Below are 119,661 nucleotides of genomic sequence, written 5' to 3'. Positions count from 1 at the left end.
CATTGGAATCTGACGACGACCATCTTGCCATTTGATTCCTAAGAACTGGATTTCTCGTGCGGTTCCCTTCACCTTACTTTGTTTTATGGCAAAACCAGCTTTCAGAAGGATTTGGACTATTTTCTCTCCTTTCTCAAAAACTTCTTCCGCTGTGTTGCCCCACACAATGATGTCATCAATGTATTGAAGGTGTTCTGGAGCTCCACCCTGTTCCAGTACAGTCTGGATCAGTCCATGGCAAATGGTAGGACTGTGTTTCCACCCCTGGGGCAGTCGATTCCAGGTGTACTGGACATCCCTCCATGTGAAAGCAAACTGTGGCCTGCACTCTGCTGCCAGAGGGATTGAGAAGAATGCATTAGCAATATCAGTTGTGGCATACCACTTGGCTGCCTTTGACTCCAGTTCGTATTGAAGTTGTAGCATGTCTGGCACAGCAGCTCTCAACAGTGGAGTGGCTTCATTCAGGCCACAATAGTCTACTGTTAGTTTCCACTCTCCATTGGGCTTCCGCACTGGCCATATGGGACTGTTAAAGGGTGAGCAGGTCTTACTGATCACTCCTTGGCTCCTCAGTTGGTGAATGAGTTTATGGATGGGGATCAGAAAGTCTCTGCTGGTGTGATATTGCTGCCGGTGCACTCTTGTGGTGGCGATTGGCACCTGTTGTTCTTCGACCTTCAGCAACCCCACAACAGAAGGGTCCTTTGAGAGACCAGGCAAGGCAGACAGCTGTTTAATTTCCTCTGTCTCCAAGGCAGCTACACCAAAGGCCACTTGTACCCTTTTGGGTCCTTGAAATACCCTCTCCTGAGATAGTCTATGCCAAGGATGCACGGAGCCTCCGGGCCAGTCACAATGGGGTGCTTCTGCAACTCATTCCCGGTTAGGCTCACTTCGGCCTCCAGTACAGTTAGCTCTTGGGATCCCCCTGTCACTCCAGCAATGCTGATGGGTTCTGCCCTTATATAGTTTGATGGCATTAAGGTGCACTGTGCGCCGGTGTCCACTAAAGCTTTATACTCCTGTGGGTCGGACGTGCCAGGCCATCGGATCCACACAGTCCAGTAAGCCCGGTTATCCCTTTCCTCCACCCGGCTGGAGGCAGGGCCCCTCTAGTCCTGATCATGGCAGTCACAACTCACTTCCTGTAAACGTGGATCAGGAGTCCCTCTATTACACTTAGAAATAAAATCTGCACTTCTACTCCTCTGTCTGGGGACCTGCTCACTGGAAACTGGAGCAGCAGCTTTCCTGGAAGAGCCTCCCTGAGTGACTGTTCTTCCTTGCAGTTCATGTACTTGTGCCTGTAGGGTCGAAGCAGGCTTGCCATCCCACCTCCTCATGTCCTCTCCGTGGTCACGCAGGTAGAACCATAGGGTGGCCCGTGGTGTGTATCCCCTTCTTTGAGCCAAAGGTCGCTTATTCCCAACAGCTGAGACACTGCTCTGTCGAGGTGGGGAGTAGGACAGATCTTCTCTGAGTTGCTGGACCTCTTGGGATAGTTTCTCCACAGCAGAGACAAGCGAGGAAGAGATATTTGCTTCATAATCCCGGAGTCTATCTATCACCTCTGCCACCGTTGGTGTCTCGTCATCTTTCCAGGACATCACTGCCAATGAGTTTGTATGTGAAGATGGTGCGCTCCGTACAAACTTCCGCCACATGGGTTGTGTGCACTCGGCTTCATCTGGATCTTTGGATGACCGTTGATCGTCCAGGTCACCATAAATCACCTCAAGCACAGCTAATTCCCTTAGATACTGGATGCCTTTCTCCATAGTTGTCCATTTTCCTGGGCGATATGTAACATCTTCTTTAAAGGGATACCTTTCCTTCACTCCAGACAGGAGTCGCCTCCAGAGGCTGAGGGCTTGTGGTTTTTTTCCAATTGCTTTGTCAACACCCCCTTCCCCAGAAAGGGATCCCAGTTTTTTGGCTTCTTTTCCCTCTAGTTCCAGGCTGCTGGCCCCATTATCCCAGCATCGGAGCAGCCAGGTGACAATGTGCTCACCTGAACCACGGCTACAATCTTTTCGCATATCTCGCAACTCGCTCAAGGACAGGGATCGGGTGGTCTCTATTTCATTTATTACTTCTTCCTCCTCTCCCCGCGATGGCCCTGGTTCTTCATCATCCCGTTCTAGACGAGTTGATGTCCGCTTCCAATATTTTGTCTTGTGTATGGGGGCAACTGATACTGGTACGGGTTTATTTTCTGAGCCAGCTCCAGTACTTGTTGTGGGGGTTTGAGTGGCTGCAGTGCCTGTTGTCAGGGCTGGATTGTCTGCAGTGCCAGTCACTTTGCATTTCAATCCAGAGACATTCTCTTCCCCCTGGGGGCACTGAATACTGTTGAGCAGGGCTCGGTATGCATGGGCCAGACCCCAGCATGTTGCAGTTATCTGTGTCTCTCTGGAGTGCCCAGCATAACAACATACTTTCTCCAAATATTCTACTAGTTTTTTAGGATTCTGCACTTGTTCGGGGGTGAAACTCCAAAACACTGGGGGTGCCCACTGCCCTAGGTATTTGCCCATGCTATCCCACATGCCCTGCCACTCGTAACTGTCAACCCTCGGGGCAGATTTCTGGGTGATATTCTTAAGTTGCTTAGTCAAAACCAAAACAGCATGCCCAAAAACTAACAATAAGTGCACCTTAACCACCCAAGGATGTTCAAGATACAAAAAGGTTGTAGTAACAAAGGCACAGACATCACAGAACAAAGTTGCAAAGGTACAATTCTGTATTTCCTCCATACAAAATCTCTCAGAGGAGGAGGTATAATTGCTAATTGCCTCAATAAGGTGGTATCCGAAGTACAGTAACGGTTTCAGCAAAAACCCCAAATCCCAGATAAAGCTGAAAACGACTGTTTGTATAACAAATCTTGTAGGCAAAACATTACTAATCACAGCAGAACACAACAGACTCAACAAACCAACACCGATCTTTAACACCAACTGCAAAAAGGACAACACGGTGCTGTGACCAACAGCTGTTGTTATCTCCAACCCTTGAGCCCCACGTTGGGCGCCAAAAAGACTCTCGTGGTTTAGCGGCAGCTCAGCCCCACACAGCCGCTCGCTCACTGCCCCACCGGCAGATGGGGGAGAGAATCAGAAGGGTAACACTCGTGGGTTGGGATAAGAACAGTTTAATCATTAAAATTAAAAGAAACAACAACAGAAATGCAATGTAAAGGAGAACAACGAGAGGCGCAAAGCCCCGGGGGAGGGGGAAGGGAGGGGAGAGGGGGAACGAACCGCCGAAACAAACCGCACGCGCCGCAGCCGCCCGCCGACCCGATGCCGCGCCACTCCCGCGCTGCCACTGCCCCCCGCCCCCTCAATATACTGGTCATGATGTCACGTGGTACGGAATGAACCTGCCATTGGCCAGTCGGGGTCAGCCGCCCCGACCACAGCCCCGCCCCTCCCAGCCCCCCCCCCCCCGCCACACGGCAGAGCGCGGGAAGCTGGAAAGGTAGCCGACCCCCCACAGTGAGGAGAATTAACCCCTTCTCAGCCAAAACCAGCACACTCTGCCACAGCCCAAGCTTCTCCATCACAGCCCCCACTGACCCACCATGCTCCCTTAGGACCCCCACTTTGCCCGAGGGAGCAAGACCTTGCTCAGTCTGGTGTGGTGACTGGTGGCCTGTCTCCCACCAGGGTGGTGATTGGCAGGAGGCCCAGCATGGGCGGCCGCTGCCTGGCCGCAGCCCCCTCTGCTATAAAAGGGGCTGAGCAGGCACCGGGCAGCAGCACAGCAGAGCCCAGACACCATGCACAGCTGCCGCTGCCACTGCCGCCCCCATGGGGAGCCTCAGCTACTGCCTCTGGCTTACCCTGGCCCTGCTTGACCCCCATGCTGCTGCTGGGAAGGTAAGGGCAGCTTGGGGGCAGCGCCCAGCCATGGGGCTGCCTGCTCCTGCTATGCCATGCCTTGCTATGCCCTGCTGTCCCAGGATGCATGGTGACTGGATGCACACCCTGGCTGTCCTGTGCTGTGCTGTGCCATCCCTGGGGTGCAGTGTGAATGGCCAAGGGGCTGCCTGCTTCTTCTGTGCCATGCTATGCTGTATGGTGCCATGCTGTGCCATGCTGTGCCATGCTGTGCCATACCAATACAGCTGTAAAGGGTTGGTGAAAGTGGTCATGCACTCCAGCACCTCCCCTGCCAGGAAGATGGGCCCGTGGCCCAGCTTGGCCAACACCTCGATCGTGCCTTGGGCAGCCCTGCTCCACACCTGCCAAAGAAAAACCCATATGCCAAGAGTGGGCATGGAGAGAGGGCTGGGCGTTGTAACAGTGGGGGAATGGCCAGAACCCCACCGGACACAAGCACACAGGGAGGTTAGGGAGAGCCCCACCTCTACCCATGGCAGCCCCACAGTGCCGCCGCCCTGCCCCTCCACAAAGTCCTGCGGTATGGGGAGGAGATTTGGGTTGGGAAGGGGGGTGTCTGCGGAGCATGGGAGTGCCACGCTTGAGCCCCTGCATGCTGTGGGCACTGTTGCAACACCAGGGGAGGTACTGGCGGTGCCCCGGTACATGGAGGGCAGAGTATGGCAGTGATCAGTACAACCCATTTACTCCATGTAGCATCAGTTGCATGATGTGTAAGGGAGCGCGGTGGGTCAGTGGGGGCTGTGATGGAGAAGCCTGGGCTGTGGCAGAGTCACAGCAGGGGACGCACACTGGGCCTCAGGGACGGTGACAGGAGAGGCCAAGGGATGCCGTGGTGGGATGGGAGTGTGGGCACTGTGTCAGGACACGACAGGAGCTGGGTGGGTGCTTGCAGCAAAGCTTTATTGGGAGAAGCAGGTGGTAGGGCAGGAGGAGGGGGATCCACTCTATTGGGAGAAGCAGGTGGTAGGGCAGGAGGAGGGGGATCCACTCTATTGGGAGAAGCAGGTGGTGGGGCAGGAGGACGGGGATCCACACCCCCGGTGCTGCTGCCAGCCCAGGAATCCCTGCGCTGCCACCCTCACTCCTGCAGCTTCAGGCGGGTGAAGGTGTTGGTGCCAATCCTGCGAGGAGACATAATGTGGGAGATGCACCCTTGCACAGGGCAAATACACCCCCCAGTGCCAAACACCCATCCAGCCCCATCCCACCCCCCAGCAGTATTTGCAGGTTGGTGGGACCCCCAGAGAGGCCGTGCACCAGCACCTCATCCTTGGTCACCCCCACACTCGTAGCAGCTCTGCCGGGTGCTGAGCACCGGCAGGGTGGGAGGGACACAATCCTCCAGGGATGTGCAGGGGACCCACGTGGGGAAGGGACAGGGGGCTCACATGGTGGCTTTCCAGTCATTCCTGATGCTGTCTGCATGTAACCGCAGGAGCCACATGGTCTTCAAAACCTCCTTTTCCTTGTCCATGAAGCACTGGCCCACAAAGACGGTGGTGGAGTCTGCAGGGACAGGGTGGGAGGTGGAGGTGGGCATGGCTGGGGCAGCAGGTCAGTGCGAGCTGTGGCTCTGCAGCCTGCCCCAGCGCAGGGGACAGTAGACCCAGCTGTCCCTGCCCTCTGGGGACAGCGCTGATGGGGAAAGAAGGCAGGAGGGGTCAGGAGGCTGGGAGGTCTCGCATGGAGATGGGCAGACAGCTGCGGGCTTCAGCCCCCAGCGCATCCTCTGCGCCTTGGGACTCGCAGATGACACCAGCCAAGGAGCTCTGGGGATCAAGGATGGGGGAGCAAGGATGACACCACAGGGGATGGGGGAACATCAGGGACACCACAGGGGATGGCAGAGGATCCTCAAAGGCACTGCAGGGGAGGGCAGAAGAGAATCGAGGACACCACAGGGATGGCAGGGGAGCTCTGGGGACACCACAGGGAGGCTGGGAAAGGAGAAGCACCTGAAAAGGTCCAGTTGACCGTGAAGCCAAAGGTGGGCTGGCGGTTGTTCAGAGGGTGCTGGAACCCCTGCAGCGGTGACAGCTCAATCTTCTTCGTGGTGCTACTCACAGCTGTGTAGTAGGTGCCGTTGAAGCTGCCTTTGTTGCCCACGGCCTCAATGGTCATGTTGGAGCCCAGGTCATTGGTCCAGTTCCCAGTCAGCACGCACTGGTTCTGAGAGGACTCAACGTTGGTGCCACAGCACAGCCCAGGAGCATGCAGGGTGGCAAAAGCAGGCACCCCAGGAGGTGCAACCCCCTGCCCACCCTCCCCCGTGCATCTCAGCCCTGCCGTTACCTTTTCTGCAGAGAGGCTGGAAGCCACCGGGGCCAGGCTGAACAGCAGGAGGAAGAGAGTCCTTTGCAGCATCTCTGCAGTGGGTCGACAGCTGGCGTACCCAGGGATGTGCTCCTCGCAGGGCTCTGCCGATGCGCCAATGTGCCTACTCTCTTGCCTTTTTATAGCTGCCAGAGCTGTGGGTAGCAGCTCTGGCCAGGGCGTTGTGCAATTTGGGTGTTGACATGTGGAAACCGACTCCACAATCTGTAAGACTGTAAAGTAGGTATGTTTATTCAGTGCTGGACAGCACGGGGGATAGTCCCACCAAAGTCATGCACGCCCGCGTCGTTGCTTGTCTTGGATATATACAACAAAGTGTTACATATTCACACGGTTTCCCAATATGCCTATACAAATGCACGACCGGTCCTTGCTTCGTATTAAAATTAGTCCCAGGAAGTAGTTTCCATAAACTTCTCCTGACTGTGCTTGAGCAGTGCCTCCTCGTTCTGGTCGTCAGGGGTCGTAGAGATGAAAGCTGATGGCTCCTCTTCGTCACCACTAGTAACCTTTTGGTTTTGCGCAGACTCAGTTATCCCTTGACTCTTACCCAAACCACAGGGTCGGTTTTAGCCAGTTCTTAAGGCAATTTCCAGGTTCTTATCAGGAATTGTTCTTCACGAGCCTTCTTGCTTCAGCTAATTTGCACAGTAGTTGGCGAAACATTAAGCACTATCTTTCAGTTTGATACTTTGGGCTGCCAGCAAGTAAGCGGCATTGTATCTACTAAGATCCTCTTAACCCCTTCTCTCAGGTGTTACCAAACTGGCAGTTCAGCTGCAAATTCCCTAATCACAGGGATATATATGCCTGTTCTGTTCTATCAGATATATCTGTTGGAGGCAGATATTTCCAGAAGCACCTGCTGAAACTGTCCCTCCTTGCTCACAATTCTCTGGCACCTCTCAGGGAGGGCCTGGCTCTTGCAGGTCAGCGACCACCAGGACCAACGCTTAGCCAGGAAAAAACCCTCCTGGGGGCTGTTGTCCCTTCTGCCACCCTTTTGACACCCTATTGATGGGCCCAGGATACATAGGCTTGACTGTTTTCCCCAGCATATTCTTTACATGCACTACAGGGATGTTATCCCCTTCCACAGCATGTAAAGAGTTCTGATTGGGCAGGGCCAGCTTGATTCGCAGATCCCCTAGCATTGATTGACTAACCAGGTGGCTTTTGCTAAATGAGTATCCCAGTGTTTAAATGTCTCACCCTGCATTGCTCTTAGCGTAGTCTTTAACAGTCCGTTGCGTCATTTGATTTTCCCGGAGTCTGGTGCATGACAGGATGTGATACACTCATGCAATGCCATGCTCTCTGGCCCAGGTGTCTATGAGGTTATTTCGGAAATGAGTCCCGTTGTCTGACTCAATTCTCTCTGGGGTGCCGTGTCGCCACAGGACTTGTTTTTCGAGACCCAGGATAGTGTTCCGGGCAGTGGCGTGGGGCACAGGATATGTTTCCAGCCAGCCGGTGGTTGCTTCCACCATTGTGAGAACATGGTGCTTGCCTTGGCGGGTTTGTGGGAGTGTGATGTAATCAATCTGCCAGGCCTCCCCATAATTGTATTTCAGCCATCACCCTCCATACCACAGAGGCTTTAATGGTTTGGCTTGCTTGATTGCAGCGCACGCTTCACATTCACAGGTAACCTGTGCAATAGTGTCCACGGTCAAGTCCACCCTCGGTCACCTGCCGATCTGTGTGTTGCGCCTCTCCCTTGATGGCCTGAGGTGTCACGGGCCCACCGAGCTAGAAATAATTCACCCTTATGCTGCCAGTCCAGATCCACCTGAGCCACTTCCATCTCAGCAACCTGATCCACCTGCTGGTTCTTTCAATGTTCTTAGTGGCCGGACTCTTGGGGACGTGAGCATCCACATGGCGTACCTTTACAACCAGGTTCTCTGCCCGGGCAGCAATATCTTGCCACAATGCGGCAGCCCAGATGGGTTTGCCTCTGCGCTGCCAGTTGCTTTGCTTCCACTGCTGCAGCCAGCCCCACAGGGCATTTGCCACCACCCAGGAGACAGTATAGAGATAGAGCACTGGCCGCTTTTCCCATTCAGCGATGTCTAAGGCCAGCTGGATGGCCTTTACCTCTGCAAACTGGCTCGATTCACCTTCTCCTTCAGCAGTTCCTGCTACTTGTTGTGTAGGACTCCATACAGCAGCCTTCCATCTCCAGTGCTTTCCCACAAGGCGACAGCACCCTTCAATGAACAGGGCATATTGCTTCTCATTTAGGGGCAGTTTATTATACAGCGGGGCCTCTTCAACACATGTCACATCTTCCTCTGGTGATAATCCAAAATCTTTGCCTGCTGGCCAGTCCATGATCACTTCCAAGATTCCTGGGTGACTGGGGTTTCCTCCTCAAGCCCGCTGGGTGATCAGTGCAACCCGTCTACTCCACGTAGCATCAGTTGCATGGTGTGTGGAGGGGACCTTTCCTTTACTTTGAACATCCAGCCCAGCACTGGCAGTCGGGGTGCCAGGAGCAGCTGTGCTTCAGCACCAACCACTTCTGAAGCAGCTCGAACCCCTTCATATGCTGCCAATATCTCTTTTTCAGTTGGAGTATAGCGGGCTTTGGACCCTCTGTATCCCTGACTCCAAAACCCTCGGGGTCAACCTCGGGTCTCCTCATGTGCTTTCTGCCAGAGGCTCCAGGTAGGGCCATTCTCCCCGGCTGCAGTTTGGAGCAAGTCGTGCCTGACTAATCTGATCTCCTTCTATGCCCAGGTGTCCCACCTAGTGCATGAGGGAAAGGCTGTGGATGTTGTCTACCTAGCCTTTAGCAAAGCCTTTGATACTGTCTCCCGCAGCATCCTCCTAGAGAAGCTGGCAGCTCATGGCTTGGACAGGTGTATTCCCTCTTGGGTTAAAAACTGGCTGGATGGCTGAGGCCAGAGAGTTGTGGTGAACAAAGTCAGATCCATTTGGTGTCTGGTCACAAGTGGTGTTCCCCAGGGCTCAGTTTTGGGCTCAGCCTTGTTTAATGTCTTTATCAATTATGTGGATGAGGGAACTGAGCGTGCCCTCAGAAAGTTTGGAGATGACACCAGATTGGGTGGGAGTGCTGATCTGCTCGAGGATAGGAAGGCTCTGCAGAGGGATCTGGATGGGCTGGATCGATGGGCCGAGGTCAACGGTACGAACTTAAACAAGGCCAAGCTCTGTGTCCTGCACTGTGGGTCACAACAACCCCATGCAACGCGACAGGCTTGAGAAAGCTGCCCAGCGGAAAAGGACTTGGGGGTTTTGGTCGACAGGTGGCTGAACATGAGCCAGCAGTGTGCCCAGGTGGCCAAGAAGGCCAACAGCACCCTGGCTTGTATCCGGAATAGTGTGGCCAGCAGGAGCAGGGAGGTGATGGTGCCCCTGTACTCGGCACTGGTGAGGCTGCACCATGAATGCTGTGTTCAGTTTTGGGCCCCTCAGTAGAAGAAGGACATTGAGGTGCTGGAGCGTGTCCACGGAAGGGCAACGAAACTGGTGAAGTGTCTAGAGCACAAGTCTTACGAGGAGCAGCTGAGGGAGCTGGTGTTGTTTAGCCTGGAGAAGAGGAGGCTGAGGGGAGACATTATCGCTCTCTACAATGACCTGAAAGGAGGTTGTAGCGAGGTGGGTGTTGGTATCTCCTCCCAAGTCATTAGCGATAGGACAACAGGAAATGGCCTCAAGCTGCGTCAGGGGAGTTTTAGATTGGATATTAGGAAATATTTCTTTACTGAAAGAGTGGCCAGGCATTGGAACGGGCTGCCTAGAGAGGTGGTGGAGTCACCATCCCTGGAGATGTTCAAAAAATGTGTAGACGTGGCACTCCAGGCATGGTTTAGGAGGCATGGTGGTGTTGGGTTGATGGTTGGACTTGATGATCCTAGAGGTCTTTTCCAACCTTAATGATTCTACGGTTCTATGATGCTATGAAAATTCCTTGACAGTAAGCACCGTTTAGCCACAACTAAAACATTAGTGTGTACATTGTTCTCATACTAAATCTAAAACACAGGACTGTACTAGCTACTAGGAGGAAACTTAACGCTATTCCAGCCAAAACCAGGACTATTTAGAACTGGGTCTCAGAAGCCCTAGATGAACAGTCGAGAAGATTAATTTCCCAAAGGCCAATTGAAAAATCACAGAATCACAGAATAACAGGATGGCAGGGGTTGGAAAGGACCTCTGGAGATCATCTCATCCAACCCCACTGCTTGAGCAGGCACACCCAGAGCAGGGGGCACAGGACCACGTCCAGGCAGGTTTTGAACGTCTCCAGGGAAGGAGACTCCACAACCTCTCTGGGCAGCCTGTCCCACTGCTCTGTCACCCTCACAGGAAAGAAGTTTTTTCTTGTTTTGAGGTGGAATTTGTTGTGTTCCAACTTGGGCCCGTTGCCCCTTGTCCTGTCATTGGGCACTATTGAAAAGAGTCTAGTCCCATTGCCCTGACACCCTCCCGTTAGATATTTATAGCTATTGATGAAATCCCCCCTCAGTCTTCTCTTCTCCAGGCTGAACAAAGCCAGGCCTGTCAGCCCTTCCTCATAAGGAAGATGCTCCAGTCCCCTGATCATCTTGGTAGCTCTCCACTGGACTTGCTCAAGCAGTTCCACATCCTTCTTGAACTGGGGGGCCCAAAACTGGACACAGCACTCCAAATGTCGTCTCACTAGGGACGATAACCTCCCTCAACCTGCTGGCCACACTCCTTTCAATGCACCCTGGGATACTGTTGGCCTTCTTGGCCACAGGGGCACAGTGCTGGCTCAGGGTCAGCTTGCTGTCCACCAGCACTCCCAGGTGCTTCTCAGCAGAGCCACATTCCAGCAGGTCAGCCTCCAACCTGTACAACCTGCACCAGTGCAGGGGGTTGTTCCTCCCCAGGTGCAGGACCTTACACTTGCTTTTGCTGAATTTCATCAGGTTTCCCTCGGCCCAGCTCTCCAGCCTGTCCAGGTCTCGCTGGACGGCGGCACAGCCTGCTGGTGTATCAGCCACTGCTCCCAGCTTGGTATCATCAGCGAACTTGCTGAGGGGACGCTCTGTCCCTTTGTCCAGGTCATTGATGAATGTATGAAACAGGACTGGACCCAGCACAGACCCCTGGGGAACACCACTAATTATGGGCCTCCAACCAGACTCTGCGCCATTGATCACGACCCTCTGAGCTCTGTTGCTGAGCCAGTTCTCTGTCCAGCTCACTGTCCACTCGTCCAACCCACACTTCCTTAGCTTGCCTGTGAGGATGCTATGGGGGACAGTGTCGAATGCCTTACTGAAGTCAAGATAGACAACATCCCCTGCTCTCCCTTCGTCGACCCAGCCAGTCACGCCATCACAGAAAGCTGTCAGGTTGGTCAAGCATGACCTCCCCTTGGTGAATCCATGTTGACTATTTCTGATAACCTTCTTGTCCTCTACATGCCTGGAGATGACCTCCAGGATGAACTGTTCCATCACCCTTCCAGGGATGGAGGTGAGGCTGACTGGCCTATAGTTTCCCAGGTCCTCCTTCTTGCCCTTTTTGAAGCCTCGAGTGACATTTGCTTTCCTCCAGTCCTCGGGCACCTCTCCTGTCCTCCATGACCTTTCAAAGATGATGGAGAGTGGCTCAGCAAGAACATCCACCAGCTCCCTCAGCGCTCGCAGGTGCATCCCATCGGGGCCCGTGGATTTGTGAGGCTCCAGTTTGCCTAGGTGATCTCTGGCCCAATCCTTTTCAACGAAGGGGAAGTCTTCTTTCTCCAGATTTTCTCTCTCTCTCTTCTGGGGGCTGGGACGCTTGAGGGCCAGCCTTAGCAGTAAAGACTGAAGCAAAGAAGGCATTGGGTAACTCTGCCTTCTCTGCATCCTGTGTCACCAGGGCCCCTTCCTTGTTCAGCAGTGGGCCCACTGTATCCCCAGTCTTCCTGTATCTGCTGATGTGTTTAAAGAAGCTCTTATTGTTATCTTTGACATGCCTTGACAGATTTTATTCCAAGTGGGCCTTGGCCTTCCTTGTCGCACCTCTGCATACCCCGACAACCTTCCTACATTCCTCCCAAGCGGACAGTCCTTTTTTCCACATTCTGTAAACCTCCCTCTTCCATTTGAGTTTCCCTAGGAGCTCTTTGCTCATCCATGTGGTTCTGATGGCTCCTCTGCCTGACTGCTTCCTGGGGATGCACTGATCTTGAGCTTGGAGGAAGCGGCCCTTGAATGCCGTCCAGCTCTCTTAGACCCCGCTGCCTTCCAGAGCCCTAACCCATCGAATTCCTCCAAGTAGGTCTTTGAAGAGGCCAAAGTTGGCCCTCTTGAAGTCCAAGGTTGCAATCTGACTTGTTGCCCTGCTTCTACCACGCAGTATCCTGAACTCCACCATCTCATGGTCACTGCAGCCAAGGCTACCCGCAACTCTCACGTCCTCATGTCCAGCCCTTCTGTGTTTGTTAGGATAAGGTTGAGCAGCACATCTCGCCTTGTTGGCTCCTCCACCACTTGCATTAAAAACCACGTCTACTTGCCTTTTTAGAAGATGTATACACCCCCCCACCGCCACCCCAATATTTACAGTTTAATTGAAGGTATTTTAAGTGGATTAACATTTTACAGATAAGTTACAATTCATTATCAGTTCCTGTTTAAAGCACTGTCATGTAGCTGGGATAGAGTTAATTTTCGTCACTGCAGCTGCCACAGTGCTGTGCTTTGGACTTAGCGTGAAAACAATGTTGATAACACACAGGTGTTTTGGGTGTTGCCGGGTAGTGCTGGTACTAGTCGAGGACTTTTCCAGCTTCCCATGCTCTGCCGGGTGCACAAGAAGGTGGGAGGGGAGGGGGCACAGCTAAGGGAGCGGATTCAAACTGGCCAGAGGGATATTCCGTATCACGTAACATCATGCCCAGTATGTTAGCTGGGAGGGGCTGGCCGGGGGAGGAGGGGAGCAATCGCAGCTCGGGGACAGGCAGCGTCGGTTGGTTGTATCGTTTGTGTTTCTGTTTTTTCCCTTTCCCTTTTTTTTTTTCTTTCCCTTTTTATTGTGTTATCATTATTGTCATTATTATCATCATCATAATTATTAGAATTATTATTTTTATTGTAATTATTAAACTGTGCTTATCACAACCCACAAGTTCTTTTGCTCTTCTGATTCTCTCCCCGTCCCACAGGAGTGGGGGCAGTAAGCGAGCGGCTGCGCGGTGTTTAGTTGCTGACTGGGGCTGAACCGCGACAAGCACCATGCAAATGTGATTCAAGATTCTTTGCTACACAGGCCACGCTAGACCATATGATCTCATCTAGCTGCAAGTTGTTCCTTACCTATCGAGGTACAGGTTTCTTGGGCCAGTATGCAGTCATGGAAGAAATGCATTCTGTACGACCTTCCCTTCTCTCCAGCTGCTTTCTCAGTGAAGTAGGGAGTAGGTCAACATCCAGTCAAGTGGCTGCAGACACAGCCACGCTTCAAAATAAACCCGGTACTATTTGCAATACCCTTTTTAATGAATATTATTCTGCATAGTACCTGCCTGAAGCAAGCTTCCAAGTGTGCATTTGGATGATGAATCCTTTATTACTTTTTAGTATTCATGGACGATGCACTGTATTTTGCTGGCAACTTCACTGCTATGGTTGGAACCCTCAGCGTAGGAACTGCCGGAAGTAGGTCACATAGGCTGAAGAAGAGGCGGCAAATCCGCAATTCCCAAACAGTGTGGTATCTTTGCTGACTTTGGCTGGAATGTAAATTTCTGTCCCTGTATCAACTGCTAGGATCCACAGGGATAAACCGGATGCTTAGAACTATAATTCAGTCAGAGGGAAGTTGCAAACTTGAGCTATCACTGACGGAATGAGTTCTGTGCAGTAGGAAGGCAGAACGGGATAAGGAAGTTCTGTCCCAGGAAGAAATAAAAAATGGCTATTACAAACCAGACTGTCACTAATACTCAGTGCCGTAATGGACTATTCTATTTAAAAAAAATAATCCCAGCTGTGCATAATTTGAGATACGTGACCTAGCTGAGCCAGCCTTCCTTCTTTCTGTAGTGCTACAATTACACTTTAAAACAACTTTCAAAAACCCAGTGGCCATCTGTTTTCCTAAAAAAACAAAAGTAGGCCAGTACCAAGAAGCTCTTAGCAGCTTTGAAAGGAAACTACTGAGAATAAGTGACTTCATTTCCAAATGTGTAACTCTCATTCAAAAGCAAAGCATAAGCAAAGCAGCACCTCCCGGCGCCCGGTTTGCAATTGCTTTAAGCAAAGTGTGATTTTCAAATACTAGAGCATTTTTGTTAAATCACCATTGATTTGTCAAGAGTGGCAAATATTGTGCACACTTTTTCTGATCTGTGAAGCTCGGTCACGTGCTCAAATTTGAATGCGCAGCATGTTTCCTTGCAGAACCAGTGCTGAAGAAGTTTGCTTCACTTCTCCCCTGAAGTTTGCTCCCCATGCTTCTGTGCCTTCACTGGCTTACCATTATGTCACAAAGAAAATAAATCTTTTTGAAGCATTGTTCATCTGCAAGGTATTCTTCAGAAACTTGACAGGTGAGGAGCACTCTACACAGCCCACTTGAAATTTGTAAATGCTAAAATTGAGACAAAATCTCTTTAAATCTCTCAAGACTCATCTCTATCATACACAGAACTACTGGCAGTTAAAAGTGGGCAGGAAGCAGCAAATGGTGATTATGATGTCACCAAACCTGCTGTTTTCTTTTGTGCTCTCACATCTCATTCCACCATCACTAATTTGTATTGGACTCCTGTGAGACTTAAGACAAGTAGGAAAGATCGTTAAGTGTTTAAGGCAAAGATTACCCTGTCTTCCTTACTCGGCAGGACAGAGTTAAAACCAATTTTTCTTTACTGCAGTACAGGCTTAAAGCTCTTACAAGGCTTCATATGTAGAGAGGCCACAAACTTCTCTGCTACTTTCAACAGAAGTCTCAATTTATGATTTTTCAGCATTTCTGGTGGAGGACAACGCTTACTTTGCAAACCTTGATCTGAACTTCTTCATATATGCAGTCCCTAGTTCCCAACATTTTTGTACAGGATGACTTGGCATATTTGTTGTCTACATGCCAAGGCATACAGTCTCCACAAGACGACAGAGTACACACCTGGAGCCTGACAGCTTCTTTACAGAAAAAAAGACACACTACAAAAGATGCAAAGCTAAAACATGTAAAGCCAAGTCCCCTGAAGATGCTACTACCTTACTTTAGTGCACGTATGAGTGCGTGTTCCTCGGGACTTTAAGTTTTGAGTAAATATGTCTTCCACAAGACATCTTCTTATAAAGTCATCAGGAAGTCTTACCTGCATTTGGATTAAAAGTTTTGTATGAAAAATACGCTCAGTGTTAGAGAATGTGTGTGTAAAAATAATCTAAATTAATGTTCACTTTTCTAGTTTTTGGATTTTAGTCTAGAGACTGTGAAATGCTACTATACATCTTATTACCATACTGCCCTTTGATAAATTTTCTGTTGTCCAATGAGTACTAAAAGATAATATTCTCTGCAATTGTGTACTTCAAAGAAAAAAAAAAAAAAAAAAAGAAGTATTAGGTGAAGGGGAGTAGCAGAAGGACCAAAAAAGCAAAAACACAAGGTAGTGAAATTATACGAAAAGAAACAAAGCTAGTTAAATTTTATTTTCCAAAAATCCAACCTAAATAAGCATGTTAAATAAACACCCAGAAAACAGTCAGTGCTCACTCTATTAGCAGATGCACAAGTTATTTAACCAAACAAATAACAGTGAAATATTAACAGAATTATTTACATGCATATTTACAAAATGTGTTCTTTACAGTAGCTAACTTCTGGGAAGTATTTCCATTTGTTTTTGGTAAGGAGTTCTACTCAGTCTAACCAGTAACAGAGAACAGAAAACCATACAACTGAGTTTGGCAACAACAACACTGGAGTATCCTAGGAAAACTAACATGATTATATGGGTCAGAAAAGAGCAGTTGGCTTCAGAATGTTAACGTTTACGAACTAGATGAATTTACTCCAACTATAAAATGAAATCAAACTACATAAAATTAGAAGAATGGAGAAAGTCACAAGAGTTGCCAGAAGGTTAGACATGTTAGATACATTAACAGGGAAAAAAAAGGCAAAAAAAGATATTGAGCACTGCGCATAGTCTTGAGAAGTATGGGTTAAAACATAACCATATTCTTATATTCTTGAAGAACACAACAAATTACAGGATAGTTCTTGCTTGTAGAAGTTGAAGATAGGCTTATCTGAATCAAAGACTTTGAAAGCACTTGACTTCCAAAATACTGCTTGCTTTTTCACATGTCAACATATAACATGTTTATTCCAGGAAAAAAGTCTGACCTCACCCATATGGGTTTTGGAAAAGAAAGAAAAAGGAAATAAAATAAAACTTTCACAAACCACTTCTCATGATTGGGATCTACAGAAAAAAAAAGAAAGCTGTATTTGGATCATACTCTCCTTAGGAAAAAAAAAAAAGTACCACCAAATAACTTGTATGTGGTAAAAAGGATAAGTAAATCCCAGTATCTACTGAAACAAGCAAGCAAGCAGTTTATTTTAGATCAAGTTATTCTTCCCCTTTCTCCCTTTAGGGCAATTTTATGGGACAGTTCCCCATTAAATTTTAATTTCAATTATGATAATTTATTTTTTACTGCAGCCAAAACATTGTTCATATACCTGTACATAAAATAAACTATGATATATACACATTTTAAGTTACAGGGCATAAGTTTACAATTTTTGGCAGATTCCGTTAAACAAAATGAAAATTATACAACTTTAGTACTTGGAGAAACTCAAGTTCCTTATTTTGGTACAAATGTTTTGTGTTCCCCTGTATTCTAACCATACCTAAACAGGCTTAATAAACTAACATTAATGTGCAACATGTCACTGTTTTCTCTTATGTTCTGATTCTAGACAGAACTTTTCATATGCTTCTTCAATTTCTGGATCCATCTCATCATCAATGTCATCAAAATACCTAAAAAAAAAAAGTCACCACAGATGTTAAGTTTACATACAGACTTTCAGAAACATTTATGTATATTTCAAGAATAAAACAGAGCTTTATTAATAGCAGATAACTATGCCATTTCTTCAAGAGGATGAAGAGGAAAAAATCATGGGTACCAGGAAAACAAATAAACAGAAAGCTCAAAGCAACACAGATACGTACAAATAGCTACAGTATTTGTCATAATTTTAGATAATCTTATACTGTCCACAGTTTAAAGGACAGAAATGGTTCCTGAGATGACAGAAAATGCAATAATGCAATCCAAGCTTTCCAAAATTTAATAATGCATCTGTACTTATCTACTTGCAAAAAATACAATTAGCATGATACTAGAAAAATTTTTATGAACATTCTAGTTCAAATACTGCATCAACTGTCTTGGTCACACACTAGTCAAAGAATATATTTCTATAGAAATCCTGCATTCCTATTTATTGATATATGAAAGAAGGCAACCTTAATTCACCTCCCTATTGCACCTGCACTATGTCACCTTCTATTATATAGTAACCAGTCTTTTGGAAAAGATCTGTCTTATTTAGGTCACAGAAAAGAGTCGATCCCATTAATGATACTAAGTATTGCACAGAGTGGAGACCACAGTTTCAAAATAAAGATGGGAAGTTATGGGCATCACTTCAGCATTCTTTCTCCCCACTGTTATTGGGAAGTAACTGGAATGTTCCTTGTTTTCTCTAGGTCCAACTGGAGTTTTCATCACCATGAACTAAGGCAATGGAGTTGTACTTTTAACATCATAGCGTACGTAATTCTAAACAGCCTTAAACAAACAAAAAAAAAGGCCGCAGCTATTGACTCTCAAAAACTGTGCATTCATTTCAGGTGCTCAGTTTATTATCTTCCTTGCCTCAGTTCCAAACAAGGGAATCAGAACATCCCATCTACACAGAGGCCATAAATGTTGTGTTTCACACAAAACCACAGGAAGTGCCACAGAAACTTATAAGGGAAGTATTTCTTCTTCAGCATTTTGCATTGAAGCAGTCTATGTATTTATTTGTTCCTTCTTTCTTGTAGAAGTGTAGACTTGAGAAGGGACTCAACACAGAACCCTTCTCCCTGATGTCAGTCATGAGAAATAGCACACAGAGGATTAGCAAATATTTGTCTAAGCTTTTATTAAGCCTTCAACAAAGAAGGTTCCACAGTCATCTTGCATGAAGGTTGACTCACTGTTCCACATAACTCTTCAAATTTGCTGTGTTTTTAACTGCTGTCTGTCTCCATTTTGCATGTAATTTGTTCTTCTATGCACAGAGGTTCACATGGGTCTTTTTTCCCCTCAGTATGAGCTTGTTGATTTCTGATGACATCAAGTTCTTGCCTCTCTCCTTGGCTAGGCTCTGTCTAGAAGTTTTCTAATTTACTAACAAAAATATCAGCCAGCACTCTTATCACACATAAACACAACACTGAAAATGTTCTTGGTTATCAAATCATGATCTGAAAGTCCTCTTTCAACCAGGTGAGTACAAAGCTCAGAGCAAGTTATTTTAGACCATGTTTCTTTTACTGGTTTCCTATTAAATTCTTATAAACTGTTGTCAGAAAGTCAGACTATGTTCCCATCTCTTGTTTCCCTCTTTGCCATTAGGTTGCTTTTCTTGTTCTACAAGAATACTGAATAGTCTTTTAACTGAGGGAATACTACTTATCCTGAGGAGAGAAACTTAACAACCTCCTCCCTTTGAAAGACTCTGGACATTTTGTAATCGTCTTTAGGTGGGATGTATATGTGCATCAGTTAAATGAATTCAGGGTGCCTCCCTGCCTACACTCAACGGTCTGGTGCTTCATTTTGCTTGCAAATTAGTATTTTTTAAATGCAGAAGAGAGTATGTTTGTACATGTGCATAAGTATCTGAAATTTAATTACCCTACTCAGATGGATAAACATAAAATTTATTTCAAACTTCTGATTACAAACCAACTTACACCCAAACAAATACATAACTTCCAATGTAGAGCTAAATAATATTATTTAGTTTCAGTTTGTCAGGATTGGATTCCTAAGTCTGTAGTAAAAATAACTAGTATTAAAAAAAATAATCATTCAAAAAGAAAACATACGGATCTCCAGGTCCTGACAGATCTGTTCCGTTTTCTTCATAATCTGGAAAAAAATCCTCTCTTTCAAGCAGCTCTTGATATTTTTCTTGGTAATCTGGCCAAGTAAAAATGAGACAGTAATATATAAGACTAGCCCTCTAAATTATAATATATATCTGTACAGTTTGAAAATGGCCTATTTAATGAAACCATAAATGGCATGAAACCTGTTCTAGCAATAACTCCTGCTAAAGTGCTTTCTCAGGACATCAATTCACCTCTAAGAATGATACCTATCTTCCCAGAGAACTGTAGAGGTAGTCACAGATACCTTTACCTCAAATGATATCACACTGTGCTCAGATGACAGAAAACCAAGGAAGAAACAAACCCTTTTGCTACTAACAATGGACAAACAAACAAAGACTTGAAGATTTCTGGCTTCCTGGAGGGACCAATTGCTGAAGCCTATGGCACAAATTCTTTTGAACTATATGAACTCAAATACATATTATCCATTTCAAACATTTACCTTCTTTTAATGCAGAATGAGGCATGTGTTACACAAAGCCAAGAATTCACACAGAATTTTGTCTTTTAAGTTGTGTGACTTTCAGATGTTCGAAGAACAACTTCTCATGTACTTCAACAGGACATAAACTTAATTACAACTTGTAAAAGTTGGATACTAAGCTTGTAACGTACCTGGATCTGCTGCAGTGAAAGGAACACCATCAGAAGTGTAAAATGTCGGCTCATTCTAAGAATAAAGTTATACAGAAAGTTATATGCATTCAGAAAGACAGCTGTGTGTAGTTTTCAGGAATGAGATTGTCTATGAATCAAATTCCCATTAAGTTAAGGAACTGAAGTGTGCATACATTCTTACCATAAAATAGTTTGGGTCATTTTCAGGGGTAGCTTCTGTATATGGAGAAGTTCCATAAACTCTACCCCAGTTACTTGATCGCAGTTCTACTAGTTTCAGAAGCATATGTTTCACATCTCTGAAATAAAAGGAAGCACTACAGGAGTTAGAATGTTTTGTGCTAAGCCAGAAATTGGGCTTCTCTCACCTTGCAAACACTGGGCAGTTAAATCCCCCCCCCCAAAAGCTCTAAAAAGGATAAAATGTTGTCCAGTTTGCAAACAGATTTCTTTTTTTTCTCCCGCAAGTCTAGATGCTTTATGTCTCAATTATGAGATACTCAACCTCTCCACTTCCTCTGTGGTAAAAAAAGGAGCCCATATGAATCATAAATTGCTATAGTTTTTATCAAGATACTAAACGTGTAGCACTAGTTGAGGAACAAATGCTTTTCTGATAAAAGGACAGTACTGGGAAAAATAGGGATATGATCTTCAAATTGTATTTTAATCACCTAATTTATGCTCCCTCTCAATCACGGAAATTTTGCAGTCAACAGTGAGAAGTAATGTCTCCAATACCTTAGATACCACCACCTATTTCATCCCTAAAATAAGAGACATTGCTTTCCTCTTTCAAGCAAGTCCATGGAGAAGAATCTCATTAAGGAATTAATAAATAAATAAAATGTCCAGTTGTTTTCTCTATTAAAGTAAGTTTGTGCTCCTGTTTTATTTAAAGCTTTGGCTTCCCCTATCCATTTTCTCTGGTTCCTCCCTGGGGGCAGCTCAGTTACAACCAACCACCTAGGACTAACCTGTTGGCCTCCCTCCATATGGCAAGAGATCAGATCACAATGTCTGAACCCTCTACAGGTTTTTAGTAAGTTTGCAAGAAGCTGAGGATAAAGTACACCAGAATCAGATAGCCTCATGCATGCAGTTGATTGCAAATTGAGAAACTGAATATGTTAGCCAACCACTCATTTTTTCCAGACTACAGTAAGACCCTGCCAAAAAGGTATGCACTCCAGAAAAAAACAACCAACCCCAAAAACCCCACAAAACACATTCCGTTTCGCCTTTACATTTATAGTGATTTGTATATATTTAATATATTTGTATGCATTTAACGCTCTTAAATTCAGACTTAAAAGTATAAACTATGAGATACCGCCACTACTGTTTCTTTGTATATATACATGCTCTTAGATTTTAAAGCACTTATGGAAGATTGCAAGACCTAAAAGGTTTTAAAAAAATCATTAGAGTGGAACATGCATTTCTGTTAAAAGATAAAACACAAAAATGAAAAAAAACTAAAAACCCCCCAAATCCCCACAGCTGAAATATGAAGTGGTTGGTTTTTTTTTTTTGTTACATGGGAAGTGACCCAAATATCACTTTTTCACAAAGAGAAGTTTTTGAGATAATGTTTTGGACATGTTCACTCTTCATTTGTCTTCTCACCTGCTACAGTTTGCATCCAACACAACATTTTCAATTCTCTGAATCACTTCTTCCATATCATTCTTTCCTTTTTCTTTCCAGGCATCTTCTAAAACTGAGCCTGCCAACTAAAGACAAAAGATCAGTATTTTTCTTAAAGAAAAATACAGAACTTTAATAAACTGTCAACAGAAGACATTCTGTAACAATTCATAACGTTTAGATGGATTGTGTGACTACCTGAGACCTGAGGCTCCCAGTTACCTGCACCTTTTTGCTAAACAGATTAATAGGCATTGGAAATAGTTTATTTTAGACTACAGATGGTATGATAGCTCTACATCCAATGTTTATGTTAGCTAGAAGTTCACAGCCACTACTCCCCTTTCAGTCTTGAAATACGATTTTGAAACAACTTTTCAGGCACATTTGCCAGATCTTACTTGATTTAAACACAAGCTATAAGGAGAGACCTTATTTTTGCAGATGACGCCACCAGCTTAGCTGAGCATTAACAAATAGTTCAATAAACTTCAGTGAACTCAGCCAGCATCAGGCACGCCAGAGAATTTCACCTGAGTATATACGAGGACCCAAGAATTATCTGTCCAAGCCAGCCTGAATTTTAGTACATAAAATCTGTGAGGCTGAAGCTGCTGCTGAGAGAGCTTTAGCAGCAGACAGTCTAGAACTGCTGTGGATGAAAGCCTTTTGTGTTAAGAATAGGTACTTCATTGTCCAATAATTGCACAGTAGGAGTTCCATCAGAAAAAATTAGTTTGCCACTATGATCAACATTCATACCAATTTCTGATCTGCTCAGCATAAACATTACATGATCCAAAATGCTTGGAAGGGGACCTGCTAATACAAAGGAATAAAACGCAAAGATAAAAGCAAGCATCTTAGCACTTGTTTGGTATTCCCAGTTTTCTACTGCGGTCCTGCCTTGATCCTAGACAATTAGATAATAGCACCAAGAAGGTTTAATTTAAAAATAAACATATTCCAAAGAAAACAGGTGAAAAACCTGAATCTGTTGCTATATTAAATGGAAAAGACAACAGGAGACTATTTTTATTGCTTAGGTAGTAAACCCAAGGTTTCATAAGGTAGCCAAATCTAGCTACAGATATACTCCAACATTTGTAGGTTCTGTAAGACATCAGAAAACACTTAGACAAGAAAGAAATCTCTGTTCTGTAACACCTTTTAGATTTGAAAATGTGTCATAAACTAATTTATATCACTGTCTTTTATTTCAGAATGGATGCGGAGAAGCCAAATAAATATTCCAAGAATATCCACAGAAATAGTGAGACCTCCATCTTCTTTGGAGAACAATGATAAAAAGCAGCAGCACCGGAAAGCTTCCTGATTTGTGTACCGCCTCTTTGAAAGGTCCTTCGGTGGCCCTGCCTCAGGGAAGCACTGCCAATGTAAGGACTGAGCACAGGAGTGAATGCGCTCATTGAACGCAACCTCACACTTGCTGTGAAGCAACCTGCTTAAACATCCAAACTTCAAACGAAGGGTTTAAATTGGAAGGTGTAAAACCTCTCTTCCCTATTCCTATCTATCATACCAAAAGAAGCTGCCAGAATTGGTATTCAGGATAGAAGAGACTTAAAAATAGTGGAGTCGGAGGAAGGGGGAAGAAGGAGAAAAAACAGATCGACCAACCACAAAAACCAGAAACAAAACTCCAGAAAAATACTGTTTAGTTTTTAACCTTCATCCCCAAAATAAACTCTGTTTTCCCAGCTACAACCATGGCTAGTGAAGGTACAAATTACTCCCGGCAGAGAGAGTAATATTTTTTTAGGAAAAAGTAAAATTTAAGAGCAGAGAGGTTTGTTTTCATCATGAAAGAGAAATATATGTATTTCTGCAGTGGTAATGATGCAGACCCACTGCTCCCAAAGACAGGAAGATTAAAAAATAATTCTTTTTTTTGTTTTTTGAAACTACTGTCTCACCTTCAGCAGTCTGACTGCGCATATCAAATTACCATCCACAGGATTAGAGAAAAGCGCGTTTAGTAATTCCCGAAGGCCTTCTTGAAGAATTTCTGCTCGTGTTACCTGTCCCTTTGTTCCTTTAATCTGCAAAATATATGTATATGTATAGAAACATTTAAAAGACTTAAGTTTAGAAATTAATTTAGCCACATTTCCTCTCTTGATGCTGTATGACATTCACAAGTCTATGGGGCGGATGGGATCCACCTGAGAGTACTAAGGGAGCTGGTAGAGGAACTTGCCAAGACACTCCATTTATCAGCAGTCCTGGTTAATAAGGGAGGTCCCAGACAACTGGAAGCTTGTCAATATGATGCCCATCTGCAAGGAGGGCCAGAAGGAGGATCCAGGGAATTACAAGGCAGTCACCCTTACCTGGGTACAGGGGAAGATTATGGAGTGATACATCTTGAGTGCACTCACCAGGCATGTGCAGGACAACCAGGGGATCAGGCCCTGGCAGCACGGCTTCATGAAAGGCAGGTCGTGCCTGACCAACCTGATCTCCTTCTATGCCCAGGTGACCCGCCTAGTGCATGAGGGAAAGGCTGTGGATGTTGTCTACCTAGCCTTTAGCAAAGCCTTTGATACTGTCTCCCGCAGCATCCTCCTAGAGAAGCTGGCAGCTCATGGCTTGGACAGGTGTATTCCCTCTTGGGTTAAAAACTGGCTGGATGGCTGAGGCCAGAGAGTTGTGGTGAACAAAGTCAGATCCATTTGGTGTCTGGTCACAAGTGGTGTTCCCCAGGGCTCAGTTTTGGGCTCAGTCCTGTTTAATGTCTTTATCAATTATGCGGATGAGGGAATTGAGTGTATCAGGAATAGTGTGGCCAGCAGGAGTGCGGAGGTGATGATGCCCCTGTACTTGGCACTGGCCGGGCTGCACCATGAATGCTGTGTTCAGTTTTGGGCCCCTCAGTACAAGAAGGACATTGAGGTGCTGGAGCGTGTCCAGAGAAGGGCAACGAAGCTGGTGAAGGGTCTGGAGAACAACTCTTATGAGGAGCGGCTGAGGGAGCTGGGGTTGTTTAGCCTGGAGAGGAGGAAGCTGAGGGGAAACCTTATCGCTCTCTACAATGACCTGAAAGGAGGTTGCAGTGAGATGGGTGTTAGGCTCTTCTCTCAAGTAACCTGTGATAGTACGAGAGGAAATGGCCTCAAGTTGTGCCAGGGGAGGTTGAAATATTAGAAAAAATTTCTTCAGTGAAAGGGTTATCAAGCATTGGAACAGGTTGCCCAGGGAAGTCCAGGGTTGAGTCACCATCCCTGGAGGTGTTCAAAAAACGTGCAGATGTGGCCCTTTAGGACATGGTTTAGGAGGCATGGTGGTGTTGGTTTGATGGTTGGACTTGATGATCCTAGAGATCTTTTCCAACCTTAATGATTCTGCAATTCTGTGATTCTTTCCCATACTACATTATTTATTCTCTACAGCTGTAGTGGCTTACTTCTAGGAGGCACTCCATCTATTTAAAAAGTTATAGAAAATGCTTTAAAAATAAATGGTATACTCCACACAACTGGAAAACCCTCCCTCCCCCAAACTCTTCACAAGTCTTCCTTTTCACTTCTACCAAGTGAAAAGCAGATTTCATGGTCCACTTGTGAACAGAAATGGAAGTGTCAGAGAATTATTTGCCTTCCTCATGCCAGCAGAACATTTCTATACTGTTTGCTTTAAATCAGACCATTGAAAATACATTTTTGACTGGATTATTGAAGTACACGATAGCTGTTAGTGAACTTCCTGAACTCAGTTATAAGAGTCAATGAAGTTTTATGTGTATGGACACCGTTTTGTACATATCACAGGTACAAAAAGCCAATCTAAATACAAGATTCCATGCTTCATTCATAAATCAAGGACTTCAGCAGAAACATCTTTAAAGGTCTGCTCATTTTGAGGATTTCCACATCTTCCTTGAACGGTTTGATAATAGCTCATATTAGAGGCTGGATACTGAATTACATGAGTTATTGATACTAATCTGCTTCCGCTAGGTTGTAACATTTCCTGTGTTTGTTAAGTGTAGTCATCTGGGGGTTTTGCCAGTCAAAAAAAAAAATACCAAAAGCTTCATTCCAAAGCTGGTTTATGATAGGTTCTTTTTAAGAATTCTTAGGATTTTTTATTTCTATTTTGATACACTTCTAATGGTCTGACCTTTTTTTTGTTTATCTCTTGGACACACATTATAAACTGTTCTAAAGTTTTTTTACTTTATTCCCCTCTACCTTCATAGAAACACCTCAAATTATATTCCTTTTCAGTGTTTACCTAAACACAACACAAAAAAACCCACAAAAAAAAATCCGACATGCAACTTTCTTCTTACCTCTAGGTTAAGGTAAAGTTCAGCTAAGAAAAGCACAAAGGCATGAAATTGTTTTTGAGTACTCTCATCACCTTTGGTAGCTTCATCTCTGTTTTCATACTCTGTTCGACACCTGAAACATTAAAGCAAAATCATATCATCTGTACACATCCCAACATATACACCATGCTAGTTATTTAACAGAATGCTAAGAACTTATGAACTGCATTCAAAATGTTAAATGCTGAATGCTGAAAAGAATGATTTGTGAAGGAAATGAGGACTTCACAAAGACACCATGGATTTGTGTCCTTTGAGATGAATACATATGATTACAAAACATGATTACGTTTCAAGCATGGAGATGTCTGAGACAGCAAAATAAAACACAGCAAATCATAACATGTAAAAATGAAAACAGTTACAGAGTTTATATATTAGAATATGAGTCCAGGAAGTTTAACACAGGCAGTAAATGTCCACAGAATTAGAGGCAATATACTCTGAAAGACAGTCTTCCCCTTTTCAGGCTGATGCCCACGCTGTCTTAGATGCCTTTACATTTACTTGATAAATTCTTCATCTCACCATTTTAAGAGACAGTGGCTAGAGAGGTGCGCCCATGCAAACCTCGAAGTTCAACAAGGCCACGTGTAAGGTCCTGTACCTGGTTCAGGGCAATCCCAAACGCGGGATGCAGGCTGGGGGATGAGTGGATTAAGAGCAGCCTGGCAGAGAAGGACTTGGGATACTGGTGGATGAAAAACTGAGTATGAGCTGGCAACGAGTGCTAGCAGCCCAGAAAGCCAATCGCACCCTGGGCTGCATTAAAAGAAGCATGGGTGGCAGGTTGAGGGAGGTCATTCTGCCCCTCTGCTCTGCTCTGCTCTGGTGGGACCTGATCTGGAGGGCTGCGTCCAGCTCTGGAGCCCTCAGCACAGGAAAGTCATGGGCCTGTTTGGAATGGGTCCAGAGGAAGGCCACAAGGATTATCAGAGGGATGGAACAGCCATCCTGTGAGGACAGGCTGAGAGATTTGGGGTTGTTTAGCCCGGAGAAGAACCTTAAAATACTTAAAGGGGGCCTACAAGAAAGCTGGGGAGGGACTTTTTACAAGGGCATGTAGTGAAAGCATGAGGGATGATGGCTTTAAACTGAAAGAGGGTAGATGTAGATTTAGATTAAATATTAGGAAGTAGTTCTTTACTGTGAGGGTGGTGAGGCACTGGAAGAGGTTGCCCAGAGAGTTGTGGATGTCCCTCCCTGGAAGCGTTCAAGGCCAAGTTGGATGGGGCTTTCAGCAACCTGATCTGGGGTCCCTAGAAGCTGTCCCTGCCCAAACCATTCTATGAGTCTATGATTCTATAATTTAGATGTAAATACAGATACAGAGGATTAAGATAACATGATAGTGAGACAATTTTTCTAGTATTCAACAACTGTGCGCCAAAAATATACAAGTTTACATAGCACTTTAGAAACAGAATTAAAGTTATTTGAGATAAAAGGAAAGCCTGACAATTTCTAATGTATTCTCAATGGTAATGTAATGGATTAAGAAACACCAGTGAAACTGAAAAATCTAAGAAGCTGAAATAGAAACTTTAAGGTAGAAACTTGGGCTGAGAAACAAAAGAGGAGCTTTCTGTGGTGATATTGTTCCATTGTCTACCCCACGCCCAATTCCACCCATATTAGCAATAAAAACATAAGCAACTTTAGGTTCATGGCTTCAGGGTGCTAAAATTAATGTTATTTATTGGCTTGGCTTTAAAAACCAGGAACCAGATAATCCAACATTAACAGGGATTTCCTTCATGTTCAAGTAACAAACATAATTAAAACACCCAGAAGATAAAAGTAGTAATTTTGAAGGCAAAAAGGCTCATTTGCTTTGGCACAGGGGAAAAAAAAAATATTTTCAGCTTCTCCATAAGGTACCACTCCTGTTAAAAAGATCACCAGAATGCATTGCTGTCAAAGTTTATCATGCTCTTGTGCCTAAACACAGGCAGACTAAGTGAAACTTTTCAAGTAAGAAGCAAGCCTGAAGCTTAGAAAGCCAGAAGTCCACAAAGAAATAAAGGCTAATTTCTGAAGAATTCTGAAGTATTAAAGTATAGTACTCCTTCAAATATCATGCAATAAGATTTAAAAGGTAATATAACCGTTTAAAAAATGCCACATTTTTGTCAACTACAAAGTCTAATCATTATTAAACCCTAAGCCCCCAGAACTCATATTAAGTGAAAATTGAAGAAATTTATCCTTCTGGATTTTATGCATCTACTTCATAGATATAAAGTCAGTTAGCCGATCAATGAATAAACCTTACAGAGCGACTCCAGCTGGGAAAATAATTGAAGAAAAAACCACAATAAATTAGTCCTTGCAAGAGTCAAAGGGCAAGAACGGTACATGTATGTGCATTCAGTATACTTTTAGGGTTGACAAGCTTTCAAATCTACCCTCTAATTTGGGATCAGTCTAAGATACTCAGTTCAAAAGAGCTTACACAACACCAAATGGACACCTATTTTCATATTTAAAACATATGTATCCAATATCCGCTATGTACTTGTGCTTTAGTAATCCTCAATGTAAGCTTCTAATTTAAATATATAACTCCTCACACACAACGTTAAATTACATAACAAGTAGGAAGACATGTTACCTGAGAAAGTAACAGGCTTAACACGACATGCTGATACTGACCTTTGAAGTAACAACTGTCGGAAGTTCCCACTTTGTGGACTAATGGTTAGATGGTGAGATAGATAGTTACACAACCGTGCTCCCATGTAGGAAAAATTTGGGACAGATGTGGCCTTCCAAAATAAAAGCGGAAAAATAAGTTACTCAAAGCTTATGATTAGGCTATCCGGAAACATCTTTAAAAGCTTTTTTGAAAACTATGTTTAACAACAGTTGATTAGACAACAGAAGAGCATAATATTTACTATTTGTCATGTTAATTTTGCATCTCATGAATACTTTGCTACATGCATTTCAGCACGTGAAAGTTCATTACACTGTGATTTTGTGGCTTTATGAAAACAACCACCATTATACCATGTGCCCTCAACTCTACTTCTCCATTGTGACCTACAACCAAAGTGTCTCTGAAAGTCACTTACAAACTGTTTATACAAAAAGATCAACAGCGGACATTAGGACAGTTTTTCAAAGACATACACTCTCTCAAAGAGCAATGAGTACACTAAAACAAAATTTTAAAAAGTTGCCTTCATTCAGTCCAAGAGCTATTTATCCCACAATCTATTTTTGGCAATAGTGAATGCCCTGGGAAAGAGTACAAGAACATGGCAAGTAAAGAGTAATATTTTCTCCTGTGTGTGCTCCAGCAATCTGTAGAATAGCAAACTCCTGATTCAGTGTTAAAACTGTATCATTACAGTTAATAGCTCTTAATGGGTCCTCTTTTCTAAAAGAAGTCCTTTTACTGTTGAACATTTACATTTTTGTCATTTAAAAAGCAGGTGGTAGCAATGAAATTCCACAACATGAGTTACACGCTGTCTGAAAAATATATTGCTTTAAATCTGATACTTTTCAAGAGGGGAAAAAAGTAATTGGGAATTCAACAGTGTCTACATTCAACCTGTCATAGAATTTAACACAGAACATCCCCTTATTCTGGCAATTTACTACTGTTCACTTGTTTTGAACTTTCTTCTAAAAACACTTGAATTTGAGATTATTTCTCAGATACAGCTTCAGTGAAAAGAAGTTCTGGTGTAAGTAACTCCATCAGCTTTGCCAAAAAGAAAACAGGGATACTAAGAATTAATTAAACTTCTCCTATGGCTTTATCATCTTTGAACATTCCTTTTACATCTTGATCATCTGTCAGCACAGAACAGTGCTTCTGCTTCTATTATGTTTGAAGAAAAGCATGCTGCAAGTATCATGCCAATACATTAGAGCTAGTTACCTTCTACAGGCAGAGAAAAAGATGTACTCACTGTAACGGGACTATGTGCATAAACTTGCTGGAAAAAACTGAAGTGTCTTTGGAAGATAAACAAGTTTAAGTAATTAAGATAGTCAAAGAGAATTTAGTTTCCAGTAAGACACATGTGAAATAGCTAACAAGCTTTTTGGTGCTTTGATTCAACAAGTTGGTCTGTATTTCTGGTTGCATTAAATACTGGAACAGTTAAATTTTAGGTATTATGACCTGGCATAGCACACAGAGACCAAAAAAGCCACCTTACATCTTCTTAAAAACCAATCATTACAGTGCAATATCATCCTCCCTGAATTATTGCTGCTGGGAATCCCAGTTTACCTCTGATAAAAATAAGCCATAATCTAAGCATGAAGGCTAGTTTACCAATGCATATCTTCAGTAATTTTAGCTGCTGTAACAGGAATGATCCTAACTGTACAATAGTCAAGATTCTTAAGCTTTGAAGGCAGTGTGTTCAACTTTTGGGAAACAAGAGACCTGGCACTTCACTCTGTCCAGAGACATAAATGGATTAGGAAGAACAGGGGGAAGTATGTAATTAATCCTTATAGACAGACTAAGATACCTGACACAGATGAAGGGAAGACTGTACAGGATTTGGGTTTCCTTCATTTTAGCCTTTTTCCTTCACAAATCTAGCATCTGTAAGTCCGCTCAGTTGGGTTAAATTCATATCACTGAAGCAGATAAATACACTTCAGCAATTTTAATTGTTTTGTGATAAGCCAGGAAACACAAATACTTGACCCTCTGCTCAAGACAGAATAATAATAAGGACAGCTGACTTACACTCAAACACTATCCTATCCTGACATACAGCAAAACTAAAATAGGATGCTTGGATACCAGCACAGTTTTTTTTGTACTAACTTTTTATTTTTCATGTAATTTCAGACTGATAACACTCAATGCTTCTCAGATGAGGAAGGCACAGCTAACCCTAACACTGGACTTGTTTTTAAATGGGGAGAGAGGCAACATTAGAGACATACATTAAATGAGAGTCAATGTATTTAACATAAATGAAGTTAAAAATGGGATAAATTCCTCTTTTTTTCTTCCAATAAAGGTACATGGAAAATGTTAAACTTATTTGAACTATCCTCCATATGTTCAAATAAAGGATGGGAAAATGATGCTGTGAAACACTGCACAGGTAATCTTAATGCCTAAGCTGTTCTGAAATAAATGGGCACTGTTTCCGCATGATAATAAGAAACTTAAGACTAGAGTTCTGGACAATGACCAAGCAGTCATGCAGTTTCTACATACCACAGCTTAAAATATTCTGCGAGTGTCTGCACTTAAGAAGGTAAGTACGAGTTTGCATTCTTCGAGATAGAATTTGAAAGCAACCAACCCAGGAAAGTGAGAGACACCCAATGTAATAAATTGCAAGCACAAGAGTGACTTCATTCTCTGCAGCAAGCCCAAAAGACAGTAACAGCAGCTCATTTGCTAAGCAACACAGATTAAGCTGTTCTTTCCAATGGCTCCCCCAATTAGTACAGAGTTCAGCTCAAGGTCTCTGTCCTGATTTCCATGGACATCAGTGGGACTGGACCTAGTTACCATTAAACGAGCTTTCCTTTCCTCCAATTATGCTGTTCTGAAACAGGTGTATTCCAAATGAAGAAGTAAGCCTGTCAATAAAGGGTGGTGAGTACAGTAGGTATAGATTTAATTTTTTTAAATACAAAGAAATTAAAAGTATCTAAGTGCTATGAAGGGAAGGATAGAATAAAAATGTGTAACTCTGACATGGCTTAAGAGTTTCTTCAATCTCTCCTCTAAAAATACAACAATTCAAATGTAACTCCTTTAATTAAGTCTTGTAATTTCAACTCTAGCATGTGACCCGGGAGACCCAAATACACAACAAAGGGAACAGAAAATTGGGGAAATTTATCAGCCATCCAGGTATCCCACACTTGAGCTACCGTTTCAGTTTATTGAGCAAAATCTTTCCCCGTACATTTCAGTCTGAAAAGAAAAATGCAAACCATTAGAATACTACATAGATAAAATCACATAATAAAAAATACTGGTATGCATATAGCGGACACCAGGTAACAGAGGCATAATATCCATGTTTAAGACAGAATACACAGGCTACCTGCTGATAGATGAGTTCAACAAGATCTTGTAAAGCTTCATCTGCAGTGACCCAGCTGTTCAGTGTTTCGGCAAACAGCTCTATCTCAGTTTCGAAACAACCTGGTTGCTCGGTGAGGTGATTTAGGAAGTCTTGCACATATTCTGCCAAAGTCAAATAGCCTTCATATCTATCTTCAAAGGAAGAATCCTACAGCAGTGAAAGAATATACCAACTATTTAAAAGGAACTTAAAATAATGTTGTTACACTTACTATCTCTGGAAGTAACCATACAGTCCCTAGTATTGAGTCTCCGCATACTCGATAGTGACCTTTGTTAAACAGTTCACTTCAACATCTTTAGAGAGCATAGACCAAAATGTATCAGAAAGCTCCAGCAGTCCTATCATCTTAAGAACTAGGTAACATTTTTATAGAGAGTAGGGTCTCCCAGCAAAACACATCAGAAGACAGATTAAAAAGAAATCAGTTTGCCAAGTTGGGCACAAGATTAACTAATAAATAGTAAGTATATCTGTTAAGAACAAAACTACCTAATTGAGGCTCAACACCCATTCCTGATGTGCACACAAACTGTGCTGCAGATATATGAACTGTAGAAGGAAGAACAATAGAGAATTTGAAACAAAGTATTTTGGGATGACACATAATCTATAGCTCTCAAAAATATGCAGAAGGGCTACGCAAGTAGAACATATAGCCAGGAAAATTGATCTTTTCAAGTCAGCAAATTTGCATCTCTTGACAATGGAGGAGAGATTACAAAGCATGAAGTTAAACTATTCAAACAGTATTGCATTAATTTGCAGCTACTGAGGTTAAAAACCAGATAGTAAACACACCTGCTCCCTGAAGGAAGGATGAGCTAGCACAATACCACTTTATTGATGTTTATGCTCCCACTGATGGAACAGAAGGCTGCTAATTTTGTTCATTCAGAAATTAAGGTGTGTAACAGTATCTAAAGTCAATACCATTCTGGATTACTATAATGCTAGTATATGAGGGAAATAGCAAAGGAAGCAGCATACGTTGTGACGTCACTAGGTAACAACACAGTACAAATAATTAACTTTGTCACATGCAAAAGATTGTGAAAAGCATCTCATATAGATTTCAGAAGTGCAAACAGGAGCCTGAAGAGAGAGGGACTGCTAAAGAAATGACCTATAATTAACAATTCAAGATGTAGGGGTAGCATACAGAATATCAGAATTCTCAACTGATCTACTATTCAACATGATAAAGGTTTAAAATATATCTACTATAATGAAAAATTGAGCTAAAAATGATAAAACACTTTTTCTTTACCTCATGGACATAAATACATTGATAAGTTTTATAATTATATTCACCCTCTAACTACCACCCCTCCCTTAATGAGGGGATGTAATTTACTTTCTGTCTTCAGAATGCCTCAGTCTCTTCTATAGTGTGAAGCAACATGGATCTGTGAAAGATTTTTATCTGGATATGAACTGTGGAGAAAAATTTCTTGCTGAAAACCAAGTACTGACATTACTTTCATGACCTGTGAAGCATGTGTGGGGAAAAAAGCAGCTTTTCCAAAATTCTTCAAGGAAGGGTATACAACTAAAGCTAACGGGGGACATATCAGTATAACAGAAGAAAAACTAGAAAGAATTCCCCTGATGTTTAATTAAATAGAATATTTGCCCAGTGAAAAATACTAAAGACAAAGTTACTTAATGTTGCCCATCAGAAATAGGAAAACAAATATAGGTTTAAGGAAACGGTGGCAAATTGTTACTACTCATAAGGATTAAGCCTTCAACACCCTCATCAGAGTTGGTTTTGCCTTAGGTTGGGGACTGGAGCAGAGGAACCTCGGAGGTCCTTTCCAACTTAAAGTATTCTATGAGTCTAATGGTTTTGAGCTTGTAAAGGCAAAGAATAAAGACTAACAAGCCTATGTGTAACTTGTCAAATGTTCTACTTCTTTAAAGGAAATCAACTTTTACTAGGCAATTTCAAATAGCCCGGTAAAAGTTCTGTACCATAAACTTAAAACAGAACTATGACATCATTGCATGCAACAACAGCGGCTTAATCACATACAGCTGAACTAACACCTCTCCAAACAACCTGTTTGAAAACTCTCCAGCCAGAGAGGTTGCAGGGATGCAATTGCTGTAGCTAGTAAAAGAAGCTGCTCTTTCCGATAGCCATCAGGTTGTTATGAGATCCTCATTCAGCAGAGATGAAGGTATCTTCCTCTCATACTCACCTGATACAAATTCAATCTTGCTTGGAGGACAATGTCTTTGTTTTGGAAGGGGCCACAATACCATTTGGTATACTGGTATCTCTGTATTCATACCCCTCTTCCCATATTGTAATTAAGAGGCTAAACTCTGTACCACGTTCATCTGCCTGTCCTAAATATGCAACTCCAAAGGCAGTCTAAGTTTTAGTAACTATGCCAGGGAACAGAACAAATGGAAGAGAGAAATGTGTAATTCAAACATTATAATAAAGTTATATATTGCTAAATTAGTAACACTTAATACTTAAAAAACTAAAAAATTTAGCCCAGTAACTTCTAGATGTTAACCTCTTGCATTTCTCATTGGCAGATTTTAAGATTTAACAGAGAAGACAGCACCACATACTGTATCAACTAAAGGAAAATGAAGCAAACTCCTCTGCATTATTTTTAAACAGCAGTCTGCTAACAGGAGGCTACAGGTTTACACATCCATTACAAATTCATGATTCAAAGCCATGAAAGTCAACTAGCAATTTTCCATTAATTTAGATGATTTCTCAGTCAAGCCAACACTGTCTAATCCTTCTTTTTGTTTGATAGCTATAGGATGGGATCCTGCATTATTCACAAGAGTCATTGATTTAAAGATTATAGATTTGCCTCTCTTCTGGTTAAGAGTCAGGTCATGAGTTTAAAGATACAATGACAAAAAGGCTAAACAGGTACTAAAACTCCTCTGAATTACATAATGATAGTGATAAACAGCCTGTACAAAAGATCCATGGACCAAACCTGCTCTTGGGCTCTGTTTCCGTATATGTGCTAATTACCACTTTCCAATACCAAGTAAGTATTGACAACAGTTCCACTTAGGAACTTAGTCACTGATAATTTATCATTGTCATTGATTTGATTTCTCTTCAGAATTCTTAGGAACAAGCTTTTTTTCCCTTCAGATTATATACATACAACAAGTTTACATTAAAGTTATTACAAACTTAAGTACAAAGACTGTTGCATATATGAAATGACCTATCCATGTGATATGAGGTTGAGTGGCACCCTCATGCTTGGCTAAACGTAGAAAACCAATGCTGAGGCTGCTGAGCCTCCGGCTGGAAATTAATTGAAGGTTAAAAAAAGAAAAAAAAAAGTGTGGGGAGAAAGACTACATCTAAGAGAACACAAATTTCAGTCCTAAAACTATGAAGTGAGAACACGACTACGCCCTTCTGATGGAGCCATATTATTATCATACACCTGTGCCAGGCAGCAAGTCTAACACTTCCTACTGGCAATCCAAACCCAAATCTAGTCACCAGTTTTACTGCAGACATCCACAGCTTCACATGGGATGGACAGCTGTCCGCAAACAGAGAATTCCATGGATGTCTTTCTTCCCCAAAGTGCTGGTAAAATTTTTCTGAAAATTCTAGTATGCCTTGTACGCTGTACCCCTTAAACTATCTTCATAGATAACCGATAGCTTTGAGTATCAGAACTGGAAATTAACTAATCTAACAATCAAATGTTATATGGACACATACAGTAATTACAATAATGTACTATCAAACAAGAAATCTGCATTTTACTTCTAAAATAAAGGCTTAATAGGAAAACCACTGTATATTTTAAGAGAAATGTGAGTTTTCAGACCTAAAAATTCTGGGGAACATTATAAATGAAAGCTAAAAAGTACTAATTTTAACTCAGAAAAACAGAAGTTTCTCAAAACTTTGTTTTGATTCAAATTTTAAAGCTCATGGTCAAAATCTGTGTAATAGTAGTGTGTACTAAATTTCTTATTTTTATTGCAAGTGAGCCCAATTTATTAAATTAATTCAGTCATTAAAATGAAAAAAACCAAACCCACAAACAACCAAACTTGTAATAGTGAAGGTCTAAAGTCTGACACACCACTATTCTATGCCTAGTATATTCTGATTAGATTAAGGTCCCTGCAACATACTCCTAAATAAATGTTCTAGGTTTTGCTAGTTTAGAAAGAGGTATTTTTCTTAATACACGAGTCACATTCACAGCATATTCCTACAATATAGCAACCAGAACTCACATACGTTTGTGTGTTTTTTGCAACACAACTGAAAGGCAACATTGCTGGCCTCAAAACTTCGTAATTGTAAGTATGCATTACGTATGCCATTCCAAATGCCTTTTTTTTGGTCTTGAAACTGAAATCCTTTGTTTACAGAAAACATGTAACATGTACTGGGGCAAAGTAGTTATTTTCCCCCTAGATTATCCATTCACTGAAGCATGTTTGATTTGGCATTTTGTTAACAGTTGTATATTGACTATGGGCTTCTATTATCCAGGACAGGAATTCTATTTGGTAAGCTTGCAAAGCTGGTAACTTTAAGGTAACATAAATTTTACCAGTGAGGAAAAGACTTCAAAACACAAACTACCTCATTTAGCATTCAAGTAAAGTATATTTCTGTAAGTTATTCAAAATCTGTTTGTTTTAGTATAACTGTTTTTTATCACTTGATTGTTTTTGTAAAAGTAATAGTTCCCACCTATTTACATATAGCACAAGAGTTTGGCTGCTTGCAAAACAGAAGCATATTCCAAGAATTGACAAAGATCTTCCCTGGAGGAGAATTACTGAGGCAGTAACATGGAAGAGAATGGAGTAGAAAATAAGTACCAACTTTTACTAAAAGATGCACCTACAATATTGATCTGAGATCACCCTCAGCCTAGCTGCAAATATATTTCTCATTAGGTATGTGGGTGGGTAACTGCTAGGAATGAGCCTAACCCCATTTTCTTGCCCTTTGGTGATACAATATCACTAAAGGAATTAAAAGACACATGATGGTATATTGGGTTAGGCAGTCACGACCAGTCATACCCGTGGCACAGTAAATTTAGGAAAGGTAAAGCCTGTGCTCAGAAAAGCTAAAGTTCAAACTTTCTCCCATACTTGGTTCAAAAAACTGTGAAATCTGCATATAAGTGCAGCTAAGCCTTTGATTAAAATGCAGCGTAGATGTAACTAAAACCGAGGCAGTTGCCAAAAAGACAGTTTACTGTGATCCAATGTCAGGTGTAATCAACGCTTGGTACAATCAACAAAGAATGGGCTTATCTGCAGCAGACGTTAGCAAAATATCCCACAATAAAGGTGCTCACATACACCATAATATTTACCCATTATCACTTAATATTCTGACTGTGGTTCTGGAGATTACCATGAGAATTTTTGGAATCTCTTCAGCAAATGCAACACTGAAGTTACCTGGTGTACAAGAGCTCAAGAAAACACTGTTAATTTGAAATAAGTAAATTGGCATATACTAAGAGGAGAAGATAAACACTCACTGCAAAGTTTTGATTGAAGCTCTGGCTGTATCCTGACGGATAAAACTCAGGTGCTTTAACTGACAGCTTTGATGTTACCACAGGAACCACAGCCACCTGAGGTTCAGCCATTTCTGGTCTGGAATCAGGAACTGAAACTTTATCTTGTGATCCAGATGGAATTCCCGTCTGTTGCAGTTGTTCTGAAAAGTTTTTGTTAACAGCTTTTCTTAGAAATCGCTGAACTAGTATGTATTCACACAGAATGTGCGCAGAACATATACTTTTTTGGACTTTAAATATACTTCTACTACAAATATACTTTCAAGTTTATTTCAAATATATTGTTTTTGTTTTTCTTAAATATGGATAAAGTTTTCACTTTAGCAAATTCTAAATGTCCTTCTACATGACAAAAAGTAAACACGATGTTCATGTGAAGGTGACCCAAAAAAAGAGAAAAGGAAAACAGCTCTCTCCTCTCCCATGAAAACATATTTTTTTAAATGAGCTGACCTGACAAACTAGTAAATCTTCTTATGCTATGCTTGCTCATCTTGTTTTTCATAGATTTCAGATACAAATGCAAGATTTTGAACATCAATAAATGGAAGACATCACTAATTTTTAACAACACTAATTTTTAACATAATCCTCAAAGACACTTAGCTATTGTTGTTCTTTTTCAGCATTTGCCAAAGAAATCCAATGAAATGGTGTTTTTAAAATCATATTGACAACATTTTCCACATGTATCTTTCTAGATTAGCTCCTAAGTTTATTGAAACCAGAACCTGATACCTACCTGAAAAAGCTAACCAAAAACCCAATACTTTGTGTTACTGCTGGGTTGATTTTATTTTTTGGTAAACCTTTAGGCTAGAGTTCTTCAATAAGGGTAATGCCGAGACCATCTGTGGTCAGATTAGCAGACGGATAAAACGCACACACAGATGCGAGAGCACAGAAAAGGGGGGGGGGGGGGGGGGCGGACAGGGAAGTGTTGCAAGCGGCTGCAATACAACGTCACACCTTCACCTGCGCCCATAACCCAGAAAGGTGACCACTCCTCTAAGGAAACGAGCAGGTGCTCCTAGGCGGCTCATCTCCGCGCAGCGCCGAGGAGCCAGGCAGGCGCGGAGCCCCGGCCGCGCTGACCTTCCTGCCTCCGGGCGCGGGCGTGGGGAAAAGGACGCGACCCCGTGGCCAGGCCGGAGGCGGGGGGAAGCCCCATGGCTCCCGTTTCGGTGGGACGGCGAGGGGGAGCGGGGGATTGGGAGCGACGAGCGAAGGAGGAGCAGAGCGGCGCAGACAGACAAGGGGCGCACGGCAGGGGGCTTACTCCCGACACCTTTCAGACTGCTGGGCCCCCGGAGAGATAGGTAGGGGGCCGCCGCGCGGCGGCCCGTACCTGCGATTCCGGTGCCCAGCGGCGCCGTCTTCGGAGGCCGCAATGGCTCCTGCTGCGGGAAGAAGCCGCCCGTTTGGTGCTGTTGCTCCTCGGCCGAGCCCAAGCTGTGAGAACCGGTGCCCCCGAGGCGGGCCCCGCTGACGGGAACAGCGCCTCCTCGGCCCCGGCCCTTGCCCCGGCCCCGGCCGGCACCCGGAGCGCGGTCGAAACTCTCCGACATGCTGATGCCAGGGCGGCTCAAACGCTCATGGGAGGGAGCCGGCGCCGGGCGGGGCACCCGGCGGGAGGAGCCGGGCGGCGCGGGGCAGACCGGTCCCGCCTGGCGGCGGCCCGGGCCCTTCACTTTCAGTTTCACCCCCACACGAAGAGCCACGGTAGTGGCGGCCCAGCGCGGCTGACAGCGCCCCCTAGCCGCTCGGCCCCGCCCGTCGTCATAGCAACCCCGCCGCGGAGCCGCCGGCGGGAGCGGGGGTGGCGGTGGGTCCCGGCCCGCCCTGTCTGCGGGAGCCGCCGGCGGCGGCAAGGCCTCTCGGCGGCCGCGGGCTGGAGGCTCTCGCCCGGGTTTCGGATGGCGTGGCCAACCCGACGTACTCAGAACTCATGAGTCAGCACACCCGGCCCCCGCACGGGATTGCCTTCCAGCAACAGGCCCGCCCTGGGCTGGGCTGTGTCAGCAGCCGGGTCCGGGACCGGGCCGAGTCACACCGTCCTCGGGCGCCATGCAAGCTCGGAAACGTAATTGCTTCCCTACAGCAGCGAACAGCGTGAGGTGACCCTAGGTTGCAGCTACACTCGGTGGGGACCTGTAGCTACAGGTTCATCATGCTACACTGCATATACAGCTGTTTCCACAAGGAAGGGGTTTGTGTGGGAAAGCTGCTGGCTAAATTCTAAACATAAGGCAACAAAGTTAAGTCTCCAGTGTGATGATATTATTGCACTATTAGGGCTATTGAATGTAAATATGTTTGTTCAGAATAATGTATTTTCATGCATAATTTAGGCATTACGTCAGAACACAGGGTCTTCCAATTTAATTTTTTAAACCTTCCCTGCCAACAAGAACGAACTGAAGGAGACTGTCCATGTAATGCATTTTGCTAATATTACTGCGTTAACTGCGAATGGTTCAATTTGCATGCCCATTCACAATTTAATGAATCAATTTTGGTTCTGTTTCAGGCCAGAGTCTTGCTCTACTTGCTTTGTGAATTCCCAACCAAATCTGTTTTCAAGATGAGGAAGGTAAGTGAGATCTGGGGCGCCCAGCACACATGTCAGCAGATCCTGCTGGTGATGTTCGTATTTTGCCTCCCTGAACAGCCTGGCCTGTGCTGACCTCGCCAGCGGCTCCTTAGGCAGCCAAAGTCAAAGGCCTGTGTGGTGTTGGGTCAGACTCTGCTCATCTCTCATGAGAGGATAAAAAATATGCAGGTATGTACAAAACATCATAAAAAATCAGATCAGCACTGTCTTGTTTTTAAAAAAATCAAATTGTATTGTAAATGGTGCTGTTAGACTTTATGTTCCTATTTGGTTTATTATTACACTTTACCATTTTTAGTTATTAATGGGAGTTAGGGTGTAAAATATTTGCTACTCCCCAAGGCATAAGTTGGACTGATTTTGGTGAGAGACAAAGTTGGCCAGACCGTAAAGGTGACACAGTTTACGTTAATGAGGCTCATGGGAAAACTGTTCCTAGGCAACACTTACTCCAAGTGAAGAATGGTGAAGAATGGTAAAGTAACAGATCTATACTCTGCAACTGAAATGAGAGCAAATGTAGGAGATTTTGAAGAGTCTTCAGAAAACCGGAAGACTTCCCTTGTGTAAACAACTATCAAAACTAGATTTAAGCAGTGTTACCAATCCTTTAAAGATCACAAATTGGCTACTAAAATAACTACATTAAAAATATTCAATGTTCTTCTTTCAGCTCAAGTTTTAAAGTCTATATTGTGACCTCTCGTCACATCTGTAGACTTTACCTTACCAGGAAGAGAATGAAAAGCTTACATTAATGTGAAAAAAAGAAGCTGAGATTCTCAATCACTCGTCTCAGGATCCTGAGACGTTAAGAAAATCATCATTATTTACTGGCATCACTTTTTAATATGCCAGTCTTTCAAGAAAGCAAATTTCATTCTTTAATGAGGAATTAAATGCCTCAGATTGTCTGGTTCAGTAATGACAGCTTTTCATCTTTGGTCATAAATGTGAATTCTTTTCACTTAGATGATGTTCTATATTGTCTTAATTTAATGACTGTTTGGCACCTACTTACCATTTAGAGTGGAATGTGATCCCAGATCCATCTTCGCGTTACAGATGCACTACTGAAGTCTGCACGAGAGTGGTTGCGTTTGGTTGGGAACCCAATTTCTCCTCCCCAACGTAGACACCTAAAACAAAAATAAAAGAGAATATTTCAGGCAGTTAAAAATAAGATTACAATCCCCCAATACTACCTACAATAGTCAACCCCTTTAGGCAATATCTAAAATTCTGCTTAGAATGTTCTGGCCCAAGTAGCTGAAGTCCTGCCAATTACTTCAATCCTCTGACACCAAATAGCAGAAAACCTGACATAGCTAAGCTAACAAGATACATCTTAAGCACTTCAACAACTGAATTAAAACTTTCACCAAATGCCATTATGACCACTTATAAATACTCACTGCAGGAGTTACCTGCTTTGTCCTGTATGTGCTAGTAAACTGGCTACAACTTAATTCAGAAGCTATACTGCACGCACCTGCAGTGCCTAGTGCTGAGAAACCACAAACTCCAACATTGTCACTAGGCAGAACACGTGCACTTTTACATGTTTTTTTTCTTTTTATGCTGACAACATATTTCTAAATGGAAAGGGCGAGTTCTACCTTTTAAAACTGAATATATTATTAATAATCGGCATTATACTGACCCCTGTCATACTGATGAGGCATGATGTTGCACTAGTCAATGGTTACTGAGCTCAAAACACAAATCACGTATATTTGCACATAAGCTGTTACTCTAAACAAAATCTTCCCTACAAATTTATTCAAAAGCATTGTAGTCTCCTGAACATTTAGTAGTAGGGTGTCCTATTAACTACTCAGACACTCGTGTTTTCAGTGGTCAACGTCACTTCTAGTCATAATTCATCCGTTGTGAGACTGGAGGCTGCGTAACACCTCCTGCAACGCATATTTTGCACAAATAGTTACACAGATGCAAGTACCTTTAAAAATAAAAGCCTCATACCTAGGAACTACACATCGTATGAAGTAAGACAATATATACAGGCAATGGGCAACTTGTCAAGCTGTCCTCTGTAGACTGCCTCTTCAATAACGTTCATACGCTACCTATGCAGTTGCCAGAGCCCCTCTTTCCTGTTATCCTCCCGCACTGTACCCACCACTCCAAGCACAACACGTACACCACGCCGCTGCTTTACTATAATACACATTTCAAGAAACAACGACAACAATAAAGAAGGTACCACCTACCCGCCGCGGCGTTTCTCCAGGCGAAACAAGCACGTTTCAGGAAGTCTCTTCGCCACTCCGCGGCCTCGACCTTCGCCTCCGCGCCCCCGCAGCTGCCGGCCCGCCACGGCTGAGGGACCAAGGCGCCGGCAGCTGCTCGCGCCCGCCTGCTGCCAGTGCCCGGCAGGCGCCCCGGCGGCTGCGACGGCTTCAGCCCTCACGGCGACACCGCGGCTTCTCTCGACGGACCCCTCGCCGGGGCCGCGGTACGGCAGGGCGGAGGAAGCAGCGCGCGACCGAAGGGTAACGCCGCCCCTCAGCTGCGCGCGGGCGCCCTGGGCGCGGGCACGAGCGCCAGCCGGCGGCGGCACGTGACGGGCGCGCGCACCACCCTCCCCTACTCCCCTCCCAGACTGGGGACGGGGACTCCGCGTGACGCTACCGGTCCGACCTCCCGCCTTCCCCTCACTCCTTCCGGGTTGGCGGGCCGGACTCCCCGCCCGCTACGTCCCCCGTTACGTCCCCCGCTCCGCCCCGCCCCCTCGCCCCAAGGTCGGTCAGTGCCGCGGCGGGGCCGGCGCCGTCGGCGCGGCTGGTGGGTTCGCGCGCGGGGCTCGGCGACGACGACGACAGCAGCAGCAGCTCTGTTGTCTCCCGGCGCGGGCGGGGGGCGGCAGTTGCCGAGAAGGCTGCGGTGTCCTGCTCTCGCACCGCGTCGGGGTGGCGGGAAGGAAGGGCGGGCGGGAAGAAGGAAGGACAGTCAGACAGACGGACGTGTGGGAGGAAGGACGCGTGGAGGAGGCAGGTGGCGCGGGAAGGGGCTCCGGGGCGGGGAGCGGAGCGGTGGCGGCTGCGGGCTTACCCCGGTCCGGGGGGGTGCGATGGCCGCCGGCTGTGTGGCAGCGGGGGGCGGCGGAGGGCGAGCCGCTTGCCCAAGGTCAGTCAGTGCCCGTGGGCTATAAATAGCGGCGGGAGCCAGACGGGGCCGCTGTCTTGTGGGCCGGGGCGGCGGAGAGCGGTAGGCGGCCGCTGGGAGCAGCGGTGGGACGGGAGGGGACGGTGCCTTAGTGCGGGGCGGCGGGATTTCGGGCGAAGAGCCGGTCCCTCCGCTGGCCGCTACCGGCTCCCCGGCCCGCTCCCCTCTGTGCCGCTGCGGGTGCCCGCTGTGGGGCGTCCCCTGAGCGCCTGCAAGCTGCTGTCCCGGTCAGGGTGACTCCCTTGGCAGCTCTGGCAGCGGTTGGAATTGTTTGTCTGCTTCCTTGAGACGCAGGAGGCTTTCACGTGCCAGAGTTGTTTGTTTAGAGCGAGGTCGTAAGGAGAATAAGTCACGGAAATACAGTCTCTAGGTCAGGTTGTAATGTCGGTCCTCCTATGGGCTTGCTGCTTTAGTTTGATAGTTTTCTTACTCATTGGAAAAAAATTAGTTTTGTTTTCTAGCTAGAAAGAAAAGGTGGGGAGAAGTGATCATCTCATGGCTACTGGCAGTCGGCCACATTTAAGCTGCTGAGTTTACATACCTTCTGTCCAGTATCATTAATAACTCTTGCTTTTCTTTTCACATGTGCAGCAGGGATTCCATACGTGGCAAGGAGTCTGCTGTGAGGGCTGGGCAAAATGGCAAGCCTTCTGCGTGTTGCTGTTAGTGGGTACTCAACTCCCCTTTTTGGCAATGTGTTACCACCTAAGGTGCATTCCGCAAAGATGCCATGTTTGCGAATGTTTAGAACCCACCAGATGCTCAGGTCTCAGGCAGCTCCAAAGCCAGGTAAATTAAGTTATTTTAAATAATTTTTATATTTAAACATTAAGGTAATTTGAATTTCTCTTTCAGATATGCATGAGTACAGAAAAGACTTAAAAAGAACACTCTTAATTCATGTCACCAGCCCACCTGAGCCAGTTGCAGGTCAATTTTACACTGGTACTATAGGGCTTCTGCAGAAGGTGTTTGTGTTTATTCTGAATACTTTAGGTCCAAGTAGTCTTCAGTGGTAGGTGGTCAGAGCTCCTGCTGACACCTTGGTTGAGGGAAATACTTAAGTGCTTTTCTTAGTTACAAGCCCGAGTTGCCCATGGGTTTTGGTAGTGCAGCTCTTGCATGCAGGGGAAGATACAGCTCTGACAAAGCATCTGGAAGCATGACTATATATATATGTAATTATTCCACCTAAAAAATCTCGTACTTACATTCAGGAAACTCTTATGTTGTACCACCTTGAAGAACGTTTGATCTGCATCTTCACGTGTAGGGTTTGTTGGTATATTTTAGTGGGGGTAATGGACAGGTTCAGGTATTTTCAGGGAAAAAAAAAAGAAAGGAGGGAATGGGAGCATCTTTGGTTCCAGTTTATGATGTGAGCTTGGTGTGTGAAAATCAGAACTGGCATCTTTTTACTCTATCCTACACTGCATAGCCTGACAGTTAGGAGACTGGCGAATACACAAAACTGGTTTAATGATATTTTTGCCCATTGTCCTTCATCAGTGATGTCCCCTTGAAGGAATTCAGAGACCCAGCTTCAGTGCAGATTTAGGGTCTTCTCAGTCTGCGACAGATAAATGTGTAGAGTTAGACTGATTGTACGTGTGATGTTTGGTTCTTTCAAAGGTACACAGTAAGTAGCCACGCTAGATATTTTGGAGTATTAGAAAAGTAATGCTGTTTGTGAACAGAAGTGTCTGTGGAAACACAGGAAATAAGATTAGACTGTATGACTCGGAGAGGCCTTTGTTGCATGGAATTTCTGGCAATACTAATGGTGGCTATGCATTTTGGGGTCCTTTCAAATTGGTGACCCAATGTTTTGGAGATTCTGAAGAAATACGATCAGAGTTTCTTTACTCCGAGGGCTCCCGATAATCTGTATCGCATGGCTTTTTACCACAGTTGCATGGTGAAACCTGAATTTCTTTGCTCTGACTGACAGCCCAGGGATCTGGGGTCTGTCAGAAGTGATCAGGAAATAGTTTTGCCATCCCATGGATTTGTGATGCTCCAAATTTATTTTTCCGTATTCAACATCTGAATGAAAGAGACATCTGCTTGTCTTGATACGGCAAAATTGTTCCTTGGTTGGGAGTGTTAACCTGGGACCTAGGAAACTAGGTTCAAAGTTCTTTCTCAAATGTCCCAGGTAAGTGCCCTTGTTGTTGTTTGAGTTTGGAATCAATCTTTGGTTTTGACTTTGACCACAAATTTGATCATGAAACTGAAAGATCTTGTCAGTTTTACTGAAATTGGTATGCTTGTCTGTGTGCGTGTGTGTATGTATGTTTTCTTGTTTGTATGAATCACTTTTCAGAAATTTTTCCACAAGGCCAGAGAATTCTGACTGATGTAATGTTTTTAAGCATTCAGTGCTATCCCCTCAGATCTGTCATGTGGAAGCCCTTATTTGAGGGCAAATAGTATTCCTGCAATGCAGTCATTTAATGCTGAGAATTATAAGTTTGATGAGTCTTTTGGTTGATATTTAAGCTGTCCTTATAGTTAATTTTGGTAACATGAGATTTGTCATTCAGTAGAGGACAAATCAAGGATAAAACAGCCATTGAATGACAAATTAGTAGCAGTACTATTGCTTATGTGTGCTTTTTAAGTGCTCTTGAATAAAAATCTAACAGCATATAAAAACTACATTTTATTCTTTTAGAAATTATGTTTGATTACTGTGACACTTGCTAAAATCACTGTAATACTAAGAAGAGTAAGTTTTCTATTTGAAATGACTACTGTCACAGTAATTCTTAAGCCATTGTAATTACGTTCTCTCACATTAGCTTTCATTTAGTCCCAGATGTGTTATGTGCAAGAGTAACAGCTGCTTGAGGAGTGAAGAGATTGGGAGTGAGTTGAGATGTGAACTTGGAGGGTGGATACTTTTCTTATCGCTCTTTATTTTGCTGCTGTTTTCTTAGTTTCTTAGAAACAGGAGTTTCCATACAGAGGTAAAAAAGTATTCCTGTAACCTGCCTCAAATAGTCGCGAGCACCAGGTACTTCAGAAACAGATGCAAAACTTTCCCGAGCCCTGGGAAAGGCATTCATGGAGTGACTGGCTCTGAGGTTTCTAGTATACTTCCGAATTGGTTTTGTCCTATAGCTCTGTGACTTTTATGCCTCTCTATCTTGGGATTTTTAATGTCCTTTTTATTTGGATGCTTCTTTCTTAAAAATTCCTGTTTTTTTCTAAGTCTTGCAGAACTTTTAAACTATTAACAGTTTATCGTCAGTTCATTCTCTAGACAAGCTGTATGTGATCTATAAACCATAGACAGTCTCCTTTAATGTCCTTGGGTTTTTTGTATCTCGTTGCTTGTGTAAGAAGAGGGAACAGGTGTTTGTTTAATCTTCTGTACCATTCTTTTTTCTTTTTTTTTTTGTCTTTTTACCAACATCATATTGCTGTTCTTCGGAATATGTCCTCATCTTCAGAACAGGTGAGATGGTTTGTTTAAAGCTGATATTAGAGTAACTTAGAAATTAGGCAGGTAACATATCCTGTTTTCTCATGCCAGAAGATGTGACAAAACTTCTCCTTTCTCGTTTCAGTACGTCAGTCTCTAATGTTTGTTGATACTATTTTGCTGCAGACTACTTCCTGAAATCAGGTTAAGGAGATAAAACCCTGTATTTTTCTCTATTTTTCTACATACAGTCTTCTGAGTTTTGACAGTTTTAACTTAGGATCTTTAAACATTCAGTTTGTAGATGGATGTTAAGTGGAGAAAATAGCTTTTATAGTTATTTCTAATAGTTTGATTTCTGAAGCTTGGAGATGTAGACTACCTATTTATTTTGTTTACTTGAAGTTTGAGATTGTGCTTTGAATATGTCTTCATGATACAGTCAAGATTATGTTATGGGGGTGAGAAAAAGTGTCGTCTTATCAGTTTTTCTAAATTCTGATTTATGTACATCCCATACTATTCTAAAGCCTGTGAAATGTAATGATTCTGCTTTTGGTAGTGGCAGAACACTTTTGGTGTTGATTGCTGGTATCAAACAACACTGTATCTCCTACTCATGGAACAATACAGAATCTTCAATACAGAACAATTCAGAATCTTCATGTGCCTCAAAAAGGTGCTCAGGGTATGTGGATATCGGTCTGGTTTTGGAACAAGTTCTTGATGTTGTAAAACAATAAGTTATTAAAACATACCCAAGGCAGTTATTAAAGAGATTGTCTAACATGGAGGCTTAGAAAGGCAACTTGGAAGCTTTACTCTCTCGTGTGATTTTAAACCTGAGGCAAGGATAGCAGATGTGCTTTCTCAAAACAAAACCTAAAGTTAGGATCTTGATTTATAATTCTGCATTTCACCCTTTCAAAACTAGTGACTTTGATGAAATTGCTGAGTTCAACAAACCAAATCTGTGTTCATAGTATGGTGCCCTTCAAACATAGTATTTATCGAACCCTGTCCTGAAGTTTTAACATAGACCTTTGCTTTGCAGTTGTAGACATCTTCTTTTTGTTGAGGAATGATGTGATAACTCAGGGTTGTGTGCTTGAAAAATGTCCCATACCTGCTCTAGCTAAAGGCTGGCAAACTGACATCTGTTTGCTTCTGTATTCATTTGCTTCTCCATTCATTGGTTGCTAGAAATTCAATAGTGGGACAGAGGAGAAAAGAGAGCAAGAGGCAAATGAGACTTGTTCAATGTTTATCTTGGATTTGATCTCCCAAAGCATTGGCGGAGGGCATAGTTCTCGGTATTAGTCTCAGATCATTCTGCTTACTAAATAAGAAGCAAATACTTTCTATCTGAAAAAGTTTTACATTTTTTTATTGCACGCAAATGGGTTTCCTCATTTTTCTTTCACATTGTTACATCTGGCACGTAGGAAGTGCCTATTTCTGTCCCATCTCTCCTAGCCATTTACTCTTCTACGTTGGTACCCCACACAAAAGCAAGTGAACAAAAAGAAATCAGAAGCATCAATTGTCATTTGAACTCGGGCCTTAGGAGCTAAAAAAACCCAACTTTTTTTTTTGCTTGAAATGTATACACTTTAGTAAAGTGTCTGTGTGCCTTCAAATTAGCAGTCATCCTTCCTTCCTTCCTCTGCATTTGTGTGCTGCAAAAACTTCCAAAAGGAGAAGGGGAAGGTAGCGCTTCAGTTTTTATTTTCTCAGTGCTTCTTGAAGAGCTTTTTGCCTTCTATCATAGAGCTACTTCCTTTCTGAAATTATGATTGGTCTCTGTTATTCTAACAAATTTTAATCTTCTAGGTTTCCTTTTGCTTCTAAAAGACAAGAGAGATCATTTCCACTGAGCTGATTTAGTGAAAATCAGAAGTAGGACTTCATTGTGTAGTAATTAGGAGAAGAGATTAGAAGAAAGTTCACTTCAAATGACAAGGGTAATTTGTATGAGTGGCAGCAGCAGTTACCATAGCTTTCAAGTGGCTAGTGCTGCTGTGATAGAGATGCCCTGAGCTGCAAGGTGATATTTAGATGTGGTCTATGCTGATGAAGCAAATCTTCTCAAATCATCGTAACTTTTGTGGTCAGTTGTTTTACGTGTGCATTCTTGTTCCTGTTGTGACTTCATGTTCCTTCAAAGGATGTTTTTCTTAATTTGCTTTTTGTCTTGTAATCTAAAGAATTTTAAATATTCTCCAACATACAAAATATCAAAACACTTATGTCTTAAAATTATTTGTTACCTTTTATTAGTTTAATTTCAAAGAGAAAGCTAAGATTAAAAAAGGTAAAAACAGAAGTAATGCAATTCTTTGATCTTTCACTCTTCTTGTTGGATGTGTTTGATCAGGTTTTTTTAATGTGTTAGAAGACTGATAAGTACAGGTTTAAAGTTGTTAATCTAAAACATTTTCAGATATTCAACTTTAAGCACCTTACAATCCTAGTTTAATTTCATAGATAGATTTAGATTTAAAAATATCAAAATAATCCTGTTCCTCAAAGCTCTTACAGCATGGTAGTTTTTGGCTTTGTTTTGTGAGGCCTTCTAAAAATGTGCAACGCGTTACTAGTCTGATACAATTTTTGTAGTGCAATATATAGTATTCGTGGCCAAATTAAAAACAGATTTGTAATTTAAAACAAGCCTTTCATGCCCTTCCTTCCCTTTGTTTTTGGTTGTGTTTTTTTTTTTTTTTTTTTGTGGTGGTTTTTGTGTTAGTTTGGTTTGGGGTGGGATTTTTTTTGTTCGGGGTTTTGGTTTTTTATTTGTTACTTGATTTTTAATATGAGTGCTCAAATTATATTTCATTAATAGGTATGTGGTGTAGGTGTCTCATGTATAAATGTCACAATCCAGGTTTAAGTTGTGGGTTAGACATCAGTGAAAGCTGATGCAGAACTGGACTGTGTTGTCTAGTGTAATGGAAGGAATGTTTGGACAATTATTCTGCTTGAGTCTGTGTATTTTTAAATAATATATTTAAACACTTGATTGGGTCAGAGAAATTTAACTCTCAAATATTAGACAGGAAGCCTGCAAATTGTACATGAACGAAGTTAGATGTTTGTAATTTGAAACCTTAAGCTAAAACCGAAAAATTACAGCTTCTGCAGTTATTTAGTAGAGTTCTGAACAAGTTAAGACAAGGAGATAACACTGATGAGAAGTATATTAACAAACTAGTAGACAGATATTCCATTATTCTTCTACTACCTCTGAATTCACATTTTTCATTTCTGTAGCAACTTTGAGTACCTTATTGATGTAGTTGCGCCTTTCAATGTATTTTGGTATGTAAACTAACAATCATTACTAGTGATCTGAGACAACTGTAATTTGAAAACATGTTCTGTTAAAATGCAGTTTAGCTGTTTAAGCTCGTTTGTTTACTTCCTCACAATAAAGTTGAGTTGACTAGAGAGGGATTTAAATTCTTAACCCAAGGAGAATGTGTTATCACCAGAACTCCGTGCATTGTGTAACTGGCATTCTGATTTATGCAGTTAGAACTGTATAAATGGTCTGTATGGGTATGAACTGTACCAAACACTTGTTAATGCTTGTGTGGCTGATTATGCTGACATGCTGATTCCTGAAAGAAAAGGGATGCCTAGCAAGATGGTGTAATTTAAGGAAATTTCTACACTGGTAAGAAATATTATTCTGCTGCCTCATCCTTTAGGAGGGAGGTTTGCCAAGTGTGACGTGTCTGCACGTGTCTGTGCAACACTGAAGAGTGCCATTCATAGAAATTCATTAATGTTTAGTGCAACTAATGCAGTCTCATCTGCCGTTCTTACAGGAATTCCTTATAAACAGCTGACTGTAGGTGTCCCCAAGGAGATATTTGAGAATGAGAAGAGAGTGGCTCTATCACCGGCTGGAGTTCAAGCCTTGGTTAAACAAGGCTTCAATGTTGTGGTGGAATCTGGTGCTGGAGAAGCTTCGAAATTTTCTGATGACCATTACAGAGAAGTTGGGGCAAAGATCCAGGGGACCAAGGAAGTCCTGGCTTCCGATTTGATTGTCAAAGTAATTGCTGTATTAATTTCCTATTACATTCTTTTTGCAGAAACATACAGGTCATTTTTTCTAATAGTCTGCTGAAAGTCCAGTAAGTAAGCTCCTTTAATTTAATATTTTCCATTCCAAGTTGTGATTCAATTTTAGTCTGTCTTTTTGTTTTTTTTAATAGCTTACATGTACACCTACAGTAATAAACCAGTAAATGGCAGCACTGAAAAAACTGAGGGTAACTTCTTATCATGTTTTTAACTGCCTTGGAGGAGTTGTGTTTTCTAGAGCAAGGTAGACCAGTTCTGGACTCTAATCAGATAAGATCCCTCCTCTAAGAAACTTTAACTCCAAAATTAGTAACATACCACTCAAGTTACTCTTTAGAGAGAGTTGCTTGGAATTTTGAAGTTCCAAGTTCCTAACTTTTTTCAATCAGGCATCTAACAATTCCACAGCAACAGTGCGTTTCAAAAGTATTTGTAACTAGTTGAATTGTAGTTGATCTGGAAAGGCTGCTAAAAATGAAGTTACTTGACAGGTGTTAGATTGTGCAGAGTCCTGAAGGGAAAAAGACCTTACACTTGATGTCGAGGCTTTGTTTAACTGCTGTAATGGAAGTTATCTTGTCAGGACAGAACATAGAATTTCTGTGAGCTAGTTTGTGAGCAACTGTTTCAAGTAGGTTTCTTTCTGAAGTAAAGTGAGAAACTCAAAAAAGTGAGTGTAGTTCAAGATGAGTATCTGCTGGACTTCATACTTGAAATTCCCTGTATGTAATGGTACATTGCAACCTCATTAGTGATTCTTACCCTGCAGAGCTTAATTGGCACATCTGTTCACTAATCATTTTGCTTCAAAATGGCTGGTTTTGGGGCAGCTGTCTGTCATAAAAGCCAGTAACTGCTGGTTAGAAGCCATCAGATCTTTCTGAAGGCATGTGCTGCCTGTTACTGCCCTGTCACTATTCTGCCTAGAGCTAATTCTAATATGTGGATTGCAGTTAAGAAGTGCAGTTACTCAGTTCAGTAGTGCAAACAGCATTTGATACGCTTCCTTCCTTGTATAGTTTGTGGATGGGAATTGACAGACTGCAAGCTGGGAGGAAGGAAGTAGAAGATGCTCTGATTTATTTCCTCTGATTAATCTGGAAACTTCTCTTTCTTCAGGTGAGGGCTCCTATATATAACTCGGCTCTAGGTGTACATGAGGCAGATCTTTTTAAGGCAGCGGCTACCCTGATTAGTTTTATCTACCCAGCACAAAATCCAGACCTCCTGAAAAAACTTGCAGAAAAAAAAACTACTGTCTTGGCTATGGATCAGGTTCCACGGGTCACCATTGCTCAGGGATATGATGCACTTAGCTCCATGGCCAACATTGCTGGGTATGTATCTTACGTTTTTTTTTTAATCCCCTCTCCCCCGGCTTGAGTGAGTATAGCTGAATTAAAAGCTGTGTACTTTAGTATTAGGCCCATCTAAAACAATTCTGTCTCTATTATACAGCTCTTTCAAGCAGTACAAAGGTGTTGGAGGTGCCGAACAACTTAAACTTCTTATGGTCAGCTTTGCAGTAGACCAGAGCAAGGCTTTAAAAAAAAATAAATTGAAGGCAGTTCTGATTCCTGGATGCTTTGTCTAGTGCGTTTTTTTTATCTGAACTAGATCAGAGAGGCTCAAAGATACCCTTAAGACAGCTTGAACACAGATTGTCTGTCATTGGGATCTGATGTTGTTGGGAGCTAACTAACCGAAATAGCACTCTGTATGAATGCAATTGCCATGGCAGATCTAAACAAAAGGCCAAATACTCTCGGACATCTTCATGCTTTGCGACTGGTATTGTAGGTATTGTAGTGAATTAAAATGTTGTTGTCAAGCTGACTTCTGTTATTGGGTTCTGTATTGCCTTTTCCATTTTTTTGACTTTTTACATAGATGATATTTGTGAGGCATAATAAGCCTTGGAAAATGCTGACAGATTTTGTGGACACCAGTAGTATATATCCACGGACATGTCTGGTTGCTTCTCTGTATTTTCATTTTGTGTAATTGTACTAAAATATATAAATTCATAATGTATTTTAAAGGTATAAAATCCACAAGCTGTATTCCAAATTGGAGCTAATTTCATGGCATACAGACCTCCATACATCCTTGCTAGAGATAGGAAAGAGAGTGGAATGGGACTGTTGAACCACAACACTGTTAGTAAAAGTGCAAGGAAATGTGTACTGTTGTGAAGAGAAGACACAACTACACATCAGTCCGCATTTTCAGGTAGCTCTGCTGATTTTAACTTGGTGTCCAGCTAATCATTCTTTGATGGCTACAAATCAGATGGGGCAAAAGAAGTAGCAAGGTTATGCCATTTTCCCTAAGCAATATAGCTCTGCACAGTTAGGGTCAGAGTATCTTTCCTGAATGTGTGCTTGCTTGTCTTAAGTGAGCTTACTGCAGAACTACTCTGGGTTTTGCAATTGCCTGTTCATGTTTCCTAACAAGCCTCAGGTTACAGCCTTTGAAGGTAGCTTCAGAGACCACAAAATTAACGTCTGGCAAGTTATGCATTTATTATTCAGGTAAAATTTTATTTAAGGGAGGCAACAGTTGCAGACATCCAGTATACTGCAGTCCAAAAATTCTGTCTGAAAATGTATGCCATGGTTTAAACAAAAAGAAGGCAAGAAATATGAACAAAGACAGACTGTTAAACTTGTGTTCAATAGTAAAATATTAAACTTGCTTTATCCTACACATGCTGTGGTCAAATGTTCCTCTTTTTGATTGCTGTCATGAATGGAATTGTACAGCACCTGGGAAAATACTGATATGTGTTCATCCTTCACTGACAGTTACAAGGCTGTGGTACTGGCAGCAAATCACTTTGGTCGATTTTTCACGGGTCAGATCACAGCTGCTGGTAAAGTTCCTCCAGCCAAGGTATGTGCATTTAAACAGATACTCTTGCAGAAGAATGTGTGAGTTCCTGAGCACAGCTAACTACTGCTGAAACTGTTAAAAAGCTTTTTTTCTGGCCTTGGGGCTGGTTCTAGAGACATTAGAAGTCCCTATAGTTATTCCCATACCAACTTTTGTTCACTACTGTAGTGTCCTTTTTTTGGGGGAATAATAGAATAATTTGAGTTTTATTTAGGTTTGCTTAGTTTTAAACATCAGACGAGCTATACACGGATGGATTTTCCCCCCCCCCCCCCCCCCCCCCAAGATGGGGAAAGGTAAGGAAGCAGTTCGGCAAAGTTGGAGATGTTGGTATTTCTGGTGTGCTGAAGGTTGCAATGGAAAGGATTGCTTGATTGGAATTGCAGGTGGATTGGGTTGAAGAGAAATGAAAGTAGAATTGGGAAGGAAAAAAAAAAAGACAAATTAAGGAGAAAGCCTGTAAATACTTACATAAACTATTAGCTATAGGTGATTTGGATGACCTGTAAGTGAGGTTAGGAGTTAAAGTCTTTAAACTGTTATATTTATGGGGCAGCTTTACCAAAGTAATTTTGGGATCTCTGTCCTAAGGTAATTTGTTTAAATGGCTAGTTAATGAGACATAATCTACAGTACTACTGAAAGCGGTACAATGCTGTTGCTTTCCTAATCAGCACTACCTTTAGTTTACGCTCCAAGCATGATGATGGTATCATTATAGGTCTTGATCATTGGAGGAGGAGTTGCTGGCCTGGCCTCTGCAGGAGCAGCTAAATCAATGGGTGCAGTGGTTCGTGGATTTGATACTAGGTAGGTGTGTGAAAATGGTAATAGCAATTTGAAATTGTTTTAAGATTAAATAGTTTGTAGCTATATGACAGTTCAAGCACTTGTCCTGCACTGAATCACAATTCCTCTCCTACCAATTTTATGCCATCATTATTCCTCTGTTTTTTTTGTACTTCAGAACAACCAAACCTTCCAAAGAGTCCTTTCAATTAAATAATTCAGAACTATGAGTAAAAAATCATTGCTTTATGAAATTGAGAAAGTTAGGGCTGTTACCCAGAATTTCATGTTTCTGTTCTTGGCGGTACAGGGAAAATAGTGAAGAACTAGGAACTCTTTGGAGAGACACCTCTTTCCGCCTGCTGAAGGACAGAAGAACATCAAGTGATTTTACTTACGCAACTCAAGATGAAAGAACAGAAGCTGCAGCGGAGGCTATTTTAAATGCTGCTTTCCTCAAGTCTTTCTTTCATGTTTAGAAGAATTATTTTGTCCCGTAGCCATTTTTTAGAGTAATAGACTGGGAAAACTACAGAGCACAAACATTTTTCTTATAACTAATGAAGCTTGCAGTCCCTGTAATTTTTTTCCTATTAAATGGCCTTCTTATATTGAATTTTTATATGCTTAATACTGTATTTGCATTAAAAGTAATTCTAGAATCATAGAATGGTTTAGGTTGGAAAAGAGATCTTTAGAGGTCATCTTGTCCAACCCCCCCTGCAATGAGCAGGGACACCTTCCAACTAGATCAGGCCGCTCAGGGCCCCATCCAGCCTGACCTTGAATGTTTCCAGGGATGGGGCATCGACCACCTCTCTGGGCAACCTGTTCCAGTGTCTCACCACTCTCATAACAAAAATTCTTTTCCTTATATCCAGACTGAATCTTCCCTCCTTTAGTTTAAAACCCTTACCCCTTGTCCTGTCACAACAGGCCTTGCTAAATAGGTTGCCCCCATCTTTCCTATAGTCCCCCATTAAGTACTGAAAGGCTGCAGCAAAGTCTCCCTGGAGCCTTGTCTTCGCCAGGCTGAACAACCCCAACTCTCTCAGCCTGTCCTCACAGCAGAGGGGCTCCAGCCCTTGGATCATTTTTGTGGCCTTCTCTGGACCCGCTCCAACAGGCCCCTGTCCTTCCTGTGCTGAGGGCCCCAGAGCTGGACGCAGCACTGCAGGTGGGGTCTCACCAGAGCGGAGCAGAAGGGCAGAATCACCTCCCTTGACCTGCTGGCCACGCTGCTTTTGATGCAGCCCAGGGTATGGCTGACATTCTGGGCTGCAAGCTCACGTTGTTGACTCCTCCAAATGCGTTATACATGTTTGTTTTTATGAAGAACTGGCATTTAGTGCTGCTTAACTGTATCTAATATGAAAGAATAAAAATGAATATATCTGGAGATTTATGATGTGCACTATGAAAAAACATTTGCTTCATTTTTTTAGAAAATCTGCATATGCCTTAAAACAAACTGGAAAGAGTTTATTTTTCTTAAAAGCATGATCAAAATCTGTCCAAAAATTTTCGGATTTTTTAATTCTCTTTTAAGCATCCTGTATACTTTTATCTTGGTGTGTGAGAATGTTTGTGTTGAATCCTCTGCGTGTTCTGAATGTTCACCTAGCACTGAAATTTAGTTTCATTATTTACTGTGATATCATGTGATGCAAAACAAATTACAGATTTACAGTATAACTGTAAAACAACCAACCAATCAAAAAAACCACAAACCCCAAAACCCAACCAAAAACCCAACACCCCCCACAAAACATCACCCCCATGCTCCCCCCAACCAATTTTCCCTGTGAAAATAAGGCTTACTAGTATTTCCCATTTCACAGATTAAAGACAGGCCTGCAGGTTGTGTATTTTATCACCTACTGTAGGCATTTAACTTTGGGCCATAGATTTACCTAGTCATGACTAGAGAAATGGGTGAGCAAAGTTAGTAAACAGTTAAGTTCTCAGTTTTGAGACTTGTCTTGGAGCAACTCTGCTGACTATACTGGAAACCATAGGCTGCCTTCATTCCTTATCCAGGTATCTTCATTAGGGACCTAAAATTAGTGATGCAATTACTTTTTCACTAAATACAGAAAGCTTTTAGTTATGGTCTCCTTGTTCCTAGAATAAGTTTTACATCTCTTGTCTGAAGACTGCTACTAAAAAGACCAGAAAAGTCATGGTGGATTTTTAAACTAGTGATTGTTTCCTCCCCTGCAATTTTGTTTTTGTAGAGCTGCAGCTCTGGAACAGTTCAAGTCTCTTGGTGCTGAGCCTTTGGAAGTAGATGTAAAGGAATCTGGAGAGGGACACGGTGGTTATGCCAAAGAAATGTCCAAAGAATTTATTGAAGCTGAAATGAAACTCTTTGCCAAGCAGTGCCAAGATGTCGATATTATCATCACTACAGCGCTTATTCCAGGTATTTTTTAATGCAGAAGATGCTAATTTTCATTTATCTTGTGTAAGTTGGTGTGTTTTGGAGCTGTGCCTGTAGTGAAACAGGGGTGTTCAGTGAACTATGTCTGTGTAAGCATGTACCTTCTACCTTTGCTGATAAATGCCTGTTTTTAAAGCATCTGCCTTTTTTTTCCACAACTTTTGTTTTCAAAACTGTCAGTGTTTGATTCAGTATCATGTTTTCTTATTAAAGAAAGAGTAGATGGTAATTAAGAATATATAATTCTCTTGCATATTTATTGCATCACTGCTTCTTCTGCTATCTAGATAGTGCGCTGAAACAAGTCCAGTTGAAACAGTACTGTCTTTTGTGATTTATACATAGTAAGGTACAGCTTAGGTTCTAGTGCTTTATATTGTACAACATCTGTCTTTAATGACTTAGGATGTGGCGGGGTGTTTGGTTTTGTTGTTGGTTTTCTTTTTTTGTTATGACCTGACAACATCCAATCTTACAACTCAATTTACTGAGTACAAAATTGGACTTGCCAGCATCTTTGGTGGACTGCCCATGCATACCTTGTTTATATGCTTGGGAGAAAGATGTTGTAACATCTTGTCTCTCTGCCTGTATAAACAAACCTTATGTGACACTTCATCCTAGGTTACAGATTACTTGAAAATTTTGCTTACAAAAAAAGGTTTAGAGAGAGGGAGAAGGGAAGAACTCATCTCTTGAGCTCTGCAGATGAAAAGCTGTATTTTGTGTTTAACTTTACTATGCCTTGTCTTGTCAGGCAAAAAAGCTCCTATCTTGTTTAAGAAAGATATGATTGAATCAATGAAGGAAGGTTCAGTTGTTGTGGATTTAGCTGCAGAAGCAGGGGGAAACATTGAGACTACAAAGCCTGGAGAATTGTATGTCCATAAGGTGAGCATTGTAATCTGCAGATCATTCACAGTTTGCATGAATTCGCGTTGTGTATTTAAAACTGTATGCTGAAAATTAGTAGCAGATTTTGCTATTTGGGTTTAAGTAATCCTTTGGATTTGCATCTGGTCACTAATTATCTCTAGGTATAACAATTTGAAGATTTTTTTTTTAAAGAAACAGGTACCTTTGTGTAGTGTTAATTTGGTTGTTAAGTATGGAAGTGTTAGTACTTAGACTTCCAACTCCAGTGATTTGTCTCAGTTGAGGATGTGGTTTGATGTCTCTTTCTTTGTCTACCTAACGAGACAGCAGTAGCAATCACTGCTTTGACTTGCTCACACCTCCCACAATTGAAGGTTAACCAGCCCCTGTTACCGGTACAGCTAAATAGGTCTAGACTATATCAGTGTTTGCTTCAGGGCAAAGTGTCTGGTTTAGCTGAATATAATTTCAGCTGTCCTTGCATGTCTTTAGCTTTGCCAGCATGAGTGTGTCTGCCCTAAAGTATCCAAACCACTTGTAACCCAAACTAGGAGTAGAGCGAATTGGTTCATTATAGTAAGTAATTTTGCTCTGGACTGAGCTAACTGCTTTGGTTTTGCTCCAGCGTTTGTTGGCTCAGTTGAGAGCTTGTTTTTCTGCTTTTTGGGTTTTATTTTTGGTACTTGTGAGAAATCCACTAGCAGTTAGAGAAGTTTGGGTGATGACATTAAAAGTAACAGATTTCCAAGGTTGTTGTTTGGTAATGTAAGCACATAATGCTGTTATTAGGGAAGCCTGTAGGACATATTGCTGCTGTGGTTGTCATTCATATAAGCAGGGCTATGTGTGTATTTATCATGAGTCATGCATTGTATTTGGTGTTGTGGTTTTCTAGGGCTTTTGATGGCATTGCTTAAAAACTGAAATTAGAGTATGTAGAACAGAAATAATAAGATGCTTGCATGAAGCATTTATATAGGGTGCTTTCAGTCAGAGGAATATTACCCCTGGATATAGCGTACTGGCACTGTGCTGTAGAAAAAAGCAGCATTGCAGAACTATTAGCAGTATGGTGGAGCATTGCAATAAGAAAATAGAGTTCCTGGAAGCATGCATGGATCTTAGCTGTAAGTGGCAGGAGCAGTGTTTTAACACAAGCCTGCTTGAACATGAAGAGTGTATGCCAGCCTCAGCTTCCCATACCTTCCAAAAGCTCAAGAGCGTGTTAGCCAAGTATACTCATATTTGTTTGTTAAACAGTGTGGATGTATTGTGTTACACCTTTACATAAATGTGAACCTGGGCATGTTACTTGCACCGCCAGCTAGCTCTGAGGAAGCTCCCTTCACTCCTGTCGTACAGAAAGTTGCCTCCAGTGCGTGCCTTCCAGAAGGACTGAGCAGATGCCAAGCATTGGGCAGGATAACCTGTTACCTGGTTGCTTTAAGAAGCTAAGTTCTGAGAAAATGGTAGGATTTGGAGAGGAGAAGCTTGTGCACCAGTACGTCGTCTTCTGTGTGTAGGCTTCTTGCTAATAGCATTTAAGGTGTTGGGTTTGATCATGTTGAAGTCTTTTAACCGTTGTGAGTAATCCTCCCCTGACTTAATCGTGTTAGAGCTGGGATGAAAAACAGAAATAAGTGGAACAGTTCAGGATATATTCGAAGCGATGCTGCTTCTTCAGAGGTTGAACTAATCCTTAATACTTTACTTGCATTTTTTTCAGGGTGTTACACACATTGGCTACACAGACCTGCCTAGCAGAATGGCTACTCAGGCCAGTACTCTGTATTCCAATAATATTATCAAACTCCTCAAGGCGATTAGTCCTGACAAAGAGAACTTCTACTTTGATCCAAAAGATGAATTTGATTATGGGACTCTGGATCATGTTATCAGAGGAACTGTAGTCATGAAAGTAAGTCAGTAAATATTCTCTTCTTAATTTGTGAGTACATACTTTTACATTTTTCAGTGTTATCTCTCTAAAATGAATTCAAAGATACTGCGTGCCAACAGACTTCGGATGTGGCTTGATGGACAACATGGGCAATTGTGTTCATATTCAGCTGAATATTCCTCTGTCTGTTTTTGTGAGGGGAAACCTTTTATTTTGTCATCTTGTTATGGTTAAACAAATACCTAATGTATACTATTGAAAAATAGGAAAAAGATACTTGCATATTGTATTCATGTGATAAAAGCATAGTTATTTAAAACATGCTACAGGACCAGAAAAACTTATTTTTTTAAAATGAATCTATGTTTCTATTCTATAAGAGTAACTTCAGAAAAAAAGCAGTGGAACTAGAATATGCAGGATCATTTAAGCTCTATTAGGAGATAACAAAATAATAACTTAGAGTATTGGCTGGTATGTACTCTCCTCCTGCAACTATTAAGAAATAATAATTTGTAGTTTAGGTAGGAGATGTTAATTTCTGAGTTTTGCTGCATAATGTTGCCAATATTTTGTAATGCTTACCAAAAATGTTTGGAGGAGGCTTGCACTGACTTCAGCTCCTCCAGAACACTGAAGTGTGGTGTACAGCATAGGTCCGACAGCTCCACTAGTTGCCTGCCCAGAGACCTGGAGAACAGCAAGAAATGTGGGACATCATGCTTGGTACCTAGCTGAGGACTGGGCAGGCTCATTACAGTTCAGATCTGCAGCAGATTTTTTTATTTCCAAGACCCTGTTTTGTTTTGCATAAATGTTTTCCATTTAAGGAACTTTAACTCTTTTTGTTTTTGTTCCTGCTTTCAAGCCTTGTGCTGTGTTTCTGCCAGGTGCTCTTGAACATTGATATTAAATCTTGTCTGAAAAATGTGTAAAGCAGTATGGTTACCTTGGTCAGGCTGTACTGATCATCCAGCCTTGCAAACTTCTGCTGATGCAGAAAAGGAAGATGTTCCTGTGGCATGGCTGTAGGATGTTAAGACTTAATATGAGTTGCAGGATTAAGAAGAGTAGGCTTCTGTAACTGTAATGCATCTGCCCTGTTAGGGATAACTGTAAATCTCTCTTGACAGGATGGTAAGGTGATTTTCCCAGCACCTCCGCCAAATAACATTCCTCAAGGAGCCCCTGTGAAACAGAAGACTGTAGCAGAGCTGGAAGCAGAAAAAGCAGCTGCTATTACACCTTTCAGAAAAACTATGACTAGTGCATCTGTATACACAGCAGGTAGGCAACTTCTATAGTTGGAGAATCAGTGTAGATTCCCCTACCCTAACGCTCATTTGGCTAATGCTTACAAGTTGACTCCTCGTCTTACTCATTCAGTTTAATTAGTACCTAGTTAGGAAAGCAGTTGATTGGCCGGTGTATCCTAGTGCAAAATCAGTGTAGTGTAATAATTACTTTTGAGAGGGGAAAATAATATTTTTACAGATTTAACCAAAAGTATTAACATGGCAAACAGTGCTGACTCACGTTGTGTGCACGTATGTGTGTTTGGCTTTATTTGAATAGCAGTAAAATCCTTAAAATTCTGAAGGACTCCTGTGCCCATACTTTGCAGCAGAATCAATTCAATGCCATTGCTTTCTTCAAACTTTAATATATTGTATGAGACTTAAATGCCCACAATCTACTGAAGTACTGAGAATAGGACATTTGTTTTGACGAATAAATATTGGCTCCTCTTGTCATTTGGTATTCTGTGTGCATCAGTCCTTCTGAATGAGGTAATAAATGACTTGAGTATTCTTATTTTTAGCTTCTGTTCTTCATATGCATGCTTTGAGCCTTCCAAGTACTATCTCACTGTGACTGTGACTCTCTTGTATTTTTGCTGTAGAACAGGAATGTGACAGGATTCAGTGTTGGTGTAGAAACCTATCTTTGTTGCTTTGTGTGCATGCATAACAAAGATGTGTGTGTTATGTTTATGGTGTTATTTTCTACTGTAAAAGAAAGTGCACCAAAAGAGCCTTGTAGTTGACAGAGATGGTCCAGCTGGTCTTGCAACAAGTCCATGCAGAAAACTCAATTTTCCTTTTAGCTCAATACTGGACTCCTGTAGTACAATGTTTAAATGCAAGAAACCATTGAAAAGTTATAGAAAAGTTGTGCTGTGCTTTTCTTCTAGGTTTAGCCAGCATGTTAGGACTGGGCATTGTAGCTCCTAATGCTGCGTTCACACAAATGGTGACGACGTTTGGCCTAGCTGGAATAGTGGGGTACCATACAGTATGGGGTGTGACTCCGGCGCTTCACTCTCCACTCATGTCAGTGACCAATGCTATCTCAGGTAAGCAGCTATCACACAACTGCTTATTTTCTATATGAAGTAGGCACAGCTGCTTTTGTTCAAAACTTTAGACAGAAGTCTGCTGATACGCCTTTTAAAGTGCTAAAAAGCCTAGTACTACTTTGCATGTCTGAGTTTACTTACATAAATAGCAAGGACTCCTTTCTGAGAGTATGTTTTTTCAAAAGAAGGGCAAATGTCGTGCTGTGTATTTTTACTTTTTATAAGTAATTTTTCACTCTTACCTGTTTGATCTAAAGTTTCTTTTAATTGAAGTGCTGCAGTCTCTCCTTTCATAGAACACATCTTTCCTCCCAGCTTCCAAAATATTGCCCTGAAAATAACTTGTCTTTCGTATTTTCTGCATTCTTTTTTCCTCCGCTCAAACCATGTGTTTGGGGAGGGGGACGAAGAAACTCCTAAGTGACCCATAAGATTCATTACTCTGTAAATATGTAAGATTTTGTATATCTCTGTGTATATATGTGACAGGTCATGAGCCTGATCTACTTTGATTGTTAAAAGCAAAGTTTCTTTTATCAAAGAAGTACTCGGAGGCCTAATCTGTGCGTGAGGCACTGTACTTCAAAACTATATTTATGTACTTTTTTTTTTCTTTTGAAAAATGTTTGTATTGCTGAAAAAGACTGCAGTAGTCTTTTGCTTATATAGTAATGTGTAGAGTAGGGGTCAAAATTTTCTAAGAGCTGAAAGGAAACCTTTTAAATGTCAGTAACACTTTCTTATCTTTTAAATAGGGCTAACTGCAGTTGGTGGGATGGTATTGATGGGTGGAAACTATCTCCCTGAAAACACTCCTCAAAGCCTTGCAGTGCTTTCGACCTTTATCTCTTCAGTCAATATTGCAGGTATGAATGTTAGGTTTTCTCCTGGGGGTAACTTTAAAGCACTTGTATAATTCTTTTATTTCTTCTAGCTCCTTAATTGTATAGATTCCAGAAATAGTATTCTGGGAATAGGATCTGAGAGCATCCATCAGTAAAGACATCCCGCCCCCAAATTTTCATGGTAGTTATTATGTCTTGTTTGCACACCTTGTGATGTCATGGTTTGTTTCTTTTTTTTTTTTTTTTCCCCCTGTTAGGGAAGCATTTAAATGTGCATTTTCCTTTTACAGTATCCCTTGGGTGATGATTATATGCAATACCTTTTCCTGTATATCCCAAGATGGTACTGCATTTGTCCTTGTATTCCTTTTCCTACTTGAAAAATATGCTAGAGACATAGAACAAAATTCTGTTTGCTTGAGCTTCAGAAGTCCCAGCTTCATGGATAAAAAAGATAAAAAAATGAGCAACATGACCTATAAATGTGTATTTTTGCTACAGTAGATGGGGGAAAGGATACAGTCATAAACTAAGCTGTGTCCTACAGTCAGTGTAGAGTATGGAGCCAGAGCAAGTCCTCCAGGCTTTCCAACTCCTCCTTTTATGAATTTCCTCCAAAGGTTAAAAAGACAACAGGATCTCACCTTGATTACACCTTTGTTTTTTGGTGGTTTTCCAGCTTACTAGCTTTTCAGAGTTTTTTTTTTTAATGTCAGTTGCTAACTTTGTGTGGTAATGCAGCTTAACCAAATATTTCTCTTACAGCTTGGCATATACTTAGTTTCAGATTTTGAAACTTGTTCCTTTACTTTGGACAGGTGGGTTTCTAGTTACACAGAGAATGCTGGATATGTTCAAACGTCCCACAGATCCTCCTGAGTACAACTACTTGTACCTACTTCCTGGGGGCCTATTTGTAGGAGGTTATGCAGCTGCTCTCAATGGTGGCTATGATATTGAACAGGTAAGATAACTTTGTGGCTCTTAGCCTACTGTTCACAGCAAGGTATGCTTCTTCACTGTTTCCTGAGGAGTAAATTGCAAATTATCCATGGTCTTTTCATCAACTACATATTCCCACACACCAATCTGAAGTTAATTAACTTCAAGCTTGCAGTCATACTCCAAATGCTGAATCTGCGAATTTTAAAAGCTTTCGAAATTTTTTTTCCTGTGAGGCAGCCAGGTTTCCTAATTTAGAGGTTAAATGTTAGAGCAACTACAGAAATCAGTTTTTGCTTTAAATGTTTCTGAGAATTCACCTTGGCATGACAGTCAACGTAAGTATAACGTCTAGATGGAATGAGATTTCAACACAGAGGGGTGTGGAGGGATTGTACCTATAGCAGCTTATGGTAAGCTCTTGTTTGCATTTGTTTTAATAGTAAGAAAAATCAATGTGTATTGCCTTCTGTGTTTGGAAGAAAGTTAATCCAAACATACTGTTACGTCAGGGGATTGTAATATATTTGATTTTTTTTTCAGTGCACGTAATGCTTGTGTTTTTGTGACAGAAAAGCAAAAGCAGTTTGTACATGCTTTCTAGACAAGTACAGCTCAGTTAATTTCAGTTTATTTATACTTCTTGAAAACAAAAACCCAGAAGTGCCGTAAGCAAATCCTGAAACCGCTCCTATAATGAACAGGACAGTTTAGCTTTGGGCTTGTACTGAAGAAAAACTTGCTTCTGAACTGATGAAGAAAATTGGCTTGACTTGAGTGTAGTATTCACAGTGTGGATAAACCAAGGTCATAAAGTGGGGAAGAAGTTTTAATAGATATCACATTTTAATTGGCCAAAATCACAGCCTGTGCAGCAGTTTCTCACAGTCAAGAGTTTTGACTTCAGTTAAGAACTGTGACTTTCTTTCAGAAAAAATTTTATAATGATTATGCACGTTGTCTGTATGTATGCATATTGATGTTTTTCTTATTTTGAAGATGATGTATCTGGGCTCAGGCTTATGCTGTGTTGGTGCCCTGGCTGGACTGTCCACCCAAGGAACAGCTCGTCTGGGAAATGCTTTGGGTATGATTGGTGTTGCAGGAGGTTTAGCAGCAACTCTTGGAGGCCTTAAACCCTCACCTGAATTGCTGGCACAGATGTCAGGTGCAATGGCACTTGGTGGTACCATAGGTATGTGTATGATAGTATGAACTAACAATATATGCTCTATCCATGCATTTATGCAAGCTGTGTGTACACAAAATACTGTATAGCTCACAGGTGGACTAACTTATATTTATGGCTTGTGTGTGTTATTTTGCAAATATGTGAATGAAGAATCCCTAAGTCCTAGGGCTTTTATTAATGCATCAGAATGTGGTAAAGAATGGGGAGAGGGGTGGAAGAGCAGGAACACATCATCTCTTAAGGAAACTTGGTATGCAGAGGTGAAAGAACTTGCCCGACTTCATACTTGTATTCAGTTCCTGACTGAATGCTGCCAAATTCCCTTTTTCACACTGTGCTTTTGTCACAGAAAATGTTGCATTTCTCAATTTTTAGTGAAGCTTCTAAGAACATGATATGCTTTAATCTTCTAATTTCCAGTATGTCTTCATTGCATGAAATACCCATATGCAGCTTTCAGTCAAATACCATAGCAATTTCTAGTGTAGAACAAATTTTTCCATTGGAACAGGCATGTGTGTGCATGTGTTCATTGCACAGTGAACCATGACACATTTATTTCTAGCTGCACAGATTAGTTGTGTTTTGTAAGACTTCCCTTCTGTCTTCAACTCTCAATAGGTTTGACAATTGCTAAACGCATCCAGATTTCAGATCTGCCTCAGCTAGTGGCTGCTTTCCATAGTTTGGTTGGTTTGGCTGCTGTTCTCACCTGTGTAGCAGAATACATGATTGAATATCCTCACTTCGCTACTGATCCAGCTGCAAACCTCACCAAGGTTGTGGCATACCTTGGCACGTACATTGGCGGAGTGACTTTCAGTGGGTCTCTCGTGGCTTATGGAAAACTGCAAGGTGAGACCTTCCATTCAGAATTAAGTATTTCTTAAAGGTTTTTTTTCCACCCCCCAGGGTTTAGCTTTGCCTGTAGACTGCTGTGTAATCGGAAAGAAACCTTGTATTTTGGTTTATACGTTTAATTCTGAGTGTCCTCTTTTCTTCTTAACTGTTTAATTTGTGTACAGCTTTAGTTGCAAAAGGTTTGTTTTCAGTGCTCGGATATGCTACTGCTATTGATTACCAAGTCATGTAACCTTATCTCAATTTGTCTTGCCTGGAAATAAGTGTTGCTTTAGTGTTGTTAAGATGCTGCTGCCTGACATTGTTTCTCTATTTGATTTTTTTAACTTTTATGATCGCAACTTTGTATTCTTGAGTAGACATTTTAATTGAAACACTGGTGTCAGTGGACTCAGTGAGCACGGCTGATATTTATGGGATTTTGTTCTTAGCATTGCTTGCTTAATTTAGGTAAGGTTGCTTGCAGTATCAGCTGAGACTGCCTCACTTCAAACTGCGCAGTTCACTGTCTTATTGCCTACTGTGCAAACTCCATGCTCCATACCACTTGCTGGTTTAGTAAATGTGCCTTCTAAATTAAATACTCACTAATTCCTAATCGTTATGCACCTGAAGGTTTCTTTATTGCATTTATTTTTGGTTTTGTAAGCACACAGCTTTTGAGAGACTGCGATAATACCTGTACTAAGACGTTCCAGCTAAGAGCTTCCTATTACTAATCCTGTTATTAGCTTTGCAGTAGTTCTGTTGGGAAACATCTGTTTGCTTTCTTCAGTGTTTATGAGACCAGCCATTGAAGGAGGAAGTATGACATGGATGGAAAGCTGTCTTCTCTAATAATCTTTTGAAGGATTTGTCAGTAGTATGTATTTCTGATGTATTTCTGCTAAGTAGTTACTCATTTATTTCTTGGTTATTTTTTTTCTTCATCTTACCCTCTCCACCCCCTCAGTGATTTGTGTTCGTGCCCCTGGTGAGCTTCACTGCCTGTTTCAGCCCACTCTCCTGTTTTTGTTTTGTTTTGTTTTCTCCCTTGCATTTTCATATCAGCATGATAATAATTAGCTTGTCTATACTATTGAACTAGAGGTAGCAGGTCACACACTTTGGCTTCTAGTCCTGAGACCATCAGTTCATTCTTTTCCTTGAATTCAGGTAAATTTGAGATACTTGGTAAGTACTTACACCAAAAGTAACAGAGAAACCTGGATTATTTTTACTCCTTGCTGTGTCGTTCGGGGGTAGGGGTGGGGAAGCTTAGGGTGAAAACAAATATCTAACTGTCTTTTTAAAATGAATCACACAAGTACCAAACTCTTTTGTCCCCAAGTCTCCGCTGGTGTGGGAGGCTGTGGGAAGTCTGTGTGACTGAGGGTACTGGTGAGATTAAAGCATTTGGAAGTAGGAGTGTTTTATATTTGGGGTTACCTGTGTAGTCATATGTCGTAGTTTTCTAAGTGCACAGCTTTTGAGAGACTGAGATAATACCTGTACTAAGAAGTTCCAGTCAAAAGCTTCCTATTACAGTGTCATACACAACATGCAAAGACTTGGGGCCAGAATAAAAGTATGTTGTTTTTTTTTTTTTTTAAAAAAAAGCTTTTCAAGAGGAGAAGAGGTTTTTTTGTGGTTATTCTGAAGCACTTGAGCGAACTTAGGAAGTAAAATGGGTTTAAGCAGGAGTATTTGAAAATCTAGAGTAAGTTTGAGTGTGTTGCAGTACTGAGTCAGCACAAGGTTTCAGCTTCCTCTAACTTACTTTATCCTCTGTCCCTCCCTTTTTTTTTTTTTTTAATTTTTCTTTTGCTGAGGCATTCAGCCTTCTCGGAAGGCAAGAGGCAGGCTCTCCTGCATGAATGTGTCAATCTCTGAATATGCATTTGATTCCAGGTCTCCTGAATTCTGCACCGCTGCTCTTGCCTGGTCGACATGCATTGAACGCAGGATTGCTGGCTGCCAGCATTGGTGGAATGGTTCCGTACATGATTGATCCTAGTTACACTACAGGAATTACTTGCTTAGGTTCTGTGTCAGCACTCTCGGCCATAATGGTAAGTCGGGGAATTGTGGGAGGTGAAACAAATGAAACAAGTTGTTCTTCAGCTTTGCAAGCTTTCTCTTAATGATTTTATTTTACAATCCTGAGTCACAATCATCATAGTGCCTGCATGCTAACTTGCAGTAGCAAGTAGCAACTGACTTTCCTAAATCTAGCTGTAAAGCAGAACTGTTCCAGAGCACAGGTCTGTATGTATATAATTACTTTTTGCAGCTATGACTTAATGGAACCTTTTAGATGAAAAACTGATATTTTAAAAGACTTTTTGGAAAGTTTATCCTTAAAATATTCAAAAGAGCACTGGATCTACAGGTTATCATAACTTAGTAATATTATCCCCATGTGTAGCTTCCCCCATTCACTCATCCCAGCTGTTGCAAAATTTACCCTGAATGTTACCATTCTGTAAACTGAGTCTTGCAAAGACTGCTCAGTATAAATCCTTTAATGGTATGAACAGTTTGTGGAGCTGGTCGGATGTTTTTGCAAGTGAAAATATGTGACTATGTACAGGGTGAGGACAGTGGAGTGCCTTCCTGTCCTCTCTCAAAAAGCAGAATCGGTAAGTCCAATCCTCAGGCCACAGCTTGATATCCCCTACTTTAAAAATACTTGAATAGGTTATTAAGTAACTGTCACGATCCACTGTTGGGTTGCACAATTTGGCAGAAGTTGAGCCCCCTTGCTTTCTAACAAACCTCAGATAATTCTGGGTGGCCTGGGGGAGGCTGGGCTTAACTTCTGAGTAATGTTCAATTGGATGGGTTATCGTGACCAGGTTTGTTGTATTATTGGGAACAGAATTAAGACTCAAAACGGAGTCAAGTGCCAAGTTACTTTATTTGGCCGCCAACAAGTACGCAAGAGAAAAGGAGAGAAAGAGGAAAGAAAGGCGAGAGTGAGTTACAATAGCTACCCTCACGGTTCTATGGCGTCCCGTCAGTCCGATGTATCTTCAGTCCGGTGGGGGAACGTTCCAGCTGGTCTCCGCTGGTTCCACATTTTATAGCATTGTCCCGTTGCATAGTCAATGAGCTGGTTTGCGTAGCCACACCTCCCACTCAGCAGTGGGGCGCGTGTGCACTATTGTAACTAGCGGGTGCTCAACGGTTCCAGAGCGTTCCAGGGGGTCCAAGCCCCCTTCCCATATGTTGTAAGATGACCCTGGGGCCAGGCGCATGTGCAGAGGACTGGGCCTATGTGCTCCGAGACAAGAAGACAAAGATATGTATATGTTCCTGTTGGGTAGGACTTCCTCAGTCGCTGTTGTGGTGAAGCCTTAGTAGTCAAGCCATTCTGTTGAAAATGTTGAGACAAGTTTCTAGTCCCTTACAGTAACTTGATATTTATTTTTCAGTGCTGCAGACAGACTGTCTTCTCTCCATGTTCTCCTTAGCTTATAGTGATGTATTTTCTTTCATTTTGCAGGGTGTCACTTTAACAGCAGCTATTGGAGGTGCTGACATGCCTGTGGTTATTACAGTACTGAACAGTTATTCTGGATGGGCTTTGTGTGCTGAGGGCTTCCTACTGAACAACAACTTGCTGACGATTGTTGGTGCACTCATTGGCTCCTCTGGCGCCATCCTCTCTTACATCATGTGTGTGGTAAGAAGTCAGCAGAAATGGTGTGCTTGTTTCCAAGTAGTGAAAAACCTTATTTAGCATGTTTACTAGAAAGGTAAGCAATTGGAAAACTAAATTGCTAGGTGCTTACAGACCAGAAAATTCTCAGTTGAAACTGCTGGACTAGATGTCAGTCATCTCTCTTTGGTTTGGAGAGTTAGATACTTTAAAACTGAGGGAAGCTTTTGCATTCACTTGAGCACTGAGGGCTCAATCTGGGCTCAAGTAGGTATGATTACTTGTGCTTAGCTGTCATCACTCTGCAGTGCTGTTAAATTTAACATAAATTTAAAGTTTATCAGCAAGAGATACTTTAAGTAGTGAGTCCCTTTAAAAAAAAAAGTTTGTTTTGATTAAAGAGTAATTTAAAGTTTGGTTTTCTTGGAGTGTAGGAGAGTGCTAATTTCTTCAGAGCAGCTACTTCGAAGTACCATGGGGTGGCAGCAGGCTTACATTAATTTACTGTTGATACTAATGTCTGTGTCAGAGCAAACTTGAGTTTCAACTCGGTGTAAATCATATTGTGTTATCAGTAATGGTGTCCTTTGAAACATTTGTGCAGAAGTCTCTTGTTTTCCCATGTGTCTCTCCGTTTTGTTTTCAAAGATGGGGAGGTATGACTTGAAGACAACTGTTCACAGAGCAACAGCTGCCACCCTCCTGATTCTCTGTTGTGTAATTCTGTTTCACTTCTGCTGTTGTGTTCTTGTGTGATCAATGTTGCTGTTCTGCTGTGCTGACATTTTGCTGTGGTCAGCCCTGGCTGTCTTCTTGTACTTTGTCTCTGCTGATAAATAGTGTTGTTACCATGTTAGGATTATTCAGTATCATCCATTCTCATCTCTCTTGAGCAATTATTTCAGAAAAGCTTAAAAAAGTAATTTTGTGCAGCTTTGTGGAGGTGAGTTCAAATGAACATTCCCAGGTATGAATTTTAAAGAATCTTGTTCTTTCTTGAACATTTTGTATCTCCTTATCAAAAAGAAATCACATTATGTGGCTTATGGGACATCTTTTTATATATAAATAAATATACATCTATATTTGTATAAAATCAGCAATTTAGTTCACATCAGTAGAAAGCTGATGCTTATGGGCAACACAGGTGTGGAAAGCGTGTTCTTCAGGACTTAAAAGAACTTGATCTTTAGTGAAAACATGATCTGTTGGGTGCATATTTACCAGTAGGCATAGTCACTCTGTACCTTCATTTTTCACCTCTGTCTTCCTCCTTTTTTTAATTTATCTTATTGCTAGCTCCTCTCAGCACTCGCAGAGAGTTTTGAGATTCTTGTGTCTATTGGTTGGAGTAATGTAGGTAAATAGGAAGCCTGGGGAAGTAATTAGTAAAATAGTTATGCAGTGATAGAGTGGCTTTCCTCTATGTATTTGTCAAATTTTAGGAAGTTTCGTTTTTGAGGTAGTATTCTAGAAGTCTTGTGCTGCTTTGCATAAGCTCAGACAATTAAAGTTGATCAGCCAGTAAAATTGAAGTTACTTTGTATAATTTCTGCGCAATAAGCAGAATAAGTTGTTTCTAGCCTAGATTTTTTTCCTGCTTTTCTTCCTTTAATTGAGATAATTACTTTTAAAAGCATTGTTATAATCAGGGGATTCAGTGTCATTGTCTTGAAGCTGCATTTCGGGATTAAAAATGCTCAAGAGTGTCAGTAAACTCTGCTTTAGGCTATTGCAACCTGTGCTAATGAAACAACAGTTTTCCCTCCCCACCTTTTTTTTCCCTTCCCCCCTCCCCCTCCAGCATGACTTCTATCCAAAGCACTATATTTATTGAAGCTTATCTAATGCAGATGAGATGGTGTTTGTAGAAACACCTTAATGGTTAAAACATTTTTTTACAACATTTCCAATTACTTTTTTTTGTGATAAAACTAAAGCTAATCATCCATTATGTATTCAGATAATCACTTAGTTTTTGAACTTGTATCTGCTTGATTTTCCACCCATCCCTCTTTTGAACCTATTAGTAGGGTGAGTTAAGGACAGAGAATTTAAAATCAAAACAAAAAAGCAAAGGTCTGTACTGTTCACTCTTCCTGTGAACTTTGACTTCTTTTAAAACACTAACAAAATGTATCATCTTCAGAACACTTGATTGTATTAGTATGTCCTCCCTCCCCCTGCCCCGAGTGAATACTTGATGGTTGCAACTGTAGTATTAGAATCAGTATGCTTAGGGGTAGGGAAGATGCTTCAGGTCAAACAGGAATGTTTAATTGGGGTGATGAAACAGAGCAAGAGAAGGGACAAATTGTGTTAGTCTTACAAATTGTGTGCTGGCCCATCACCTGTACTGGCTGTGTGGTTTCCGTGGGCACAGTGAAAGACATCGAGTTCTCAGGGATCAAGGGTTTGGTTTCCCTGGACTGTGAGCTCCTGGCCGGTGTCACCCATGCATGCACAGCACAGAGGGCTTTTTGCTGGTGGTTGGATTGTCTGTGAATGCTGAACCCTGTTCTCTATTCGTACATGTCTGTGGTGGTTAAGAAGGCGAAAGAGGCTGTAGAAGAGTTTCCACGCTGTCCCTGTGCTGCAAGCAATCGTTGCTTGATGAGGTCTTGGCTCATTTTGAAGTCTTCTGTAGCACCTTTTTTTTTCTTGGTCAGACTTCCCTCTTCTTTCCTTGACTCTTTGGTATGGAGTCAGGCAAGGGTGCTTCAATCTCATGCTTGCTTTGTGTGGATTCTCAGATTTCTAATAATATTTGAACATTTTTTTTCCTTTGACCTGGTCTTACTGTGTTCTTTTTGGTTTAGATATGTGTAGAAAGTGCTTTGTTTCTTGTAAGCTTAGCATGTGTGGTATTTGAAGAGGGTATTCTTCTGTCTAGGCTGTCTTACTTAACACTTAGCTGCTGTAATATACTAAGTAGTCTGTGTTTGTGTTTGACGGTTTAATATTGTGATATCTTAGAGTATATGAACTACTCTACCCACTGTAGACAGTAGAAAGATGCCAATTTCACTGCATTTGTGCGCCTTCCTTACAGTATCTGAAGCGGTGATGATTTATCAGGATAAACAAGTTAGAAGAACATCTGATATCTTTGTTGTGCTTATTTGCTAGATGATGAATTTCAGAATCACACATCTTCTCATGCTTTAGCAAAAAACCTGTGAAGTTGCATGATTTGAAAAGTCAGTGGAAAATGGACACTTGGAAGCATACTTTCGTCTGGGTGTTTCTTCTCTTGTATGTGTGCCTCTCCAGATCCATTCTTAAATTTTGCTGTGGTTTCTAAGCTAGCACAGCAGATGTATGACACACGTTTAATCAAAGAAGCAATTTATCCTGTTCCTTTCCTGCTTCCAGAGTTTTGTTTACTGCAATTACAAGTTTTGCCTACTTCCAGATATTGCCAGGTACTGCTTTGGGACCACGGTCACAAGGAGACATGCCAGTGAAAGCGTTTAGCCAGTGGCTTTTCCTGGCTATGTATCTAATGGAGCCAAATTTTCGGGATGTGTTCTCCTCTTAAAGCTTCTAGTTTAAGATCTCTTATTCCCCTTTGGTGCTCAGCCAGTAAGTTAATGGCCCCCTTCAGTTCATTACAATTTGTTTTGAGTAAGCATTTGTTTAGTTTTGTGTGGCTCCTTAGCTTTGTTGTGTTCTTTCCTGTCTTGATGCGGTAGGAGCTTTGCTTCTATACTGCCTGTGAGAGCTACATGGCTTTCATGCTGTTATATAGCAGTTCTGTGCTTGCATGTTGAATTGCTCAAGAACTTAAGAAAATACCTGCAAAAATTGTGTGTGTGTGTGTGTATATATATGTATGTTAAAAAAAAAATCTGTCATCAAATATGCATTCTTTTATATCCCTCCCTTTTAAGAACAAAAAGAGACCAATATTTGCTATTTGTGTTATTTTGTTCTTTGTATTGGGGAAGTGCTGATGCTCTCTCATTACATGTGTAATATAATGCGTTAGAAGCTGATGTTTGGCTATTGTTGTGTTAATCAGGGTCTGTTTTAAGAAGCCTGTTTTAAGTAGTTTTGAGTTGTAAGCAGGAAAAATCAGCAGATAAAGACTATTGTCAGGAAGGCTTTAATATTTTCAGAAGCTTTCTTTGTAGACAGCTCCTTTGTTTTTTTATTTCACCTTTAGCTCCTTAAAAACCTTTTGTCTTTCAGGCTATGAACCGTTCCCTTGCAAATGTGATTCTAGGGGGCTATGGCACCACGTCAACAGCTGGTGGGAAGCCCATGGAAATTACTGGAACCCACACAGAAATCAATGTGGACAATGCCATTGAAATGATTAAGGAAGCCAATAATATTATTATTACTCCAGGTAGGACACTCTTTGACTCATACAGCAAGATGCTCAGAGGATGTATTATTTAAAAAAAAAACCCATAGAAACAAAACAAGAAACTAGCCTGTCTTGCAGTTGCAGCATAGCAGCAGCAGGTTGAATGTTGACTGGGTCTGTTTTTGTCCCCAGGTCAGTCATCAGTCCTTTGCGTAGACATGTGTATGGCACTTTATTTTTCCTTATGTGTGTCTTTTCAAACTTTGTCCTATTTATTTAGGTTTTAAATTCTTCAGGATAAAGACTGTCTTTTGTAAATTATGTTTACAGTTAATTTTGTGTACAGCTCTTGTGGTGTGAGTTTCCAAGCACTACCACAGTACCAGTGGTCCTAATAACAAAATATCTGTCTTTTAAGTTACTGAAAGAGAGAACTTTGTTTATGCTTCTCATCTACTTGCTCAATTCTGTATTGTTTTAATAAAACAAAGACAGAAAAACATCTTAAATGTCGTTAGTATACAGTAAATACTGTAATTAAAGTAGAAGAAACCTTGAAGACCAAAACCCTGAGTTGTCTGTAACTATTAAGTTGGCTGTGGGCTCATATGGTTCAATAGCACATTCCCCGTTGGGAGAGGTCAGGTAGGGAGTAGCTCAAGACTTGTTTTCCCTTGAATGAATGGCACGGCCATTGTGTTAAATTTATTTTAGCATTGGAATGAGAAGAATGCTAAAAAACAAAGTGGTCTTTTTGCTTTGGCTTAAATGAAAACATCAGTGAGGTAGGGTTCTAATTTGGAAAGTTACCTTTGTTTCCAACAAAGCTTGCAAACATCTTCAAGGAATTTGCCTCTTGTTCCTGTGGTCAAACCCTGAGGATACCATTAATAATATATACTCAGGATTTTCATTCTGGGCATTACTGATCTGATGAATAATTCAGACAGACTGAAAAGATTATTTGCTGCTAACAGCCATATTCAGCTACTAGATTTGCATTATGCAAATCTGCTATTTTTTTGAGGATATGGTGGTGAAGTAACCTGATGGTGGCTTCTTTATCAATTTTTCAGTGTACCTGTCTGAAACATCCTTTTCTGACAGAGAAAGGAACATGTGTTTTGTTAAGCTGAAATAAGTTACTTGTGTAGTTTGACTGGTTGAACCACTACACTGTTAGTGGTCAGGAGACCCAGAATATGAGAGTCTGAGGTATATATGAGATACACATAAAATTTGTTTGTCTATTTATTTTTAATTATGAGAGCTTCTGTTTGTGTGGGAAGTACACTTACTGTCTGTAACTATTCTGTCTGCACTGCAACAGTAAAATAGCTTTAAAATATGGAAATTTTTTCAGGTTATGGTTTGTGTGCAGCAAAAGCTCAGTACCCCATAGCTGATCTGGTGAAGATGTTGAGAGAACAAGGGAAAAATGTTAGGTAAGTGCTTTCCTTGATGAAAACTATTACAGGTTTGGGTTTTTTTTGTCATTCCATTAAAATCACTACAAATCTGTGCTCTCATTTAATTTTTCTTTCAGCAGTCATTACTATGCTGATCTCTCTCTCAGAAGTACTAGCTGGAGGAATGCTCTAGTCACTAACCTGTAGCTGAATATCAAGGAATTTTGTGCTTTAGTGTGAAACGTATTTCTGCCTTTTAATGATTTTAGGAAATGAAGATCCCTTATTTTTTTACACTCTCATTCAATGTGGTTTTTTGGAAGTAGCCCCAGCAGTTGGAGAATATTTTTGGGGTTTTTTTTTTGTTTGTTTGGTTTGGTTTTGTTTGGTGTCATGCTGAAGTTCTGTTAAAAAGAATGGCTTTAAAAGGTAATACCTTATTGTACCAACAAAATTTTACTTTTTTGAAAGATAAGTTAGCTCCTTTAGATATATGTGCTCTGCTCTTAGATATAGTAGTACTTTTCTACAAAACAAGCCATGAAGTTTTTTGACAAATAAAACTTTAATGTAGCCTTTTGTATTGTGTTCAAGAGAACAGGAAGGAGCCTCTTCTAAAGATGGAGGTTGGGGAGCTCTGTGAAAACAACCACTTTGTGGAAATACATTATTGTGAGTAGTAATCACAGCAGCTGACTTCAGTGCAGGGAAAGCAGGGAGAATAGTCTTTCTTTATGCTTGTAATCAATGGGGAGAAAGCGCAGGCCTAATTTATGTGCTTTGAATTGCCTCCTAGAGAAGTCTCCATTAAGAGGGATTGTTTACGAGGCTAAATAGCTTTGAAGTTTATTTAAGCCCTAATTTGCTAAGGAAATGGTCCTCTCTGCTTGTGAAACTTCGGGAATAGTTAAAGGGGAGCAATGGGAATAGTTGAGACTCCTAGGCGAAAAAAAGAGAGCCTCCTGCAGTATGGAGAAGTGTTTGCTGGGGTCAGTGTGGTATGAAGTGAAGTAGATCAGGCAGGAGCCTCTGCACAAATAACACGGGACTTTTTTTTTTTTCCTGGGATAACTAATTTGCATTAATAGAAGTAATGCTTATTACTACACAGCAAGATTTGTGTGTGTGCCTGTGTATATATATATCTATAACCTCCCCAGATAGTAACATCCAATTCTGATTGGCATGTTTGAAACAATGCTGAAAAGAATTAACCACACTGAAATGTTAGATGCCCTTCTTAGGTTAAAAATCCACAGACTACCTTGCCTCTAAAAATTTTGAAGACCCATTAGTTGTGCAGCAAAGAACCTTTCTTGGCTGATGTGATGACAGGGTTGTGTGCTTTTGGCTTTCCTTTCAGTGCCTCTGTGGGGATGAGCTTTATTTTTTTTATCCACCTTGGTGATCTAAAAGATTATTGGTTTTGCCTTTTATGTTGGCTTTGCAGGGGGGAAGTGTGAATGAATCCTTGAAATAAGTGACTTATACTTGAAATTACTCAGTTTCAGGAGGGGATCACTGCAGCGGTTACCTAGTGTTTTAATGAAATAAATCTGTATTTACAGTTTGTGGTAATTCAGGCCTTTCATCACTTTGTGGAGCTCCCACGGTGTTCATTGAGTGCAGCTGCTGTCCCTCTGGTTTCAGTAGGCCTGGAGTGCCTCGGGACCCTAGTGGGCTCACCATCCAGATGTAGTGACACTCTCACACATCCGCTGTGGAGAGATGCCAGCATGGACATATGATTGTCATCAATTTGTAATGCCCATACTGTGCCAAGAAAAATTGTGTTTGTCATATGGTCTTTCTTTGCTTCATGGCTCACAACTGACCTGGAGGAGCTGTTGTTTTCATTTACCTTGCCTATAGCCATAACATTCTCAGTGAAGAGCACACATTATATAACATGATGCATAACCTTTGACTACGGTTTAAATTTAGAAATACGGGAGAGTTTGGAAACTTCAGACTGTTTTAGTTATTAAATTGCATAGCTAACATCATTGCTTACTTGACATGGTCTTGCAGCAGATCACATCTTTAATGCATTAGTAGGATGACGTAGAAAGCTGGATATTGCTGAGCCTTCATTATAGCTCTCCCTTGTTACGGATGGATAAAACAACAAAACTTTTCACAGGCTAAATCCCATCATCCCCAGAATCCATTGGCCTTGGAAAAGAAATGCTTGTTCTACAACTGGTGTCGTATTTCTGCAAAGTTACAACTGAGTAAATTGTTGAAAGTTCTCACCTTACCGAAGTTCTTCAGCCACATGCTGTATTTTTTTTGTAGGCCCCTAGTTTGAATTTCTGATTTCTTCTATATAATTAAATTGTCTTCTATAGCAATTCTATATATAGATATGATTATTCTATAGTACTATAGTACAGTTTAAAATGGTATACATTTTTGTATGTGTATGGGTAATTGATGCTGTCCATGTCCCCATCAAGTTAACTATCTTAGCTTTTGCCATAGTATGACTTTCCTAAGATTTTTTGTATCAATGTGTTTTGTTTTCCTGCATAGTAAGAAATTCTTGATGAGAAAAATGCATTGCAGGGTAAAAGGACTCTTGTGCTTTGTTTAGACTTTCTAAATCTAACTCATCAGAAAACCAACTTTTAATTAAAACTCATAGTTACAGATTACCTCTTTAACAGCCTTTCAAATTAGTTGCTAATACATTAGTGTTTTGGTTTGGGTTTTTTCTAACCTAACTCTTATAGGTACAAATGTTGAAGGACTTGGATTTCTGTCTTCTGATGCTGGAGAATCCAATTACATTTGAGCACATGGAAACATGGGTTTCTTATATTTTTAAAAATGTGATAACATGGATTTAGTGTTTGACCTGCATTTTTGGATTTTTATTGTTACCTCTATGGCTGAACTCTGATCAAATGTGTTTAGGGTTCTGTTGGTTTGTGTGGTGTCCCCCCCCCCGCCCCCTTTGTTCTAATTGCTTTTTGAGTAACAGAACATGTGGATGAGTTCCTTACACGTTTATCTACAACTTAATGAATATAACAGATTAATTGCAGTTGTTTAATTATATATATTAATATTTAGATTTAATATAGTTAATATTTATTTATATCAATTAATATAATAAACAGTCATTATTCTTTGTTACTCTACAAAGAAATCTAGAAGAATTTTAAAGGAGGAGCTGTAAAGGTGCTGTCGTAACCAGTCTTAACATACTGCATAGCTCAGGCATGCATAAGATAGAAATTACTGTCACTGGTGAATGGCAGCATAAGAACAGTGTGTGTTGATGCAAGTTTCTAGAAACTTGCAGTATGCTAACTAGGAAGATGCTAAGTGTGTATTTGTGCGTCAGTTCTTAGTTTGTTTCTTATAGTCAAATTAACTGGGTGGGTTCTGAATTATTAATGCTGCAGATGAAGGGACAAATGGAGCCCAGCAGATCTGTTAGCTCAAGTGTCATATCGGTGTACCTAGGCACTAGCAAACCTTGCTGTACCTGATTTGCTTCTGCAAGGACGCAGCTATAGCTTTATGCTGCTCGGGCGTGTATTGTAGGCATGTCATTGGTTCCATATGGGTGATCTCAGCTCTGGGTGACCTTAATAGGTCAGTTTGTGATGCTTTGTGGAGGCAAGCTCTTCTTTCTCCCCTGTATTTGCATTCTTGGGAGGGTTACTGCATTGAGCTAAGGCCCGTGACATGTATTTGAATCTTGCCCCTGCTGTGATAAACCATAGTGGTTGGAAATAGGGAGCCAGTACCAAGCTTTACTTAAGCATGCTTAATTCAAGTAATTTAAATCAGTTTAAAGTTAACTGACCTGACTGCAGCAGAGCTTCTGAGCTTAGTCCATACTGAAGTCCTGTTTCTGGGGACACGTTGCCTCGGGCATGACACCAGGCCTAAGCTAGCTATATGCCTTAATAGTAATCTACATAGTCATCTATAATGTGTGATGAGAGCATTATACTGTGACACTTACAAGTCGTGCTACACTGCAGCTGTTGCTATATCACAGGATTCAAGCTGTAGGATATCTGAATTATGCACTTCTCAGTTTATATAGTTTTTTTTTTTCTTCCTGTTACCTTGAATAACAGATTATTGTCTGTACTGAAAATAGAGATGGAGAGGTGTCAAAACACAAATAAAGTGAACGGGGAGAGGGAAGAGGAGGTGAAACCCTTACGCAAATCATTCTGTATAGACAGCTTCTGAAGTGTTGAGTAAGCTAGATTAGGCACCTGCCAGATGCTACTTACTTTTATCACTCTGTCCAGCTTTGGCATAATGACAGGAATCCTATCTTTATATGGATGAAGTGATCTTGAAACATTTCTGCATTGGGTTAGGTAGGTGCTAGCTCTTTCATTATTGATTATAGGGATGTTATCTGGCCATTTGTAATAAGGATAGATGCTGACTTTATGAACTGCATAAAAAGTAATTTCCATTCAGAGATTTTAAAGTAATTTTTCATGTAGTAGTTGTGTTGTTCACACTACTCTAATTACCTTCATACTAGTTCAAGTAACTTTTTTCCCTCTGCATTTAAATGTTTTCTGTGCTGAAAGTGATCTCCTAGATACGACGTGTAAGTTGGAAGTTTCAGATTTTTAGTCTAAATTTAAAAGAAAATGTTGCACTCTTTGTATTAAAAGAAAGGGTTCAAAATAGGAACTATTTTTTCAGTGTGCTGTGTTGTCTTTATAAAGCTAAAAAGTATCTGAAAGAGGCTGATGAAAAAGGCTGAATAGTCTTGCCTGGTACTTGTGCTGTTTAGGTAAGAAAATGTAGTAGCAAGGAGGTATGTGCTCACTTCAGTGTATCTGACAATTGGAGGTGATAAGGAAGTCCCATGTTACACAGCCAGGGTCAAGAGAAAAAACTCCTGGTGAATAATGTTCAAGTCAGGCACGGCATGATTGAGAAGCTTTATTGGTAAAGTATATGTAGACTGAAAACTTAATGTTATACAAACAGAAAGTCAAAGGAGTGTAAGATTTCTGCTTGATTTAAAAACCAACCAACCAACCTAAGGGAGTTCCTGCACAACTGATATTAAAAGCATATCAAAGAAACTTAGCAATTTTTCACTGAAAACATTTTTACCATAAAACATGTCTCTTTAAAATTCATCTGTGTTTTGAATTTTCAGGTTTGAATGAGGTTCATACTTTGAACATGTAGGAGAGCATATGTGACAAAATATTTCTGTCATAATGCACATAGCTTTGAAGAACTGCTGCTGTTATGAGTCAGGAGCAAGATACACAGCTTTTATTAGACATGTTATGAGCCATCAAGGATTTTAGGTATCTCTTTTCCATTCTTACGTGAATTCTGCATTCACTTGGATAGGCTAATTTCACTGCAGATATATGTAGGACTTATCTTGTGAAATAATGAAAGTCTTAGAGAGGTGTATATTTTTGATGATTCTTTCAGACACATTTGCACATCCAGTTTCAAGAGGTACTGACAGGCTACTGTCATATTTGGTTAACAGGCTCTTAGAAGCAGACTTCTGGAAGTCACTTCAATATTTGTCCAAAAACCTTTTGTATGAGCAGCTTTCTCAAGCTTTGTGAATATGCAGTATGTGGTTTTAAGCAGGGTCTGTCAGAAGTCTCTAACTACTGATAGTTGATGCCATAACTTCCTGAACGAAGATTTGTCCCTTTGTTTTCTTTTTTCTTTGCCTCTTGCCAGGGATAGTGAAGTTAAATGTGAATTTCGTTCTCTTGGCAGCTTAAATTTTCGCTTACCAGCCCTTGAAATAAGAATTGTATATCTATATAGTATTTAACAGAAACCTCACGAGTATTCTGTTTTGTATATTGCCAAAACAGCTTTGGTCACAAAGACGTTCAAATAATTTTATTTGAAACAAAAGAGAATTTTGTTGGAAAAAGTATTTTCACTGCCAGAGAAGTGATGGGTTTTCTCAAGTGTACTTCAGAATAAGAGTTCTCCTACTGTACTGCAAGTGATTGAATTAGATACACTTTAGGACTAGCTGCAGTACTTCATATGGTTTATATTACTGAGTGGTGTGAAACATAAGCTGTTAATGTTTTGCCCTATATATTTGCTCTCCTTTTTCTGATTCTAGGTATTATCCTTTGCAACTGGATCCCAAATGTTTACTAGCTGAATACAATATATTATCTTTTTTCTTTATAGGCATTTCTTTGAAAGCTAGCTTTTATCCTGCTGTTTGACCTAGAGCTTAAAATTGTGGTATATCTAGTATCACATGTATTAATCATATGCCCTTGATTTTGTTTCTGGAGTTCTAATTGTCTCATCTTTGCATTGTCTTAATGTTGTCTTGCTGATGGAGTGCTCAGTTGCCCTTTTAAGGATGTATTTGTACAGTGTTAAATTCACAAGTGATCTGTGTTAATTGGACTGTGACTTACGGACCATCAGTGATGTGTTATCCACTTCCATTGCAGTGGAGTTGAAAATAGAAGTATGTGACAATCCCTTTGTCATGGCAAGTTGATTTATCAATATTTCCCTCCTTTCTGAAGAAGTCTGAAGTCCTTTTATTGCATTCCTGACTCACTTGAATTTCTGCTCAGAAATTTCTGTTCAAAAATCCAAGAATTCACAGTTTTCTCTTGGGTATTTTCTGTCTTTTCCAAAGTACAGGTAGGCTTTCTTATTAAATAGTTAACATCTGCTATATACAACATTCACCTGAGGCATTTCTGGTGTGCTTGAGTCAGGATTACATTTGGTGATAGCTCCAGACTGGAAAGACAAAAAATGCACAGGACAGTAGACATTGATCTGCCTCGTTTATTTAGGGCCAGTACATGAGCAGAAGGGTACGATCTCCCCCCAATAAATAGATTTGCTTCTAACCAAAATATGTCTTTGGGAGTTGCATATAAACAAGTTTAACGTCTTGTTCTGAAGTTTGTCAGGTTTTTACTCTTACAGAACTACACACATGTCTTAACACCCCCCACACCCTGTATGTGTCTGAATTTGTAGTAACTCATAGGAAGTGTGTCTTCTCTTTGTTGGTTTTGAGCTGTTCTGAAAATATTTCTTAAATTATTATGCTTAAACAGGTATAGCTTGTTAGTTCTCCTCCTTCTCACTCCTCTTTTTTTTTTTTTTTTCCTCCTAAGATCAATCATGAAAATAAAGTGGCATGTTAACCTAATTCAGCAAAGCATTGTCTTGTGCCTAGAGTTCCTCCTAATTCTTCTGTTGGGAGTGTTAGGCTGTGATAATCACCCATACTCTAGAGATACCTGAGTAAATAAGGTCATTTGCCAAGGGTATTTCTAGGTCTAGGAGTGGTTTTGCTTCAGGAAGGCTGCAGTCTTTTGGCCTTTTCATGAAGAGTGTTATGTTGTAGCCAGTTCATTTACTCTGTGGTGCTTGCGCTTAGGCTGGTAAAAGCATCCAATGATTATCCGCTAGAGGTTGTTCAGGTCAGCAGTGATGAGGTAGCTGAGAGAAGTGCAAAGACAATCAAAAGGGACTTAATAGAGAACTGGGGTGATTACTTGAAGGATCAGGAGTGCAGGTAGGGTTTTCCTCCATCCTGTTGGTAGCTGGGAGGCATACGGAAAGGAAGTCCCATCTCATTAACACATGGCTCAGAGGCTGGTGCCAGTGGTGGAATTTTGTTTTTTTTTGATCATGGGGCAGTTTACATGGCACTGGGCCTGCTGGAGTCAGATGGGGTTCACGTGTTGCAAAGGAGGGAAAAGGATTCTGGCTCAGGAGTTAGCAGGCCTCGTTGAGAGGGCTTTAAATTAGGTACAAAGGGGGAAGGGGATAAAACCAGGCTTGCTAGGGATGAGCCTAGGGGTGGCATGCCTGTGTTGGAGATGAGATCCATAGATCAACTGAAGTGCATTTACACTAATGCACGCAGCAGCATGGGCAATAAACGGGAGGAGCTGGAAGCCATTGTGCGCCAGGGAAACTATGATGTGGTCGCCATCACGGAAACATGGTGGGATGATTCACACAACAGGAGCGCTGCAATGGATGGCTACAAGCTCTTTAGAAGGGACAGGCAAGGAAGGAGAGGTGGAGGGGTAGCCTTGTACATTAGAGGGTGTTTTGACTGTCTAGAACTGAATGACGGCAATGATAAGGTTGAGTGCTTATGGGTGAGGATCAGGGGGAAGGCCAATAAGGCAGACATCCTGGTGGGAGTCTGTATAGACCACCCAACCAGGATGAGGAGACAGATGAAGTACTCTACAAGCAGTTGGCTGAAGTCTCACAATCTCTAGCTCTTGTTCTCATGGGAGACTTCAACTTACCAGATATCTGCTGGAAATACAACACAGTAGAGAGAAAGCAGTCTCGGAGGTTCCTGGAGTGTGTGGGAGATAACTTCCTGACGCAGGTGGTAAGCGAGCCAACCAGGGGAGGTGCCCCGCTGGACCTGCTGTTTATGAACAGAGAAGGCCTGATGGGTGATGTGGTGGTTGGAGGCTGTCTTGGGCTCAGCGAGCATGACATGATAGAGTTTTTGATTCTTGGAGAAGTAAGGAAGGGTGTCAGCAAAACCCCTACCCTGGACTTTAGAAGGACAGACTCTGGACTGTTAAGGTGTCTGGTTAACAGAGGCAGTCCTGAAGGGCAAAGGAGTCCAGGAAGGCTGATGTTTGTAAAGAAGGAAGTCTCAAAGGTGCAGGAGCAGGCTGTCCCCATGTGCCATACGTCGAGCAGGCGGTGGAGAAGACCGGCTTGGCTGAATAGTGAGCTTTGGCTGGACCTCAAGAAAAAAAGGAGAGCTTACTGCCTTTGGAAGAAGGGGCAGGTGACTCAGGAGGACTACAAGGATGTTGTGAGGTTATGCAGGGAAAAGATTAGGAAGGCGAAGGCCCAGCTGGAACTTAAACTGGCTGCCACCGTTAAAGATAACAAAAATTGTTTTTATAAATACACCAGTGACACAGGGAGGGCCAGGGAGAATCTCCCTCCTTTGTTGGATGTGGAGGGTAACCTTGCCACGAAAGATGAGGAGAAGGCTGAGGTACTTATTGCTTTCTTTGCCTCAGTCTTTAGTAGTCAGACTGGTCATCCTCGGGGTTGTCAGGCCCCTGTGCTGGGAGATGGAGATAGTATGCAGAATGAAGTCCCAGTTGTTGAAGACGTGGCAGTCACCAACCTGCTCCTTCACCTGGATGTTCACAAGTCCATGGGGCTGGATGGGATCCACCCGAGGATACTGAGGGAGCTGGCAGAGGAGCTCGCCAAGCCACCCTCCGTCATTTGTCAGCAGTCCTGGTCAACCGGGAAGGTCCCAGATGACTGGAAACTAGCGAATGTGATGCCCCTCTACAAGGAGGGTCGGAAGGAGGATCTGGGGAACTACAGGCCTGTCACCTGACCTCGGTGCCAGGAAAGGTCATGGAGCAGATGGTTTTGAATGCCATTACGCAGCACGTGCGGGACAACCAGGGGATCGGGCTCAGCCAGCATGGGTTTATGAAAGGGAGCTCCTGCCTCACTGACCTGGTCTCCTTCTATGATAAGGTGACCTGCTCAGTGGATGAGGGAAAGGCTGTGGGTGTTGTCTACTTGGACTTTAGTAAGGCCTTTGACACTATCTCCCACAGCATTCTCCTGGAGAAGCTGGCTGCTCATGGCTTGGACAAGTGCACTCTGCGCTGGGTTAAAAACTGGCTGGATGGCCAAGCCCAGAGAGTGGTGGTGAATGAGTCAAATCCAGTTGTTGGCTGGTCACGAGTGGTGTTCCCCGGGGCTCAGTGTTGGGGCTGGTCCTGTTCAATATCTTCGTTGATGGTCTGGATGAGGGGATTGAGTGCACCCTCAGCAAGTTTGCAGATGACACCAAGCTGGGTGGAAGTGTCGATCTGCTGGGGCGCAGGAAGGCCCTACAGAGGGACCTGGACAGGCTGGATCGTTGGGCCAGAGCCAATGGTATGAGATTCAACAAGGCTAAATGTCAAGTCCTGCACTTGGGTCACAACAACCCCATGCAACGCTACAGGCTTGGGGAGGAGTGGCTGGAGAGCTGCCTGGAGGAAAAGAACCTGGGGGTGCTGGTTGACAGCTGGCTGAACACGAGCCAGCAGTGTGCTCAGGCGGCCAAGAAAGCCAATGGCACCCTGGCTTGTATCAGTAATAGTGTGGCCAGCAGGAGCAGGGAGGTGATGGTGCCCCTGTACTCAGCGCTGGTGAGGCCGCACCTTGAGTACTGTGTTCGGTTTTGGGCCCCTCAGTAGAAGGAGGACATTGAGGTGCTGGAGCATGTCCAGAGAAGAGCAACGAAGCTGGTGAAGGGTCTAGAGAACAAGTCTTATGAGGAGCGGCTGAGGGAATTGGGATTGTTTAGCCTGGAGGATGCTGAGGGGAGACCTTGTCGCTCTCTGCAACAACCTGAAAGGAGGTTGTAGCAAGGCGGGGGTTGGACTCTTCTCCCTAGTTAGTAACAAACAATAGGATGAGAGGAAATGGCCTCAAGCTACGCCAGGGGAAGTTTGGGTTGGACATGAGAAAAAAAACCCATCACCGAAAGGGTTGTCAAACATTGGAACAGGCTGCTGAGGGAAGTGGTTGAGTCTCCATCCCTGGAGGTATTTAAAAGAAGGGTAGATGTGGTGCTTCAGGATATGGTTTAGTGGTGGACTTGGCAGTGATAGGTTAGCGGTTGGACTCGATGATCTTAAGGGTCTTTTCCAACCTTAATGATTCTATGACTCTGTGATTCTATGATTCAGTGATGTAAGGGACCTGCAAAGCATAATGTGGGTGACAGTTTTGTAGCAAAAAGGCTTATTCATAAAAAAACAAAGGTATCTGTCACAGGGTTCTAAATATGTTACTGCTTGGAAGGTGGAGGCGAATGGTTGCTGTGTGTGATGTGGCTGAGGCTGATGACTGTAGCCAGAAAAAATGGTAAAATAGTCCTACTACTTTCAAAAGTAATTAAAGAAAAGCTTGTTGGTATAAGCTGTTGCTGGGTGGAAAATTTACTCTGTTGGTCTATCCTGCAGTGATGTGTTCCCAGACATTTCTGGCCACGAGTCCCTTCTGTGTTGTCACTAGAGGTGTCCAGCAGGCTCTCCAAAGTCACTCTGCAGATGCAACAACTTTCTGAAAGAGTCTTCTTATGATGGAAGGTTTGAAAATGTACCCCTAACTACTTCAGTTTTACTGAGAAATGAGCATATTCTTTTGTATACCTGTTGTGTCATATTTTTAACTTTGCAGGAAAGGAACAGGTGCTCTCCAAGCGAAGAGTCAAATCTACAGGCCTTTTTCCCTTTCCCACGCACTCAGTTCCCTGCAACAGTGCAGGAGAAAATTTTTTTTTGTTAATCCATATGTGTGCTTATACTTCTCAGCTTTGTAGGTCACAGGTGGCCATTTTACTGTATAAAACAGAGTGGTCAGTACGTATTAATGGGGTTGGACTTTCTTTCCTGTTAGGTTTGGTATTCACCCTGTGGCTGGCCGTATGCCTGGTCAGCTGAACGTCCTCCTAGCAGAAGCTGGTGTTCCGTATGATATTGTACTGGAAATGGATGAGATCAACGAAGACTTCCCAGGTTAGCACGTGTGCTGTACATTTCCGGTAGTTTGGATTTGATCTTGTCAGTGTTTGACTCTGTTTTTACATCACACAAGGATTTTAAAAACAAAAAATTTCAGTCAGGCCATTCAGTTTCTCTTTGTGCTTGTTGTGATACTGCTGTAGAGGAGCAGCGGTCTTTCTTTTGTAGTGTGAGTGCTTTCCTAGTTGATGGCAAGTGAGCACAGAGAATACAAGAAACAGCCTGACCCAGAAGCAGAAAACTAAGAAGCAGAGAGTACCAACAGGTAGAGCAAAGGGAAATATTGAATGCAGGAGTACAGAAAAGAGTAGATATTGAAAGGAGGTTAAATAGGGCTGTGAAACTTGTTTCCTCCAGAACCAAGAGTTTTTTAATTGCTTGTAGCTGTGAAATAAATGACAAATGCTTTGTCTTTTTTATCCCTGTAACTGCTCTGTACAGAAAAACTACTATTTCTTCTTTAGGTCAGGTGTTGTGGATGACTTGACCCTGTCATGTCTTGCAAACCAGTATAGCATTGTACAGACAACTTCTTGCTTTCTTACATCTTTATTTAAAAATCAGAAAGTTGCTGGTAAGAAGTTTTTTGAAAGAATATTCAAAGAAAAAGCCAGGCACAAAGAAATTTGAAGGTGATGGTACTATGTGTGTGAAAAACCACATTTAAATATCAAAGGATTTAACATTTGTGCAGCAGAGGGGTCTAATGAGTCCCTTGGAATGGGGTTGTAGATGCTTGCAGTTTGCTGGAGGTAGTTGGTTTATGTAACTTGCCTGATAAGCTTGTAAAGTATGTGTGGATGAAGTGACTATAAATGTAGAGTGCTTTCTATAAGGGGTTATTCTGCTGTAGAGATCAGATTTATTACAAAATTGTGCATCAGCCTCAGTGTTCAGGTTTCACATAATTTTTTATCAGTTTTATTTTCTTTGTCTTGCTGCAGAAACTGACTTGGTCCTTGTAATTGGTGCAAATGATACAGTTAATTCAGCAGCTCAGGAAGATCCGAACTCTATCATAGCTGGAATGCCAGTTCTCGAGGTCTGGAAGTCCAAACAGGTGAGATTAACAGAGTTGTGTTAGCACCTACTTTACGTAGCATGTTTTTAAAAACACTGTTTATAGGAAAAGCTAACAAGATTCTCCTACTCTTCGTAGTTTTGATTGTGTTGGTGGTTTCGTTCTTCATCGGTTTCAATGAGAACCTTTTCTGCAAGGTGTCCAACAAAACAGTCTAGTACTATACAAGTGTGATGCAGTATTCTTGATTTTATAATCATCAGCAAGTGCTTTAGCAAGACTAATGATGACTGCAGTAGAAAAGACCAATGAAAGAGCTTCTACTAAAATGTGGTTAGCATAAATTATGATCTGGATATCAATTTTTTGTGCTATATTAAAGTTTGAAATACAGTTTTGTATCAGTGAACACCCTATTTTGGCCAGGGATCTCTCTTCCTCTCCCTTTGTAGAGGCTGTTTTTGTGTTGTCTTTGAGGGTGGTGGTGGTGGTTGGTTTTTGCTGTTTCAAACGTGAACTCTTTATGTGCAGGTCATTGTAATGAAGAGATCTTTGGGAGTTGGTTATGCAGCGGTGGATAATCCAATCTTCTACAAACCCAATACTGCCATGTTGTTGGGAGATGCTAAGAAGACTTGTGATGCCCTGCAAGCAAAAGTCAGGGAATCATATCAAAGCTAAATACTGATTTTATATTCCACTCACGATTGTGACTACAGTTTTGTTACAGAGGCCATGGAAAACGAGAGTTGGAAGAATCTCTTACTGTCATAATGCAGCCAGCATTTGGTGAAGACTGCATTGACTCCTAGGAGATGTAGTTCAGTCAGGGAATGCAGGCTTTTATGAAAGGATGGGCACATTAGCCCTTAAAACTAAATCTCCCATGAGGCAACGCATTAAAAAATGAAAATGTGCTTTTTAAGGTTAACATTGAGCTGTTAGAAGCAGGAGCTAATAACTTCTGGTCATCTTAAGTAGTTATTGGCTTCTTCCTCCTAACTGTCTGTACTTCTGTCACGGAAATTCACTAAAAAATACTGTGCCAAAATTGTATTCTGTCTTATCAAAGCTGTCCTTTGGCCAGTGTGAACTAAACAGCTATTTATTTAATCAAAACCTAAAGCAAAATTGCAAACAGATGCAAGCAGATGCAAATAGATGCTTACATGATTTGAGATTCTAATCATAATGTTCTGTTATATCTCTATAGAAAAATTGAGTAGTTTATTTTGTGGATTGTATGGATGCTGTGAATAAGGAACATGTTAGGAAAGTTCCTTTTCTTTAAAATATGGTTCCACTTTTTTGGAGTGCCCACTTACATTATATAAAACAAAACACAGGATTTCAGGGACCTACCAAGTGACCTTCAAGCCTGATAAGGAAATGTACACTTACTTGCACTGCTTAACTGTTCTAAGCAGTTACTAAATTCTCTTGTCTTTTTCCAGTCGTTGCCTTTTTAAATGTCTGAGGAAGAATATGGTTCAGTTCTGCACAGGCAGAACATCTTGCATATCTGATCTGTTCACAGAATTTGGACCACAGTGTTTCATTTTATGTTCACTTAGACTTTTAATGGTATTTGCTACTTATAATTTAGTGATGCTTTCTGAATTAACAATTTTTTGATGCTGGGAAAGGCACTTTTGAACATATTTAAGATGCTGGAGTTTATTAGAATTTTTCTAAATAAGCTATTGTTTGGACAGCACAGAAACATACCAGACTTAAAATCAAGTGTTTTGATTATTTGACGTCTCCCTAATCTAATTAAAAGCGCTGTTAAATTTCCATAATAAGTTCAGCAAAATTAAATTAAGTTATGACATAGATTACTGTTTTGTTTTTATTATGTTAAGTGTACTTGAGTGGAACTCAAATATTTGCCTAATAAAAAGAATTTATCATGTTTCCATAATGATGTAGCAACTGTCCATGGTGACGAAGCCTAAATAGGAATAGCTGTACTTGTGTTAGAAAGCATTCATATTTGAGGAAGACAAACTGTTATGAAGTGTAAGTCCTGAAATTAATCCATCTTGATTGATAGAACAAACATTTTATTACACCATGTTTAGAGACCTCGTAAAATACAGTACTTCTGCTTAGCTACCTCTGTTTTTATGTGAAGATCACTTAAAACACAGACTTTGAACAGGCAATGCATTAAGAAATGTAACAATGTGTGAAAGAAACTACCCTTTTTGCAAATCTCTTTTATATAATTTGAAATAAAAGTTGTCATGTAAGCATTAATATGTTGCACGCTGCAGAAAAAGACTTGTAATTAAATTTCAATTTAAAATATGGTGGCAGCTGTATTTGAATGTAGCATGTATGGCCTCTTGATTTCATTGTATTCCACTTTTCCTTTAGGGCTGCAAAAAATAGGAGGTAAGTGGGAGAAGGGGAAAGACAAGGAAATAATCCTCTAACTCTCTCCCTCCTAGCTAAGCAAAAAGGGGATTTGAAGGGATTTAACGTCCCTTAAGTATTAAGTTTTGTCTTGTGAAACTTGAAGTATCTAACTACAGTATGCAACATGTCTCTGCTTATAAGTAGCTAATATAAGACTCAGCTTGTCTTTGTATTTGGAAAAAAAAAACAAAACCTCATACTGTTATATTGGATCAGAGGTACCAGTGTTATCTTCTAACACTGTGCTTTACCATGGAACAGCAGGTAATTGTCGAAGTGCTAATAAAAATTTGATTATTTTTCTTTATTGATCACTGTCTCTTTTGTCTGCTGTTATGTTTCCTGAGTAGATAAGTAGCCTGAGATTCTTTTGTGGAGTTAGAAGATCAAAATGCGACCAAAAGGTATTGAGATTAAGAATGTAGTGAAATGTGGATATTTCTTTTTTTAATTTGAGTGGTTCTTCATTCATTCTAAATATGACTGATGTCACCTGACTGTAGCAACTTCACTATGAGCTCTTCTAGTAAATGAAGAGGGTTAGACAACTTCTGAAAGCAGTTCATCCCAATATATGTTCCCTTTTTGACTTAAAAAAAAAAAAAAAGGCTGTAAGAACTAGCTTGGCTGAGTACTTTATTTTCCATTGGTTGAGGTGTGAGATGGATCTTGTCCCTTTGAGCCTGACACCATATTAGTTGGCTTTAGTTCTTGTAATTCTACAAGATGATCAAGTTGATTGTGGTGATTTCAGTTTCTACCTTCAAAGTGAATGATAAATAATTTTAGCCATCTGATAGTCTGTTCAATTGTATCATTGCACAAGTCTGATGTGCAACTTTAATGTTTTCTTCAGGCTTTGGTCAAGGTGAGGCTTGACGACTCTTTCAGAGGCTGCAGCCTGGCATTGATTCATGAGGTAACCTCTCTTCCTCTTGATTGAGCAGCCTGTGTGGAAGGCATATACCCACAGTATATGGATTTGTAGTCTGACAAATGGTAAAGCAATAGCCTATGTCCCTTTGTGGATCTGACTGCTAGTTTGAAGGTTTTACTCTGTACCCCATCTCCAGCTGCTGCTTATCACCCAAGAAGTATTTACTCTAGCCTGCCTCAAGCAGGCTATGAAAATCTGTTCTCATCAGATTGTGGCAAAGCAGTGCAGCAAGAACAAAATGAGAAGACGGAGGACACTAATCTCTGTTCATCTGGTGGAACTTTTCCAGTTTGCAGTGTGTGTTCATGGCTGTGACACACCTTGGATCTTTGTTTTTAATAGAAGTTGTTGCACTACTAAAGTTACAGAGGAATTCAGTTTGGAAGGATCCTCTGGAGGTAATTTTGTCCAGTCCTCTGCTGCAAACAGATCTAATTTGATCAGATTGCTCCAGGCTTTGATTTGAACATCTCCTGGGTGGAGATTGCACGGCCTTTCTGTTCCTCTGTTCCAGCGTTTTCTTCTTCCCATAGTGAACAATTTTTTTTTTTCAATATGAGTGGAATTTCCTTTCCTGCAACTTGTGTGCATTACCTAGCCTGATCCTATTACTGTGCCCCTCTGAGAAGAGTCCATTTTCACCACTGTCTCATGGCAAACAACAGGAAGATTCTGCCCTTACCCTTCCAAGGCTGACAAAGCCAGTTCTTTCTCATATTGTGAAGGACATCATTCATCCACATGTGAATGATGGCTCCCAGTTTGGCTCACTTCACTTCAGTATGTCTGTGGTGTCTTGTACTGGACACACTAATCCAAACACAGTCTCACAAGTATCACATACAGGGAAGCATCACTTCCCTTACCTGCTGGCTATATACTTGCTGATGCAGCCCAATATGCAGTTTGCCTTTGCTATGAGGTTGTGCTGCTGTTTCATGTTTATGATGGTCTAGTGGGAACATCTTTTTGTTGTTTATGGAGCTGTTTTCTAGCTAGCCAGCGCCTACTCTGTACTGCTGTATGCAGTTGTTCTGTCCTAAGTAACAGACTTTGCATTTGCCTTGGAACTTAATGAGATTCCTGTCAACCTGTTTCCTAGCCTGCTGAGGTCCCTCTGGCAGTCATGCCCTCCAGTATATAATTTGTTCCTGCACTTTGCTAAAATCTTTGAGCTTCTTGTGAGTGGCTTTCTTTCCCATTGTCCAGGTCAGTAGTAAAGACATTAGAGTGTTGATTTTAGTACTGTCATTAATGCTTCTGGTACTTTTACCACTAGATGGACTTCATACTGCAATCACAACCATTTGAGTTTGGTGGACCAGCTAGTTTTCTACCTAGTTGATATTCCACTCGTGCAACCTGTATGTCACTAATGTGCCTGAATACTGTGGGAAATCTTGTCAAAAGCCCTGCTAAAAATCAAGGTATGCAACATCCATTGCCCTTCCTGTGTCTTCAGGGTCAGCCACTCACTGCAGAAGGCAGTCAGGTTGGTTAGGCATGACTTGCCTATGGTAAAATTGTCCTGCCTGTTCCTAGTCATCTTGTCTTTCATGAAGCTCCCAGGGGAGCTGGCTGTGTAACCCTCCCAGGGTTAAGATGAGGCGGCCTGGTCTATTGTTTCCCTGTCCTCCCCCTTGCCCTTCTTGAGCTAGTGACTTAGTACTCAGATCAGAAGCTAAATTCTACCTTTGTAAAAGCTGCTCTTCTAGCAAAAACACTCTTTACTTTCTGTGGTGGAAAGTACAAAGTTTTGTTTTGTGCTGGTAAATTAGTTTTGTAACTTTGTAATCAGTGAAATTCCTCTACTTATAAAAAATGATGAGTTTGCAGTTACATGATCTATTATATTAATCCATCAATCCCTTTCTCAGCCTCTTGCTTTAGTCTGGAATTTTAGAAACCATGCCATAATCTAATGAGTGATACATATCCTGCTATGTGAGTTCTTCATAGCAAGCATGTAATTCTGGTTCATTCAGGTATGGAAATTGGGGACTGAACCTACTTTTAGTTTGAATAAAATACTGGCTTTTGGAGTGAATCACAGTTTTTTCCACTTGCCAAGTTTTGGTTTTTGTTGCAGAGCAGTCTTAGAGCACAGAAACTTGGATTCTTTTGAAGCTAAGCTAGAATATATATTAGAGCTTTGAATAACCATTCAGTCTCCAGGACCAGATTAGAGGTAGTCCACAGTTAACACCCTCAAACATACAGGAGTGGATTTCGTATCCTCAGCACTGAGTGCCTTATTTGCCAGGTTTGATTCTATTGTGCCAAAATAATTGCTAAGGTAGGCTGCCAGATGTCCAGAGCATAAAAGGCAGCGGGTGTGTGTAATTCACTTTCTCCCATTCTAGGGCTTAATTATTTGTAATATTAACTTAAAATTTAAATTGAAAAAAACCACCCCTAAACAAAGAAGCTTTTTGCTCCACTAGCACGTGTATCCTTTTGTGTAAGCTTTCAAATTCTGCAGGAAAATTTTACAGGAAGGAATTTGGGCACTCTTTTCTGTATCTAAGCAGTGCAGTTCAAATACTCGTTCCATAAGACTTGTGATGAGTATTTTTCCAGCAATATCACTAGTGTGGAGTGGTTTAAAAAAGAAAAATTACAAATGGTAATGACAATCCAATTGCTCTGTAGCTACCCAGAGGATATATCCCATCAACTGTGTTAGACTAACGTGAAAGATGGTTCTTTCTGAGAGGAAGATGGGTACTTACACATTTTCATAAATGGGCTTAGTAATATTCGAAGCTCCAAGTTCCCGTAAGGTGATGCTTTGAAGTAGTAAAACCAATCTTAAAACGTTAATTTAAAGTATTACTTGAGAAATTAAGAGAGTAATTTATAGCCCTTATTCCAGGGCAATCATCATAATGACTTCTAAGGAAAGAACTTTTTCTCCAGTTGCAAAGATAATGAGGAATGTTAGCTAATGAGAAGAGAGTGAATAGCAGAAAGTGTTAGAGGAAACATAACTATTCTGCTTTCTTTATTTTGCCTTTGCCCGGAGACAGATTTTTCCCTGAGAATGCTGGGGATCATACTCTTCAACTGAACATACTCATAGAGAGTTTGTGATCTTTCCTTAATGACAGTTGATCAGTTTTATTTTTCCCCAAATACTCCAAGACTGCAGTAGCTCTATACATCGCTCTGAAACCTGGCACCCCACGGTCCAGCTTTCTGCACAGCATATCTAAATTATAAATTAATACCCAGTTTTACTAACCTGCTAGAAGAATAGCTCTCTGAATTCTACATTGCTAAGTTTTTAATTCACACCTCATGCCACTGTTTTGAACACTGGAAGTTGTACTTCTACAAAGTGGTTTCATTTAGACAAAGATACAGAAAGTAACTATTAAACCTTACTTACCAACTACAGCTGTCTGGGATATTATGTGAACAAGAGGTACAAAATATGTTTGTTACACATTCTGAAAATAGAGTCAAAGTGGGTCAGACAAGATGGGGAAGAAATTGTATGTCAGAGAAGTAAAGCAGTAACATTGCAAAGATCAGACGTTTACCTCACATGGAAGTATAGCTTTGAAAATAAGATTATACATGGTGCCTTTGTGTTAGACGTGCTGAATATGACATTTACTAACAGTGTCATGTTTCGCAATTAGGTGTGAGCCTGGGGAAAGACCCTGTGTGTCTCTTGACCTCCTTTCCTGTCCTTTTTTGACAAAACCCATAAAACTGCTTATTATCCAAAACTTTCCTTATTAAAGGAAGGAAGCAATGAAGGAACTGGAGGACAAAAGGGCTGAAGGCGCTTCACGCTCAGTAAGAAGTGTCTTCTGAAAGAAAATTGTGGTTGCACTCTAGCACAGCATGAAATCAAGTTATTGTATTACATGGTCAGTTGTGCTGGTTTTGGCTGAGAAGGGGTTAATTCCCTTCACTGTGGTGCCTGCGGTGGTCGGGACCTTTCCAGCTTCCCGCGCTCTGCCGCGTGGCAGGGGGCTGGGAGGGGCGGGGCCATGGTGGGGGCGGCTGACCCCGACTGGCCAATGGCAGGTTCATTCCGTACCACGTGACACCATGACCAGTATATTGAGGGGGGGCAGTGGCGGCTTGGGAGCGGCGCGGCATCGGGTCGGCGGGCGGTGAGTGGCTGCGGCGCGTGCGGTTTGTTTCAGTCGTTCATTTCCGCTTCCCCCCCCGCCCCCCCCGGGTTTCGCGCCTCTCATTGTTTTCCTTTCCATTACATTTTTGTTGTAGTTTTTATTATTTTAATTATTAAACTGTTCTTATGTCAAACCAGGAGCGTTACCCTTCTGATTCTCTCCCCCGTCCCACCGGTGGGGGCGTGAGCGAGCGGCTGTGTGGGGCTGAGTTACAGGCTAAACCACAACATCAGTCTAGCCCATAATTTTAAAATCCATAGCAGAATAGAAACTAACAGCTAGTGAACATAAAAAGCTCAAGCAGATGCTAAAGCTATTTCATGCAGTAATAACTAGCAGTTGCCCATTCACCATATTAAAATATTACAGATGTGGATAGGAAAAGCCATTTGGTTTTCTGATTTTACATTCTCAGAAGCTTATTGTTGTCATAGTCTGTTGTAGAATGAACTTAAGTTTTCAAGTGGTTTATGGTGGATTTGCTAATGTGTGGACAAAACACAGGAAGTTGGCTCTTCTCTAATTTATAGGCACATCAACAATCCTTATTTTTCATCAGCGTTCTGTGCCCGAATGTATTCATTCAATGTTAGTTTAGTGAACCATGTAATATGAGGTGTTCTAATTATATCTGAATTTTAAAACTCAAGAATTGTAATCAGCATAGTACTATTTGCCAAGTATTGCTATAATTTTCATGTTACATTCCTGATGTGACATTGACTTCTTTTTTTTAAAACTTTAAGAGAGATCATAAACCACTCTTTCTACCTGGTCAGTTAGGTTTGTGAACAGTGTTGAAGTTACCCTTGGAGCTGCTGAATTTTATCTGTAGGTGTCAGAACCCTTTTATTCTTTTTCTTCAGGGTGATGGAACAAGAGTATCTGTTGCTTTTTTACCCTCTTGTTTCTTTTTTTGTTTGTGCGAAATCATTATGGCATTTGGTATTTAAATTCTAGCTGTTGTTGAGGGATCGGATTTCTGTTTTCCTCCTCTGGAGATCACCTTTGCATTTTCCATGGAATTGATCTTACAGGAAACCATACAGTAGCCCCTCCTTATGTCCTGTATCCATAATTCTCTTAGCAAAGTAGAAAAGAGAGGCAGCTTCCCATCTCTGCTGTAGACTGACCATTGCGGTTGGTCCTAAAGTGTTAATCTGCTGTTCTAACATTTTTTTTTTCAAATATAAGCCTCATTTTAATTCACTGTGAAGGTGGGACACTGGAAGAGATTGTCCAGAGAATTTGTGGATTCCCCTCCCTGGAAGTGTTCAAGGCCAGGCTGGATGAGGCTTTGAGCAACCTGGCCTAGTGGAGGTCACTGACTTGATTGACACTGACCTGACTCCCCTGACCATGGGATGGGGGTTGGAACTAGGTGATCTTTAAGGTCTCTTCCAACCCAAACCATTTTATGATTCTGCTATTCATTTGCTCTTTAAGGTAGCTGTAAATTCCTTATGTTTATTAAAGATCTGAACAGCAGGAATAAGGCCTGAATGGGAAATTATATGAATGAGAAACTTCAGTTTTAGTTTAGAATACCCTGGTGTATTACCTTCAGATTACCATAGTCCTCATGTTAGACACATGTTAAAATTGCTCAGATTTATTAAAATGGATTTTATTAAAAGGTTGAGCAAAACATTGTAGGGATGAAGCTGATGTGACAATGAAGACCAAAATACAGTGTGAAGAGCTCAGTGAAATAAATGGTGTAACAGTGGAGGTAAAAAGACTTGCATTGGTTGTCCTGCAGATGTGCTGGGTTGGTCTCCCTGATGAATTGTAGTGTACCCCTCTGGATAAGAAGGAGGCGGCATCTGAAGTTTTATGTCCCTTGTTGATGACATGACAAATGAGAAAACTTTCAAGAGGGGGTGAGTTTGACTTCTGTAGTAGTCAATTCTCTTTCATTCTATTCAGGGACCAGCTCTGTGGCTTTGGGCTGAACAGCTAATTCTCAGTGTTTGAACAGATGTGATATCCTTCCATCTCAGAAAATGTACAATGAGTTACAAACAGCAACCGTTTTTTTAAATAAGTAGTAGTCCTAGCAACACATTATTTCTGTGCGTGCATTCTTCTCAAAGGAATTGTCAGCTCTTAAGAAAAAGAAGAAAACTGGATCTTTTACCAACCAGAACCTGGAACCCATAGAGTCTCCAGACTTCTCTGGTGTTGGTTTTGTGTTTGATAGGTGGTTTTCTGCCATTAGTTTCCAATAAAGCTGTAGCAAAACATTCCATAAGATAACTTCTCAGCGTAAATAGCTTGAAAAGCATTTTAGCCTACTTGTCTCCTTAATTCAGAAATAAGTTCTAGTATTTGGAAGATATGTCTTTGAGCAGATGGTTTTTTAGCTTTGTTCCTGCAGACAATGCTTTTTTTTTCCTCAAAAAACATGTTGGTGAGGTGCAAATGTCAGTATTTGAACCTTACTTTTCAAGCAGTTTATTTTTTATTTTATCTTCAAAATATACTGATTTGACTCTCAGCCAGACTTACCTAATAATATATTAGGTTAGGACAGGGAAGGAGCTCAGATTTTGATCAGTTTGACATTAAGTTTACCGTACCTGAAGACTTATGTTCTTTGCAGGAAATACCGAAGCATTCTGCTAGAGTTTAAATTCATTAATATTCTTCCATTTCTAAGCAGAAGTAATATCAACTCCCTTTTGTCTATTTAGCTCCAAAAATTGCTTCCCTCATGGCTTTTACTTTTAAGAATGATTGTAATTGGTTTGGGAATTACACTGATGAACTTGCAGTATAACTTTCATTGGGTTCATTTTGTGGGTGAAAATTAGTTTTGGTTATGTTCTTAATTGCCCGTGTTTTGTGTTGGAGGAGGTGGCCATGGTTAATAGGAATAGAAACAAGGAAAAGACTTACCAAAGTTTGCAAGCATTAAATTGTGTTGAATACAAAGGTAATAGGAAGGAAGGGAACAGAGAAAAATAGGAGTTGGGCATCTAAAACAGCTTTTTTTCCTTTTTGTGAAAATTTTAGGTTTTGTGTATTAAAATTTCATCAAAATAAAGGTGCAAGAAGACACCTTATCCAGTCTGCATCTGATGCTATATTCACAAATTTCAGTGCTATTATTTGTGATTTATGACTGTAGTCATAAGCTGTCAAAACAGAGGCATTTAAGAAAGGTAAATGTTGAGATTTTATCTTTGAGATGTGAAATTCACATTTTCTGATTAAAGTATATATTAAAAAGCCCATTATCCCCTTACTGGATTATATTTCCTCTGTAGAGAATATTTTTGGGGGGCCCAAAATAAGGGACAGTTGAACAGAAAGGCCATGAAAGAACAGTATGATTCAGACCTTTATGTCCCAGGGAAGGTCTGATACTCTGAGAATGCGAGTCCCAGTTTGCTTCATGACTGTCCCACGATGGTAATAACATTATTTTACAAGAGGAGTTAGTGCTTGGGGTGACAAAGATCCTATGTAAGTGTTCAGGATAGAATCATAGAATCATTTAGGTTGGAGAGATCATTGAGTCCAACTGTAAACCTAACACTGCCAAGTCCACTGCTAAACCATCTTCCTAAGCACCATGTCTACACATCTTTTAAATACCTCCAGGGATGGTGACTCCACCACCTCTCAGGGCAGCCTGTTCCAATGCCGGACCACTCTTTCAGTAAAGAAATATTTCCTAATATCCAATCTAAACCTCCCCTGCTGCAACTTGAGGCCATTTCATCTTTTCCTATCACTAGTAACTTGGGAGGAGATACCAACAACCACCTCACTACAGCCTCCTTTCAGGTAGTTGTAAAGAGCAATAAGGTCTCACCTCAGCCTCCTCTTCTCTATGCTAAACACAACCAGTTCCCTCAGCTGCTCCTTATAGGACTTGTTCTCTAGACCCTTCACCAACTTTGTTGCCCTTCTCTGGACGCAGTCCAGCACATTCGTGTAGTGAGGGGCCCAAAACTGAACCCAGTACTCGAGGTGTGGCCTCACCAGTGCTGAGTACAGGGGCACTATCACCTCCCTGCTCCTGTAAGCCACACTATTCCTGATACAAGCCAGGGTGCTGTTGGCCTTCTTGCCCACTTGGGCATACTGCCAGCTCATGTTGAGCCGACTGTCGACCAACACCCCCAGGTCCTTTTCCACTGGGCAGCTTCTCCAAGCCTGTAGCATTGCATGGGGTTGTTGTGACACAAGTACAGGAGCCAGCACTTGGCCTTATTGAATCTCATACAGTTGACCTCAGTCTATTGATCCAGGCTGTCCAGGGCCTTCCTACCCTTGAGCAGATGTTGGGTTTTAGCTGGCAACTCAGACCCACAGAGCCGCTCACTCACTCCCCCACCGGTGGGATGGGGGAGACAATCAGAAGGGTAAAGCTCGTTGGTTCAGATAAGAACAGTTTAATATTTAAAATAATAACAACAACAGCAACAATAATGCAATGGAAAGGAAAACAATGAGAGGTGTGAAACCTGGGCAGGAGGAGGGGGGAATGAATAACCAAAACAAACAGCACGTGAACACAGCCAGCCTCAAGCTACAGCTGCCCACATCCCTGCACAAAATGCTCCGGTTAATGACCAGTATGGTCCTGGCATCTCATGGTATGGAATGAACATCCCATTAACCTCCACTGTCCATTAGATTTCCACAGTGGTCACAGGGGACTGTTAAAGGGTGGGCGAGTCTTGCTGATCACTCCTTGGCTCTCTAGTAGGTGAATGAGCTCATGGATGGGAATCAGGGAGTCTCTGTTGGTGCGATATTGCTGCCGGTGCACTCTTGTGGAGGCAATCGGCATCTGTTGTTCTTTGACCCTCAGCAACCCCACAACAGAAGGGTCCTTTGAGAGACCAGGCAAGGCAGACAGCTGTTTAATTTCCTCCGTCTCCAAGGCAGCTACACCAAAAGTCCAACTGTACCCTTTTGGGTCCTTGAAATACCCTCTTCTGAGGTAGTCTGTGCCAAGGACGCACAGAGCCTCCGGGCCAGTCACAATGGGGTGCTTTTGCCACTCATTCCCGGTTAGGCTCACTTCGGCCTCCAGTACAGTTAGCTCTTGGGATCCCCCTATTGTTCTGGCAACGGTCCTGCCCCTATATAGTTTGGTGGCATTAGGGTGCACTGTGCACCAGTGTCCACTAAAGCTTTATACTCCTGTGGGTCGGACGTGCCAGGCCTTCAGATCCACACAGTCCAGTAAGCCCAGTTATCCCTTTCCTCCACCTGGCTGGAGGCAGGGCCCCTCTAGCCCTGATCATGGCAGTCACAACTCACTTCCTGTAAATGTGAATCAAGAGTCTCCCTGTTAAGCCCAGAAATAAAAGCAGCACTTCTACTCCTCTCTCTGGGGACCTTCTTACTGGAAACTGGAGCAGGAGCTTTCTTGGAAGAATCTCCCTGAGTGACTGTTCTTCCTTGTAGCTCACATACCCATGCCTCTAGGGTTGAGGTAGGCTCACCATCCCATCTCCTCATGTCCTCTCCGTGGTCACGCAGGTAGAACCATAGGGTGGCCCGTGGTGTGTATCCTCTCCTTCAGCAAAAGGAAACTTATTCCTAACAGCTGAGACACTACTCCGTCGAGGTGGGGAGTAGGACATATCTTCTTTGAATTGCTGGACCTCTCAGGATAGTTTCTATAGAGCAGAGACAAGGGAGGAGGAGACATTTGTTTTGTTATCCCAAAGTCTATCAATCACCTCCACCACTGTTGGTGCCTCGTCATCTCTCCAGGACATTACTGACAATGAGTTTACACACGAGGATGGTGCGTTCTGCACAAGCTTCCACCATGTAGGTTGTGTACACTGGGCTTCATCTGGATCTTTAGATGACTGTTGATTGTCCAGTCACCATAGATCACCTCAAGCACAGCGAGTTCCCTCAGGTGCTGGATACCTTTCTCCATAGTTGTCCATTTTCCTAGGTGATATGTAACATCTTCTTTAAAGGGATACCTTTCCTTCACTCCGGACATGAGTCGCCTCCAGAGGCTGAGGGCTTGTGTCCCTTTTCAATTGCTTAGTCAGTAGTCCCTTCTGCAGAAAGGGATCCCAGTTGTTTGGCTTCTTTTGCCCCTAATTCCAGGCTGCTGGCCCCATTACCCCAGCATCGGAGCAGCCAGGTCACAATTCGCTCACCTGGACGACGGCCAAAATCTTTTTGCATGTCTTGCGACTCACTCAAGGACAGGGATCGAGTGGTCTCCATTTCATTTATGACTTCCTCCTTCTCTTCTCCTCATGATGGCCCTGCTTCTTCATCATCCCTTTCTAAATGTGTTGACTTTTGCTTCCAAGGTTTCTTCTTGTGTATGGGGGCAACTGATACTGGCACAGGTTAATTCTCTGATTCAGCTCCAGTGCCTGTCCTGCGGGCTGGAGTGGCCACGGTGCCTGTCACTTTGTCTTTCAATCCAGAGACCTTCTTTTCCCCCTGGGAGCACCGAGTACTGTTGAGCAGGGCTCGGTACACAGGGGCCAGGCCCCAGCACTTTGCAGTTATCTGTGTCTCTCTGGAGTGCCCAGCATAACAACATACTTTCTCCAAATATTCTACTAGTTTTTTAGGATTCTGCACTTGTTCAGGGGTAAAGCTCCAAAACACTGGGGGTGCCCACTGCCCTAGGTATTTGCCCATGCTATCCCAAATGCCCTGCCACTCATAACTATCAACCCTCGGGGCAGATTTCTGGGTGATATTCTTAAGTTGCTTTCTAACCTTAGTCAAAACCAAAACAACATGCCCAAAACCTAACAATAAGTATACCTTAACTACTCAAGGATGTTTAAGGCACAAAAAGGTTGTTGCAATAAAGGTGGAGACATCATTGAAAAAAGCTGCAAAGATACCGTTCTGTATTTCCTCCGTATGAAGTCTCTCAGAGGAGGAGGTATAATTGCTAATTGCCTCAGTAAGGTGGTATCCAAAGTACAGTAACAGTTCCAGCAAAAACCCCAAACAGCAGATAAAGCTGAAAACCAGTGTCTGCATAACAGATCTCTTTGGCAAAATGTCACTAATCACAGCAGAACACAGCAGACTAAACAAACCAACACCAATCTTCAACACAAACTGCAAAAACAAGAACATGGTGCTGTGACCAGCAGCTGTTGTTATCTCAAACCCTCTGAGCCCCACGTTGGGTGCCAAAAGAGGCTGCTGTGGTTTAGGCCCAGCCAGCAGCTCAGCCCCACACAGCTGCTCACTCACTCCCCCACTGGTGGGATGGGGGAAGACAATCAGAAGGGTACAGCTCATGGGCCGAGATAAGAACAATTTAATAATTAAAACAAAACAATAACAACAACAGCAACAATAATGCAGTGGAAAGGAAAATAATGAGAGAGGTGCAAAACCCTGGGCAAGGGGAAGGACCGACTGACTGACCGACCGACCGACCGACCAAAACAGGCAGCACATGATGCAACCACCCAACACCAACAGTCCTGAGCCACAACCACCACCACACCAACTGCCCCCATTAATGTGCTGGCCATGGTGTCACATGGCATGGAAGGAACATCCCATTGGCCAGTCGGGGTCAGCTGTCTTGGCTGTGGCCCCGCCCCTCCCAGCCCCCTGCCCACGCGGCAGAGCGTGGAAAGCTGGAAAGGTCACTGGCTACTATAGGCACTGCAGTGAAGAGAATTAACCCCTTCTCAGCCAAAACCAGCACAGCAGGTCAACACTCCTGCGGAACGTGGTGTCATTTGTAAACTTGCTGAGGGTGCATCTGGTTGCTTCATCCAGATCATAGATAAAGGTAATAAATAGAACTGGCCCAAGCACTGAGCCTTGGGTAACACCACTTGTGACTGGTTGTCAGGTGCATTTAGCTTCATTCACCACCAACTTTGGACCTTGTCATCCAGCCGTTTTTTAACTCAGTGATGAGTTGCCACAAAAGAAGCACATCTTTTAAGGCTAGTGTTTTGCCATCATTTAATAAAATCCTGTAGGAATAAATACTGTTGTGGTCCAAACAGTGGGGATAAAGCTCTATTTCTATGTGTGTTTGTGTATATAAATGTTAGTTATCAAAATGTAGGTTTCAGCTGATATTTATCTCTACAAACACATTTTGCTTGAATATTCAAGACTTTTATGTACACTGCTGCCTGGCTGCACATTTAGAGATTTTTTTTGAAAGCTTATTCCAGAAATGTCAAAGTTAGTTCTCTTTGGCTTAGGTTTTATTCCCTTTACTACTGAGAAATGATCCTTGTGCAGAATGTGTAGTTATTGTATGCGCAGCTATGACATCATCTTCTGTAAAAGACCTTTCCTTCTTGGGGAGTTGGTTGTTGCTGTTGTTTTGTGGCCTGTCATTGCCATAACAGGCTAAAAATGAAAGGGAGAGTTGACATCTTTTGTTAGGCACTCATTTCTTCTAGTTGGCAATGGCCTTGTACTCAGCTTCGAAGGGTGTGTTAGCCTGAAAGCTTGTCTGGTGTTTTTCTCAGCTATATTTTTTGATCTTACATTACTTCTTACAAAACTTGTTTCTGTGGTGTGTTAGGCAAACCTGTACCTTCTAACATTTCTTATTGCTATGTGTGCTGAAATTATTAAATATTAATGTGGTATGAAGGGTACCTGGTGTATTTTTCTGGCATTTATTCTTAAATGACTTTGCTCATTTTTCTTTAGCAGCAATGTTTGTTAACCTTCTCATTTTAAAACTTAAAATCTTGAAAATTTTTAGATAAGAATTTAAAATAGAATGCACATATTCCTATCAACACAGCAAAAAAATGAGACTTCTTACTGTAAGTAAGCTACAGAAAACACAGAAGGTTGTGCATGCATGGTGAAGAGGTATAGATGATATTTCAAGGCAGAAAAAAAAGGGCAAAGTTTTTTAATTACTATATTGTGTTTTCTGGCATTTGATGCCTTTTAGACCAGGGTACATGATTTGACTATTTTAACAAATATTTATTTAAAATTAACTAAAGTACTTCAGTCTGTTACAGAATCACAAATTTTATAGCATTGTCTTATTACTTATCTGGATTCCAGGCTGTATCTTGCTCATCAGTAATAAATTAATATAAAGTAAAATAAATGCCTGCTATCCCAAAGCTGTTTGGTAATCATGCAATGTATTCATTCTACTAGTTTTCATGACACAAATGGTCAGTGGCTGCATTTTGATGACACTTGAGCTTCTTTTCTGTGCTGTGTCCTTTGGTGAGTTCTGGTATCACTTGTAAGAACAGCAAGGTCTGGTAAAGTCTCCCCAGTGCTGTGACAGGGCCTTATGCTTGAGACTGTAGTAGGAGGTCTCCCATTTTCTTGGGATCATCCCAGAGTGTCCAGGTTGGAGATCTGTCCATCGTATCTTCCATGATGTATAAATTCTGCCTACATGATGTTTTTGTTAGAAGTGTTTAATAAAACAGATTAAGGAGATGATTTCCTAGGTCTTTGTGTAACATTATATATGCTGAGCTAGTTAGTATGGAAATGCTTAATTTTTGAGCTCATAAAAATGGGTTGAATGTAGTTTATAAGTATGAAAGTACCTTTGGATATCAGATATTTGTAACAATACTACCCAGGCAGAATATCTAATGCTGCTTCTGTGCTCCCTTTCCCAGTCCTAGCAGAGTCTTCCTGGGATTTTTCAGAAACAATTTCTAAATACACTTACTCAATTCTGCTGTTAATATGTCCTTTTTAAGAGTTTTCTACGCAGCACTTTGAGATTTTATGTATATCAAAGAGAGGTAGCAAATTTCATTGGTGTACCTTCAGGAAATCAGTTTTTATTTTGCCTTTTTGAGGATTAAAACAAGCTGCAACATAAATAGCTCTGTGATCAAACGCCACTGCAAACCTGGACATGAAAATTCTCATTTAAATATGAGCTGGGATTTCTGTCTATGTCCTTTATCCTTGTGTAATTTAGACAGAAAAACTGGTTGAGTAGCTATGGGCACTAGGAGTAAACAGGGAAAAGAAGAAGGGAGGGAGAAAGTTATGGATGCTGGAGCAGCTGGCTTGAGAGTTGAATAGTAATTGACTGTACCAGCCACTGGATGTCACTTGTTCCACATAAATATATGTAAGAAGTTAATAGTCTGGCATCGGAGAGGATAGTTTGCGTGCCTGTTTTGAACATGGAAATGGTGCCTAGGTGAGTATGGGCAGAAGAATTTATCTTTCTCTGCCTTGTGCTTTTTAATCTGAAAATCAAGAGAGATTAATTTGAAGTGACATCTTGTTACCTTGGAGTGCAAGATGCTTGTAGCTTACTTTTGCCTATGTTACCCTGTAATGCTTCTTAAGTGAGATTAAGATGCTGGCTTTTCTTATAACATGTAACCATGAGACAGCCATCAGGAAGGTCCTATTTCTGCCGCTACTCCTCTGATCTCCATCCCCTCTGTAGCATTAACATTGACTTGCACCATGAGTTTGAGTCAACGGAAATGTTGTTTTCACAGCAGTGCTTTTGATCTTCCGTGCATTTGTAGGCTTATCTCTTACGAAAATGTGGATGTAGATACATCAAAGGCAGAAAAGGGAAAGTCACAGCCAAGAGGAAAAAAGAAAAGAAGAGAAAAGACAGAAAGGAACAAAACCTAAGAGGAAGAATTATCTCCTTGAGGTAGTGACCATTCACTGCAAAATATCTAGCTAAGGAAATTCACATCTTGAAAAAAATCTGTAGGCAACATCAACAGTCAAATTTTAACTGTTTTTCTGTGTATTGACATATGTAGTTACACTTAATCTGGTCATGTGTTCTGCAAACAGAATTGTGCCTACATGTACAGCTTTTCTGTTACGTCAGTCATGACGGCAGCATCTGACAACCTTATCAAAAGACTGGAATAAAAGGAAGAAGGGTCTTATCTTGACTAAGCCACAGAGAACTGTGGTAAGTCTTTTTCACTTATGAGTCAATGTATATACAGGTAAGCCGCAGCCAGACCACACTGTCCTATAACTTCTTTTCCTGGTTAAATTTTCATCTTTCTAGTAAGTATGTAGAATAAGAAATTATAAATTATGTTTTAATGATATTAACAAAATATAAGAAAATATGTAAAAATTTGAAATATATAAATTGCATAATATAACCTATATATATAACAAATATGCCCTAATTAATGAGCTTAATATAATTGCCATCTTTACAATATTAATAACATAGACTTCCTGTAGTGTCAGAATGTTCTTTTCTACTGAAATGTTTCCTGTCTAGTTGTCAGCTTTTAAAATTTTACTGGTGTTTAGGATGTAGAATGACATCTTGTTCTTAGTGAAGTGAGGTGTACTTCTTCCAATGACTTCAGGCATGTTGTTTTAGCTTACAAAATTCTGTGCTTTTGACTTTAAAGAATAGAAGTTCAAGCGTGGATCCAATCTAAAAAACAGCAATTATCATTAACAATATTGCTCCTATTTGTCATTCCTCTGAAACTTATGATGTAAACACTTAAGTGATAGTGTCTTTGCAGGGTACATTAATTTTCAATAGGTTTGTGTTCGTAGATTTTTATTGTTTCACTTATTTACGGTATATTGCTATCTTAAATGTTTATTTAGTGCTCTGGAAAACTTTAGTTTTTACAGTAGTATCTCGTTAGTGTGTTGAAAACTGAAATAGTCTTTTTTTCCCTTCTAGTGGTGTTTCTGTCATCTGATGTCATCTTCTATTAAAACTCAAGTAAGGGTCACTGCATAGTAGGATCTCAGGTGGTTGCCCGTTACCAACTTTACAGGCTTTTTTAAAAAGAATGGTCTCCTTCCAAGGGTCTTTTAGTCAACCTGAGTGTTTTCACGTCTGATTTTTGATCATGTCTTTCATTAAAAAGTTTTGTCTGTACGGTTCTCTTGTATCTTAAAACTCTACAGTGAAGTTTTGAGACCCAGTTTTTCATTACTTTATATAGTATTAATTTCCCACAGCAAAGACTGCCTCTGTCTTTATTATAAAACCATATTAGATACCAATGGAGGCAGCTGAGCTTGTTTATTCTTAATTACATACAATTCAAGCAGTGTATAATACAAACCTTTGCTAATTTTGTTTTAACAGTTAAACATATTGGTCAAATTTGGTAAATGATGCCCTAAAGGCCTGTGCTACAGAGTACAAAAGCTGAAGCATTTTGTCTTGTGAACTATAGCTGCTTTCTGGTGCTGAATATTTTAATTAAAAATATGAGTAGAGCTTTTGTAATCACACAAGTGAGGAATGGAAAAATGCAAAGAAATAAAAAGTCCACCTTTAACTTATTGTTGTACATGTAACATTTTTTTACTTGTAACAGCTATACCATGATATGTTCCCAATAGAATTTGGATAAGGAAAGAGACAGCTGTTTCCAACATGGCTGTTCATGGGGTAAGCTTTCATGTGCTAAGTTTCTGTCCCAGTCTTCAGAAGAAGCCAGACTCACAGTTCATTGGTTCTGTTGTGACTCCACTAGTATTCAGCTGGTAGCTTGTTTTGAATTTGAGGAGGAGGGCAGAGAGCTGCTGCAGGTAGACAATGGCATGTATTATTGGCTTCACATCCTGTTTCCCCATTTGTCTTCTGCCCTGTGAAGAGTGCAGATTCTACTGCAAGCAAGCCATTCCCATTAGTTTTCTTTTGGGGTTTTTGTGCCACTTTCTACTTCCCATCATGAGGAATTTCAAGAAGAGCAAAGAGAAATTGTCAGGTTTAGTGTGTTGTAGAGTTTCTACCTCTCCTTTGCGTTGCCTGATAACTAGGTGAGGGACACCACGCTGGGTGTTTTTGTTAATTTCTTTGTCTAGGAGCCCTATGGGTCTTTTTGTTTTGGGGACTTACCTAGTTCTAAATTACAGATTAGTAGACACAGGCAGGTTAATCTTATGTTGCTTCCTTAGCTTGAATTGTATCAGCTTCTTCTGAAGGAGATCTACAAATTTCATAGAATGTCTCCAATGTCTGATACACAAGATTAAAAACATACTTTAAGGAAAAATTTGCTGGCTTTAAATTCATGATATGTGAAGTCATGAAGAGTGGTGTTCAACAGAAACCCATGTGTGTAATTGTACCAAAAGTATAGCAGATTCTTAGAGCAGTAGTATGTTAATCATACAAGAGCCCAGTGCTGTAAATTTTACTGCAGTCAGGTTGCAGGCACTGTAGTGATGAAATGAAACAGTACCTACTAGAGTTCCTCTTCATGCAAACATTTCAAACAACCTGAGGCAGAATGAATAATGCATGCATTAGTGTTCTGGAGGGTGATATAGTAGTTAATTCTTTTAAAGTATATGGTGGATGTACTTCTGAATCATGTGAAAAGACTAAGTAGTTCCAACCTGCTGAGTGTCAAAATCTATCTAAAAATGGTAGAAGAACTCATTTAGGCTTTGTTTTTCTTCATTCTTTTGAATAGTTGTGTGCCTGTATACTTTAAGCTCCTGGTAGGCTATAAAAGGAAACCGTTTTTTCCTTTCTTGCAGAGCAAATAATGAAACAGTCCGACCACTGACATCTCACAAAATAAGTAGAGAAAAAAAAATCCAGGTAAAATAGTGTGGATAGAAGTCATTTTGTCCGAAGAAAATAGGCAAGAAGATGTGACTTTTTCAGTGAGTTCTGGCAAGTGGCAAAATGACTCATGGTGTAACAGTGGGTACATTTATGCTCCATGCTAACACCCAGGAGAGCCCTGGGTTCCATGTCCTGATAGATTCATCATTAAATTGGACAAAAAGTCTTTATCTGGAGTCTGAGCATCCTCTGTTTGAGTCTTAAAATGATTCAGTTTGGTGAGATTACTGTAGCTTAATGTAAAAGGGTAACATCTTGCCTGAGCTGAGCAGAGTTCTCGTCTTGCCAACCTTCTCCCTCCAGTGAGGCAGGTTTTGGCATCAACTCTGTGACATTTGTATGAATGACACTTTTCCAGCAGAAAACTGACTCTGGGCTCAACAGAGCAGGTCCAGCTGAGAGCTTCAGTCTGGCATTAACAGACAGCATTAACATGGCCAATGTGTTACTGTATACGGATAGTCCATGGCTGAACAGCATGTAACACTAGATTTGCATGCTCTGTCTCCAGAAGCACAGACCTCCTGTGTTTGAGTTCAAGAGGAATTTCTGTCCAGGTAGAGGCCATGGTTTGGAAAGGTTTCATTCCCTCCCAGGTCAGCCTGGAAGGACCTGTTTCCATGCAATTTGCAAGAGACAGGCATTCCTTCTAGTGAAACTGCGTAATAGATGCTCAATCAAATACATTTCAATAGACAAAGTCATGTGTAGTGTCTTCTGTAGTTAGAAAATATTTGTATGACTAATTTCTTAGGAAAATGGGGAAAAAAGATAATTTTTCCCACACTTCAAACTCTAGAATGTGACCTCAATAGGAGAATTACCTTTGCCAGCAGATTTCTTTTCATGAGCAATATTCTTTGGTTTGACATTTGAGACTTATGCTGGAACAACTGAGTTCAAAAGGTAGAATTAACAAAAAAAAATCTCTTTTTTTTTTTAAAGGAACAGGTATGTGTGTCTGTACAGAAGGTAAAGAGATGAAGTCTTTTTGCCTTTCAAAAAGTTACTTAGTCATTTGAAGTTTTGGAGAAGAAAAAGTTATTTACACTCTGGGCAAATATGTTCTGTTTATCTGCAAAGGCAATTCTTGCACCACAATAATTCCTTCTGAAGAAACAAATGTCCCCTTTCACATTACAGCTATGCACAGTTTACATGAATTTTTCCAGGACTCCACTTTAGAAAAACTGCTTTTCCCTCATGTGTAAGCTGTGACCTTTTTATCATGGCCCCATGCTTATAAAAGCCAAAGCACTAGTAGGTGATAACCTGTAGGTGTTACGAAAAGTACTCTGCTAAACAGGAGTGCTGCAAGTTTTGTCAGAAAAAATAAAGTTTTACCACATCTGTGTTAGAAGGGCAGACCAGAACAGGAATTACGAGCTCAGGCTTGATGCGAATGTGGGACTATGATCTGTGAAACATGTACAGCCTTGACTATGTTTCCCTTCTTTTGAGTCCCCATCTAACAATGTTGAGAAGCTTATTATGCTTAAAGCAAGTCTCCTAACATTTGCCGTACCAAGAATGCTCTTACTGCCTACCAATGAATTCTTAAAACGAAATCTTTTTTAAAACTCACACTCCCAGCTGAAAAAATAAAAAACGAAAAAACACCAACTTCTCCTGAACAGAGGTTATAATGCCTCTTCATTGGCTTCCTTTAGGCTGGTGGCATATCCAAAAGTTACCAGGAAGTTATGGAGGTAGGGATGGATGCAGAGTTACAGAGCATCCTCTACCCTAACAGCTGAAGGTTTTGCTAATTCTCTCAACACCTGGTCTGGACATTTTCTTCTGTTGTCCCTCATTTAGAGTTGAAGAACTAGCAACAGAGAACCAAATTCAAAAGCAGTTCAAGCCAAATCCTAAGTAATCCCATTTAGCTACTACCTAATACCAGAAGTGCCTAATCTTATAAGAGACTGTATTTTTGATATAAAAATATGAGCCTATCTATTTTTTTTATTGATGTGAAAATTAACACCTATCTCCTTATAAGTGTTTTGAGCCTGGGCTGCACGATGCTTGGTTCCCCTGGACTGCAAGTACACTGGGAATTCTTCCAGGTTGCTTAACTCCTGGGGCCCAATGAAAGCACTGCATTCCTCCAGAAATACAGTTATACAGAAGCTTTTTGTTTGTTTGTTTAAACAGGATTGGCACGCACAATGCCACAATGCCCCCATATGGCTTGTATAAAATAGCCTACTCCTTAAAGTACAGGCTTTGGAAGTAGAGGCATATGCCCCCTCAGAAGACTAAGACGTGTCTCCAAGGAATTCTCAAAACCATGGACTTAAAAACATGTTAGACTTTTTTTTAATTCTATTTTTAATTAATCTTGAATCTTTAACAGTAACAGGCAAAGACTTTTAGAAAAGGGGTGGACGAGTTTGAGTTGGGAGAAGGGAATTGGATCAATTTTGTTAAGAGTAGTGTTTCTGCTGGACATATCTGTGTACAGATAAGTATCTATAAGGCAAACCCTGGGAAAGAGTAAAGCCTCTCAAGGGACCAGGCTAGAGAAACACCAGTCTGGACGTCAGGCTTTAACTTTTTAAGTACCTTCTAGCCATACAGGTGCCTAGAATTATAAATCCATCCACAGGCAGGCTGGATTTAGTGCCATAAAAATCTTCCTTGAAGATCTAAGCTGTAGCCATTTGCGCAAGGTATCTTGGTGTGTGGCACAGCAGCTGAGAGGGCTTCCTTATAGGGTGCCTTGCATTAGGACCCCTGTAGCTCTGAAACAGTTCTTCTTTGATACCTCACTGTGCAGAGCTCTAGGCAGGAGGTTTGTTTATCACTGCTGGTTGCCTAAACGCCTATGTTCATTTCCTCCCAGAGGAACAGAGCCCTCCTGCCAATTTGGGTGGCTGTAGTGGGTGCTGAAGGCAGTTTCCGAGGTTGCAACACATGACCAAGGGAAGCACTTCAGGCCTTCCCTGCTATCCACCCTTTCAGGGGCAGAGCTCTCTGGCTGTGACCAGTGATCACAATAAGGATGTTACTGCTGGACTACATCCCACATGTGCATTGCTTCCACCAAGAATTCTCAATAATACCCAAGAAGCATGGTTTTTTTAAAGTAATAACTGTTCAGATGTTCTCAACACAAATCTTTAAAATACTTTGCATATAACTAGGATTAAGCATTATTTGCTTTGAGTCACCCATGCCTTGGATGTTTGCAATTATTGATTTGCTTTCACTCTTGGTAGTGCCTTATTTTATTGAACAACTATTTTTTTCCTTGTTAGGAAGTTCCTCTTCTATTGGAATTGATATATTATGTCATTCACAAAAGACTTGTGACATTATTTATACGACATGTGATTTACATAAAACCTTTATAGGTTTTAGCTGTGGAGAGTAATATTATCTTGAGAAGCTGCATTTTCTGAACATCTTGTGGAATTTGCAACTTTCTTATGGTGTCCTATGTTTTAAAAGCAAGCTAAAAATAGACAGAAATTAAATGTGCAACACAGGTTTTTTACAGTAAGTTCAAATGGAGCGGTTTCCTGTAACAAATATGTATCATTTTAGAAACATATTTCCTTTTCTTCTGGAAAAGAATTTGGTCAGTATTTCCTGTGTTTTAATACTCTTGATGTATTTGTTATGATTGGTCATAGGAAAAGTAGATAGACCTTTGGCTAGTGGAAATGGAAGATACATTATTGTTGTCATTACTAATTATAACTTAAGTGTTAGGACAAAGGCATATATTTTGTTTTAAAGGGCTGTTGGTTACCAGGTTGTAAGTGCTATAATAAAAATTGATATCTGTATGGTGTGTGATTAATGTAAGATGAAGCATTAAAAATTAATATTCCAGAAATATTTTAGTTTTTTTCCCCCGTGCATTTTTCTTTGCTTAGGCAGTGAGAGCAGGCTAGCGTTTTGGACTTCTTAAAATTCTATTCAGTTTCACGTACTAGCTTCTACAGAGTGAGACATTTCTTAGATACGCAACAACATTAAGGGTCTCTTAAAATATGAAATGCTCTCTTTGCAGGGATGGTTTAAAATCATCTTAGATTTTGTATTAACTTCAAGTTTTTGTTTAAAAAGTTTTTATTAAATACAGAATTTAGGCCTAAGTTACCCTGACACCATCCCTTTAAGAAAATGTCAGCATATAGTAAGCACTCTGGATATGCTGTAAATTTTATTATTGTAGAGGGGATTTTGGGGGAAGGAGGAGGCAGGGGGATGTTGGACAATTCAGAGCAAAGGGGAAGAAAACCTAACAAATTCTTGGGTACTGTCCAATGCCTGAGCTAAGCCATGAACTCCATATTTGGCTTGAAATAAGGAATTTTCTCCTCAACAGCTGTCCCTGGAGTCAATATAAACTGTTCTAAAATTTTTAGTTACCAGCAGAGAGATACTACAGGAGACACTAAAACAAACTGTTGTGAAGCATTGACCTCATACATAGACTGTACTGTACATTGCATAATGGTGCAGCTATTGCCCTACATATTTTCAATGTTATGGCATATTACATAATGAGAGGGCTTCCAAGGCACCTAAGTAGTTCTTTCAGGAGGAATGACACAGAGATCAATAAGGCTGTTTGTAAGGAAGGAATGCAGATGCAGGCATGATGATAGAGGCTGAATTACCTTTCCTTTATTCCTTAGAAGACATTTAGAAAGAGTATGGTGTTCACCTCTTTGCACTTTTTAAAGAATTACTGCTCTAATAAATGATGATTTTTGGAAACAATACTTCCTGACAATGGAAGAAAGCCAAAAAAACCTTAAAACCTAACCGAGGCATTAGAAATAAAAGTACCCTTTGAGTAAAATTTTACCATTTTGAATGAACTATGTATTCAATCAAAGTCTTGAAACTCTGCTTAAAATGAAGCCTAAAGAAAGACATTACTTTTCTTCTTTCACTTATGAATCATCATAAAAGCAGGATAAAAAGCTCTTTGTAAAATGCTCCTTGACCCCTCAGCTGCTGAACTGAAATCCTGTGCTAATCCAGTGTGTGCAACTGAATAATGCATTGAAACTGAGATTACCTACTCTAGGTTGTATATTTATACTGCTACAAAAGCAGCAACCTTACTGTATATTTAAACAATGTATAAAATAGAGTGCATGCAAATAAAGAATGTCACATAGATATAAACCAGAACTGGCTGGAGTAAGTGGGTTGTGGAGCTGTATCTTCTCTTCTGGAACATTTTGCCATCTGCTAAGAGCCCTATGTATTTTATTATCATCATGGATGATGACTGTTGTTGAAATCTGAAGTAGGTTTGCATGTAACTTCTGCAAAGTACCACCAGACTGCATCACAGGACAGAATGGTCTTTGCAGGATTTCTCCCTTCAAGGGCAGTTCAAAAGAATGCAACAAAATGGGCTTATTTTGTACTGAAATGCAACAATCGGCAAGAGTCTTCTTGCAACTAAAGCAAGAGATTAAACCTGTCTTGGGGTTGAATGTAGTACAACATTAGGAAGTTGAAACTAAAGCCTTTAGCTCACAGGTATTAAATTGAGATTGCTGGCAGTCAACTCATTCCTGTTTTGGGTGTTGGCTGTTTCGAATGTGGTTAACCTAATTCAGTTAAAGTAAACCTGGGGGACTGTTTATACTGTTTCTAGAAGGAACACAGCACAAAAAAAGAAAAACTTAGCACTTGCTCAGCTCGGGAGAACAGAGAAGGTATTGGAACAGAGAACAGGAAGAGGATGGTAAGGATAGTGAAAGAAAAAAGATTAAAAAATGTAAATATGTAAATATTTACATCTCTGTTAAATAGAATAGGAGAGTCAGTCACCAATGACGTTGAAAAGGTGACCTCTGCCTTTCTTCACCTCTGTCTTTTCCAACACTGTTGGGTCCCAGGCTTTGTGAACTAAATTTCCAGGTGATCCAAACATAGACCCACCATTAGTGAAGGAAGAATTAGTACGTGAATTATTACAAAAGCTTGACCCCTACAAATAGATGGGCCCGGATGACATCCACCTGAGGGTGTTGAGAGAGCTGGCTGATGTCATTGTGAGGCCACTCTCCATAATCTTCGAGAAGTTATGGAGAACGGGGGATGTCCCAGAGGACTGGAGGAAGGCAAATGTTACCCCTATCTACAAGAAGGGCTCAAGGGAGGATCTGGGTAATTATAGGCCCATCAGCCTTACCTCAATCCCTGGGAAAGTTATGGAACATACTCTTCTGGGGTACATCACAAGTCAAATGGAGGACATGATTGGGAAAAGCCAACATGGCTTCACTAAAGGCAGATCGTGCTTGACAAACCTGGTGGCCTTCTATGACAATGTGACTTGCCTGATTGACATGGGGCAGGCAGTGGGCATTGTCTACCTGGATTTCTCCAAGGCCTTTGATACAGTCCCCCACAGCCTCCTCCTGGAGAAATTAATGTGTTATGTCCTAGACAAGTGGTCTGTGCAGTGGGTGGGGACCTGGCTGACAGGCTGCACCCAAAGGGTGGTGGTAAATAGCTCTTTTTCAAAGTCACAAACTGTCACAAGTAGGGTCCCCCAGGGACTGATATTGGGCCCAATGTTATTCAACATCTTCATAAATGGTCTGGATAATGGGATCAAACATAGCCTGATGAAGTTTGCGGATGACACCAAGTTGAGTAGGGAAGTAGACACTCCAGAAGGGGAAGCCACTCTGCAGGAAGGTCCGGATATGCTGGAAGAGTGGGCCAACAAGAACCTTATGAAGTTCAACAAGGGCAAGTGAAAGACCATGCACCTGGGAAAACATAATCCAGGAGTGCAATACAGACTGGGATCCACCTGGCTGGAAAGCAGCTCTGTCGAAAGGGACCTGTGGGTCCTGGTGGACAGAAAGCTCAACACGAGTGAACAGTGTGCTGCTGCAGCCAAGAAGGCCAACAGGATGCTGGGTTGCATCAAAAAGGGCATCACCAGCAGAGAGAAAGAGGTCATCATCCCACTCTATTCAGCGCTTGTCAGGCCACACCTGGAGTCCTGTGTACAGTTCTGGTCCCCTCTATACAAAAAGGATGTGGACAGGCTGGAAGGGGTCCAGAGAAGGGCCACCAAGATGATCAAAGGACTGGGAAGCTGCCATACCAGGATAGTCTGGGAGAGCTGGGTTTGTTCATCCTTGAGAAAAGGAGGCTCAGAGGGGATCTCATCACCATGTACCAGTACTTACGGGGTAGCTACAAAGAAGATGGACATGCCCTTTTTACATGGAGTCACATGGAGAGGACAAGGGGGAATGGACACAAGTTGCTCTTGGGGAGATTCCGATGGGACACGAGAGGAAAACTTTTCACAATGAGGACAGTCAATCATTGGAATAATCTTCCCAGGGAAGTGGTTGCCTCGGCCACATTGGACACCTTCAAGATTCGTCTGGACAGGGTGCTGGGCCATCTTGTTTAGACTGTGCTCTTCCTAGAAAGGTTGGACTAGATGATCCCTGAGGTCCCTTCCAACCTGTGATTCTGTGAAATATGTGCAACATGTAAGAATGCATATAACTGTGAGTTCTGAAAATATGAGGATTTTTCTTTTATTGTCCATAGTATTTGGGGACAGAGCAGTTCACAGTAACAACTAAATTGTTTGTTTTCTAAACTGAGGCAAGAATTGGTGTTAGATTTCTGTACAAAATTTCTGTCTTCCTCAGTAGAACTATTGTAATGAATGAAAGAGAATAGCACCTTAAAATTATACCAAGATATAGGAACCAATTATTTACATAAATTTGGTCATATGGTTTGAGCCGTAATAACTTTTTAGTGAAAACAAACTGTTTTCTAGGGACAGACTTCAAGAATAGTCTTCTCTAAAGGCATGGCACTGGTTGAGACAGCTAGCACATGCAGTCTGGCTACTCGTCTCTTTCCCATAGCCAACTGGCATGTTCCTCCAGCAGGCTAGTAGAGACCCCACACTGATGTTAATTGAATCTTTTTTGAACACAATTTGATTTATTCTCTAGGCAGAGTGTCTCAAGGGTTGGAGAGCCAAAGACAGTTTTTCTACAAGACACAGAACAGAAAGATGTTAGTGTACAAATGGTGAACAAACTGCTGGAAGCAAAGGTAAGTAAGTACAATGCTCCCATTTGTGCTCTTAGCTGTCCTAGGCTGATGAGTCATTCAGGTTTAGGATGGATGTAGAACTGAAATATATGTTCATGCTGTCAATGAAAACTCTGCTAGAAATCAGAAAACTCAAGTTAGAAAGCTTTAAATTCATACGATTGCCTCTCTGTGGTAACCACTAAATGTAGTCTATTCTCTGGAGATAAATCATCTTTTTGTGTGCATATTCTTCCAGTAAAACACTGATATTTGTTGCATTTGCTTGCATGATCTGATTCCCTGTAAGAATCTATGTAACATGAGAATGTCCAACATTTTGACTGAAGTCTCCTTGGGAGTGGATTGTCATCAAGTTTTATTTTGCATAATGGAAAATGGGTTGTTGACACTTGAACAATAACAAATACTAATTTAAATATTCTGATAACTGCATTTAAAAATGATTAATGGAAGTCTGTTCTAAGAAGTTTTGAAGTCAGGGTTTTGGTTTAAATATATTATTTTATATCTAATTTAACTTTTCTGTACAAAGTTTAAAATTAATATTGTGTGATTTTCAAGTTTCAGAAAGTTGTTGATTAGTTTATTTACAGAATCTCTGCAATGAAAGCAGTTGTTTAAATCTGCAGTCTCCATTAAATCACATCTTATTTCTGTGAATTTTACTGAACACAACGTTAAAAATAAAAATTAACTCACAGCTCTCAGATGTTGATAGTTCATATCTGCTGAAATAACTGATTTTATAAAAATATTCATTAGAATGTATACTTGGCACTTGGGCACAATCCACACTCAATATGAAAACAGATTTATAAGTTTTAATGTAATAAAATTTATGATGCCTATAACCTTTCATTTCTGTGAGTGTAAAAACTTGAGTTTTAAAATTGTTTGCTGTTAGAAACAAAATGATCTGGAAGGAATTTTGCTTCAGACTCAGAAAAAGATTTTATAGGATGGTTGGGGGATTTTTTATTTTCACTCTAAGGGGGCAGTACTGCATCTGAAAGCATTGAGTTCTTACATAGATCTGGTTTACCCTCATTTGGTCTAAGTTTGCTCTAAGTGGCTATAGCTACATTAGTAAGATACACAGCTATATTAGTACAACTGCTCGCATACCTCCTCACTGTAGCTCAAGCCAGCTGGTATATTCACAGAGGAAACCTGTCCCCGAGATTATCCAGGGGCTGCTCCCAGGAGCTGGTTTGGATGCTGCTGCCCTGGTTTCATGGGTGGACAGGGAAGTGGACACATTTGGTGTACCCTGTGTGCAGCTGATTGGCCTCAGGGCCAGCAAACACTTCTGGGCCTGCTGTGAATATAACCAAAGCATCTAGCAGGGCTGAACTGATGACTCTCCCTTATCAGGGAAATCTTCTATGGGCAAGAACAATCTATCAGTACCTTCTGGAAAAACACCAAATAGAAATTTTGTTATGCCCCAGAAAAAAGCACAGTGCTTTGGCAGAGAAGTGTGTTCATTGGAGACCTGTTCCTTAGCAGCCTGTTTTCTCCCTACTCTGCCCAAAGCCTTCTCTCTGAGAAACTGTGATGTATCTTTTCCTTGCTCTTCTGAGCCATATTTCACCACTGATGTGAGCTGGAGCTGTTTCTTTGCAGGTTGTGGAGACTTAACATGGCCCAGCATATTACCTTGCAGTGTTTCCCCACAAATGCATGTGGACAGACAGCTCCATTTCTCTCTCTAGCAGACATATTATCTCTTCAGTAACTTGGCCTAGTGAAAAACATGGTTTCTCACCCATTTCTCACCCCTTTCAGAAGAAAGAGGGAATAAAACATTCCTCAAATCCTGTGACAGCAGTAGTGTAGCCAGAAAAATAATGTATAACCATGAGTTTAGTCCATAAAATGTTTAAGGTAAATCCTAAGATTCTTTCACCTGGGCTTGATTTCATATTAATGTGTGTCAAAATCAGGTCCTGCAGCACAGTCTACTAACGAATTCAGTCTCTCAAAGAGATGGGTCCCTAGGGCACTGATTATTTGAGTTAATATATTTGGCATCCAGTACATCCATCTGAAATTCATAATCTGCAGGACAAGGAGGTCAAAAAACATTTGGAAACAACTGACAAAGGCATTTTCTTGTTGTTATTGTTTCTGGGATTAACATGGAGACATTTGTCTTCTTGCAAACATTAGTTCAAAGAGTTCTGCAATTACATCTCTAGTCCAAATCTTCTTGTGAAGAAACTAGTATCACTTGACTAGACCTTAAAGTGGAGACTATCTATGGCCATACCATCTTCTCTTGGGATCTTGACAGGCTAAGCAGGGTAGGGCATGTTGGGAAACTTTTGAAAAGAGTTTGCATTTGAACCTACCAGCAAT

General features: G+C 41.3%; 3 protein-coding genes and 1 long non-coding RNA gene across 8 annotated transcripts; 2 read left to right on the top strand and 2 right to left on the bottom strand.

Moving 5' to 3' along the window:
- Nucleotides 1–4,995: 4,995 nt before the first annotated feature.
- Nucleotides 4,996–6,281, bottom strand: LOC142050452 (avidin-like). The gene is made up of 4 exons (XM_075079115.1): nt 6,210–6,281; nt 5,873–6,080; nt 5,306–5,423; nt 4,996–5,038 (listed from the first exon to the last, which is right to left on the bottom strand). Exons 1-4 carry the CDS (start codon nt 6,279–6,281, stop codon nt 4,996–4,998), a joined length of 441 nt encoding a protein of 146 aa, XP_074935216.1.
- Nucleotides 6,282–15,868: 9,587 nt separating this feature from the next.
- Nucleotides 15,869–43,058, bottom strand: LOC142050506 (polyadenylate-binding protein-interacting protein 1-like). Of its 4 annotated transcripts, none has more exons than XM_075079176.1 (12): nt 42,594–43,058; nt 41,381–41,498; nt 37,704–37,885; nt 32,125–32,313; nt 28,730–28,842; nt 26,036–26,147; nt 23,658–23,783; nt 21,700–21,806; nt 20,252–20,369; nt 20,068–20,122; nt 19,384–19,477; nt 15,869–17,256 (listed from the first exon to the last, which is right to left on the bottom strand). In XM_075079176.1, the coding sequence occupies exons 2-12, from the start codon at nt 41,409–41,411 to the stop codon at nt 17,163–17,165; spliced, it is 1,221 nt and encodes a 406-aa protein (XP_074935277.1). In that variant the 5' UTR covers nt 41,412–41,498; nt 42,594–43,058; the 3' UTR covers nt 15,869–17,162. The 4 variants fall into 4 exon arrangements, with proteins under 4 accessions (XP_074935277.1, XP_074935276.1, XP_074935279.1 ...); XM_075079175.1 differs by lacking the exon at nt 42,594–43,058 and adding an exon at nt 39,094–39,145 and having other exon boundaries at nt 41,381–41,431; XM_075079178.1 differs by lacking the exons at nt 41,381–41,498; nt 42,594–43,058 and adding an exon at nt 39,094–39,654.
- LOC142050507 (uncharacterized) lies at nt 38,979–40,504 on the top strand. The gene is made up of 3 exons (XR_012658048.1): nt 38,979–39,064; nt 40,276–40,338; nt 40,417–40,504. It is a non-coding gene; the product is annotated as an uncharacterized LOC142050507 (long non-coding RNA).
- Nucleotides 43,056–90,868, top strand: NNT (nicotinamide nucleotide transhydrogenase). 2 transcript variants are annotated; one of them, XM_075079173.1, is made up of 22 exons: nt 43,056–43,167; nt 44,140–44,337; nt 50,812–51,041; nt 52,193–52,410; nt 53,881–53,968; nt 54,690–54,778; nt 56,995–57,182; nt 57,958–58,091; nt 59,803–59,994; nt 61,110–61,263; nt 62,171–62,332; nt 63,091–63,201; nt 63,999–64,144; nt 65,122–65,317; nt 65,936–66,169; nt 68,066–68,226; nt 69,663–69,842; nt 74,013–74,172; nt 75,497–75,578; nt 86,988–87,106; nt 88,057–88,172; nt 88,665–90,868. In XM_075079173.1, the coding sequence occupies exons 2-22, from the start codon at nt 44,187–44,189 to the stop codon at nt 88,812–88,814; spliced, it is 3,261 nt and encodes a 1,086-aa protein (XP_074935274.1). In that variant the 5' UTR covers nt 43,056–43,167; nt 44,140–44,186; the 3' UTR covers nt 88,815–90,868. The 2 variants fall into 2 exon arrangements, with proteins under 2 accessions (XP_074935274.1, XP_074935275.1); XM_075079174.1 differs by lacking the exon at nt 43,056–43,167 and adding an exon at nt 43,255–43,373.
- Nucleotides 90,869–119,661: the final 28,793 nt, after the last annotated feature.

Source organism: Phalacrocorax aristotelis, chromosome Z, assembly GCF_949628215.1.
Source record: "Phalacrocorax aristotelis chromosome Z, bGulAri2.1, whole genome shotgun sequence".
In the NCBI taxonomy this organism is placed as follows: domain Eukaryota; kingdom Metazoa; phylum Chordata; class Aves; order Suliformes; family Phalacrocoracidae; genus Phalacrocorax; species Phalacrocorax aristotelis.
The sequence above is the reverse complement of the archived record's forward strand: the minus strand, read 5'-3'. Positions and strand labels throughout refer to the sequence as shown.

Bases quoted from the DNA above. Each gene is read 5' to 3' on its own strand.
- LOC142050452 (XM_075079115.1), bottom strand. From the start codon at position 6,281: ATGCTGCAAAGGACTCTCTTCCTCCTGCTGTTCAGCCTGGCCCCGGTG. The intron at 6,081-6,209 runs GTAACGGCAGGG...TCTCAGAACCAG, and splicing joins CCAGCCTCTCTGCAGAAAAG to TGCGTGCTGACTGGGAACTG. The intron at 5,424-5,872 runs GTGCTTCTCCTT...CTGTCCCTGCAG, and splicing joins GGTCAACTGGACCTTTTCAG to ACTCCACCACCGTCTTTGTG.
- LOC142050506 (XM_075079178.1), bottom strand. From the start codon at position 39,313: ATGTCGGAGAGTTTCGACCGCGCTCCGGGTGCCGGCCGGGGCCGGGGC. The intron at 26,148-28,729 runs GTCAGTATCAGC...TTAATGTTTCAG, and splicing joins CGACAGTTGTTACTTCAAAG to GTGTCGAACAGAGTATGAAA. The intron at 20,123-20,251 runs GTAAGAATGTAT...CTTTATTCTTAG, and splicing joins ATGACCCAAACTATTTTATG to AATGAGCCGACATTTTACAC.
- NNT (XM_075079173.1), top strand. From the start codon at position 44,187: ATGGCAAGCCTTCTGCGTGTTGCTGTTAGTGGGTACTCAACTCCCCTT. The intron at 68,227-69,662 runs GTAAGTCGGGGA...TTCATTTTGCAG, and splicing joins CAGCACTCTCGGCCATAATG to GGTGTCACTTTAACAGCAGC. The intron at 88,173-88,664 runs GTGAGATTAACA...CTTTATGTGCAG, and splicing joins AGGTCTGGAAGTCCAAACAG to GTCATTGTAATGAAGAGATC.